This window comes from Orbicella franksi, chromosome 3 (genome assembly GCF_964199315.1).
Source record: "Orbicella franksi chromosome 3, jaOrbFran1.1, whole genome shotgun sequence".
In the NCBI taxonomy this organism is placed as follows: Eukaryota; Metazoa; Cnidaria; class Anthozoa; order Scleractinia; family Merulinidae; genus Orbicella; species Orbicella franksi.
In genome coordinates this window covers 10,715,839-10,817,326 of record NC_138147.1, presented here as the reverse complement: position 1 = coordinate 10,817,326, position 101,488 = coordinate 10,715,839, and the positions used below count along the sequence as shown (strand labels likewise).

General features: G+C 38.9%; 4 protein-coding genes, 1 non-coding gene and 1 pseudogene across 10 annotated transcripts; 3 read left to right on the top strand and 3 right to left on the bottom strand.

Annotated features, from left to right (window-relative positions):
* The first annotated feature begins 6,704 nt into the window (after positions 1-6,704).
* Positions 6,705-31,062, top strand: LOC145481134 (uncharacterized). Of its 3 annotated transcripts, none has more exons than XM_081459528.1 (11): positions 6,705-7,021; positions 17,365-17,696; positions 18,788-19,513; positions 21,749-22,883; positions 23,564-23,731; positions 24,418-24,563; positions 25,575-25,716; positions 26,364-26,737; positions 27,873-28,071; positions 29,159-29,766; positions 30,941-31,062. In XM_081459528.1, exons 1-11 carry the CDS (start codon positions 6,928-6,930, stop codon positions 30,974-30,976), a joined length of 3,960 nt encoding a protein of 1,319 aa, XP_081315654.1. In that variant the 5' UTR covers positions 6,705-6,927; the 3' UTR covers positions 30,977-31,062. The 3 variants fall into 3 exon arrangements, with proteins under 3 accessions (XP_081315654.1, XP_081315656.1, XP_081315655.1); XM_081459529.1 differs by lacking the exon at positions 6,705-7,021 and adding an exon at positions 11,111-11,967; XM_081459530.1 differs by lacking the exon at positions 18,788-19,513.
* Positions 31,063-33,523: 2,461 nt separating this feature from the next.
* On the top strand, positions 33,524-39,806 carry LOC145481132 (manganese-dependent ADP-ribose/CDP-alcohol diphosphatase pseudogene; annotated as a pseudogene).
* Positions 39,807-40,686: 880 nt separating this feature from the next.
* LOC145481131 (manganese-dependent ADP-ribose/CDP-alcohol diphosphatase-like) lies at positions 40,687-45,263 on the top strand. The gene has a single exon (XM_081459525.1). The coding sequence runs from the start codon at positions 42,453-42,455 to the stop codon at positions 43,494-43,496; it is 1,044 nt and encodes a 347-aa protein (XP_081315651.1). The 5' UTR covers positions 40,687-42,452; the 3' UTR covers positions 43,497-45,263.
* An 8,748-nt stretch (positions 45,264-54,011) lies between these two features.
* Positions 54,012-62,134, bottom strand: LOC145481130 (tumor protein p63-regulated gene 1-like protein). Of its 2 annotated transcripts, none has more exons than XM_081459523.1 (4): positions 61,472-61,958; positions 58,992-59,080; positions 57,774-57,950; positions 54,012-55,170 (listed from the first exon to the last, which is right to left on the bottom strand). In XM_081459523.1, exons 1-4 carry the CDS (start codon positions 61,799-61,801, stop codon positions 54,795-54,797), a joined length of 972 nt encoding a protein of 323 aa, XP_081315649.1. In that variant the 5' UTR covers positions 61,802-61,958; the 3' UTR covers positions 54,012-54,794. The 2 variants fall into 2 exon arrangements, with proteins under 2 accessions (XP_081315649.1, XP_081315650.1); XM_081459524.1 differs by having other exon boundaries at positions 55,083-56,898; positions 61,472-62,134.
* Positions 60,698-60,770, bottom strand: Trnai-gau (transfer RNA isoleucine (anticodon GAU)). Its single transcript has one exon. It is a non-coding gene; the product is annotated as a tRNA-Ile (tRNA).
* Positions 62,135-62,757: 623 nt separating the features above from the next.
* Positions 62,758-68,294, bottom strand: LOC145483020 (L-rhamnose-binding lectin CSL3-like). Of its 3 annotated transcripts, XM_081461644.1 has the most exons (5): positions 68,096-68,294; positions 67,322-67,407; positions 65,160-65,419; positions 64,516-64,818; positions 62,758-63,494 (listed from the first exon to the last, which is right to left on the bottom strand). In XM_081461644.1, the coding sequence occupies exons 2-5, from the start codon at positions 67,374-67,376 to the stop codon at positions 63,459-63,461; spliced, it is 654 nt and encodes a 217-aa protein (XP_081317770.1). In that variant the 5' UTR covers positions 67,377-67,407; positions 68,096-68,294; the 3' UTR covers positions 62,758-63,458. The 3 variants fall into 3 exon arrangements, with proteins under 3 accessions (XP_081317770.1, XP_081317769.1, XP_081317771.1); XM_081461643.1 differs by lacking the exon at positions 68,096-68,294 and having other exon boundaries at positions 67,322-67,879; XM_081461645.1 differs by lacking the exons at positions 67,322-67,407; positions 68,096-68,294 and adding an exon at positions 67,449-67,879.
* Between the last annotated feature and the right edge of the window lie 33,194 nt (positions 68,295-101,488).

Below are 101,488 nucleotides of genomic sequence, written 5' to 3'. Positions count from 1 at the left end.
TATAAAGTCTGTCATGTTAGATGTTCAACTTCTGCGGTCAGTGGTCAGAGGACACAACAGTAACATATCTCTTCGGCGTACAAAAATAAATCTAATTAATCCCTTGTTCGGTAACAGAATATGTCCGTTTCCAGCCACTTTCTTAACGATATCAATGATCTTTTCCTGTCGGTGATTCCGCCCGCCCTTAAACCATGAGGTGAGCGGGTCTTTCGTGCTCAATGGGGATCTGCCTTATCTTAACGTAATGAGCTTATCATACACAGGAAAGGAAACTGCCAATTTTTGAGGCTAAAAATATATTGGTTCCTGGAAGAGATTGCTTGGATTCAATAGTGAGAGCTGCGCCGACCGAATTTCATTGCAATGTCTAGACCCGTGTTTTCATAATGTCATTCACCTGACATGATTTGTCCATCGTGGTTTGACCTTAATCGCGGGCCTGCAGGTTGCGTGGATGTGATCCCCTCCATGTCAGTCCAATCCGGAGAGGAAGCCAGTGGAAGTTGTTAATTATATAAACATAGAGAAAAATTGCAGTGAGATTATTAAAATGGACACTCGACAAGCTAGTACGTTTACCAGAGTCGCGTGATTGTCATGTGGACAGCATTTTATCTTCAAAGCGTAAATAAGCTTCATCAGCTGCAAGCTAACAACTGCAGTTTTTTGGAATTATTGTTCCGTCTCTACGTAGCCAGCGCATAACCTTCGAAAAACGTTTTTCCATCGTGATGTTATATTTTTGGAAAGCCAAAAGCTCTCAGATGTACTATTTGACGGACAGTAATTCGATAATCTAACGCTCAAATAGCTAGCAACGATTAGGGAGTAGTGTTTTATTTCATAGAGATCCATAGAGCGTTGAGTAAACTTGTCGGCCAAAAGGGAAACTAGAACAGAGTGCCTTCTGAGTTCCGTGATCAAACACTTGGGGTCATGGCTCACTTCTAACTGAAGTGTATCATCGCTTCCTGCGGATCACCATAAGGTAAGTGGAGGCGGTTACAGCACGAGCCACAAAGAGTAGCGTAGTGGAGGAAACGACACCAAAGCTATAGTAGATGAAGTTTTCACACAGTCACGCGATTCGCGCACGCGAAATCCGCGTTTACAATCCGGCTCGTATTACAGGAACGGATATTTAGGTACGGTAAATCCTCGAAATAGCGCCCCCTCCCCTCCCGCCATTTTGTGGACAAGTAATGAGACAACAAAGGAAGTATAGTTTCGTCGTGTAGTATTAGATTTGTGCATTGTCTCAGTTTGTGAACACGTTAAGTTTGGAAAAAAATTGCAAGTACTAGCGGTGCCGCGATTTAAACTTTAGGATCAGCTTTTTACGTCGATAAACAGCTTATGATGTATTAAAAAAATGATCATCTCAGGCCACAATTTGGGAAAAATTAAATAAGCGCCTCTTCCCGTCGATAAGCGCCTCCCCTCGAATAGGCGCCCCCCCCCCCGTTTTCTCCTAAATTTGAAATAAGCGCCCCGGGCGCTAATTCGAGGATTTACGGTATATCCCGCTCACATGCCACATTTTCGTCTGATATTTGACAGTAAACACTTTGATACTGTATAGATTGTGTGAGATAAGTTAGGTTGTCGTAAACCTATATTGATTACGTTCGATGAGAAAACTACTTCCGATTTCAGTGCAGTGTATAAATCAGAGATTCCAATGATCCGACTGGCCGTCATGATTTCGGATTAATAAAATATTTTTTACAGTCTCACGACAGCTTCATACCTCTGTCATCATCTGCATGAAATTAAACTTGCCGGGTCGCATAATTACCTGTTTTCTTTGTTTTTTTTTTTCTCTTACTAGAAGAAGAGATCACATCTACATCAGACAAGTCATCCGACGAATTAATCAGGCATCTTATTTAGTATGTAATCTATACGCCGCGAAAGATCGGGTAAATGATAAATTCGTATCAAGATTAAGACCGGACGCAAGGGGCGTGGCATCTAGAACGAACATCGTTAGTATCGTTTGTTAGATTGTTAGCTTTCGCGATAGGCTCGGGGGGGGGGGGAATCCCAAGTAAAAAGGACGGGGGTGCTCGTCGTACCTTTTAGGGGTTGAAAAGCGGTTTTGATACTCCTCAGGGTGTTCAGCCTCAAAAGGTCCACAGCTGGAGCTTTTGCTGTACCTTTTAAGGTGTTGAGCAGAAAAAATATGACAGCAGATAATGTGTTGTTTTATGATTGGTACCTCTTAGGGGTGAAAAACATTTCAAGGCACGCCCACAAAACAGGACCTTGGTACCTCTTAGGGGTTCTTTTCAAAATTTCCGATGAGCACCCCTGTCCTTTTGTATGAGAGTCCCCCCTCCCGGGTGTAGGCAAAGGCTTTTGAGATCTGAGTTATTAAGTTGTACCTTAAGCTTTTTGTGTCACAGTTTCAGTTACGGTGGTAAATTTCCAGCGTGGGGACCTCGACGGTGATCTCGTCTTCCTGGGCGGCCAAATCTGCGGACACAAAATCGGCAAACTTTCTTACTAAGACGACTTGTAATCCCTTGTACATGTCCGTGGTTAGTAGATAGTGTTGAGCACTTGCGCCTGGCTAGATCAGACTTGCCACAAGTCGACCTTTGCTCATAAAATTCTTTGCTTGTTTATCTCGCTCGAGCGAAGCGAGAGCACAATCTTTGAGCGACCAAGTCGCGAGCGTGCGTGGCAACAGCCAGGCAGGAATTATTGGAAAGGACTTTTAGAAAGTCCGGCGCCTGGCGGGATGATTCAATTACGGCGAGGAGCGCGTTCAGACAAAGACGAGCAGGCTACGAGGGGTAATCAGTGAAAAATAGTTTATCCTTCCGTTAGTTTAAGCCAGCAATGACTAAACATTTCTTAAGTTCTCATAAATGATGCTTAATCCTGGCTTAGTATTATTACCTTAAAATATTTTTTTTCGTTCCAAACGAAACTACATACAAATTTAGTTATTGAAAGAGCTACAGTACTTCACTTTGTTCTTTGATGTACTGTGTTACGCATTTTGTGGTCCTTCAAGACTCCTCCTGTTTTTTTACCTCCGACTCATCTATAATTTTACCGACCGTATTATGAATTTGCTGCTTGGCTGCAACGTTCCCAATTCACCCTCTTTCCACTTGGTTCACTGTTCCTGCTCTGTCCCAGTTTGTAATTGTACGTCTTGACAAACTTCCCTTGCACCTGTGGACTGAGGTGGACACTGGAGATAAACGGGCAAACGGTTTGGGCATCTCTCCCCCTTGAACCTTTCCATACAGTTGCTAGTTGCGAATTTTATGACCTATTATTTTATTCTCTTATGCTCTTTTGTTTATGGTCAAATTTTCTGCAGACTGACTTTAGAAATCGGAAGTTTTCTTACTAGTCGATTAATATGATGTATTATACCCTGCATGATGTCTTTCACTGTCTCAGTTTGCCTGCTTTTGCAATCAGCATTTCTTATTTCATTGTGCCTGTTATAAATCTATTAGGCAACAAATAACAAATGACATTGTACTAAATTAAAATACCCATCATTCAATCTTTTGAACAATACTGATAAAACTCTATCCCTATTTGATAATGTTGATTCGTTTATTTGTAAGAAACTAGGTTATTTTGCATATGAAGCATTGCATAGAAGAGAAACTTGTAATCCTATTTAATTTGATGTGATTAGTGATATTGTTATCTTTAATTTCTTTCTTTTTATATATTTTATATATTGTTATTTAAGGTAATACCATATATATGGGAATACCAATAAATTGTTGTTGTTGTTGTTGCATTGGTACAAGTTTGCAACATCACGTGTGACCTTCAGTTCAATGCGTCATTCCCTTAAATCTGAATGTGAGTATTGGCAAGGTTTGTGAATTTCTCACGTCTTGGACTTTCTAAGATTTATAAATTTCACGTCCTCCCATATTTATTCCAAATAATTATATGTTCGTTTGTTTTCTGCAACTGACTTCAGTGTAATCACTGCATTCCTCGATCAGAGCCTTTTTGAACTGTTTGCTAGATATTAGCACGAACTGCCGCTGGGGAAACAATTTTTCAGTTTCCTTTGTAGAATGCCGATGATCAATAAATCCAGGGGTAGTGATACCTGGATTCTCAGATATATACCTTGATGCTTGGTGTTCTCTAGTTAAACGTTAACAAAGAACATCACTGCCTCTGGCTCATGTGACTTGAATTCAAAACAAAGACGCACAAGCTTGTAGTGCGGGAAACAAGGAGTTTTTCTCTCTCTGTTGAAGATGGCCAGAAGTAAGCATATAAGCATACACACCTTTCTTTTTATAAGAATATTGTTTTTCCGATCGAGGCTGAAAATTCTTATTTTTCTCAAAGTAGTTTCGACCACTTAGATTTTGATGGGTTAATATAAATTATAATCACTCTTTATCACTTGATGCTAAAATCACGGTATCAGAAAAACAACTAAATCATTGGTGAACACGTTGTTATAATTTTGGTGACACAATAGGTTACCATAGCAACAGTATAATCCGCTAAAAACACCCTTAATTTCAGCTTTAAGGGCTTATAATTCAAAAACGGCACGGTGAATTTATATATTAATAAATTTTGATAAGCATGATCAGGAGCCCATTACCAGGAGCCTCCATACGTACTACAACCGAGGGCCGCCCCTTTCCCGTATCATTCTATTTTTAGAACAGTAATTAGCACAAGGGTCTCTTGGTTTCCGCGAAATATCTTGTTTCTGCAGATAGGTGAAAATGTGCAAAATGACGGCCTAAGGGAATCCCAGTCTTTGTTACAATGGTCTTAGCTGGGGTATCATTGGGTATTGAAAAACAGAAAGAGACGGGAAAGGGTTGACTGTGCAAAGGGTTCAGAGCCACCTTAAATTTTCAAAACTTTAAGGCGGCTCTGACCCCATGCACAGATATTTTAAAACTTTGCCAAAAGTTGCGTCTTATCATCAAAATGTGATAATCAGATATAAAAAAAACCTCCGTGCTGTTTTTGAATTACAAGCCCCTAAGGCTGCAATAAAGGGTTTTTTTAGCTGTTCATACTGTTGCTATAACAACGTGTTCGCCAATGATTGGGTAGGTTTTTGATACCATGATTGTAGCATCAATTGATAAAAGTTGGTTATGGTGACCCATCAAAATCCACGTGCTAGAAACTGTTTTGAGCCACAGCCTGATATGACGCAAATAACTTAATTTAGTGCTGTTTTTGTTGCTTTATGGCTAGTTTTGCCGTTTAGAGAAAGGAAGAATTCTATACGCTTTAGTTACAAACATATGATTGTATTGTCTTTACAAATGTTCAACACACAAAACTATATTCTTATCAAAATCCCAGCCTCTAGTTTATTCCTAAAATCTGTAAAATATTCTTAAAATTTCTCAAATTTCAGCCTCGATATCCTCATAAACTTATATTCTTATAAAAAGGAGTGTAAAGTAAACTTTATTAGGAGCCTCAGGGAGGTCCTCATGGAAAGCTGAAGAAGCTAAAATTACATTTTGAATTTAAGTTGAAGAAGTTTGCAAAGAACGTTAACGACTGTTGATTGGCAATCGCAACAGAAATACGTATACGAAGTCAATAAAACAGTCCGCATGCTCGCCGATCAAACGTTAAATGCAAACATTCTTGTCAGCAGATCTCCAGATTTTGAGCCCTAGATATATAAAAAGTAATCTTATTGATTCAATTAAAAAATGAACCAACTTGCATGGGTTGAACAGTGTTACTCAGTATTCAGATAACTTCGTGTTGGAACCGTTTTAATTGATCAAAACATTTAAAAGGCCCAGGTTCGAGTATTCAGTTATTAGAATCCTCTTTGGAGTAACATGTCAAAGCGTACGAGACAGCAGCTCGGCTTTTACGCATCACCATTTGATGACGCTTATGATCGTCGCCTCAGTTATAAGTACCGACCCAAGCAAAAGCCCGTTGTTATGGGTATTTATGAAGTTGAGCGCATAGTCTCTCGACGAAATCAAGGGGGCATTTCTTGCACAGATGACATGCTGAAAATTCGTTTATTGCAACTCGCGCAAAGCGTTACTTTAAATACGATGGTTAAGTGATACATTTTATCACCTCTCAATTTCAATGCCTTATAGCGTCGGCGTGTGTCCTATTGTTTGTGGAGGCGGAGCTTGGCATATATTAATATTCTGCCGGGAAATTCAAAAGAGTTTCGCTCTATTGTTCTTCTAGTCTCCGAGGCGAACGAAGGCTGAAAGATCGTTACGAGTGTTCGAAAGTTGGCAGAACGACCACTTCGAAACATTATTTTCGGTTAAAACTTGGCATAAAGCTTCCTTTAACAACATACATTCAAAGCCGTATGATAACCTTTAAGAAGGGCACTTTGAAGGAGTAAAATTCTTCCTCCAAATATTTCCTCATATAATATTTTCCCTCAAATGGACCAAATTCAGGAAAAGAAAACGACTAAATCCACTTTTCGTAAGATTTCAAAAAATGTCTCCTTTATTCTATCAATGTCTCATCTACAAAAGCCATATGATAACCACTACGAAACACAAGTATGAAGCACGTAAACTCTAAACAAGTATGCGTAGTCGGCCATTTTCTGGTCATTTTCTTTATTGTTTAACCATCGGCAGCCTAATTAATAATTAAATTTCGCGCGCACTCTACATTTAAGTCCCGGATATGTCGCGGCATTCTGCGCGATGTGTATAAAATATGACGAAGTTGCCTTGGAAATATTGTCAAGCGTTCATATAAATGGAGAGATATAAGCTTAGTCATGAAATAGTAGAAGACTTCTTATATATGAAAGCAAAAAACAAAACAAAACACCATATTTCCCGCCAAACGTCAGCCGCGTCCAGTCGCGCAGATGTCGCGGCAAGTTTCAATCCCATCAGCCTTCGCGCAACTAGATGCAGGTGAAATGGCCTAATGAGCGTCATTCCAGAAAATAAAACAGAACTTCTAGTGGAAAGTTCAAAGAAAAATCCAGTAGGTGGCAGAAAAAGAAGGCAAAAGATAAAAGGTAAGATGAAAACGATTTAGAATTGTGTAAAACGACCGCAATCTTCGTACGGGGTCTCGCTAAACACAAAGAACGTAACTCGCTCCATCGGTTGTTAGCGGAAGGGAAAGCTTGTTTGCTCGCCAAGCTTTGCATTAATCGGAAAAACAAACCAGATCTGTAGCAAACGATGAAAATGTCTTATTTAGTTACCTCAAGAAATAATTGCTTTGATGTGAAGATGCTTTTTCTTCCATTCTGTGTCCGTCAATTAATATCCCGGCTAGTGCTTGTTCCTGTACCATTTACTCCGGCAAATCCCCGAACACTGTCTCCCGATAAAACAGGCTTCAATGATCCGCTGATACGAATTGTTTCCTTATGATCAGTGATCACAACACAGTTTGTCCACGATTAATTTTGATGCCAAATACACAAAGTTTCATTTTCATTCTTTTTCAAGGATCAGCTCGAAGTCAGAACACTTCAGCGGTAAATGCTAACCTTTAAATTTACGTTCTACGCCTCGCCTGGCATTTAAAATTCGTAAAATGTGGCTGAAGGCCATTAGAAGTCCAAAGATTATTTGAGTTGTAAACATCTGCTTGCCTAAGGGAATGGCTCTTTGAGTAATCGCTGACTAAAAATCACCCGTAAAAGGAATACTATTACTGTGTTGGTTAAATAATTGCCACTGGATCTAAGAGTCTTAAAAACAAAGAGAAAAGAAAAAAAATATAACCTTAAAAGGTGCATTTGTGGTCAGCTGAAATGGCTTTCAGATATTTTTTTGATGAACGATTTATTTTCAAGTACGCCTAATGTGTTTTTTGTTTTACATATTGAATGAATATTTACACCACGTATTTACACCACCTTTCGTAGTCCAGAATGTTTATAAATTTTGTGTTAGTGTCTCATTCATGATCCGGACATAAAATTGGCATATAGTCGCATATATTGTGCGGTCGTAATCACCTTCAAAATTCTTTTTTATTCCTCTAATCTGGGCGTTCTTCCATAGAAACTAAAAGTTCAGTTCTAAAATAAAAAAAAAAAAAAATTTCTACACGGGTAAATGGGTCGAATCAGGCCAAAAACTACATTTTCACCGATCATATTTTACTTTTCCCACCCCGCTGGGGCGATTCCCAACCGATTTCAAGTTGTTTTGAAAGAGTAAGAATCTCCGAAAGAACAACATTGTGACAAGGACGACATACACCATAGGGGAGAGGATGAAAAACGAATTTCCGGGTTTCCGTACCAAGTAAAACGGAATTATGCCAAGATTCTGTTTCTGTTTCCAGACCTAATTTTCCCAGTCTCCATCCTGGGAATCTAAAATCCCGGCTTCTCATATTCACTTGATCCAGTCTCCAACTGTCCCTGCTCCGTGTGCAAAACCGTATGGTGAAGTTGGGCAGGCTCCTTTTCAAGAGAAGCCTGAAAAACGTATAAAACTGTATATCCGTCTTAATCTTTCCCAATCTTCAGCTTCCTTGTTCCTTTATCATTATTCTTTACGTACTATTGTGTGATAAATTACCCACTTTGTGGTTTCCTTGAAATAAAGATAATTTTACACGCTGCTGAAAAAGATGACTAATACGTCGTGAAATATTTAGGTCCTTGGTAATGATTCCAAAAAAACCTTTCGACGGCTTATTATTGGACCTGGCTTAGCAGTTTTCTTTTCCGCAATAAAAATTGAATTGTATTGCTATTCCAAGAAAATCTTGTCTTGCATTTTCTTCCTTTTGAGTATTGAAACTTGAATTCAGTTTTCTCGCGCATTTGGGTTACCCAAGTAAAATTATTTTTCGTTAATTCCGTCAATAATTTCTTCAATTCAACTCGAGTAGCTATGGAATCACATGACGCCGACAGCAGTGATATGGGACATATTTGTTTTTATTCAGAGTATGCCTATTTCCGTTGAAGTCAGTGCGCAGTAAAGCCGGTGGTTTCATTCGAGTTCCAAGGCCAAGAGCACACTAATGCGTTTTTTTGAAAACGCGTTCTTTTTGACAAGTTCCACACTAAAACGCCCGTTTGAAAATTGTTTCAAAAGTGGAGTCTCCACAAAATGCATTATTCTGAAAACACTCTGTTTCTTCTGTGGACAGGTGAAAACGGTGACGAACAAAGCGTGAAATACTTTCTTTCCATCAGCGTTTCCAGATGTTTTTTTTAGTGTGGACGATGGGCGAAAACGCATTAAAGACTATTCTTTTCAAATGATAGCGCATTACTCAGGACGGGTATAAACAAAACAAAAGCGCTAACGTGGGCGAAATTATTTTGCTTCGTTTGAGACGGAAACTGATATTTTTATAAATGCGCTAGTCTGGTCTGGGCCTTTAAGCTGTGAAATCTACCACAACCTAAACCGTGGTCGAGACAACCTTCCCAATTATCTAAAACTGCGGTTATTTCAGTGTTAGCACTATAGAAGAAATTATATTTAAAATAGCCGGGTAGCTTTCTCTCTATCTATAAGTTTGTAATTATCTTTATATTAATCGACACATTGGTAGAACAGTTGCATTAAGTCTCAGATTTTTTTGATGAGAGGAATGCAACATGATAAACAGAAACGTGAAAATTCCTGTTTTAGCTGTTCATTTTAGCTTTTGCGGATTCATTGTACAAAGAGCAACATCCTGTAAAATGGCTAAATACGTGACTCATGTTCAGCAATTTTCCGGGAACACAAACGTAAAAAGAGTTAAGCGTTTAATTCCTAAACAACCATAGTGAGTAGTTCTCCAACTAAAGCAATGTAAACATGCCTTTTGTGCAGTTAGTGGAAGACACAAAACAAAATGGTCGTTCTGCTAAATAATAATGACGTCATATTTTTGGTTCTTCCTCGTCATATTTTTGGTTCTTCTTCGCCATATTTAGTTTGGTTCTTCCTTCCTGTCTAAGCGGACCCTCAGCGATATTGGACCATAATATTGGCGACAGATTTCAGTAACAAGTCTTGAACTATTTTCACACTGGCACACTTATATTTTGTAGCCTTGCGTGTTCCGGTAAGGGCATTACGGAAGACAAGAAGTAGACGTTACAAAATCTCAGACAAAAATTAGCCTAAATGGAGGCTGGAAATTTATATTCAACTGCGCGCGATACTATGTCACCTCGAAAGGACGACTGCTTCTTTGGTATTTTTATGCATTTTCCCGTAAGTTACACAAAACAACTGTCCAAATTATGGCAAATATACAGAAATATAAATCATTGTTCTTTCCTCTTGTAATTTGTTTTAATTTGTAGTTTTGATAACTTTGTACACAATAGAGAGGTCAAATAGATAAACTGTGAGGTGCAGTTCCTATTGTGTCAGAACAAGTGTGATAATTGTAAAGCTTTGAATAGAAACTGTTATTATCTGGGAAACTACGTGCTCTGAAATGCAAATCATGTCCGTTTGAGCACAGGCATTTCCAAACTTGTGGCTGGTTGACTTCTTCCGCTCATTTTGCCATTACAAATTGCTAGTTTATACATTTTGTAACAACTGGTATTGAACATCACTGTTCTCTGGTCAGTAGTTATTACGCTGGGGTAACCTTATTTTAACTCGCTAGAATCTTGTGACGTCAAAGGTCAAGCATTTCGTCAAGTATGTTGTACGTAGGTATTATAAACAATAGCTATTAAATTTCATGTTGTTGGCATAGTATCCCAAGTTAAAAATATAACAATTTCCTTTTCCTGTGCTAAACATTCTTGGCGCAATTTACGGGTGGTGAGCTTGATACATATAGTTTTAAATTAAATGCCAAAAATGTTCATGTTGATTGATTGGACTGACAAATATATGGTGGTCCGACGAAAAGGGGTCAAAGCGCTAATGATAGCTAATCGGTGGTTAAATCAACTGCCATGAAATTAATGCAACACAGGTCAACACACACACAAGGCTTACTGACCATGTTGGAGAAGTCCTGCGGCATCTGGCGCTAAGCAATTGTGTGATCAGATAAATAATCCTCATTGCAAACTACTTCAAGCAGAATTGTGCAGATATTAAGTTTCAGAGCAGAAAAAAATCTCTCAACTACTCAAGCGCGTGGTGGCGTGGACGTTGTAATTTACCTTTCAGGAAAATTTTAGTATTAGATCTACCGGCTTGTGCAATGGTTTTAAATAGACCGAGTTCCTCGTTTTTGATTTAAACTGTGATTTGTTCTCTCAAATCTTTTGAATAAAAGGAATGCAATGCGATGATCAAACAAACATTCCGCAAAGAAAGACTCCAGAACGTAATTCCTGTTTTGTTGTTTATCTTTGTACCGATTCACCGCATATAAACAAAACCCTCCCTTATAAGGAGGCCCGAAGTTTACAGGGAAGTCGGCTATTTGAGAAAGTTAGGTTTTCATTTACATAATTGCTACTTATCAAGTTCTCTGAGTAGTTTTTCACACGCGATAATAAAACTTTCTTGTTGGAAATTCACGGAATCGTCTCAGTAATTCAGTGGAAACTGTCACGTTAAGTGACAATGACGTCATGTTTTCAGTGTGGTGTGACAGTTATTTTGTTTTGTGAGATCAGACGTCATTGAAGACCAATCATTTTGGACAAAACACAAAATGTAAGCCCTCAAGAATGTCGCCCACTCTCTTCGGGGTTAATTAATGGAACAGGTAACACCCCTGCTGAAAATCACTCGGGACTCATCTCCAAACGAAGTCAGCTCTGCTCTGTGTAGTTGATCTGTCTGATCGCTTATTAAAGTGTATGAACTGCGCTCGTGAATTAGTTCTCTGGATTAGTGAACAAGGTGAATTTTCGGAGAGATTTCGACTCGGGTGATTACTTCGAAGCGGCTGGCGCGATATTTCAATGTTGGTGTTGTTAAAAATCAGCCAACCCTAAACAGCCGACAGCCGTCGTCGTCGAAAAGACGTTTGCAACCATGGTTGAACTATCTGCGGAGGTACTTGTAGGTAAGTGATCCTAGTTGTAAAAGGGCTGTCGTCTTAATGTGTGAACCATTGGATTTGGCAAGTATTCCACTGTGTGTTGACACGACCTCTAACATTCCCTGTGATCGCGATTTTAGGGTTTTTAATTAGAAGTGTGAAGGAGCATTGAACGCGAGCTCGATTGAGCATTATAAAATTAAATACAGTCATTGGGTTTTAAGTAGGTTTTTCCTTGGCTTGTGCATGGCTCTCGAATATTTGTAGGATTTCCAGCAGGGTTTTCATTCAAGCACCAAACTTTGAAATAGTAGATTAAAGATGCCAAAACTTATTAATATTGTGCTGGACTCACAACGGTTGTTTATATATCATTGAACCGAAGCGAAGGACTTATTCACTTTTACGTACACTTTCAACAGCGTGAACTACGCAATTTGAACAACGAAAGTTTCCCGTGTTTTAAATTATCTTTCAATATTTTGATGTGTGATCTATGCGTCTCAGCTTTCTCGATTTTTTCCACACGTGGAAATTTGAAACTGAATGTTTCACTTTACAGTTGATATTAAACTGACATGATCGAGTTGTCAAAACCAACGAGGAAATTATTTCAGTTTAGTTCTAAAGCAACCATTTATTAACGCGCAGTTGAAGAATAGAGAGGCTTCCCTTTCCGAACTTAACCCACAGTCTGGTCGTTGACACCCGCGTAGATGCACAGAACAACACTGAGTGATTTATTCTACTTCCAATAGCTTAGATGCTGCTGTTTTATGCTCAAAGACATAATAATATTCGTCTCCTTGGCTTGTATTGAATATGGTACCGATTTATTTGCATATCACCGGCTTATAGTAAGTTACTCCCATTATAGCTGTCTTATTCTGAAAACCTGATCCTTATTTCGTCTAAACGACATTTTAATCTGACTGGATCACATCTACGGTGTAGTATTTTTGAAATCTTGTCATGGACGCTGAAAAAACTCTCATTAGAGTCGTTGTCGTAATTTTTCACATCACTTCGCCAGACTAGCGTCTTTCATTTGTTTTTCGCTAAAAACGCCAGCTGAAACAAATGTTAAATTGATTCTGCGAAAAGTTTTGCTTTATTAGTCGACAGACTCCCTAAGGCCTAAAATATTATTTTATGAAGTTACGAAAGAATACGGCAGTACTGTGAATCAATATTTGAAGAAGATATTTTATCAGATTTACTTTTCTTTTGTCTATTTAACATTCAAGGCCGCAATATGAAATGCGTATCTTTGTAGCGTAAAAAAGGATATTATTTGAAGAAGCGTAATTTTCTGTATTGTCAATGTAGTGTCGTCGGATGTGTAGTCATATCGAAATGCAAACTGTAATTATAAGATTTTATTCGTTCAATTCATCCGGTAAATCAATTCAAAGGCCGATGTACGGAAATAGCAAGTGGGACGAGTCGAGACCAAACGAAAACGAAGTGGCACTCAAATTTTTGTATTTGAACTTTTGTAAATAGTTCTTTTTATACTAAAAGTAAAGTTAAAACATAGGGTGGCAATTCTTGACATTTTCTTTTAGGTTTTTACAAACTTAGGGGACATAAACTGGTGAACGCGGAAATTATTTAAATTTGAAATTTAGATCAGTTATCTTCTCGACCAGACTAATGCTTTCAGGCAAATTTATCTTTTTTGAAACCCTTAAATAAACATTGTATATATATTATAAAATACTGCAAAGCTCTGCACAGTGTGTTGAAAAAGAGGCATTTGTTAATGCAGTAAAGAAAAAATATCAACTACCGGTATTTCGAGAAATATTGGTTTTCAAACAGCAAATAGTTGTCAAGCTCATTAGAATATCAATTGTGCAGTATGAGAAATGCGCAGGTGTGAATTTAAAGGTTGTTGTGCTCTGTCTCTTAGCAACCAGTTAAGCAGTAAATAGTAAATGTAATAAGTTTTTTGCTCAAACACATGCACGCCTTGTTCTTTGTTTTATGAGTTCCATTTGTCTTCTGAAAACACAAGTCATTCAAAATATTATTTACTTGTCCAAGTTTTATGGGTCAATTATAATTGAAATTCCCAGATGAAAACTTTGCCTTGTTGCTTACTGAACAATGACGAAAAAATGCAAATTAAATTTTTGTGATTTGAAATGACAAGTTAGGCATCAAGAAAGAATGTTGATCAAACAGCGTCATAAAATATCATTATTGTGGTCACATGCTTGCTCTTACATATTTCAGTTTTGTGGAAATCATATTGAGGTTTGCTTACTATTTTTAGAACATACGTCATTGATGACCAGTTTTTTGGAAATATTTGTGGACCATAATTATAATAATTTCTAACACCTTGCATGAAATCAATGCATTTCAATTGGTTTGGGAACTTGGGATGCATACATGTATTTTATTTGTATTTATTATGTTTTAGGGGATTTAGCTTCTGTTTACAATTAAAATTCACAGGAACCTGTATATTTACTTCTTTATCTTATTATTGACTAGCAGCAGCATTTCTTGTTAAATTATCTGTGAATATTTCTCTTGAAATAATGACCAGAAGATACTGTTCTTTCTTAATATTTATTCAACAAACATGTTTCAGATTCTTTTTCATTTTAATTATTTGAAAACATAACTGTTATTTTGTGAAATTCCCAAGTTAACAATTGATTTCAATCTTAGGGCTCTTTAATCATTCAAAGCTATCAACATTTCAATCACTTTTCTTAAGGTGTAGAAATAGAAATAATAAATAATAAATGTGTTTGCAAGTATGGTTCTTCTCCCGTTTATGTAAGATGCAAGATGGCTACATGGCTACCAGCATTTCTTTTATGAGTAAAAGGTATCGTTTCCTGAGGGACACATGTATAAGTAGATTTCAGGCTTGTAACAAATTTGCTGTATGGTTACAATAAGTGTGTTTATTTGTTTCATGTTAACAACTATATAATATGCCATATTTCTAACTTAAAAGGGAAATTCAGCTGTATGCTAATTCCTTAAAACGTTATTGCCCTGTTAAGGTGTTTCAACACGTGCAGCATGCAGATTTGTCAGTGCATGTATATCTTTTGAATGTGGACTATTAAGAATGTTTGTTAATATCTTAAGCAGTATTGTTTCTATACTTTCTCATGATAAATAAATGAATTTTATGTCTGCTAAAAAGCTAATGGTTTATAGTTTAACCAAAACAAAGTACTATATATTTTTTTCATATATATCAACTTTTGCTAGGTGCAAAATATTAAAAATATATTGGGTGTATTAGCTCTTAGAAAATCACGTAAGACCCATTTTAACATTTATACTAGTTATTGCTAATTGTAATATTCCTTTATTTTTTAAGATTAAGTCTGTTTTAAGGGAGGTTGTAAAAATATGATTCACCTGCACTCGTTCACTATAAAATACCAATAACACAGCAAGTAATCAGCGTTGTATGAAACTGTACATCTGGGATCCGAGTAGTGAATTTTCCATATCCTCACTAGTGGGGGTATTGATGATGTTATTTTACTCACTTGCTGCACCCATTTTTTCCACTGGAAAATATTGTAAATCCCTGAATGAGAGCCCTGCAAGGCGCTTATTTCAAATTTAGGACAAGGCAGAGGACGCTTATTCGAGGGAGGCACTTAGTCTAGGGGGCTGCTTATTTAATTTTTCCAAAATCGTGGTCAGATATGAACAGCTTTTTTTGTAATAATTGTGTGTCAGTTCCTCAGATTAGTCTCAGACGGATCCTGTCTGTCTTGAACAACTATGTAATATATAACCCCTTTAATTAGCTGGTCTAGACCTGCTGTGCCAGGTTGGCAAGGCTTCAGGCAATGAATAGTGGAACTTCTCTACCATCCATTGCGATGGTCAATGTACAGTGCTTGAATGAGTCGATAATCACTTGCTTGTGATTAAGCACGACCAATACTATACATTCTCTGTTGTCTCAGTACTCCTTCCTTATAACAGGAGAGGGGAGGCACTTACTTTAAATTTTGGCTGATAGGAGGGGCACTTTTTGAAGGGGGTGCTTATTACAGGGGAAGCACTGATTCGAAGATTTAAGGTATAACTCAGACCCTCACACTATCGTGTAATATCCTCTGTATCCATTGATGACAGTGGCGAATGCTTGTTTTGATCAAGAATATAATCAGCGTAAGTCAGGTAAAGGAAATACTATTGAAAGTTTCGTGTTTTGTAATGAGAAGTGTGTATTTGATTGACAAACCACTTAATACATAATGTACAGATTGTCCTTTCCACTGTTAGTAATACATGTAGTATAAGGGATATAGGAACAAACAAGGCAGAAATACATGCAAAAGTAGCAAATGGTGTTTAACTTATTGATGTTCTTAGGGAGACTGCAGGTGTAATTGTCAGTATTGAAATTGTATGAGTGGCCGCTTCGGTTTCTAAACAGTGTTGTATAAAAAGATGGACATGCTGAGAATTTCTGAAATTTTGGCCCTGGTTCTAGTTTTAGTGTTAAAGAGAGCCTTATCCAGCCACAATGTTTAGTGTTTGAAATTTCGTTAGAGACGGCTAATTGGTTACAGATGTTGTTTCGCAGTTTTTCTATATTAATTTAATCTAGCAGGCCTCTGTTTATTTGACATGATGTATAAAGACTTGAATGTCTAAAACATGAAACAGAAAATGTCATTTTGAGAAAACACCTTTGAGTGCAAGTGTCAATATAATTATCTCATATCTAAGTAATGATTGACGCAACCAAACAATTTTGTAATCATCCCTGCAGTGAATTTTTTTGGACTCTAATTTGACTAAAGCTCCTCATGTTCACAACAGAACTATGTATTGCAAGAACCTTAAACAAAGAACTTAATGGGCACACAGTGAAATATAATCATTTTGAACTGAAGTCACTTTTGGTGAAAATATATTTCCAGTGCTGTGTTAGACTTGCTTTGTATTGGATTTTTAGAGCCAGGTGCTTATTTGGAGGCGGTGCTTATCAACTTTTTTATCCCAAATGCATTGCTTATTGGAGGGTGGCACTTATTTGAGTAAACATGGTATGTTCGGCAATTTTTCCAGCCAGGATATAGATCTCTGCAACAGGAGGTAATTGACCACAATTTTGCAAAACATTTGTGGAAAAGTTTGCAAAGCAGTTGTGGAAAATTTTGTGTTCATCATTTCCAAAATAGGTGGCTAAATGCTATACAGTAGAACCCCATTAATCTGGTCAACAATGAGCCACAACAACAAGGTGACCACATTAACAGGGCGGCAGTAAGGCAGGGTTCAACAGTATTTGTAAGCACCCTCAATTTCCCACTGATAAGCATGTTACATGTACATACTGTACTATCTACACATAGTTACTCTAGTATGTAAATATGTATTTCACCTGATCCAGTGTTATTGCTTTCTACTTCACAGAATTTGAGACAGGACTTTCTAAATTGAGTATTTTCCTTCAAAACATTTTGCTGAAGGAATCTCTCAGCTGTGAGGCTGACGCTCATAGAAAAGAATGTATCACCCTTGTGGAAGGAATGAATAATTCTTTGAACAACATGAAGAACAATAATCTTAAGGATGGCAGCCTTCTCAATGCTGGATTGTCACTTTCAAGCCAGTCGCTAAATGAAACCAATGAGTTCAATGGTATCAGTGAAGAGGGGATTCCCCGCAGTGAATCTCTTCCAGACATGTCCAGTTGTGGCCAGTCTGAGAATTCAGAAACCTGGCAAGCAAGCAGAACAAAAAAGGTTTGCATTTCTATTTTGTTTTTACTTTGATCTGTTTGAAACATTGTAGGGCCAAATGTTTGTGGAAATATGTTGGTGGTTAAACTAACAAGGTTGTATTGTACATGTTATTATATTGTCATTGAACAGATATAATTATTTCAGTTACTAAAATGGCCATCTTTGACTACTGTACCTTTTAATTTTCAAACAGGTCATTGTCTTTCTTGTTCTTTCGGGATCAATCACAATAAAAACTACTGATTACTGTGCAGTGGTCCATTAGCTTTTGAATATCAATGAAAATTAGATCACAATTTTATGATCTGCCCACGCTTCATAGTTTCTTGATAATAGAATTGCCTAATTATATATAATGTGCTAATGAGGTTTAACCGGTCCATTAAAACACTACTGGAAAACCCCTTGAAATAAGGGGAACAGGAAACTGTTCAAACTGAACTGTTTAACAACAGTTAATGTTAAAGAAGAGTGAAACAAAGGAACTTATTTTATAAACAATTGCCTTAAATTTTTGTTATAATTTGTGATCTAATTATTCTAAAAAAATTATACATAACATAATGATGTTAAATGAAATTGTGTATGTTAGCTAACCTCCAATTTTACAAGACATTAACCTCAGTTCCTTAACTTTTGTTCCTGTGGCTAATAAAATTATTGTTTTGACGACTAATGAAAGTTACCACATTGGAAACCAGTGTATTCATGAATAAATTAAATAATTAAAAATAATAGCCTTTGGCATTGAAGAAAGTTCTGACTTGTACTCCAACCAGCAAAATTCAATGTTAATCAATGGTCAGCAGTACATTTCAAATACATATATACATCTTGTAATATTACATGATGTATATGTCAGTAAATTCTAAAAGTTTTGACTTTCAATGGTTCAGCATTGGTAAGTGTTTTGTTCATATATCTTATTAACTAGTAGCTAAACATTGACACGAAATAAACAAAAACTTAACAAACCAAACTTATGACTGTACTATATGGTCTTATCATGATATTAATTCCTTCCTAAATTTCAAAACTTGACCTTATTAACATGTCTTACTCTTCTTTCTTGTAACTTCTAACATAAACAGGGTTGTTATGTGGATCGCGAGGAAATAAACCTAAACGATTTACGTGAACTTGTTATTTACCATCCAATTGAAGAAGAGGAAGATGAATCAGACAATAACAATGATGACAGTTGCAATAACTTAGGCGTAAATACACCAACTGAACTAAACGCTTCTAATCATTCTCCTGTCAATAAACGAAAGAGTCGCAAGAGAGACAGTGCGGCTTTGTTTGACATTTCCCTTGAGGACTTGACAGAGCCAGATTTTGCAGGACTCCTTAAAGAAAAGCACAGTGAAAAACTCTGGTGGTGTGTTCTTATTGATCAACACCTGTGCATATTTCCTTCACAAGATCCAGATGAAGTGGCATATGATGTTCTCATCATGCCTTGTTGTCAGATCTCACTGGATGACCGACTTTTGCGCACTCCTGTGTTCAGACTCACGCAGTCTGGCATGGCACCCTGGGTTTTTGTGGCTTCTAATAATGATGAACTTAAAGAGTGGATGAAAGTTCTCACAATAGCAGCATCTGCTGGTAAACACTCATCTTCTCAAAGATTGGCTACAAATTCAAGTGAAAAACAATTCTCTGTTGTTCCACAAGCACCTCTTATGCACTCAATTGTGGAGGAAGAAGAAGAGCCTGTTGGTGATGAAGAACAATCCCCCCTATACCCTTTAAAATCAGAAGTTAAACCTGATTCTTCTCAGTTGCACAAGGATTCTTCTGGGTTAAATAAGGTAAAGGGAACTAACTGTATAAATCAAATAAATCTTTGATATAACCAGGATTACTAATGATGATTTAAATTGAATTTAACTCTTCTTTTCTTAACTGTTAAATAATTCTTAAAGGGCAGTGTTTAGCTTCTCTTAAATAAAGCTGTGAGTTATTAAATAAGAGAACTGCAACTCTGGGTTTTGTTTTTTAGACCAAAATGAAGAAAAATATCACGCATGACAAGTAACTTCGAAAGATATTTTAAGAAGGAAGTTTTAAGCTGTTGCCTTTAAGTGATTTCAAACTGAAAGTCATAGCCCTCTTTAAAACTTTAAATTCCTCTTTTTATCATCTCTACTGCATCTATCATACATGCAATGTTAAGCCTGAGGGGAGGGATGTGAGGGATTTGAATTTCAGAAGAATTTTTACTGTATGGCCCCAAAATTGGTAAACGTAGATCAAAATAATATCCCCACCTTAGCGCAATCTCCATAAAGTGAGTTGTTCTGTCAATTTATACTGAAAGTGAATAGTGAGAAGTAGTTGTTTTATTTGTTCAAAACAAGTTCTTACCTCCAAAATTACACCCATGTTCTTCTCCACAAAAACTATCTTAAGAAGGCGGGACAGAGATATACATGTAGTTCCATTCCTCTTCGCAAAAAAAAAATCCAATGTCCTCAATCTAGGGCCCAGACTCTTAGTCAAATTCCCACCGGTGGGGAAGGCAATTAAGTCAAATGCCCTGCATATGCCTTGGGCCCCCCCCCCCCTCCTGCCTCGGGGTTAACATTGATAGCTGATTTGTGATTCCTTGATTTCACCTACATGAAACAATTTATCTACTGTCACTGTTAAACTTTTTTACTGTCGTGAGCAGTTTTGAAGTCACTTACCAGTTTGAACTTGATAGGCCAGTCCATCTGGTTGGACATGTTTCATAATGTAAAGATCATTAATAAGTTAACAGTATGCAATAATATCATCAAAATGACACCTAAGATGAGTGGAGGTGAATGTACAGAAGGAACTGATATTGGTTAAACCTCTCCTTAGTTGTTAAGTGATGGATACTGAGCCAAGAATGCAATATTTAGTACCTCCAGTGCAACATTGTTATACATGTATGTCTTGAATGGTTCAAAACCTTTTGTTGATTTAACCACTGATTTTCATTGTGTGTACAGAACTAACAATAACAAGCATCTATTACATCTGTAGCACAAACCAACAAGATGGTCCTAATATTTTGGGATAAAGGTGTGAAGGTGTGCCCACAAACCAAAAATAACGGAAGCGTATTTAGTTCATAAGATTTACTGATTCCAAGAATCATTGCGTTGCCACAGCGTCCAGCCACATGTCTGGAGAAATGCTATCGTAATTAGAATGATTCCAATATCAAATTTCTGTATTGGGGTAAATTACATGCAAATGTCACACTTTGGAAGGTGAAAAATGTTGATGTCTTAAGGAGGAATTCGTTAGATGATTGTTTGCTTCTTTACATAACATTTGAAAGGTTGAGTGCTGTCTTCAGGAATGGCTGGTCTCACAAAATTTGTTGCCTATTTCCATAGGTTCATTATCAGCCTACGTGTATGTGCATTAATTGAATTTACTCACTCCCAGAGCTTGAAGTGATATTTGGAAATATTTTTGATAGGATATATGAGATATGCTTTGGTGGTGAGACTACTGTCACCAAAATTCAGTATTTTTGTAATATTATTACCATTGTTATAAGTATTTTAGAGAAAAGAAGATGGTGCGTGCATGGTGGAAAGAAGTTTGTTGTTTTGTAAGGAACCAGTTTTTCCTTGTACTGTATCTGCTTTATTGAACTGAAAGAGACAACTTTAAATGCAGATCTTGTGATATCATTAAGATGTAATTCAATTTTCTTAATCTAAGTCTCAAACTGGTTTTATAATGACATCGCAGATTAATCTTGTTGTGTATAAGCTATCAGAAATTGTATCTGTACTTATGTTATGTTTCAAATGTATTTGTTCAGCTACTTCATGTTCCACATTAATTTTAACTCATTTGTCGATGTGTATTATATTTGTGTATTGTCTTGCATTTTAATTCCTACATTCCAGTTTGTTTTGAAATTATTGAACGGCCTGTAGAAATAACTAATAACAAAGCATTTACATTGTAATGGAGATGAATGGTCAAGCAAGTAGCATTTACATTTGTGTTCCCCTAGTTAGATTTATATGAACATACTTTGCTTGTTTTTACAGAGTGAAGACAATCATACGGTAAGTTATGTGAATGCAGAGCCTTTGGAAAATGGACCTGACAAAAAACCGTTTCCTGCACTACCAAGAAGACCAGATGAAGTTGATGGAGGGCAGTTTGGTGATGATGTTTACGAAGCAGTAGCAAACTTAAAGGCTTCAGGCGAAGAATTTCAAGATGATGGCTTCGCTACGGATGAATTTGATTCAGGCTCTTCAGATGAGGGTGGTGTTCCACCAAGCCCTCAGTCACAGCCAGTACAACAGAAAGCTAAAAAGAAGAAACAGTTCTTTCATTGGCTTAAGAAAAAAGCAAAGAAGGACAAGCTCTTCTCCAGTCCCCAGGATGGGGTTGCCTTGGCAGGGTATGCGTACAAGGCAAATGAGACTGCTAAACGGTGGTTCTTGATCAGAGAAAAGAAGCTGCATTGTTATAAAACAATTAAAGATGATGACCCTGATATAACGGTTGACTTGGACGGATGTGAAATTAAAGCTGGAGAAGAAGAAAGAAGCAAGCTTGCCATTCATGTACTTAGAGATGGATTGACACAGTTTACTCTCCTTGCTAAGAGTGCAAAAGACTGGGAACGTTGGAAAAAAGCTTTCCTCAAAGAATCTGGTTTCATTAAACTTGCTGTATCACCAACAGATACAAGTTCAGGAGTTTTCGAGCAAGACGATGAAGATGATTATGTTACTCCTGTAGTTTCTCCAGGTTTAGAGATGACATCCAGTGCAACAGAGAAACCTAGTTTACAAATTCACTCAGGAAGTAACAATCAAAGCATGGATGAAGCAGAAGAGGAAGATTTTTACATGGAGGTTGTACCTTCAACTGCTACTACGGCTGAGAATTTTAAACCAGCATCTCCATCGTCAAGTCAGCTAGATTTGGGGCCTCTTCCCCCGGTTCCACCTGAACTGCCACCTCCAAGAAGCCCAGAAGGAACAAAGGGGGAAGCAGACTGTGAGAACGGTGATAATTTAATGGAGAGTGAAGAGATTTATGAGGAGGTATCCAGCTCAGTGGCACATGCCGACAAAGTAATCAAATGGGACGGGGTTAGTACTACTAGCAAATTGGACAGCACCTCTGCTGGTGTTCAGAACAAGCCCACCGATAAAGCAAGCAAAGGTCAGTTTTCATCTACATGAGGTTAATCAATTTGTACAGTTATATATCTAAAATAATTAAATGACACATTGCATTGGGCCAAGTGGTCCAGACGACCAGAGCTTAGTGCAGTTTGGGAGTCTTTGTACTCCCCCTAGATTAGATGGTAGCATATCAGGGCTGTCGTTAAGGGCCATAACCCGTAACACCTGTTACGGGTGAGTCTCCTTGGTGAGCCCTTGATGTTACGGTTGAACTTGCCTATTTTTGATATAATTCAGCCACAAAGCAACAAGTTTGTTATGGGTGGGAAGACCAAGGCAATGTTTGACTCAAAACTTAATGACTACCCAGCGTATGATAGGGTTACTCAGGCTCCCCAGCATTATATGATATTCACCTGGGTTTAGAGAGGCACTGTGAGAGTAAATTATCTTGTCCAAGAACGTGGCCGGGGCTCAAACCTGGACCATTTGATCTGCAGTCCAGCGTGCTAACTGTTAAACCACCATGCTTCCCGCACTAACATAATTATTAAGCATTTACCTTGATTTGCAGTATATTTTATTTACAAGTGGGAGATAACTTCATTTGTAAACAACGGCACATTGCAAAGTTACATGTATAGTGGTGGCTATAATAATATTATCATGGTACTCAGTAAATCTAAAAAAACCCTGGATGCAATATTCTTTCTGTAGGTCCCATGCCTGCTGGTGTATCAGATGGCACCATAGAGGACAGTGCTATCACAGCATCATCATTTATAGACACTTCCTCAAAATCTTCTGCTGGAAGACTTAATTCATCAGATGGAGCTTGGTGCGCAAAAGTCAATGACAAACACCAGTATCTCCAAATTGACTTAGGTAATAATGTAGTGAACTATATATTATTTTGTTTTGGCCAGCCATCAGTAAAGATCAGAAAGATGTCTTTAATAATGACATCAGTCATGAAAAGTGAGACAGAAAACAATAACATTTCTTAGCAAGAAGGTTTGACTGACTGCTACAAATCAGCAATAATGAGAGCGTTGGAAGGATATTTTACATGTAGCTCTTCTGAACATGCATGTAGAACCACAAGTTGTGATTTTGAGTCTGATTTGCTGTTCTTTGGAATGGGCTAAATAGTATCCCCATTCAGTATCTCTCTCATCTCTGCGTGCCATCCTTACCTGTAACACTGCTCTACATCTACCCTCTTCACGCCTGCATGTTAGCTTTAGGAGGAAGTTATTGTAGACTGTAGCTTTCACCTGAGAATCAACAGAAATATGCATTTACTTTGGTCACAGACTACTGCTCTCAAGTTTAAAAAGTCTCACCTCTTTATCATGCAGTGAGAAGTACGACCAAAATTAGTCGTGACTTGTGTGCAAACATTTTCCCACACTTCAAATGGGCTCTAGATATATTTGCTATGTTCTTTGGCTGGCTCACTGGATTTGCCAGACTGATTACTTTGGTTTTGACGCTCAATTAACAACCATTCTACAGATTTGTTGTGGATGTACAAGTCATGTAATTCCATGTATCTGCTTTGTCTTCAGGTGAGGTAACTAAGGTATGTGGAGTGGCGTCACAAGGAAGACCAGGATTCACAGACCAAGGAGGTTGGTTTGTGAAGACTTACACACTTGCTTACAGCAAGGATGGTGAAAACTGGGCAAATTATAAAGAATTTGGGATAGCCAAGGTAATTTTTTTTTTGTTAACTTAATTGTTTTCATTAACTGGTTTAGCTTTGTGGGGCTCAGTAGTAAACATAGATCTGAAGTGCCAGAAGATAATTCACTGTCTACAGTAGATGCCATGTCAACAGATAACATTGTACTTGTCTTGTAATATTATTGTAAGACTTAGCGTACATTAGTCTTAATGGACATTGTGTACTCTGTACATGAGTTTGGAATCATCTTAGAGTTTATTAGAGGCAACTGGAACCGGTACATAGGTTTACTTTTTCAACCTGTTGAACTTTTGCATGGTTCTTAGAGGATCTTTGTACTGGATGTTATAGTTAGTTTTTTATCTGGGTAAAATTTTCAGTTGCAACTAGTTGATTTTCTCCCAGCTATTTTTTTTAAATGACGTAATTTCTTTTTCAAGTAGTTAATATTTTTAAACTAGTTATTTTTTTAAAGGAAAGTTAAGATATTCTGAAAGTCAATATCTTTACAAAGAGTTCCTGATGATATTGTGTTTGAGGATTAGCTATGATATTTGTTTGACTTGTGTTAAGAGCAAGACTAAGTTTAGTTTTTATTTATTTTCTTACTTTCTCCAAGCCAAAATAACTTATTTAGCTAAGCTATTCCCCTTAAAAGGGTCTGTACAAACTGCAAGCCAGCGAGTCATGGGAGCCAGCATGCAAGCCATTCTGGTTATCTTAACCAACAGTCTAGCTAGCTTAATAGTAACTTGTTAGCCTAAATAGCTGGTCCCCCCCCCCCCTCAAAAAGAGTTTGACTTAGTTAGCTTGAGGTTAGCCTTGGAGCCAGAATGGATTACTGGCTTGCATGGCTTGCTTGCTGGTTAGCTAGTTAGCCTGAATAACAATCCTATTACCGTAACTAGCACTCTGCTTAGTCTAAATAGCACTCTGGTTAACCTAAGTTAGCTTGCAGTTGACATATTAGAAAGAAACTCTCTATGTGCCTTTTCATGGCATTTGTTCATGCTGTACATAAACTGTTTCTGGTTGCAGGTTTTCCAGGGTAATCATGATCCCGACACGGTAGTGACTAACATGCTAAAGATGGCTGTGAATGCTCATTACTTGAGAATTAAGCCGCAGTCATGGCACAACCATATAGCATTACGTGCTGAGGTCTACAAAGGAGAAGCTGGTAAGTAACTGATCTTTATTTTAAAACAGCAAACAATTTCTTTCTCTCTGGATTTCTGCAATTTTTGTATCTTTAGGATGTAGGTAAATCAATTCACTGTATTACTGTAGTCCCAAGCAGGGCTGTCATTAAGGGCTGTAACCCGTAACACCTGTTACGGCCCAGCATGGTTGATTTTCCCTTGATGCTACACCCGTTGCAGGTGAGATTGCCTCAGTGTTGTTGATATAATTTACTAACAAGTTTGCTATGGGTGTGGAGAACTTTAGTTACAGGTGACTCAAAACTTAATGACAGCCCTTCCAAGGTCGAATTATGCCTGTAAATTTCTTTACTTACATGTAATATAGTTGTTGTTCTCTGAGAATGTGGAGGTACATGTATGTCAAGCTCTAAGTTGATAAATCTGTTTAATTTGATGGCCAACAGCTGTCTGTTTGACTTGTATTGCAAAGAAAATCAGTGTTGCTCTCTCTTTAATGTTTCAAATTTGTAGTCTGAATTAATAAATGATATTGTCCTCAGCCCTCTTTAATTTGAAGAAACATTTTTTTCACAGTAATAGCATATCCGTTGCAAGAACGTGTATTGGGAACATATTTGATGTAGGAAACAAGCTCACAACAGTTTGTATTTTTTTTTTGTAGGTTCCAAACTGACTGCTGGAATCCACAAACTTGCTGACACCCTCACCAAAACAGGAAAAAAGAAAACATTTGACAGGCAAAATACTCCAACCTCTCTTACAGAAAACCAGAGTGAAGATGAAGTTGAGCAGGTCAGCTATGTTGACCGACAGTCGTCTGCAGAATATCTGTTGAATGGAGATGATGAAAAGAAAACAAAAGAGCAGGAGGTTGTTGTCCAGAATGGTGGCATAAATGACGAAGAGGAGCCTGAAGAGGAACCTGAGGAGTACCTTCAGCTTGTTAGAGAGCCCAGCAATGAGGAAAAAGAAGTTGAATTGAAAGTTCAACAGAAAATAGACGCACTTCGGAGAGGAGAGGAAGCTTCTCAACCAGTAAGAAAGCATTTATTCATAAACCACAACAGTTATAAGTAACGTGCGAAATTTTGACATGATGAATACACAACAAATGTACATGCACTGATAGCTTTTAAAATTAACAGCTAGACTTGCTTTATTAATAGTAAATACAGAATACTGTTGAAAGAATAGAAATCAAATGTAGTTGTTGTAGTTAATGAAATTATTTGTTTTTGGTTTGAAACATTGCATTTATTAAAATGTTTTATCTTCATGAAGTTGTTTCAGGTAATGATGATAGTGAATATAACTGAACAAAAGAAGATAAAAATCAATTTGGAAATTAAATGTCAATGCAAAATCAAATTTAAATCACTAAGTACATGTAAGGAACTTTTAAAACTGCACACATGTACGGTTATAATCTGTGTGTACGCAATTACTCATTTATGGCGTAAAATGATAAAAGGACGTTTGTATGTGTGATGTGTGGATCAATCTTTAATTAGCCTTACATTTTGTAGCTGTTAATTAGTTAATAGTTTATTTTCCTAATAATTAGAAAGTGAGCTTGGCCTGTATTCATTTACAGCCATTTAATACCAACACACCTGAAAATGATTTCGCGAAACAATTTTTTTAGAGATTAAAATGTTTTACTGGCTAGTAAGTGGAATAGCAAGCTGGGTCACAGGCCACCCCACTGGTAAAACCTAACCTATTTACTCGCTGGACCATTAAGTTTTATAGTCGCCTTGATCCAACAGGCAACTGGAGATTTAGATCATGGAAACTACTCTCTTGGATCAACACGCGCGCCAAATCCATTAACACCTGTGTCACAACTGACAAGATGCTTGTGTTACCTTATTTGAAGTGTCATTTATTTTTAAATATTGAAAACGTGAGATAAGGTTTACCGTTATCCTGTACCTCAACTTGTTCATGTATATTAAGAGCCTCTTTCTAGAAAGCAATCCTAGAAGATACTTTTAGTGAATTATTATAGGAACTTTTTTCAGCGTAACAATACTATGTCTGTGTCTATGAATTATAAGCGCCGTTATTTTATTGTAAGCAATGAAGTGTTTGTTTAGTAAGAATACGTTGTTTTAATGTTTTGTTTTGGAATTTAACGTCATCCATTCTTGTTTTGCTCCGTTTTAAGGTTGGGAGACATGAGGTATCACAAACCATCTTGGTTAAGAAGAATTTATATGAAAACAATCAACAAAGTGAGTCGAAGGCTGAGCAAAAGATAAACAGTGTAACAAAGGTTAAAAAGGAGACTGTGCTGATAACTAAGAAAGAAGTTATCGTGGAGAGAAGGGACATCGATACACGACCACGAAAGGATTCAGGATCAGGTAAGCAATGTGTATTTTTTTTGCCGGGTAATTACAATTACAATAATGTAAAAGTTACATCTAAATTTGATAAACTTCGATAGAAATTAAAGACGAGTAAACAAAAATATCAACTTTATAGAGCCTTCATTGTCTTTGTCATGAGTTCTGTCACAGCAATGTTATTTTATCTTTCGGCTTTTCATTATGCATGTTTGGTATACTTATAAAGTAATACTTCATCGTTTTTGTTGAAGAAATGCTTTTTTGCATTCTCATGTTTCTTCTTATCCTCTGTTATTGCACTTAAAATTTGTTAGTTTTGACTGCACAGTACTTTTTACTTCTTGTTTACCGTTTATGTTAGATGCTAAGGAAAACGTGTTCTGTTTCACACTAGCAGTTAGATAAAGACCTTTTGATGCCTAACAAATCTTAGTTTGTTGGACAAGTTAATTCTTGATTACACAAGTTTCCTTATAAGTTGTTACAAAATTTATTTTGTTGCTCGCATTTTGTTCAAAACAAACAAGTAACAACAACAACACTTTGTTGGGAAACTCCAAAGTTTGCACTGTGCCAGTGAAACACGTATTTTTACATACCTTGCTCAAAACTTGATGAAGTTTCTTTTTTTATTGCGAGGGCTGACGCGCTTGTAAAGACTGATGCTTTTAGTCGTGTTACATTTTGTTTTCTTTAATTCAATTTCAATTTCTTTATTTGCCTTCTATCATACATTACAAGTACGTTTAACTTGGAGTTAAAAGTACTAGATGAAATATGATGGAGAATTTTCAAACTAAGGCCCCATCCACACTGCGTTGGAGAAGTTTGAAAACGACGTTTTCACTCTGAAAACGCATCAAATGTTTTCCGTCTACACTACGGAGAAATATGAAAAAGCAACAATCACCAGTCATTTTGGATTTGTGTTTGAGAAAAACTCGGGCGTTTCCAAATTCCTCCGGTTTGAACAGCGTTTTCGAAAAGCTCCGTTTTTCGTGACGGATTAGTGTGGGCGGAAGGCCTAAACGTAGAAATAAAGCTGCGTTTTCAAATTTCTCTGTGTGGACTGGGCCTAAAGTGAAGTAAATTTCTTCTACAGAGGCTGACAAGGAAAGGGAAATGTTGAACAAGACAGAACAAGCTTTTCAAAGCTATGCCAAACAGCTCAAGAAGGAGGGTGGCCAAAGCGTGAAAGAAAACAGACCTTCTTTAGTCGCTCTAAGCAGACTGAATTTCGAAGACCCTCGTATTACAAAAACTAATGAGTATGTAAGTTATCCCGAGAAAATGGAGGCCTTGCTGAAAGAGAAAGAAGAGCTTTTGAAGAAGATGGAAAACCTGAAAAAGAGGATTACAGTTGCTAAGGACAGAAAAATATTCTTCAATTTGTCCACCACCAGGTCAAAAGCTACGGCAGATGCTGATGCAGAATTCCACGAGTCCCAGTATGAATTGGCAAAAGCCAAGAAAAGACTGTTGGAAATTGAGAATGAAACAAAAAATCTGAAAGTGATGGAGTTAAGGTACCAAAAGACTCCTGAAAAGAGCTCACCTCAAAACCCGAACAAGCCTTTTTTACGAAGAAATAGCAGGGAATGTAAGCTTGGATCGGTCGACATCCCAGCACCTAAGGTTGTTTCCTCAACGGCGTCTTCGGAAACTGAAAAGGAACTTGCACAGAAAGGAAGCGTATTATCGCAGATTAAGGTAGGAAGTGGAATTGTGTAGTTCCCTACAGTACAATGAACGCAGTAATCCCAACACCTTCAGTCTTCCTGACGCATTCTCAGGAACCCTAACGCAATTCTTCTATTTACTCTTGCGACTTATTAAAACCAGTAGGAAAACTGAAAAATGTTTTACGATGTGTAAAATTATCCAGAGACAGATTAGACCCTTGACCAATAAGGAGCAGGTGAGTTTTCTAAACATAACAAATTTCTAATACCTTTAATCAGAAACTCGCAGTTGACACTTTAAAGCGGACCCGACTTAACGGTGCAGTTTGTACTGCACATCATTTGCCCCATTTTTATTATTATATGCAGAAAGGACCTGTCTGAATGTGCTGTTGTTGGAAATGAATTATAATCTACTGGATTAGGCTGTGTTCACACTTGGTGCCAAAGCACTGATGCCTGGGCACCGGCACCAAACAGTGTTGCGCTCAGACACTGGGTACTCTAAGTACCAAGTACTATTAAGTGTCCAAGTACAAGGTCGAGACCTTGTACCCGAGCACGGGCACTGCAGTTGAATTCTGGTGTAAACGCGTGGAAAAAAGGTGTGTTCACATTAGTGTCCAGCGAGAATCGCACTCATGCACCGTGCTTGCGAACCAAGTGTGAACACAACCTAAGTTAAGTTTCAGGGACGAAATCTGATAGTTATTCTTTTGAAAGTTTCACGTGCGTTTTTTGCCACGATGGTGATCAAAACAACAAGAATGCAACTATGCAAGACTCTCACCGGTTGAGCGTGGCGTTTCAAGTCTTTTAAAGCTCTTGTTATTAAGAGCTTCAAACTTAGAAATTACAAACAAAGTTGATATACAGGTCAAAATGTCGCTAAGCGGTCAGGACAAAGAAAAAAAAGTATACCGTATAATAAAATGGACCTAGAGAATAAATGTGATACCGAGTAAATGCATTGTCTCTATATACAGGCAACAAATGCAAGGAATCGTTGATGTACTTGTAATATTTCGATATAATTCTATATCATCTTCAGACTGAGGTGCATTTGTTGCCTGTATTATAGACGCAACACTCGGTATCACATTTATTCTGTATCTCTTAAAATTATCAGCAGGTAATGAAAATGGACCTACTTTGTAAACTAGCCCAATGTAATATGCATAGATGCTTTTTTATTTTTTCAGGCCTTTGAACAGATGAAGAAAACAAGTGAAAAGTAAAACCAAGAACTTCTAAAACACCTGCTTGAGTGGTAGAATATTTCCGTTTCAGAAATAATTTTTAATAAATTGGAAACTTCAATTTTCTCTCTGAAAAATAGCTATAGCCAGGAGTGCTGATGTTTGGATATTCAAAATGGAAGTCCAATCATCTTTCCCGTAGGACAAAATTACTATTTTAGAGGAAAGTTTCCTTCATGTTTGGTTCTCTCATAAGAAATCCTATTACAGTAAACCCATTTGGTGGGAATAGTGCGTGCTGAAGTTTACAATTGGTTTGTACACAATTGTGTTAACGACATTCGTCAGGGTATTGTATTTACACTACATTTTAGCATGCGAAGAATTGTCGTTTGTAATACAGTGTAGAAAGTATATATATATATATATATATATATATATATATGTATTATCTCTTCGTTAGTGTTCAGTTTAAATTGTTGTGTTATGTATATATCTGTTGCTCACAATGGAGAGAGAGAGAGAGATAGCAAGGACCTTTTAAGTGATTGTGAAATTTATCTTGAAATTTCCGTGGTAATATTCGCGTGCTATAAGCTCCCTTCCGGCCTCTAGTTATAGACCCATGTCGGTTAAGTAAAAAATCCGGTTACGAGGCCCCAGAGTATAAGCCAATTTTCTCCACAGAACATTTTGATTCAAATTGAAAAAGCTAATCAATAAGTTTCAATGTAGCCTGCTTATTAGTCCACTTATAAGCCCGCTACCTTCCCCTCGGGCAATTAGTTGCCTCGGTTATAAGCCAACTCAAAAGCCGCGGGGCTGTAACCGGAATTTCCCCGTGTCCAATAGCTGTGTTCGTCAAACAATAGAAAGTATACTTTACAACATTTATTAATATTCCTAAGCAATTATTCAGCAATGCGTGAACGAAAAAGTAAAATGTGTTGAAACCCAAAACGTAGTGCATTCAATTTCTAAGAGATAAAACATTTCCTTTTCTTACTGCAAATCTTTTCCATACGAAGGTATTTGTTTTAAATCCAAAGTGGCGTTTTTGTTGCACGCTAACGTAATATTTAAACCACTTGGTTTGTTTGTTTCTCAGAGAATTCATTTTTCACTTTTCAGTTAACCGGGTTAATATGTAACTGGAAGTTTTATTTCAGTTACTTTTAATAGGGAAAAAACACTTTTAGTTACTGTACAACGGAAAATAGGTAACATATGATGTATATATATAGTATAAGTTAAACCAGAATTCTCTCAGTTCGTTTTTATGTTGTATATTATCATTTCTGTATATTATCGCTCCATGGTGGAATAGCGCGGAGAAAGAATTTTGGTTTCTCATTTCAGCTGTATCATCATCATCAATGGACAATTTACTTTTTTTGCAATTAAGTTTAATTGATAGTTGAAGCTCAGTTTAAGACAAAACTAGTCTTCAATTAGACAAATAACTTAAACATATTTTTTGGGTGTTGTAAAGTTGTGTAGCGTTAATATCGCTACTGAAGAATGTATTTTAATTCTGATACATCTGTGTTATTTTATTTTGTGTTTGGAATTGTTGAGTTACAACAGACTTCATAGAGCAGATAAAGAAGTTTGTTGTAAAGCTACAATAAAGTCATTACAACAAAAGTACTATTTGTTGAATCATTCCTTTTAGAGGTCAGTTGGTCTACAAGTGACATTTTTTTCCTTTTTAAACAAATGTTTATTTTATTGCTGTTTTTTAAGAGATTAGGTTAGTAGTGAAACCCTTTATTGAATAACTGTTATTTTATGCTCGTCTGGTCTCGCCATGGGTATTTTGGCTTGACCAAACTCGGCTGATATGCTTCCGAAGTGTACCAAAAAGGTACGGTTAGGTATAAAAATCGTACTTCTGTCTTTCACAAATTCCTTTTTGTTAAAATCTGAGGTGATGTTGGTGCTGTAATGGAACGGCTTGGTTAGCGATCAATTAGTGGATAGTTTCGGGAAGTAAACGGTCGTTGAATTGGTGAAAATGTTAGTTCAAGAATCTAACCAATCAAATAATGTGTTTCCATGGTCACCTTTCCCTGGGGGAATCCCCCAGCGTCACTGACGGTCTGTTGATGCATGGGCTGCACATTAAGACAGGATAAAGCATGTAAGAACACATGCATTAGCCGCTGAGGCCAAAAAAAAAAAAAAAAAAAAATGGATATTCTTAGCTAACTGCTTGTGAACAAGTCTGAACAATGGAGAACGATAGCCAATCGTATGCTTTGCATTGAAGACAACCAAGTAAACCCTGGCAAGTCGCGAAGCAGTTTCAAGGTGAGGTTTACTGCCGTAACAAAACAAGATCTCTTAAATTGAAGATACTGAAAAATAGTATTTTTAAAATATAGAAAAACCTAAAAGAATAGGCGTTGTCAATAATTTAACTATAAAACATTGCGATGAGACAAAAGTTAAAACCGTTACGGTTAAAAACTCTAAAAACTGTGAAAAGCTCTAAAAAGCGACGACGTTTCGACGTTTACTCAACGTCATTTTCAAGTCAAAATGAGTAAGAAAACGTTATTTGAATATAAATGTACAAAACAAATCCTTAGAGACTTACATAAAACACTATTAAATGCGAGAAATATTTGCACGCAGTGTCACGTAAACAGTTTAGCATGAACGGAGTCCTTCTGGGTATTTAGCCCAGGTTTTAGCTCCTTAATAAACATCTCTAATATTAAGCAGTCAAACTTCGCGTTCTACATTTCCTCAAAATCGAGAATTGTTTGTCCTTCAAATCAGACTTCGATAGGCCGGCCATGGTCTTCCAAGTGTCTTCCAATTGCAGAATGTTTATGCTCGCCAATGCGTTGGTGCAAGTGTCGGGTTGTGTACCCGACATAATCTGTCGCACAGATCACATTGAAATTTGTAGACCACGCACTGATTGTTGACAATCGGCGGCTTCTCTTTCGGGTCGAGGACTTGACTGATCTTTTTTGACTGAAAGACAGGCTTTATTTGTACTCCAATTTTTGCGCTCAGATTTTGCATTTCTCTTTTTACTAAGTTGGCTGATTGTTGATCTTTAAATGGTAGTGGTACCACGATATTAGAGGTGCCATCATTTGCATCATCAAGCGCAGTAATATTGTCGATATTGCGTAGAAATTTACAGGATAATCCAGGTTTAGAAAGGTAGTTCGAAGCTTGTCGCAATCCTCGGAAAACGCGGTAGGAGTCGATGACAGGCGATAAGCGCGATTTATCATTGTGGAAAGTAAACACCCTTTGTAACGTTTGTCCACATGGCTATTCGTCTCTGATTGCGTGCAGACAGCTAGCATGTACAGACTGAGACATACTATATTTACTCACTGAGCGGAAAGAGAAAGTCTTGCAGGGTTGACCGCAGCGGAAAGTTCTTAGGTGAACAGGTGGTGGGAAAAGTTTTCAAGCGGCAAATTCACACCCTAGGCCGGGGTGTGGACAAAACGTGGGGTAGGCCATGACCTACCTTGTGGCCTACCCTATGGCCTAACGGTGGTCAGATTTTTAAAAACATTTACAAAACATCAGTAAGAGTCGAACGAGTTAGCTGGCATAAAATTACATCCCTCTAATAGGGGTATACTAAAAAGTCACTAACACGATTATCAACATCAGAGGGAACAAAACAATGTCAACCTTACAGCACTCAGCCTTGAAACGTCCTATTTCTTGCTCTCTTCGACGTCTATCTTCCCCAGACAAGCAATCAACCATAACGGCAGGTTAAGAGGGCAGGGAAGGGCCCGGGGGAACCCCCATATAAAAAGGACCGGGGTGCCGGTCGGAAATTTTGACAAGAAACCCTAAGAGGTGCCAAGATCCTTGTTTGCGGGCGTGGTTTGAAATTTTCTCCTCCCCTAAGAGGTACCAATTCTCACATAAGACACTATCTCCTGTCATATTTTTGAGCTCAATACCCTAAAAAGTACCGCAAAAGCTCCCGTTGTGGACCTTTTGAGGCTAAACACCCTAAGAGGTAACAAAACTGCGTTTTTAACCCCAAAAGGTATAGAAAGCACCCCCGTCATTTATGGGAGTCCCCTCCCCCGGGGGAACGGCTGATATCACGTGGTCACTGAGAGTATCCAAAATGGCGGCTTCACGATCCATACCGGCTGCCAGTTTGTAGCATAGAGTGGAGTGTAAACATGTAATGAACAGCGTTAGTGACTGTTTGTGTTAGTGTAGTGTTTAATAGTTGGTGACTTTTTAGTATACCCCTGTAAGAGGGATACAAGAAACCACAAGGAATATAATTTTATGCCACCTTACTCATTCGACTTTTTGTTTATTTTTTAAAAAAATCTGACCACCGGTAGGCCATAGGCCCGGGGGGGATACTTTGGGAATTTCTGGATGGGGATGTGCCGCTGTGACCCCGGAGCCCCTAGCCTATACCAGAGCTAGTTCAGCTGAATTTTGCTAACCTTTACTAGAGTGAACTCCCCAAATCTCCCCATCTATTGACACTGTTTAGGCTGATTTGCGTAAATTTAAACTTGCCGATTTCATTTTTTTATATTTTTGAGTGGCAATTTCTGGTTTCCTTAATCTAGATAAAATCTTCAACCAACCAGTCAGTTTTGTGAAAAATGATACCCTATTCTAGACCCAAACGCTCTGATTTATATACCCTATCCTAGAGTAAACTGCTTGAAAACCATACCCTTCACAGCGGCACATACCTACATAGCCCATATATGGGAGTGCCCCCCTCCCGGGGCCATAGGGTAGGCCACAGGGTAGGCCATGGCCTACCCCACGTTTTGTCCACACCCCCCTGGGCCCTCATGGTCATTCTTAAAAACAAACATTTCAGTCTGGATGTCAACTACGGAACCGGCGTCTACTGTCAAAGGGAAAATAAGGTGACGCAAGTAGAGTTCATTTGCCGGTTGCTTCCTTTCGATTGAAAGTTCAAAAGTATTAGGCCACGATGGACCATGGACACAACGGCGAGAAGGATATTTTGTTTTCATTTGGTTTAATCACCGATATTCAATATGCTGACATAAACGATCGGCAAAACTATTCAAAGACAAAATGGCGACGGTACCGAAACGCACTGTTTTGCCTTCAAGAAGCAGTTGCACATTGGAAAGCAGTTGAGAAGTGTTCACCAGCGTTTATTGTTCAGTTGGGAGATATTATTGATGGTTTTAACGCAAGTCTGGTCGATGCGAATAATAACGAAAGAAATTTCTCAAAAGAAGCACTCGACACTGTGATGAAGGAGTTCTCGAAGCTTCCTCATGAAATGCCTGTTTTTCATAACTTGGGAAATCACGAGCTTTATAATTTCTCTCGTAAGGAGCTCGCAAAATCAGTTCTTCATCCCTTCAACAGCTGTGCAAGTGCCTCATACCTTAGCATGCATCAAAGCCATCCAGTAATCAGCAAAGGAGGAACCAAACCATTTTATTTCTCGTTCACACCACATCCCAAATTTTGTTTTGTTTACTTGGATAGCTACGACGTAAGCATACTTGGTGAAGATGAGAGTAGCCCTCGGTACAAACGAGGCATTGAAATGTTACGCAGGCACAACAAGAATGAAGATCTGGAGAGCCTGGATGGCCTTAATGGCCTGGAGAGACGTTTTGTTGAATTTAATGGTGCTATTGGTACAGCACAGCTGGCATGGCTGAAAAATGTCCTTCAACAGGCGCAGAAAAATGGCCAAAAAGTTGTCATATTTTCTCACGTCCCCATCCACCCAGGAAACAGAAAGCCACTTGACCTGCTGTGGAACTATGAGGATGTCCTTGAGGTGCTGTGGCAGTTTCGCTGTGTGGCTGCCTGTCTTCATGGTCACACCCATCAAGCTGATTATTACTTGGATGAAAATGGCATTCATCACTTGGCATTTGAAGCTGTCGTCGAAGCACCACTAGATTCCAATGCATTTGCAACACTTCACATCAAAAGTGATTCCATTGTCACCGAAGGTTTTGGTGTTATAAAAAGTCAAGTGTTAAAATTTTCTCACTGATATGCACATAATTTTTTAACCGTAAAAATATACATTCCTCTCTCACAGGAGGTTTTTTTTTAAGTTTTGAGCCCTCTCCTTACTCCTTTGGAATCAAATCAAGCTTCATGCTTGCCCTTAAGAACTTAAGGTTTTGAAATCCTCTCCTCCCTTGGATTTGCCGATGATGTTTCTTGGGGAGGGTAAGGATGTTTCCTGGGGTCAGGCATTTTGTCATTAGTGTTTCGAGGCCAGCTGGATTACTGTTTGCCATTTAACCTTAGGTAGCACTCGTGCCTTCTACAAGTGAGTAGTGAACTTGATCATAGTGATTCTTGTTTTCTGATGGGACCATTCGGTAGGGAAAAGCCCACTAACTTCTTTGCAAGGTCCTTAAGTCCAACACCTGGTTTCAGACTCCCATTTGAGTTGCCTGCAGTAAAGGCTTATGCAACATACCATTTCTTGGCTTGATATTGAGTGACCCCATGAGGGGCTCCTGACTACATGTGTTTCAGTATAAGTTACGTGCATTTGTTTGCGAGCTGCTCTGGCAAATATGGATGGTACCTCAATGTGCTGCAGTCATCATAGCAAATGTTCATGTGCAAAATTCCATTAACTCTATATCACTACCACAGACAGCTTATAGTGGTGGGCCTCATGATTAATTTGTATATAACTTCTATATTTATGAGGAGGAGGAGGAGGCATGGTGGAGTGGTTATAGACCACCAGACTTGAAATCTGGAGGTTGCAGGTTGAGAATTCTTGTTCTGACCACTAGCTGGTGTTGTTCTTAGAAGTCCCCAGTTCACTCCTTGTTCATGCTTGCAAATAGCCAGCTGGTGTTCTCCCACCCGTTTGAAATTTTAACCGTGTTATGTTCATGTACATTATTTGTTTCATTGTTTGTTTCCTCCGGTCCTGAAAAGCCTCACTGTAGGAGTGGTCAATTAAGGTATTAATATTTTATTTATTATTTACTTATTTACAGAATGTCACAGGCCTTTTTACTAATATCAAGCTGGTCTCTGTAAAGAAATCTTATTTATTCGAACTTGATCATGTTCTAGCATCAAAGAGATGCAACTTGCATAATTTACGACTTACTTCATGTAACAGCTTGTGCTTAAGTTGCATGTGAAATCTCTTTTTTGGCTTTCTTGGCTTTTCTATTTTTTTAAATTTTGAAATCATTGTATTAGGGGTTTATTTCATGCTGATGAGCATGGAACTGTATACAAGGCAATAATAGCTTTTAACATGTCCCTAAGTTATGGATTATTGGTGCTGTAATCTTGTATGCCAGTTTTCCATAATTGTGAATAAGTTTTATATACTGGATTGTTGGATAATGCAATTCAAGAGTTTTCACTGGCTTAGCCATCGTGGTATTTTATCGATTACATCATGGTCTACTAATAACATTATGGCAAGTGTATGTGTAATGTTTTTGGCTGTTTTTATTTTTATTTTTTTTTAGTTTTCTTCATTTTGGGGGTGTTTTTAATGAAACAATATTATTTCACTCACACTTGTTAGATATGAGATGACAATAGCCAACTCAGCACTGCATGCCTCATTGGCTATCTAACATCTCATATCCAACAGTCGTTCATTGTTAAATCTGCATACAAGCCAAGTGGCTCATCAGGCTGGAGCTTATCCCGGTTTCAGTACCACGAAGCGACTAGGAGTATTTCTACTCCCCCCTGGATGGGATGCTAGTCCATTGCAGGGTTACCTCCCGGCATTAAGTTCGCCGGTACCCATTTATACACCTGGATGGAGAGAGGCACTGTGAGAGTAAAGTGTCTTGCCCAAGAATACAACACAAAGTCCCCAGCCAGGGCTTGATCCCGGACTGCTCTCTCCGGAATCGATCACACCGACCATGAGGCCACTGCACCTCCCTGTTAAATATCGTTTTACTTTGCTCACACATTTTAGTGGACAGTCAATTATATAGCTGTCCACTAAAATGTGCGAGCAAGTTAAAACAACCCTCCCAATTCCAACAGCCCAGAAAATGGCTTGAAAAGGCTTCTAAAACAGGATGTCTCTTTATCATAATTTTACATATCTGGGAACTAAAGTTTGTTTATGGAACTAATTCAAAAAGCAAACCCTGCATTTAGCTTTTTTTCAATCTCCCTAAAAGTCTTATTCAATCTCTGCCCCTCCCCCAACCCCCAGAAATAAAAGCCAGAGAATTTTGGGCCCAGACTAAGTCCTTGGATCACACAGGGTTTTGCCAACCTGGGACTATTATGGCTGAATGCTCCCTTGATTCAGGCCCTTATGAGAGCCATGATTGTAATGTCATTTGAGGGAACTGCTTAAAAAATTCTTTCCACTTTTTAAACTTCAAAAACTACAAAATCTTGTTGCGTGAATCTTGACTTCTTCTGTATTTTGATGCCAATTCTGACATTCGCTTTATGTTAGACTTGGCAGGAGAACACTAGATGCTGATCAACTGAAATTGCAAACTGCTGCCATATTTTGCCTGTAAATGACTAAATGATCTTGGACCTGAATATCTGCGATCAAAGTTTACTGACCATAGGGAAGTTTTTACTTGTTCAATAAGGGACTGTGCTTGAGGCAAATTAACTGTTCTGCTTCTCTGCATCAACTTTTTAAACAACAGTTTTCAACTATAGTGGTGCGGTGCAATAGGACAGTTTACCTTTTGAACTATGGCAAACACAAACCCTCACCAGTCTTAAATACAGCAGCAGTGGTTTCTTTTATATTTGTGTACAGGCCATGTTTGTATTCTCGGTATTGGACTGGAGCTAGCTTGCAACTGAAGCTAATGTGGGCAATCTTTTCAAATGTAAATGACTCTAATCGCTTTTTAATGATATTCCCCCGCACAAGCCTCCATTTCAATCTAGTTCCAGTCCAACACCGAGAATACGAATATGGCCTATTGATCTGTGCAATTATAAAGTCAGAAAACACACAACATTTGTGACAAGCAGGCATTTTTCTTTTATTGTTACTGTCATTATTTTGAAACTAAATATAAACATAGTTTGTTAGGTCTGACGTTTTTAATAACCATGTGGAAACAAAGTCACTGCCACGTAGGGATTATATATTTATTATGTAACTAGGCCTACTTGATGAGAGTATACGATTTGATAATTAGTAATGTAAATTTACTGCAAGTCTAGCCTGATCTGTGACACAACATACTTTAATTCTGGCATCAAACCTCTCCTTATGGACACGTCCATACATGGACCACTGAGCTATTAAATTTTATCAACTAAAAGTCGATGAAGGTAAAGTAACGGTAATGGCGAGTTTCTGAAGCTGATTTCTCGAAATTAGCCCTTGAAGTGCCTATGAAATGAAAAAATGATTGCTGCTTATTTAAAAGGCTTTTTAAATTACAGAAGATTGGCATTTTCCTTCTTGGAATATCTTTTTCCGTTTTCGATCGTGTTATTGACATTTTTGTGTTATGCAAATTAGGAAAGATGATAGTGGAAATTTAAAAACACGGGCAGCTGGGATAATAAGTCCCTTCAACAAATCCCCTCTGGCTAGGAAAAATCCCTTTAGGTATTTTTATGTGAGAGGCAAAAAATTCTGTCTGTATCTCTGCTTATGAAAAAAACCAAAACCCGTTGTAAAACATTGATAGTTAGCTAAATAACTAGCTCAGTAAAACCACAAACAGCTCGATTTGGCTGATTCAAAACCTAACAAGAAGATCTGTTAGATCTTATAACCGCGCTTTTAAAATTTAACTGTTTGCTTAGCACTACCGTCGGAACGGAGTGCACATTCCAAAGTAGTCATTGATGATTCTTTTCTTACTGTAGACATCACATCACTTGATCAACACAAACTGTATTATTGCGCCATCAGTGGTAGCCATTGACAAATCTCCGATGACCTAATGGTCTTAATCTTTGTAGAACTTTCTTCGGGATATGTATGGGCATGAACGATATAAATGACACGATAATAACACTATTAACAACAGCTTTCTTTCTTAAAAGTCATGATTAAATTCAATTGGTGTTTTCCACGAGTAAAGGGCTAGTAAAGTAGTCACACAAGTCATATAATTTAATAATAAAACTCTATCCCGACCGATGTATCGATTTTGGTCACTCCAGTGACCACAGATTGAAAACATGACAGAAAATTGGCGTTACTTTCGATTCTCACCAAATTTGGACAGTGGGATGATCTCATCATTAGCCAATTATAGGCCATCTTTCAGCTCTTTTCGTCATATCCCCCCCACGGGAGAATTTTGTCAAGTTAGCTTATTTAGTATGCAAGCCAACGTACTGGCGGTCACTGTCGACGAAATGTTTATTTGCTCAAAAATTGCGGCCAAATCTTTCGGAGATAGAAGTCAAGACATTTGTAAGGATACAGAAAGTAATTTGGGACCAGTTGCTGGCTTCTAAGACTGAATTTATCCAGAAGTAAGCTGTATTTTCGTTTTCGTGCCGAAAGCCACGCGATGAATTAATATTATCGGCTTTTTCTGCTGTCTTGTTCTGTTTTTTCTCTTGGTCTTTTTTGTAGTCCGCCGAGGCCAGTCTTTCGTCTAAATCAGTTGAAAAAAGTTCGAAAAAGATTTTCCCATTCAAGTTTAAGCTCTCAGCCGATAATTCTGGAGTTTTTTGGCCGAAACGTCAGCTTTGTTGTGTTCGTGTTTTTCGGTTGCTATGGGCGACCATGGCTTCCTTTGTTAGGTCAAGTCTAGGGAGTGAGGTCACAAAAAATTCTAATTAATTCTGGTTTTGTTCGATTTCTATGAAATTTTAACACGATAAAGCTGGATTGTTAAGGAATAGATTTACCGCCTGCCAATGTGTGGTAGTTGTTAACGCTTAAGTGATATATCGCTTCGAAATCAGGGTTTCGAAGAGATTTTTTTGCAACGTGTGGGTTCGGCGTGATTTTGTAATCGGAGGTTTTTGTTGACCCCGAAGGAAAAAATATCCGAAAAGGTCATTTCATCGATGATTCAAACGAATATAAATATGTATATGTTCCGAGCGAAATTTCTGCTGAAAAAATATAATTTTTGACGAACGCTGGGTTTTTAATTTTTTTCCCGCGAAAGTCAGTATCGGAGATGAGATTTATTAATGTTTCAACAGCTTTTGGCGAGTAAACATCACAGGTTGCGTGACTCAAAATTTGGCCGAGTGAAAGCTTGGCTCTGGTCGCATACAAGACGGAAAAAAAACCACGGGTAAACCATGAACCGCGCTCGGCCCATGGCCGCGCGGTTAAAAAAACAAAACACGAATATTTAGATGTGAATAGACTTGAAATCTTAGCGGAGGGGGAGTCCCCGAGAGTTGTCCCTTTTGTGATGTCACTGAGGGGGTTTTCCCTTCGTGTATGCGCTGTCATTGGTCCTTTCGTTAGCCATAAATATGGCGGGCAGACGCAGTTGTTATCGGTACTTGTTTGTTTCTTTCATCTTGAAGACTACCGAAACTGAAATAAGACGCCATGATCTGTGAACGTAATAGCGAGAGGGAAGTTTTGTTCTCGTTTGGCTTAATCACCGACATCCAGTATGCTGACATAAACGATCGGCAAAACTATTCAAAGACAAAATGGCGACGATATCGAAACGCTTTGGTTTGCCTCCAAGAAGCAGTCGCACAGTGGAAAGAAGAGAAGTTTCCGCCAGCATTCATAGTGCAGCTGGGAGATGTTATTGATGGCTTTAATTCACATGCGAGTAATAACAAAAGAAATTTTTCAAAAGAAGCTCTCGACACCGTGTTGAACGAATTCTCAAAGCTTCCTCATGGAACACCTGTGTTTCATAACTTAGGAAACCACGAGCTTTACAATTTCTCTCGCGAGGACCTTGCAAGATCAGTTCTTCATCCCTTCAACAGCTGTGCGAGTGCCTCATACCTTAGCATGCATCAAAGCCATCCAGTAATCAGCAAAGGAGGAACCAAACCATTTTATTTCTCGTTCACACCACATCCCAAATTTTGTTTTGTTTACTTGGATAGCTACGACGTAAGCATACTTGGTGAAGATGAGAGTAGCCCTCGGTTCAAGCAAGGCATTGAAATGTTACGCAGGCACAACAAGAACGACGATCTACAGAGCCCTGATGGTCTTTGTGGACTGGAAAGGCGTTTTGTCAGATTCAATGGTGCAATAGGCATGGAACAGCTGCTATGGCTTCAAAGTACTCTGAGGAAGGCAGAGGAACAAGGCCAAAAAGTCGTGATATTCAGTCACGTCCCAATCTACCCAAAAATGGTAGACAGCATGACAACATTATGGAACTATGAGGATGTCCTTGAAGTGTTGTGGCAGTTTCGCTGTGTCGTTGCCTGTTTTCACGGCCACACTCATGAATATGGCTATGGAGTGGATAAAAAAGGCATTCATCACTATGTTTTTGATGCTGTCATTGAAGCGCCACTAGATTCCAATGCTTTTGCCACACTGCACGTCAAAGATGATTCTATTGTCATTGAAGGTTTTGGTATTGTAGAAAATCAAGTGTTGAAATTTGCTCAGTGAGATTGGTACCATCTAACTAACATGCGGTAGCCATTGGTACAGTGTAAGGGATAGCTGAAGGCTTTTGTCTTGCGACCTGTAATTAGTAAGGATAGGCAAGGAAAGGAGTGGGCGAAGGGGGCAGGGTGGTATTCACATATGTTGTCTATATACATGTAGGTGTGTGCTGCAGGATAGGGCATAACTTTTGAGGTTCCCAATCCTTAAATAGGGTATTATTTTTGTCTCTGTTGGCATTGTGGTACCAAAGTTGTATCAGCAAAAATTCCAGGCGTAAATGCCCAGCTAAACAAAAAACAAATTCTCTGCTTGATGCTCAACCTTAAGCTGAACCATTCATGCCAATCTCAGGTCTTGCTTTTCCATTGAACAGGGTGTCACTTTTCAGGTTTGTGCCTTAAATAGCGTATCAATTTGTGTTTGCTTCATCCTTAAATAGGGTCAGGGATTACCAATAAGACCTTGTGCGGGACACACTTATCTGAAATTTATGAGTACCCCCGCCCCCCTCCTGGGTAAAGGAGATTGTTTGTGGAAGGGCTATTAATGGTGCCTAGGACAAAGTTGCCTCACCCGAACTGTTCACCAGTACTTATGTTCCTGGGCAGAGAGAGGCACTGCCAGGGTTTAGTGCTTGACACAACACAGTGACCCTTGCCTTTGTAAGAACCCAGACTGTGGCAGAGCTCCCTGCACTAACCACCTGGGTTTTAAGTAATTACAGATGGTGCCAGAAGCTGAGCCTGGCAGCTACTTTGTCATTGGTAATGACAGAACCATAGATATGCTCATATGCAATGTACGCCAGTGGAAAGAAATTTTGTAGTGCTGATATTTGGCGTGGTAGTTTAGGCAAATTGAGCGTACATGTATGGTTTGTGGTAGACCTTATTATGAAAGAGTCCGATCTGTTTAGCAGTCGTGTATCATGAATGATGTGTATCATGAATGATGTCTGCTGTAAAAGCTGAATAGAAGCTCTCTTCATTTCAGAAAGAAAAGCAAAACTGAATGTTAGGTTAAATTGTCAAAATAATTGTCGAATCAAGATCCGTTGTGTCCCAATCTAAAACCATTGAGTGATGAGTGGTGTGTTAGTTGTAGTGTGCACGAAGTAGTCATTTCGTGGGATGCAGTTGCCTAATGGTTATTGCATTTTATGCTGGCTTGCAACTGGGTCACTGTATAGTGTTGTTCTTGGGCAGGACACTTTACTCTTGGAAGCCTCCCTTCACACAGGATTTAATCAGCAGTTCAGATGATTGTTCAGGTAATCTGCTGAAAATGCTGGGGAGGAACCCATTGAGTGAGTAACATGTTCAACGATATGATACTACTTCTTGGCTTCTTGTTACTTTCGAATTACACTATATATTATATACTGGTATCTACACTTGTAAATTGAACGACGCAATTTGATAGCCAGAATCGTCTTTCTTATTTATTTTGGAAATATTCAGAAATGTTCAATTAATATATGTACCTAACTTAACAAACATGTATTTAGCAGTGTGGTGCTAATTTGGGACATTGTACTGAAAAATATGGAATAGACTTTGAAAATGGAGTTGAACTTTGCGCAACAAAATTTTTGCTGTAAATAGGAAGGCACTAAAGTTACACACCTTTTCAGTGTAAAAGTGTTAATTTGTGCTGTTGCAGTTGTGGCTTATGAAGTCAAATGACAGGTAAAAATATCCTTACTCAAAAATGAACTTCCTGTTGTGATCAACTATAGTGATAGACAGTAGAGGATCCAGACCTTGAGCTAAGGGGGCGGGGGGGGGGGGGGAGGGGGAGGACCGGTATTTTTTTTGCTTGCCCAGCTGGCTTTTCTTCCTTCTGCGATTTTTATTTTTTTGTGTAATTAAATTTATTTTCAGATTTCAGTGACCGGAAGGGGTAAAATGAGAACTTGGATGTGCTGTTTTTTGACTGGGAAAATGGGATCTGGGTCACTGGGAATCACAAATAAAAACATTGAATGGGACTGAGATTTGTGGAAATAATAGGCTGGGCAATAAGATCTGGGCAAAATTTGGAGTCAGAAGTCCTGGACCACCAATTGGTGAAGTTACAACTAGATCCCATTGACTAAATATTTATCATCCGATCTTTAAATTCCATATCAAATCGGACTTTGCACAGTGAAATTTACTCCTCTCTTCACACTTTTACCGTCAACCTTTTAATAAACCAGGGATGCGACGATTTTCTTTCAACGTGATTCTACTTAATGCTGTGCAAACGGTGTGTCAATCAAAAAGAAAATTAACACATTCAGCAAATTTTTGGTGGGTTAAACGCTATTCAGTAGCCTTACCTCTACTATTGAGTCAATAGATATAGAACATGTTGATCTATAGTAACCTGCAATAGTTCTGCGTTTTCGTACAATGGTATTCTTCTTAAGTCTCAGGCCCCATCAACACTCGTTTGAAAATGCATATTTTGTTTTCAGTGAAAACACAAACATTTGAGAACGCTCTCCACAATCGCAGGAGATCTTTGAAAACAGAGTCCTAATGCGTTACTGTGGACAGCAAAACCGCTGACGGTATTTACGTGCATGCACATCCACAACTAACAAATAACACACTTTTTCAAATCAGAGGGGCTGAGTTGTTCGGGTGTACGTTTTTGAGACACGCAGAGTGTTTGAGTTTTTGAAGTGTAAGTTTTAGAGATGCCCAGAGGGTTTAAGTTTTTCAGGTCTCAGTTATTGAGATCACACCCAGAGTGTTGGGTTTTCAGATATGAGTTTTCGAGACACCCAGAGGGTCTGAGTTTTACAGGTCTCAGTTATCAAGATCACACCCAGAGGGTCAGTTTTTCAGGTCTGAGTTTTCAAGACACCCAGAGGGTCTGAGTTTTTCAAGTCTGAGTTTTCAAGACACCCAGAGGGTCTGAGATTTTAGGGTCTGAGGTTTGAGATGGCCAGTCAGGGTCCGAGATTTTAAGTTTGGGTTCTCAAGACACCCAGAGGGTCTGAGTTTTTCAAGTCTGAGTTTTCGACATTAGTCATTACACCCAATGGGTCTGACATTTTCAGGTCTGAGTTTTCAAGACACACCAAGGGTCTAAGTATTGACGGTCTGAGTTTTCGAAACACCCAGAGGATCTGAGTTTTTCAGGTCTGAGTTTTTGAGACACCTAGAGGGTTTGAGTTTTGCAAGTGTCCATTCCTCACAAATAAAGGAGCAGTTCATATGACAATATGTCGATAGAATAGGTTAACTCTGTACAAATATATCTTACCATATTCGCAAAAACATGCCTACAGACAGCTCAAAGTCACAGTCCCAGCGGCTAGAAGTGGTCTGGCTCTCCCCTGGCTAGAATGCACATGGCATGGGCCTTTATGCAAGGGTACCATGGCAACAGCAGGGTGCCATGTCAACAGAGAACCCTCACATAAGGTTCAACAACTGGGCAAAAGGCCCAGTCACACAGTCAATATCAAGGTTATCTGGCACTGAAAACTCAAAGTCTAGCTAAGTGAAGGTGTCAGTAAATGATACCCTCCCCCCTGCTTTTGACAGCTGACCGCCAGCAACCACCAGCAGATAGGCCAGTGCCTGGGCCATCTCCCCAGCCCGCCTACCCTGGGTTTAGAGCCGCTGGCTAGGCCTGGGTTCGCCCGAACCCAGCTGCAGGCAGAAACCTAGCGGGCATGTTTTTACGAAATCGCTCAGATGTGTTTTATGATAATTTAATGAAAGTTAAATTATTCGCTTTGTTTGACGTGAATCCTTTGTCGTTAATTTGTATTTTCACCCAGTACCACGCGATCATACCCCGGTAGAGTGGAGGCGATTGTTTAAGGGACGGTTTCACAGCTCGACGCATGCGCAAGCTTCAACGTTAATCATTCGTAATTAAAATTTAGAAACGTTCTTTGGTTAAAATAGTTTTGAGAAAATTGAGCTTTCGATTGCCAGTCTGCAATCTTTGACAAATAGTGAATAAAAAGCCCGATCGTTGAAATATATACGGTAAAAAGTGTGAAGTAGAAAAAATTACAATAAGAACAAAAAGATGCTTGCGAGGAAATGAAATGCAAATATGGGGTTCATAAAATAATAGAATATTGTCTGGATAATGATTCAAAGTCTTCCTCACGCGAAAATTTCCCTTGTCAATTACATGGACGTTATTTAAGTCAATAGAGTGGGTAAATGACTACCGGTGATATTACAAAATATTTACAGTTGCTTGTTGTGAACAGTTAGAGCTTCATTTCCCCGCACCTCGTAGTCTGAATTTCAGCCTAGGCCTAGCTGGTCCTAGCTACAAAAATCCGGATCCAGATTGTTTGGAGATTTTTAGACGCTGAAAGATTTTTAGAAAGTCTGGAGATTTTTTAGAAGAATTTAGCAAGTTCAAGGAATTTTAGAGTTTTTAGAGCCAAAAAAGTCTGTAAGATGCGTTAAAAATCTTTAGAGATTTTTTATATGCGCATTTAGGAACCCAATTCGTTTGTAAAGCTATATATATAAGAGCGACGAGAGGCTTCAGTTAAGGCTTCGTGCACCACGGTTTCACCATTCACTTAACCTTAAGTTTATTTTAATCATCGATGGGATTTTTTGACGCATTCTCGAGCTAGATTTGCTGGAAAATGTTTTGATATTTCGTTAAAAGTTTTAGATTTTTAGAAAAAGAAATGAGATTTTTAGAACTTTTTTGGAGATTTTTTAGAACTTTTTTGGAGATTATCCGAATAGATTTTAGGCGATTTTCCGGGATTATTGTAGCTAGGCCTATTAATTTCAGCCGTCTCTTCTCCTTGGGGGTCGTGCCTTCAAGGGAGAAGAGACGGCTGAAATTCAGACTACGCACCTCGATGCCGGCGGGAAAATATTTCTATCATAAAGCGGAACACACGGGGGAAGACGAGGGAAAAGCGAGGGAACCCAGAAAGATCTGTATGAGGGAACACAAAGGCAACTCCGTCTGCAAAGAGCTAAAGCAAAGGAGAACCCACAGTAAATGCACGAACGTCTTATTTTGGGACTGACAACTTTCAGGGCCTTTGATCATCCGATATTGACTATTCGTGAAGGACAAAAATCTCACTTTAGAATGCTTGTGGCTTCGTGCCTGCTTAAGAGGTTTACATAACACAAGTTGCCTGCATGTCACAGAGATGCAAAACATTAATTAAAATTCATAGCAACATGATAGAGTCCCTTCTGAAACCTCCCATTTTTGTGCACCGTTATTTGCACACAGTTTCCATGTTGAAAGAGTCCTTCGGCTGATACTGGGTGTACATGTTCTTCGACAACGTACGTGATCCACATCTGAAATAAAACGTGTGTGAAAATTTTCAGATTTCGTTGAATGCAGTCTGAACAAACAGGTAAGCAAATATATGCAAATACTCTCTTGCCGTGCTTGTTCACAACTGTACTTTAAATCAAACAAGGAGAACGTAATTTGAACTTTCAGTCGATGGTGTTTTGATGATTGCAAGGCTGAAACTGGATAGATATCATCGGACTTCAATTCAATCCTAAAATATTACACTTCTTATCTTTGTTCGTGAAAAGAAATGATAACAACAACAATAACAACTCTAGATCAAACTCCCAAATTCACAAGGTTATAATTATTTCTTTTATTAATCGCAAAAGGGGTATGGTATGGTGAAGAAGTTGGTAATCGCAAAAATCAAGGCTAATGAAAGAAGGAAACCCTTTTTAAATTAAGAAGTCCAGTTCCTAAGTGATGAAATTCTTATAGCTTGTATGGATCACGTTTCCTCTTACGTAGCGCCGGATTAGAGTTGTGTTAAATATTCGTCCAGCTCTGGTTCTTAACGAAAGTCAAATTCAATCTTTTTTTGCGATACGCTGCAAGAATACTTTTATTATCCGTTTTTGATTTCTCGGCAACTGAATACTATTTCGTATTTTCAGTTTTTGTACGTAGAAGTTTAATTGTAAGTAGTTTCAGCACTGTTTTGTTGTGTGTTAATAAAAAGAAAAAAGTAGGTCAAGCGATACTAAAAATCAGACAACTGCAAAAAAAAAAAAGAACAAAAAAAAGAAAAAAAAAAAGAAAAAAAAGCTGGGTACTGTACGCTGACTTTAAGGGATGGCAATCCATACCATGGGGAGCCTAGACCTAACGCTATTTCTACCAAGTTCACTGTTATACCGTATTAGAGGAAAGTCACCCAAAGGGCTTACAGTGTTATGAACCAAGTACCAGCCATCGAAAATTAAAGATTAAACAAAGGAGAAGCAATCATTGTGTGCTATTAAACAGTAACTACGCGCTCAAGAAGTCTGAAACGTTTTGCTATCATTTTTTTTTTTGTCACAAGTCTATCTCTTAATTTTCAACTACTGACTCATGCCGTACAGTGCTTCATCGGGTTATGGTGCTCACTGGAGGTTTGAATATCACGAAGGACGTTTAAGAGTTACTAGGGGCGAGGCCGAGGGCGGCTCAAGGATCTTGAGTGAGACATTGGATTATGATACACGCTTACGTAGGCCAAGTGTGATGGCTCTGCTTTGCTAGCTATGTTGCAATTCCATTTCAGTGAAGTGAAATGAACCGATGTCATTCAACCTAGCCCTTGAATGTGATTCAGTGTTTTAAATCGCTTTGCCACAACACTTATGTTTTTATAGAGCGGATCGCGCAACATTTATGTAATCTCCGTTTAATTTCTTAGCTTTGGAAGCAGGACTCATGCCGGTATCCCTGGGGAATCAATAGATTCCGCAACGTTTGATGGAAATGGCAATGTCTTAGCACATGTGTATCTTCCAAGTGATGGACGAATCCATTTCGACGAAGACGAGAAGTGGTCTTTTTCAGGACGCAAGGGTGGGTGGTGGTTGTGGACTTACACGGATTCCCAGTCAGTGGTCTGGGTTGCTACTCATGGGACCGGGCACGCGTTAGGCCTGGGGAACTCTAATGTCGGCGGCATCGTCATGTGGCCCACAGCCAGCCTTGGGAATCCTTCATTGCACTCTGATGACATCGCTGGGATAAGAGCCCTGTACTCGTGTAAGTAATTATGCTCCTAACATGCACGGTGAATGAGTCTCGGTGACTTTATATATCAAACGTCTCTGCAAAATGTGTTCATTTATGAGTATCCGAACACTCTGACGAGCAAACTGATAAGTGTTATCATAATTATTTTAAACCACTTGCGTTAAAAAAAAACAAACAAAACAAAAAACAAAAACAAATTCTCTGAGCATAACCATAATCAATTATTTGTTTGTGAAAATTTTCCTTTCACTTCACGGTAAAGGAAAAGCACTGCTTGGATTATGAAATATGATTTTGGTCGATTTTGGTCTTTGTTTCTGTCACTATACGGTGTACATTTATAAACACTTCGATTGTAATTTTTTTTACGGCTATAACTTTATTATAATAAAAATTTATTTCCTTTGGGAGCCTAAAGCCCCAGCTTAAGGTGGCTCAACACAGTTTCTGATACCTGTGTTTCATTCACCATTTTCTCTGAAATCCTTGATCCTTTGGTCGTCAAAAATAGCGGCAGGCAAGTTAACAACACAAACTTTGGTTTTTTGATAGTTAAGCTGACGTATGCGCCGTTGCCATGGCAGCATGACTACATACAAAAAGGCCTTTAAAATCGGTTTTGTTTATGTGCAGAAAATCTCGTCATTAGATTTTCTTTATAATTTGCGCGCAACAAGTTTGTAACGATACTTCCAAGTTAACACTATTTTAATAATAATTTAACAGAGAGAGCTTTAATTATCCCTTGTTGAAGGTTCACTGGAATATCTAGAATTTGCTTTGTTAAAGTTCAATTTTTTTTCAATACTCCAGTTACTTACTTCGTAAAGTATTTTCGGGCCAAATCTCGTGAAATTCTAATAAGTGGTTCTCGAGAAATAGGCCTATTTCCGAGAGTGCAATTTTTCATTCAATCGCAATTTTTTTATTTACTACGCATGCGCTGCATTTAACTGGGTTCTTTCGATAACAAAGAAAAAGCTGAGAATTGCTCGGTTCTTTGCATCGTTACCTTTTCTAACATACCTTTGTAATAAAAGACTAAAGCCACCAATACACTGCGTTCAATTATAGAGAAAAATAGCACAGATAGTGAGTAAATAAAATGATCGCTCTATTGACGGCATGTTTGTTTTTTGCAACCCTTGTGCGCGCGCTGAGTTGCATCAGTAAAAGCGCGCGAAAACTGTGTTCGGCCACCTTGACGATCCCAACATTTCAACACAGCATATCGCAACATTGTTTGGCACAGAATGTTGCGTGCGTTTAGGCACCCTGTTGGGACGTGTTGCGACATCTTGCGACATGTTGGGTGTTGTTGGCTCAAATTTAAGAAAGGTCAAATTTTTCATGCAACATTTGTGGATGTTGCATGATGTTATAGCCGCGCACGTGCAAAAATGAAATAGAAAAATGGTACATCTCATGTTTATTACTCTCCTACCTTCGTATGTTGCCCCTATGTATTCGTAGTAACCAACGTATTTGATATAACCGGTAGATTACCGTATGTGTCTGTATGTACTCGTATGTTACTCGTATGTACACTTGGAAAAAAGAGTCACACTTGTAGAAACGCGTCACACTTGGAACAATGGGTCAAGCTTGGAAAAAGGAGGGTAAAACTTGGAAAAAGAGTGACACTTCGAAAAATGGGTCACACTTGGAAAAATGGGTCACACTTGAAAAAAAGGTCACACTTGGCAAAAAAAGGGTCAGTCTTGGAAAAATGGGTTACACTTGCAAAAAAGGGTCACGTTTGTAAGAATGCATCACACTTCGAAAAATGGGTCACACTTGAAAAAAAGGTCACACTTGGCAAAAAAGCGTCAGTCTTGGAAAAATGGGTTACACTTGGAAAAAAGGGTCACGTTTGTAATAATGCATCACACTTGGAAAAATGGGTCAAGCTTGGAAAAAAGGGGGTCACACTTGTAAAAATGATTAACACTTATAAAAATGCGTCAGATCACGCTTGAAAAAAAACGAGGGCAAACTTGGAAAAAAGGGCCAAACTTGGAAAAATGGGTCACACTTGGAAAAATAGGTCACATGTTGAAAAATCATGTCACACTTGGAAAAATGGGTCACACTTGAAACAATGGGTAATACTTGGAAAAATAACAATACGAAAAATAAAAAATAACAATACGAAACAGACCAAGTTTGTTTCTCTTTATATATTTTATATATAAACCAAGTTTCTATTAAGAATGGTGATGAGAAAAAATGAGAAAAAAAAAAACCCTCTCCAATTTGGGACTTTTAAAAGTCTGCGAATAATCGGAAGAAGTTATCAGGCCATGGAATCGTATTAAGGGGGCGACTGGAGGGGGTATTTTTGAGTGGGTTTTGCTCCCGGAACTTGGGGCATTTTCAAGGGTTTGGGGCCTTTGGTTATTATTGTTAGATATTTGGGTCGGAGACTGTTTTTCTTTTTTGGGAGGAGGGTGGGGGGGATGGGGGGTGGGGAGTGCGCTAGGAGGGGTGGGGGTGAGGGGGAAAGAGGTAAGTAGTTCCGGAACGGGGAACGTCCGCGAAACAAGGCTAAATATCATCACGCTATAATTATGTCTTTGACAAAAACGTAGGTTGTCTGCTCAGGAAAAAGATACAGAGTTGATGACTATTAGGGGGTGGGGAAGAGGGGAATTGAAGAAACGCTGCCATTCCCTAGGGGATAATGTCTGTATGTATTATTTTCTCACTGGAATAGACTTTGGCTGATAAAATTTTCTAGGGAAATAATTTTTGCGAATAGTGGAAAAATATCGCAAAAATTAGAACCCGAAAAAACTCTTGCCACACGGTAATTTCCCATTATTACCTCATTAGGAAATATTAGTGATACAATTTTATATATTTACTTGCATTTTGAGTATGGATGTGGGAGACCGCTCTCAAAGCGGTAGATGGATCGAATTATACACCCACCTTTGTTGTATACCAAAGAATCTTCAATTTGGGAGCACTTGGTCGACTCAAAACACGAAAGAACAGTTCATCGCTTTAGTAGTCATTTTGTTCACAATGGTCAGACAAATGTCGCCCCTTCCACGAAATAACCTGGTCAGCGGATTTATCACCAAAAAATAGTTTACGACCTATCGACTGACTGACCGAGTGAATTATTTCTTCCCCAACTGACGGCTACTCATTCTAGCCACGCTAACACTCATTTAAAGTAAAAATGTCAAACATGTAGACAATAATGTAACGTGAAGTGCTTGATTCTCAAGTAACTGAGTAAATAGGACCAATATTTGGAAAGCACCCTGTAAGAATGCGCGTTCTAAAAGCAGTTCTTTTCCAAACTCGATAGAAACTCCGAACTACTAGTTAGCTAGCTTCAGTGATGGACCCGCCTGGATAACTAGAATTTTACGCATGTTGCTAGGATTTTTCGCTTCATTGACAGTGCTACAACTTAGACATATTACATGGACACAGAGAACTATTTTCCCTCTAATTTTCTTTATTGTCCTTCTCTGGTACACAGAATGATAAAAATAATAATATTAATAATAATTTAAAAGAAAAAACTGATCTGATAAAATCATCTAAAATCTGCTCTCAATCGAACATGAGCATTCGTCCGTTTTCTTTAATTCAAGAAGTAAAACATATTCACCACTTATACTATATCTAAAATGGAGGACAAAGCCATCTAACTTGAAGAACTGGATTTATCCTTGGGAAACATTATTTTCACAAACTGAGCAATCACTACAAAAAATATACCCTGCTGCAACTCAATAACATTTCTGGCTTGTTTGCACCTTAATGATTTCAGCTGCTACGTTAAATTAACCCACAAGATATAGTTATCGTAAATAAGTGAATAGAATTCAAGACACATCTCGCAACAGTCAGCTCTCGGGTCCTTGTCAATTCCTAATCAATGTTGCCTGTTCATGACAATTGATTTTTTTTTTTCAGCCTTTGCAGAGCATCTTTATTTTCTCGCGCCGATTTTCACACGTTTTCCTTAGCTGTCACAACTTCATCCGGGTTACTTTCTATCGTAAACAGAAATAGTCAAATCACTGCCTTCTCTAGTCATGCAAATCTCACATACAATTGTCAACTATTCCCGATTGATTTTCGCCTAACGGCATATCATTGAGTCAAGCAAACATCAGAACAAAGGAAATAGTCGAGTCATTTTTCAATTTTTAGGTTAATTAGGAATTTCACCCAACTTGAACAAAGAGGGATGTATGGATACCAAAGAGCCGAATTTTTTTTTTTTGCCAGTATCACGGAGAAAAAGCGTTAAAAGAAAATGCTGCCGCGGTCTTTACAAAATCCTAGCCTACTCTGATTATAAATCATAGCGGTTAGCCCCACATACACACGAATCTCCAAGTCTCCCTCTACTACTTCAAAACTGTCTAGTGTTTCCTGGTTTGGATCAGCTTCGCGAGCTTCAGTTATGGCCTGAATAAGAGCTTTGCTGAACAAGCTGTGCTGAGAGTGATCTGGTGGCGAGTCCAAGAACGTGCTTTGCACGTGACTGGTGTATGACAGGTACGGCATGTCAGCTGACCATGGGTTCCACGCCTGAAAGAAGCCGGGTTCTTGATGGGAGAGGAAAAGTCGGATGCCCGGCTGTTTGCTGTGCGGGCTGTTTTCCGCATAACCAGTAATCCTACAAAGGAGAGAAAATTGGCCGTGAATGCTGGAAGGCTTTGCCCTCCACACTAAGCTATCGAATTTTTATAAGCTCGTTGGTCAGTGAACTAGAAGCGAACAAATTTACTACATAAAATTTCTTTCGATTTGAAAACTGGTGAAAAGTGCGCGACAGAGAGCGATGTTACTTACCGCTTCCAGACTGGAACCCATGTCACGTGACCAGAGGAAGTGAAGACTGAGCAGTGCAGTCGATGACAAGAAGTTGACATTTGTGTGGTTTATTTAGTTGATTTAATTACAATAAGGACATCTAAAAGAACTATTAAATTATATGTACATAAACTTAACAACTTCACTCTACTACCACTCTCTTACATTAAATATCTTATAAATATCAAGCGCCTTGAGATACTCCTCTTAATATAAACGTTCTAATTTGCACTCAATGGAAACGAAGTGCACGCGTTTGTAATTTTCTCAGGCTTAAAAGAGTAATCGCAGAAAGCTCGCACATTTTACAACCTCGCGATATTTGAAATTCTTTCAAATCGCACTCGCCTGGAGGCTCGGAGAATTTGGAGAGAACCTTAATACACTGTAGTGTAAGTCCTACGTTGCACTCGCAATCAATCATACGATTATCTATGCATATCTCAATTTAGCACTTTTCAATTAATTTATGCAAATCTAGTGCCAAGCTGTTAAGTTGCCAGGATTATGTAAATTTTACATCCAGTGAACTTCCAGGAAGAACTGAATATTATTAACTTAACTGAGAGCTAGAGACCCTCCTAAAAACGACTCTTTCAAGTAAAAACATCAGCCGATTGTTCATTATTTTATACTCTCAACTGTAATTGATGGCAATGCCAAAGCTGGTTAACATATTTTGCAGATCCAGAGAATCTTCCCCCTGCCCAGAGAAGGGATTGGAATTTCCTGGGGGGGGGGGGGGGAGGGGTGGGAGTTCTGTAAGACCAAAAGATTTTAAGAAAAATGTATGTAGCTTAAATGAAATTTCCAGAGGGGCGGGTCTTAGAAAGATTCCCTACTGTGGGGGAGGTGTAGATATTTTCTGGAACTACACATTCTTTATTTACCACCTGGCAAGGTTCTATATTAATAATCACAGCAGTCATATAAACTTGCTTATGACAACTGACAAATTCTAACTACATGCCTGCTGAAAAATTCAGCCAGCAGAGAATTTGTCTTCTAAATCTAAATCTAAATATTATTTCATCGGCAACATCTACAGGACATTACGCAACTACAAGGGAAATGCAAAATGCGAAATGCAAAAGCAATACAATGTGAAAGCAACTGCCTTTTTGACCTTACGAAAACTAAATAGTCCTTACTGACTTTAGGCAAGAACACACCCTAAAATCCAAACTTTCCTCGGTCGCGATTGAACCCCCAGATGCTATAGTTATGAACTATCGGTGAAATCCCACAATACACTTCGATCATTATGGGCTCATTCTGAACAATCTCCAGGGACTCTTGTGCCACCCCTTCTTGTAGTGCATTATGACAATCAGTGATGGCAGAGATAAGAGATTCCTGGAACGGGTCGAGCTGCATGTGCTCAGGTAGTTCACTCATGACATCGTTGCCTCTGTGCCAACAGAACGTGACAAAGGGGATAGCACGTGACCATGGATTCCAGTTCTGGAGAAATGTGGGTATTGTGTTTTTGCCAAAGTGGAGGCGTAGACCAGTTTGGAAGTGTCGTGGACTGAAAAGACAGGGGGTAACTTCCTTAGCCTTTGCATGGTATTTGGAAACCAGCCCTACCATATTTATGTCCAAGTATAGGCTCGAAAGCATGGGACAAGAAAATTCAGAATGAAAGCAGTCTGGTCCATACGGTCAAAGTTGTCACTTGACCTTTAAGCAAAGTGTAACCAGCTGATAAATGACCCCCTGACATTTCTTCACTTTCACTGGTACCCTCACACCGTACAGGGTGCAAAAAAGTGATGTTCAAGCTTGGTTGCCCTATGATGTACAGTACATGAACTAGCTCCCCTTCCCTCCACCTCAAATGGTCCCCCAAAACAATCCTTATAGGCATTATCTGCTAACAGTACATTGTAATTCAGTCTGCAATTTGAATGCACCTGTTAAGCCTTCATAACTGCTAAATCCACAAGCCCTATGTTATCGCACACCACTGTTTTTTTGCATGCGTCAGTACGCTGCTTATGCATATGCTTGGGTGCTGGTAGCCTGCAATGCAGGCATATTTGGGCAAGCAAGCACATTCATTTTGATAAGATGAGTGCCATCTTGGATTTGCACTCACAACAGATGAAAAGGTGTCCTAGGGAGTTGGGGTGAGGCTAAAAGGGGAAGAGGGAGGGGGAGGGGAAGGAAATATTTTCCCCTCCTTCTGCCTCTACCCCCTCCCCGTCCACTTTTCCTGAGACAAAATAGTGGTGAATCAACTCGATCTTGAGCTAACAATGATAACTTGTGAACTCATGGAAAACGCCTGCAATGCAGGCTAGTGTCCTGGTGAAAACCAACCTCAACACAAACCTGATCATGCCTAAATTGGCATCATAATAAAAGTGTTAAGTAATTTAAATACTTGTATATTGTACTCACATCATCATGGTGTTCTTTGGATACACAAATCTGCCGACCTGAATCTTGTCACATTTTGTTAATGGGATCTTCCTCATCTCATCAACTTTCAAACCAATGAAATTGTACTTGACAAGGCAAAGAGTTTTCTTGGTAATAAGAACAATTCTTTCTTTTTCATGATCCCAGTGATCAATTCTGAGAAAGAAAGAAAAAAAGAAAGTTTGTGCATGTACTGGTCTACAAGTACAGTAATTCTAAACAACATAAATTAATAGTTAATAACAGTAGTTACAACATGTATAAATAGTCATTATTTCCCACACTGTTTCGATACCAGGACTGTAAATTCAGGTTTAAATGCACTTAGAGTTGGTGCCCTCTTGCCAGTTTCAAGGCTTTTGAAGCCTGACTAACTTTTAATCAGAAGCTCCTACTTTAACAAAACTGTATTATTTATATTAATCTACATGTAATAGAGAGCTTTCATTTTATCACAGAGCACAACTGGCATATATGATTGTAACAAATGAAAATATACAATGAGAGATACATTTGTAACGTTCTACATTTATTTAGTTAAAGTGATTAACATGAGAGATGTTAACACCTCAAGAGGGTCGCCAAAAAGTATCCATTGTCCCTAGTAACTGGTGTCCATATTAAGCAGGCTGATGCTAGAGAAACAATTCATGCATTTCTTTGGGACAAACACAACTGTGGGTAACACTTAAACAGGGATCTGTATTAACCTGGTGTCTGCACATGGGTTTGTTTTCCAATCAGAAGTGGACAGCAATCCCTTATATTTCAATTATATTTATATTTGCCATGTTTACTATGATCTAAATACATGTACATGTACAATGTAAGTAAAACTCTACTGCACTTCAATAAACAGGGCTAGCAAAAGACTTTAATTCCAGCTCACCCTTTGGACAGGCAGCTCCCAAATTTTGCTTGCCCTGGTCAAGTCTAAGTTAATTTGTTTTATTTAGTTTGCAGACAATTTGTCTGTGCCCTTGCCCATCAGGAAAGTGAGAATGAAAAGTTACTTGTCTGGCAGGAAAATCTAGTCTTGTTCCAGATGACCAGACTGCATTGTTTTTGAGTCCTATTCATTGAATGTTAATTCTAGGAAAACCTGAAGCTTTCCACTGAATATTGTCAGGGTTTCATTAAGGAAGTGAAATAGAGAGAATGTTGTACATGAAAGGACTGTGAATACTTTAAACTTACTCGCTCAACAGCCACGAGCTCAAGAGTTCTCCATCGCTCTCATCCAAAAGCAATTTGCATTCCTCCACAGCATTGGTAAAAGCTCCTTCCTGAAATATAATAATTAATAAATAAATTATCTTTAAAAACACAACAACGCTTTTCAGTTTTCGGAACACGTTTCGATGTTTCAAACATCATCATCAGCCATTATGAATGTACAGAAAAGATTTACAAAATGATCAGTGTATATACAGTGTATAACTACTGTACTCATATACAATGAACCTTTATGAATTAAAATATTTGTTAACTGTTAAACTTATTTAAACTAACCAATAGAATGAAACACAATCAAGACAAAAGAATCTAAAACTCCCTGTAAACAACAGTAGATAAATTTAGAAATGCAACAACAGATTAACATGCTCAACTTGTTTGTTGAGTTCAGGTTTCAACTGTTTACTATGAAAACTCTCTTTTATTTTAAGTTGAGAGTGCTGGCATGATTGAAAATCTTAAAACAAGAAATATCACACTTATCCCTACAACCTTTAGAAGCACTGAGATGTTTAAAAATGTAGGAATTTTTGTCCCAAAAGAGATGCTCATTAACACGTGTATTAAAATGCCTATTGGTTTCACCAATATAACGAGCTCCACAGCTTACACATGTAAACTGATAAACAACACCTGATTTAAGAGAATCAGGAACAAAATATTTATTACCTTCACTTTGGAAGGTAATAAAAGATCAGATACAGTGAATACCACAAACTACATGTATAAAATAGTCTGTTGTGGTAAAAATTCAGACAGGTTAGTGGCCATCAGTGGGTGATTTTCTGGGGCATGAAACGTTCTCGTGGACAATAGCTTATGCAAGAATTTCTTTTAACATCAAAAATCATGAATTTTCATTGGAAGTTGTCCAACCACCCCTCCCCTCCCCAAAATAATAATGATCCGTCCCTTAAAAAGAGTGAAATAATAGACAATAGTAAGAGCATCTGGAAGTAACAATATGAAGATCGAGTACAGTGAGTGTTAATAAAGTGCAAGAATTCACATGCAAACAGTAACAAATTCCAGCCAGCCAATCATGTTTATCTAACAAAACAAGATCATGTAAAATTTGGAAGAATCTCTTTTAAGGGCCTGTTTACAAGGAGGGAGGGTTTACAAGCAAAATTTTACAGGCAGGGTAACCTTACAACCCGGGACAACTTAATGCGTGGTTACACTCAAAGGGTCTGGAAACAATTAGAAAGTTAACCCGGCTAGGTGGGCTAACCCTACCTGGATTGTTTACAAGGGAAAAAGTTAACGCGCCTGCCAGGAAAACCCTAGCACGCAGATAGGGTAAATCACCTACCCGGATAACCCTAGCTACCTTGTAAACATGATGAAGAAAAAATGAGGAAATGTGTGAGTGCTAGCGTAACCTGCTTGCTAGCGTAACCAGCTTACTAGGGTAACCCTCTCTCCTTGTAAACAGGCCCTAAGAGAACAGAATGCAACCCTTATTTTCCCAGATGCTGTGCATGTACATGTAGGAACAGCCAAACATAAAACAAAGTAAAAAACAATTTCACCACGTTTGAACTATGAAAACTAATTTACAACTGTGCATGAGAAGACAGCTAAATACAATTGTAAGTGAAGAATGATCATCGCAGTAAATTTTCCAATTTAAGCAATTGGAAAGAAGAAGCCTGCAAAAATTAGGGCTTCAATGGGATTCGAACCCATGACCGCCGCGATATCGGTGCGATGCTCTACCAACTGAGCTATGAAGCCACACATTGGGAGCGAGGTCAATTAATTGAGTTCATATCTTCCCGTGAGGAGTGAAATGATGTGAAGTATATATGAAATAATTCATATTTGAACTGCAGTTGTAGATGAAAGTGAAGAATGATCATCGCAGTAAATTTACTACGATGATCATTCTTCACTTTCATCTACAACTGCAGTTCAAATATGAATTATTTCATATATACTTCACATTAAATACAATTGTACTTACAATTACAATGTGAATGAATTCTCAGAATTTCATGGTTGAAAAAAAACAAAACAAAACAGAAAAAACACAAATGTCCACGCACAGACTGCACAGGACACAGTGAGTGGATTAGTATAAAGATATACCGCACAATCCGTGAATAATTTTTATTTCTGATCTCTTCCTACGCAAGGATGACAAGATTGCCGTAAATAAATAATGACCTAGCTGCAAAACCCAATTAAATTTAACAAAAAAATATCTCAGAACTGACGAATAATTTCAGTTTCATAGCTTAAACTGTTACACATCCAAGCTTTAACAATGATACGCTGTAAGCCGTGAATAATTGTGATATCTACCAGACAGAAAGTGGAACAGAAAGTTCTGTGGTATGAAGTATAAACCAGCTGGCTTTCGCAAACAAGTATTAAAGCTTATCTTCCAAGTTGAGCATATTTAGCACGTACAAAAATAAAATTGACTTTCTCACCCTCAATGAAAAATACTTCTTGGCTTGCTCTTTCCTCATTTTTTCACCAAGCTCTTTCACTTGTTCCGCTGTGAGATCGCCTCGAAGGTTAGGCTGCGACTGAAACGGAGCATGTTTCACTTCCACATTCGGAACAGTCACCACTTCGTCGATTGGAATATTCGACATGTCTGACGCAGAACTGCTTCTATTACCACCTTCAGCTCCTTGAGCAGCCATTAACGTCGGAGAAGAAGGTTTATTTTCTTTTGTATTGAGGTCGTTCAACGAGCTCCCATCCGCCATTGCCCAACACAACAATAGCTCGTTCCCAGTCTTCCTCTCTAGCATTACAGATGATTTATTTTTAATCCTTACGTCATCTTTTTTGGGCAACGCGCGCCTTTTCAAAGAACTTTGATGTGCAATACATTAATTACATTTCTGTGCTATATTTTAAAATTCCTTTTCTGTATATTTTTCATTTTGCTTCTACATCATCCTTTTTTATATCTCTTCCTATTAATTTTCAGTGTAAGCCCACTAGCGTTCTATCACGAATGCCGTTCTCTGATTGGCTATGGGTAGCGTAGCATTGAGCGGTTGTTAAGAAACTTGCATCAGCTTCTTTGCGTTTTCGAAGTGTCTGTGAAGAGGACTTAGATAAAACTTTGAACGACTAGTAGATTTATACTAAAACAGGCTAAAACAATTAAATTATTGGCTCTCGATTTCTTTGCGTGATATAAATCTCGATCTCATAATCTAATTGTTTAATTATCATATGTGTTTAGTCCATGTATTCTTTTTATTGTTCTCTTTATTTTACATGCATTTTATTATTTTTTTTAATATTTGCTCGATATTTTTTTCGTTCTGAGTAGGCAACACGAACTAAAACAAACGTTTTTGTCGTATTTCCAGCTAGCTTGGTTTAGTTTCACTTCAATTTACGCCTGTTTTTCTGTAAAATTCCAGTTTTTAAGGGACACTGTCACGTTATGTTTGCTTAAACTGTTACAAATTTAAGAAAAAGGTCCCTAAATTTACATAATAAGAATTTGATTAATTCTAACTAAATGATAAAAACAAAATTTCTTGAAGAAAGTCCACACTGCAGCAACATTTTTGCAAAATTTCAACGATTTTCGAGCCAAACTTGAACCTTTGAAAAACTGAAGTAATGGCGCTTTTTCAAAAGTCCCTCACAGTCCGTTTCCATCCTCGCCATCGTTAGCCATCCTCACTTCCTAATGGGTTTTAATCATTTGTCGAGTACTGCTCTACAAAATAAAACCATTATTGTTCAGCTTCCAATGATCGAGATATGTTTTAATCTGAGATTTCCAAATCATGCTAAAAATGGTGACAGTGTCCCTATAAGCCCTGGGTTCATACAACTTCTTAAGGGGTTTCCGGTGGACCTATAAACAGGGGGTAGTATAAGGGCGGAGGGGGCGGCTTATAAGAGGTTTAAAAACATTTTGAAATAAGCCGGTGAAACCAACATCCAGCAGCATAAAAGGATGATAAACAAGTATGCAAAGCACTTAGGTCCTTATATGAAACTTCCTCGTGATGGCAAATACAGGCCTATAACCGCTGAACGTACTACCGACGTTTTACGGTATACATCTCTAAGTTCAGTAACAAACAAGTCAATTAGGAAATTGAATATTACCATTTAGTAATTCGCGACATGTAATTTCTCTTTCCAACATGGGTACGTTTGTCTAGAGGACAGTAAGGAGAATTTATATGATCATCAACTTGGGGATCATTCCAGTGGTGATGTTTTCCTGAACAAATCCTATGAAGGAACTACTTAAGGACAATAAAAACTTGCACGCACTGAGAACATAGACACATGAAAAAAAAAAAAAAATTCACAGAGACCGCTGAGCGTCAACAGAAAGTTTAATGATCTCATGAGGGAAACTACAAGCTACATTTTTGATCATTTTTTGTTTAAGTTAGTTAACTTTCAGTTCAATCTTCGGGGTCAAACTCAACGGGACCATTCATGAACACACCTGTACCTGACCTGTTGGAAAATGAAACTTGTTTAGTCATACTAAATCTGAGAAAGTTGAGAAAGAGGGTAATGGAAGGACTCTTGTACATAAGGATGCTGTACCGCAAGCTGAGCCCGCGAGGCGTAACAGTGCAACTGAAGTCAGATTCCCTATAATTCTGTTTAATTTTCCTCTGAGTTTTAAATAATTCATTATAAAAATAGCAGATATTTCACTTGTTTGCACTAAAAAGAAAACTATTCAAGTTCATGTACAAACAGCAGACTGCAAGTAAGTAAGTAAGTAAATAAGTAAGTAAGTAAGTAAGTAAGTAAGTAAGTAAGTAAGTAAAAGCTTTATTAATGTGTCAATGTATTTAGTTTTCACAACTAATTGGGGACACAACAAGAACGTTTGATCGAATCTTGTCTCTCGCAGGATTCGTGATGTACAAAATTACTGGGGTCTAATTGACATGATTATACCCAATCTCGGCACAATTCCCTAAGCGCAACAAACAACAAAAGGCTTTAGTTTGGATTTGTGAAGACGAATTTGACTCCCTACAATGGGCCATTTCTTGATACGTGTTAGCAGGAAAGACTGAAGCGACTCCGGCTGTTAGGAGAGCAACATGATCAGTACGTTGGACAAAACTGTTCTGGATCGACGTTTTACAAGAAAATAAACCAAAACAAGCAAAGTAACGCAAATAGTTTTGCGTTAGTTTGTGAACCGCTTTATTAAATTCCACACATGAAAGTTACTTTCATATAGATCAGGCAATGAAGACTTGCGTTTCAGCGTATCCACATTTGCTAACTGAATCACAAGCCCTCCGGCTCCACCGTCCCTGATTTTCTCGCAATTTAATTCTTGCACACCAGCATGAAATAACTTTGTTTGGTTTGCCTTTGAGGGTAGTATTACAACTTCAATCAGTCTTTCCCTATTAAAACCGCTGATGTATCACAGGATTATAATGCTGCTTAGATGAATTATTGCACCGTAAGAATATAAATGTACGTCGTTTCACTGAATGATTCTCACCTCTAGATACTTTCTGGTGCCAACACAAGGATCACCAAACTGGCCGTTTGTTGCCTCCAAAACGCATTCTTGCTTTCCGTCGCAATTATGTGTCACTTTAGCCTGCGATACAGCAGCTCCGCAGTTTGTGGTTTTTACCGGGCCGGGACAGATATGTCCCCCAGTCAAACGACCATAGTTTGCGGACACGATGTGAAGTTTCTGCGGAGCTTTGCAATGAATTGTTTGTTTGGCGCCTTCGCAAACTCTCACCAGCCAGCCACCATCAAAGAGTTCTGTTTTATGAACGCACTCATACTTTACCTGTGGATTGGTAACGCATCTACACTCAGCTTGATCAAGGAAATTTGTTTAAGAGTATAGGCTTTTGTTTTGGGACTCACTCAGGCGCGAGCTCCTCCTTAGATAAGCCTGTTAGTAAGCAAGCAAGTTATGAAAACAAAGTTATGAATGCATATATGAACTTATATCTGCTTTTATATGAACTTATATGAAGTTATATCCGCCTTTAGTTACTAATATTCTTTACAATTGCAATATCCTATATTTCGTAAACAGTTTAGGTAGGAACTTGTCACTAGGAATCAAGATATAAACTATCTTCTCTTTCAGTCCCCTTTGAAGGAATATAATGTTGAGCCCACCTCAAGATATTTAAAGGTCCCAACGCACGGGTCTCCAAAGGCCGAGTTCTTAGCGTGCAGAGTGCAGCGGGGCTGTCCCTGGCACTCAAACCTAGCCACCCTCATTGAGGTCCCAGCATGGCAGTTCGTGTCTTTGTTCAGTATATGACTACACATGTCCTGCTTTGTGCGTCCATACGATGCACTCAGAATATTGATCTCCTCTGTATCACGGCAGGTTATTGTCATCACTTGGTGCTCACAAACCCGACTTTCTTTCTCTAAAAATGAATAAATAATAAATAGCTAAATGAAGCTACTTTATAAGGTAAGGTAAGGTAAGGTAAGTTAAGGTAAGGTAAGGTAAGGTAAGGTAAGGTAAGGTAAGGTAAGGTAAGGTAAGGTAAGGTAAGGTAAGGTAAGGTAAGGTAAGGTAAGGTAAGGTAAGGTAAGGTAAGGTAAGGTAAGGTAAGGTAAGGTATGGTAAGGTAAGGTAAGGTAAGGTAAGGTAAGGTAAGGTAAGGTAAGGTAAGGTAAGGTAAGGTAAGGTAAGGTAAGGCAAGGCAAGGTATGGTAAGGTAAGGTAAGGTAAGGTAAGGTAAGGTAAGGTAACGTAAGTTAAGGTAAGGTAAGGTAAGGTAAGTTAAGGTAAGGTAAGGTAAGGTAAGGTAAGGCAAGGTATGGTAAGGTAAGGTAAGGTAAGGTAAGGTAAGGTAAGGTAAGGTAAGGTAAGGTAAGGTAAGGTAAGGTAAGGCAAGGTATGGTAAGGTAAGTTAAGGTAAGGTAAGGTAAGGTAAGCTAAGGTAAGGTAAGGTAAGGTAAGGTAAGGTAAGGTAAGCTAAGGTAAGCTAAGGTAAGGTAAGGTAAGGTAAGGTAAGGTAAGGTAAGGCAAGGTATGGTAAGGTAAGTTAAGGTAAGGTAAGGTAAGGTAAGCTAAGGTAAGGTAAGGTAAGGTAAGGTAAGGTAAGGTAAGGTAAGGTAAGGTAAGGTAAGGTAAGGTAAGGTAAGGCAAGGTATGGTAAGGTAAGTTAAGGTAAGGTAAGGTAAGGTAAGCTAAGGTAAGTTAAGGTAAGGTAAGCTAAGGTAAGGTAAGGTAAGGTAAGGTAAGGTAAGGTAAGGTAAGGTAAGGTAAGGTAAGGTAAATTTATTTAGAGTCGTAAACGTAGGGAGTGGTTGCCCAATCTCCCGAGCCGAGGGCTCGTGATAAAAACGCATGACTATTTTTCAAAATTGCCTGTAAAGGTAAGGTAAGGTCTGCGAGCCAAGTGGCTCATCAGGCGGGAACGTATCCCGGTTTGAGTAGCATGAAGGGAGTAGTTCTACTTGCCCCTGGATGGCGGATGCTAGTCCATCGCAGGGTTACTCGCCAGCAGAAAAGTTCACCGGTACCTATTTATACACCTGGGTGGATGGAGAGAGGCAATGTGGGAGTAAAGTGTGTAGCTCCAGAACACAACACACTGTCCCCGGCCAGGGCTCGAACCCGGACCGCTCGCTCCAGGGTCGAGCGCGCTAACCATGAGGCCACCGCGCCTCCCACCATTATTGCCCGTGTGTAGACAATTGTCCAACCCGGGAGAGATAGTAGTAACCTGTATGAGCTATATAGGCTTGTGGCGAACTAAAAAGTATGGACTTTGAACTGTTTTGGTCTGAAAATAGCTCGCAAAGTTTGCCATTTTGATATGAAAATGGGAATTGGCTTGCTTTCTGCCCTGAAATTAGGTGTGGTTTTCAACGAAACTGCAAAAGGTTTCTATCTCTTTTTATTGGCTCATTTTGTCCCCAAGCCAGAAAGGGAGAAGACGTTTGAGTAACCTAATCATAATACGTATTGCCTAGGACTGTAATCAATCGGTATACCATTTAACCAGATAATTTTACTTGCTGCTGCTGCTGCTGGGGCATAAGAAAGACAATAGAACGTTTCGCTGGTTGAGCTTCAGTTGTAATAACAGCAGGAAAGCTTGTAGCTCTATTTATATTTTTTTATCACTAGTTTGTATGGGTAAGCAGGCAAGCCGCTGGTGCCCTTTTAATTTGGAATCTAGCCAACTTAACAATGCTGAAAACTGTTTTCCAAGCATTCTGACCTCGGCCCTATATATGAGAGGATAAATCACGGAGCTACTAAATTGAAACCGAGGTGAACAAAGTAAATTGGGTGAGAAAACGGTGTTTACCTGCGCTAACAAATGCCACTGCGAGGAAACAAAAAGCCAATAGATGTAGCATCATCGTTTGTAACTTGAATCTGTAATATCTGTAACTGTAACAGAAATCAGCAGTCGCATAAGGACTTCATCTTACCCCCTCCTTGTTCTCAGAAGAATCCTCATGTTCCCATTTTCTTCAGATACGTATTCCCTGATCACCGCTGATAAAACTGTTTGAAAACTTTTTCCCCTTTTCTCCAAATAGGTCGCTCTGTTTTCCGCTACCCCGAAGAGGACGCCCTTGTCTTTTTGCTTCGTGAAATAGCGTCCTTGCTTACGCTGTTTCTGTAAAATAAAGCCCTTTACTCGAGTGAAAATAAATCAATTCGATTCGACATTCTAAGACAATAAAGATGTGTGCTCTCCCTTACCTGAAAATAGAATGTCGAATTAATACATAAAACGAAGACTCTCCCTGAATAAGTGGAAATGTTGCGTTGTCTCTAAATAAGTTGAAATGTTGTAAGAGGCTTTGGTCTCCTCACGGACTGATACTTACTTTTTGATACTGATTTTTTCTACTTGGGCGGCTTCAACCGATGTGGGTTTTCACCTTTGTCTACGATAGAATTTTAATTTGAGCCTTCAAACTGGCTTACTGCAGCTCTCTCTCCCTGTTTGCAACTAACTTTTTCAATGACCTAGCAACTGGTATCGATTTTCAATATCACAGTATTCTTTCTTGTTCGGCTTATTCTTTCATACAGCGTAAAAGTAGATTATTGTGACAATAATTCTTACCTTTTTCGTGTAACAATGGAACACGCAACCAAATCAGTTGTGATGAGAAGAAACTTATATTCGTCTTTTTTAAGACCTCTTTGGAGAATGTTTGTTGTAAAAATGTGTTCATTATTAATTTGTGCTACCCCACAAATATTTGTCGAATTTATTTTTTCTATAATTAAATTAAATATTTCTCAGAATGATTATCTCAATAACAAAATATGAGTAGCAGGATTTTCCCTCACGCTTTTGTGACTAAATACAGTTATTTAACTAAAACGAAATAAGGAGGTATGAGACACTGATTCAAGCCGTGTTTGGTCTTGTTCGTCGCTGTAGATATGATTAAATTAAACAAATAAGAGCACGGAGAACCCATGTTTTCATTTTATTCTGCATATTGAATACAGTTTGTTTGACAAACACAACGCACCCACATCTCGTTTAGTTATATTATTAAATGATTTGATTAATACAATATAAATAATGGGATTCCTTCAGCGTTTAACTTTGCATATTTTTCTTTTGCTTTTTTATCTTAATTATTTTGGAGCGTATCTGTAAACTAGCTTACAGCCGTTGAATCAAGGCAAAACACTCCCTTGGTTAAAGCTGGGATACAATCTTAATTATTTTGGGGTATATCTGTAATAATGAGTATTTTGCATCCAATACTGAGGTGCAATTGCTACTTTTATTATGTGCTATCAGTAAATGATTTGACAAACCGGCAAAACATAACCAACGAGATCCTCGTTTGGTGTTTTATTTTATTTCTTTTTTCTTTTAATTTTCACCGTTATTATTTCATGGCTTACCTGTAAACGTGTATAAGCTTGTATCTGATACAGCTTAGGGAATCACCCTTACGTTCAATAAAGGATTAATTTAATTAACGGATTGATATTGAATATTATTGAATATCTTTAAGAAAACAATAAAACACTTTTGTTATATGTTTAATTAGCAAAGTGTAAACAACGAGATGCTGGTTTATTACTTTGTTCATTAAAATTTAAACGATAAGTTACTCGGCGTTTTGTAACATACAGTGTAAACACGCGTGTCTCGAAGAAGCCAGCTTTTTCGATGCCCTACACAAGAGTGGCGCGGTTGCTAATGCAACCCGGCCGGGTTACATAAGTGACACGTTTATGGTTTTGTTATGCGTATTAAGGGACAACATGACGGCGATTTTGCTGTATTTACGGTCAAACCAATGCTAACGATTACAACCGAGTACCTTCACACGAATAAGAAACTTCTCCTAAAACAACAAGATAAAGAGAGAATAAATTGCAATTTGCGTTTTAGTGATATTTCCGTGATACTGATGACCAGAGACTGTGAAAAAAATCCACGAGACTCCTTCAATTTCACATCACAACCTTATGAAAATGTCCTTTTCGTAACTTAGAACTCACTTAAATTTAGATTTTAACAAAACTAGATCATTTTTATAAGTTTTCTTTTGATGGAAAAATAGATATTTCACTTTCTGAGTTTTATTTTGGTGGTCATGCTTGCGACAGAGCTCACAATTTAATTGTGATTAGATAGTATGTTGAAATGAACTTATAAACAGCTTCTTGATCTTCGCAAACGATTTCAAATTATTTGTATTTTTCAATTCTAGCTGCAGCGACGTCTCCCTTTAACCTATCCGGTTCTTATTTTTCTAATTGTTATTCCCTCCAGATATTGGAAATCGACTGACAGACAAATCTAGCCCACTTCTTTCGGTGATTGCGTGTTGACGGGACGTACGGGGCTTCTACTGTAAGTACCGCAGAGAAATGGTAGGAAATTTTCCTAGCATTTCTTACATACTCGTCTTGCGGCCAGGGAAGGCGTCATAATCTGTTTCAGTGACAAGCCGATGATATTAAATAAAAAATAAAACAGAAAGGGCCGATGAAATATGAGAGAAGCTTTAAAATGAAGTCACGACATTAACAGTGCTTTAAAAGTAAATATAGTGCGTTCGAGTCATTCCCCACGCTTTCAAATGATAGCGGACTCCACCGACGCCAATAATCTGGAACAAAACAAAGTCATTATATATCGGATCACGTCTAAACACACGCGAAGAAAGACTTGGGCAGGAAAAAAACGTGAGCGGACAAAACCGGGGAATGCCGATAAATCAAGTAATCCCGCAATGATGAACGAATTACACAACATGAACCTTCCTCTGCTTCTCCCCCTGAACCAAGTTGAGATCTACAAACTGAACTTAAAGATACCAAAGTGCCTACGAATGGATGTTGAGCGCGGCGAGCAGACGTAAATGTCTTGTTTACCCAATGAAAGCCATCGCAATAAACTCTGAGCTTGCATCGAGATGCTTGTCCGGGCGTAAAGGAGCGTTTGATTAATCAATCTAAAACAGATCTTAAGGAATAAAACCCAGATGATCTGGAATACTTGTCTGAGTATGTCGTTGGCAGTGGGAGCCACGTGCAGTATTATCATGCTCGGAAATTGAAGTTATTGTGTAGAAAATATCGTACAATTACACAGCCGATGGCAAAAAACAAAAAAAATAAAAATAAAAAGCGCGAGGAGAAACTTAGTACACAGCATACATCTCATTAATCTTCTACATATACCTACACAACAATACATCTCATTAATCCCCCACATATACGTACACAGCCTACATCTCATTAATCCCCCACATATACGTACACAGCCTACATCTCATTTATCCCTCACATATAGCTACGCAGCTTACATCTCATTAATCACCCACATATACCATTTCAGTTTACATCTCATTAATCCCCCACATATACACCGAATGCAAATATGGCGGACCACTCGGTCGGCGCCCGGGACGAGTCGCATGCAAGCGAGGCTAGTCAGGCATTGATGTTTTGCTTCGACAATGCTTCCCCAGAAAAGTCTTGCTTAGTCGTCTATCTAGTCTGTTTTATTTAGCTGTGGCTACGAGCTGCTGCGTTTCTGAACGCCACGAGAAGGGATATATCGTTTGTATCCAGTGAATGCTTTCAGCCAAATGAGAACGACTTGTAGCTAAATGCGGTCACTTACACATTTCCTAAGATCTTCCAGCCTGAACGAACAAACTTTAGCAGTTCCTCCGACGATCGTGAACTTCTTACCTTCGTCTGTTTTCCCTGAGAGGCGACCGCGGAAACGAAAAAACGAAACACTTTCTCTGCTGTGGAAGATTTCAATTCCTTCTGGTGGCATTTAGGAACACAACAACTTATAAGGAGGGCGAAACAAAAACAGACCAGATCGACGACGAAGCAAGACTTTTCTGGGAAGCATTGTCAAAACACAACATCAAAGACTGACTAGCCTCGCTTATATGCGACTCGTCCCGGGCGCCAACCGAGCGGTCCGGCATATTTGCATTCGGTGTATACCAACATAGCCTACAGCTCATTAATCCTTGACATTTACCTACACAGCCTACATCTCATTAATGCCTCACATTCACCTACACAGCATAATCTTTGTTAGGCGCATTTGATCATATTCACATGTTAATTTGCGCCTTAGAAATATTAAATATTATTATTATTATTATTATTATTATTATCTCATTAATCCTTCAAATATACCTACACAGCCTACATCTCATTAATCCCCTACATATACCTACACAGCCTACATTTCAATAATCCCCACATATACCTACACAGCACACATCTTATGTGCCTTTGGAACCCTGTTAGAAAATTAAAGCTTTCACAGTTTATGCGAGTTAATAAAGACGAAGCTTCCTATGCAATTGACAGCTAGACCATCCAAATGAGCAGATGATTCAGCGTTGTTCGTTTACAACTGACAAAAGAACACCAACTTTGAGTACGAGAGAGTAAGTTTTGAATGGACTCAAAGTTAAACTCAATTACAGTCAAGACTGTGATGACTGTGGCGCGGTGGTTTTGCGCTTGTCTCTGAAGATACCCATGGCGAGACCAAACTAGCCTGGTATGCCGTCGAAGTGTACCAAAACGGTACTATTAGATATTTACCGCACTCAAATTCGGCCGAGGGGCATGATATCGTGGCCATATCAGGTCAGTGACTTGATATCGCAGGATATCAGGACAGGGTAAATCTGTAACACCACAAGAGGTCACTAGACAATCGCTGCGAGCCACCAAGGGCGTGGTTACCAAAACAGGAAAGAAAACTGATTTGTATTAGGGGTGGCGAATGGTTTTTGAAAAACCATGGGTCTCGCAAAATTCTCGTCAAATTTCATGGGTCTCGTATGTAGTGCCTTTTTTAAAGCAGTTATGTAGGTCTCGTAGTCCCGCTTTTTCACAAAGCTGCAGCCTCGTAGTCGGTCTCGATTTTTTAGAGGCATAGAACTCGAAGCAGCGATTTGTTTGTTCGGTTTATATTTTACAATAGACATTAAACGACTTACAACCTGAACGTATCGAGCTCGCATTTACAACACTTTTTTTCATTCTTTTTTTAAATAAGTATTAGCGAGCAGCATACAGCAACAGATCTTGTCAACTTGCTTTATTTTCTCTGACCGGTCTCGTCTGATAGTACAGACTTCGCCAGGGAGTTTGAACAAGATGGCTAATCTATACAGTACAAATCACATTCGTACAAAGGTGTGGACAGCAAAAAAATACCTACCTACCTAAAATACCCACAGAACATTTCGTGCAGGATATAAGAAAAGTGCAACATTTAATTTTGGGGCTCACGGATTTAACGTTAACCAGTCGGAGAAAATAAGGCAAGTTGACAAGATCTGTTCCTGATGCTGCTCACAAGTACTTATTAAAAAAAAAGCTGTTTAAAAAAAATTAACAACAAAAAACTCGCTAGTCTCGCCTCCACTCCTTTTATTATTCTTCTTAGTTGGCTTATTGTGATCTTGCTGTACAGCGTATTAGAATAAGAGAGTGTTGTGTCGATGCACATTTTTTGGATAACAATCTTAAAAAAAACTCCTAATACTCTTAAATGATTACAACTCTTTTATTACTCTTTGTGCCAACTGTTCTAACTGCAAGCAATGCAAGAGGTTTTGCGCTGAAGAAAGGTGATCGACGGCAAAGTTGAACTGGAAGACGTTCTTTAGAAGGTGTGGTTAACGGAAGGAGTTCCTTGCCTATCCACGTTCTTTGCTTAGGATTGTTCATCAAAGTACGCGGTATATATATACGCCTAGAGCTACAACCTCAGACTTATTTCGCGCCAGGGTACAAGACAGAAAGAAGTGATTCACAATGCTGATAACAGCTGAGTCCAGTCTTTTGGCTACGTTACACTACTGAACTAGACAAAGCATATCTTGGTGACTAAATTCGCAGCGTGATATAAACTTGTAGTTCAGAAAAACAACTGTTCAACCCTGACTAAAATCACCAAACACCTAAATTAAGAAACGCCACTACATAATAATACTTAAAAACAATATTAGCAGATGTCTACAAAGAAAATTGTCAGGAATCGGCGGCTATGTTGTAATGGTATTTACTTCGAGGGCTGCACTGCGAGACAATTGCCTGAGGTCGTTCTGGAACAGAGAAAACCGAGGGCGATATCTCAAGCTAGTGACATCTGATAAGTTTATTATATTGCCTTTGCTAATATTAGTACCAGCCGCTGCCGGGCATTAACCTCCACCATGGAAATGACGGAAAAATGCAGCCCGGAGTAGTGCATTACAACGGGCGTTAAATCATTGGAAAGTTTAATAATCTCAAGAATGATTGTAACTGACCAAGCATAGACGGCGTATTGACCAAAGTCGTTATTGTTTGTTCTTGTACACCTTGCTAAAGAAAAAAATAACCAACAAGGTCAATATTTCTACTTATTACACGGTCACGAGTAAATTAGTTTACAGGGTCAATAACTAAAATCAAAACCAATCAGATTGCCCTGTTACCGTTGTTAGACTGGTCACTGTCCCGGCTTACATTGTTCTCTTTTACTTCCACCTTTCTGTTTTAAGGAAAGAAGGCTAATGAGGTAATTGTGATAAGTAAAGGTACTGGCTACTTTCGAACCCAGTGGCTCATTTGACTAACGCTTATCTCTGGCTTCCGCAACAAAGAGCGACTAGGAATAGACCTTCTCCTCCCTGCTAATCAATCGGAAGGAGGCCCCCAGCATTACATTCGCTGGAACCCATTTAGACATCAGGGTACGGTAGAGAGAGGCACCGTCAGAGTAAAGAACACAATATAATAATCCTGGTCAGGGCTCGAGCCTGGACCGGTTGATAAGGAGCGCTTTTCATTGAGCCAAAAAATTCTGGAACTTTTGGAACGGGGGAAAGTTTCCGGAAAACCCGAAATTAGTTGAATTTTCGAAATGCTAACTATTAGAACGAAAATTCCGGGTTGAAAAAGTCAAATAGAACGGAAATTCCCAGTATGAAATTGTTTCAAATTTGCGAGGTTGTCCTCTTTGACGGAAATTCCGCAAAATGTTTCGCCCTTGTAGTGCCAATTTTGGGAGATTCAAAGCGGAATGTTTGGTCCACTGGAAAGCGAAATCCGGCGCAGTGACCATTAGGAATTGCGCGCGCTGCAATAGAGAACTCCGAGTTCGTAATATATCTTAACAAAGTACTCGGCTTCCGCGCGCGCACGTGTTTCATCCGGTTATAACGCGCGCCGCTTACGCAGCGAGTTTGAGTGCGGGCATTACACTCGTATTTTATAAAATGAATCGTCAACATCCTCCTCGAGCATTGTTTAAGCACTTAATTTAATTTACTTAATTTACTGTTTATTCACTGTTTAAGCACTACATCTCGTACTTCCCTATGCGCTGTTCTCGTTTTAGAAAGTGAAAATGTTTTTGTGTTTATATATCTGAAAAATGACTTCGGCCTCGTTTACTGTTTCCTTAAGGCCCTGGCCAAACCAGAATCACAGTAGGCGAGAGTTCACTGAGATTGGTCGCTAAAATACTGTTAAGCTCTCATTTTGAAACCAAGTTTCAATGAGAGTTCAAGACACCTTGGGCTCCCTCGATGACTAATTTTTGTCGTCTGTCGTGTATTCTAACCCTCGTTTGGTCGCGTTCTAGTGATAGTCGTTGAAAGTTTAGTTCTCTTTAACGCTCGGGAGCTCTGGTTGACGCACGCTTTGGGAAAGCTAGAACCAACGGAAATGAAAAGCAATAAACTAATTAGCGAACTCTCACCATCACTTAGTCAGTCTCCGTCAAGTTGCTCCAGAGGACGATTCCTTTCCCTCCAGAATCCCTCGCCCATCTCTGATCCTACAAACGGAATCAAGGAAATGAAACGAGGTGAACCACCGTTCATGTGTAGTAACGGTATTAGACAGTGAAGACTAGCTATATTAAATTTGGTCCGTGCCAAGACATACTTTTGTTATTTGTTATACTCGTAACTTTGCCGATACTGGATTTTCCCTATCAACTCTCGTTATTTTTATTTTAATTAATTAACGTGCATGGCACCGACACCTTCAACTTTAGTCGTAAGAACTAACAGATAAATATTTTTTCCAAAACACTTGAATTGTCGCAATACGGTAAAAAAAGAACTTTGCTTGTTACAAGTCTTGCAAGTTTCCTTGTTGTAATAAATGCGCGCGTTTTGGATATTTTTGCAACTTATGCCTCTCTATATATACCCAAAGTCATTCAAATAGCGAAGAAGCACACACGTTTTGATAAGTTAATAAAGATGGTGAATTTTAAGCTCGGTAATGAAATGTGAAGGTGAATTAATCAACATGACACGAGCGTGGGACAAAGAAAAATTCTTTGTCCCACGCTCGTGTCATGTTGATTAATTCACCTTCACATTTCATTACCGAGCTTAAAAATTCACCATCTTTATTAACTTATCACCACTCACGATGAATTCGATAGCGTTGATCCTAGCAGTATGCAGGACACCTATCATATATGAACTCAGTTAAATGACCTTGCTCTCCACGAGTTCTCGTAGCTCAGTGGATAGAGCACCCGCCCGGTGTTCGGGAGGTCATGGGTTCGATTCCTGTCGGGGACTCAGAATTTTTCTTTGTTCCACGCTCGTGTCATGTTGATTAATTCACCTTCACATTTAACACACGTTTTGTACATAAAGCAAAAAGCCAAACTTACATTTTTCTCACCTTACAGCAAACTTTCTTTCTATTGGAAAGTTTTTTTTATAAAAAGGGAATGCTGCAGCCGATGTTTTCGAGTGATCATTAGTTTTTCATCTTCATTATCACTGCTGTGTAAATTTACCACTTTATGTTTGTCATGGGGACTAACTAAGTTGACGGTAATTAGTCCCAGGGAAAATGGGCTTATTGGTGTTTGTATTTTGCGTGAAAACATGCAGCGAACGGCTTTAGAGACGGTCCAAAATGTTTGTTTGTTCATAACAAGATGTGTCGAGTTTGGGAGTTGTAGCACTGTACACCGGCTAACAACTGCAAAACAGGTAAGCTGGATTGAAGTGAAGGACTTAATGCTTTGACAAAAGGCTACGATTTTTCCCACAGGTTGTCAAGGTTGAAGTCACTTTTAACAATAACGCTTGTTATGTTAGACTAGACAGGTGTCTTGATGTTTTCTAACAAATGAAAGTACGTGACAGTTCAAATGAACAGTCTGAAACGCGAATTTTGGACAAAAATTGGTGTATGTGTGTATCTGGTTGTATTTTATTTGTGACTTTCTTGTACACTACGAAAAAATAATATCTTATAACTAAAATAAACAGAATAAAAACCTTATTATCCTATAATCCATTTTAGCCTCTTACGACTGAGTGTCCCGGTGGTTGCTCGTGAAATCCACGCTACACGAGAATGCATGCATTGGCTCAAGACATTCATTCGGAAATTTTGCTTTGTGCACCTAAAACACTGCCCTTTTTCAAAAAGCTACATCTTAACACCTTTGCCAAGTTATAATTACCCCTTGACTCTTGTAAATGTATGGCTTTTGTTTTTCAAGAGGTGTTAATGAAAACCCTCATAACGTGTTAAATCCCCAATCAAAAACCATAATAGCAAGCCATTGTCCTGGGAACTGGTGGGAATATGTTTGTTGACATCTAATTACGGTCACCCTCTCAACGCCATTAAAACAAAAATATGCTACCTGGTCATTTGAATGAAAAGACAAGAGGATTTGGATTAGCAAATAACAAGTAATTAAGGCAAGTAAGAGACAAAGTACGATATTGGACCTAAAATTAATAGTTAAGAAATGCTCCCCGGTATAAAGGCCAAAACAACTACCGAGTAAACGAAATGTGTGACTTGGAGAGCGAGAAAAATACCCAAGAGTCAATACGTTTTGGCTTAATAACCCAGCCAATAGAAGGAAAAAGATCCCATTAAGTCCGGAAGACTAAATAAATCTAGGATTTCACTTTAAATCTATAGCACCAGTTTATATAGCACTCCAATCCACCAATAGCTATTCTTTTTGGAAACAACACCTTTTCTGTCTTGTTTGCATAGATACGTGGAATGCAGCATTACCTATTATTCTAAAACGGATCGGTGAAAGTTCTGTCGTACCTGCTCTCATCTTTAAGGGGTGTTCGTGCTTGCAGGTGCTTGGTGAGACACTTATTTTCGAAAAGACTTGTAAACATTTTTATGTCAATTAAGAAGTTCTCTAAAATCTTAAGCGTTACATCAGGGTCTCAAACACTATGCGATACCTACCGACATATGACTGACTTTTTTACTAATCAAAACAAGTGAACAAGCCAAAGTTTGTTTTCAAGTTTCTGAGAACAGTTTTTTTTTCAAAAATGACCGCAGGATTGTCTTTTTTCAAACACACAGAGTACTTTGAAACCACTTGCGGCAATCGCTCTAAATAATGCCACCGGTTCTCTAAGAAAAATGTCAAACGCAGCAGAGCTTTGATAAAGATGGCCCATTTATTTCTGTGCTAGCTACAGATCCTTTAACGAGTGAAATACATTAGCTGGTAGACACTGAGTAATTACGCTATATATACGAACTTAAAATTGCATGCGGCTGAAACAAAGCTTCTTCCCTGTTTTATTGCTTGTGATTCAAGAGAGCCTGTTATCCATCCCAAACACAAAATGGCGTTTCACATGTTACATAACTGATCTCTTATCCAAACATTCAACTTCTATTCTTCTTTATCGACAGTTGATTTGCTATCAAACGTTGGACATGCCGACCCTTCATGACGAGTTGTAATATTCAAATGTACGAGCTTAATACCCAAGATAAACTGCTCTTAGCTATTGTAGGCTTTCTAATGCAGTCCCACCGTTCCGAGTTCGGATTAAACTCTTGTGGCACCGGCCATTACCAAAGTCATAACTAGAATTTTTCAGAGACATTACAACCCGAGTAGGAATGATAATCATCTGATGACGATTAAGTACTTTGGCGCTTACAATCGCTTAAATTATTGCAATTTTACCCAGTTACAACAAAGGTTAAAATTTAGAGCAAACGTGCTTCAACACTCGCCTCCTGTTTTGGGACGATTGACATATAAACATTTTTCATAGTTATATCTTGAACTTAACATTTGAGCATAGTTAACTAATTACTAACTATGATTTGAGTTACCTAGCTTTCATAGAAACAACAACAACAACAATAACAACAACAACAAACAGAGTGCATGCCGAACACAGTTCCTTGTTCAAACGATCACTTTCTAAACAAATTGTTATAACTTAGAAACGGCTGTCACCACTTCAATAGCACAACTATGGTCGTGTCTTGGGACAATTGTAATATATTCATTTTCTTATGCTAGATCTATGATGGCGATATCCGAGTTACGTATAAGAAGAACATCGTATATGACGAACACATTCAGTTGTGCCTTAATTGACCACTTTCCATACGAAACCTTTACCAGTTATTTACTTAATTGAAGTTGCTCTGATAAACTAACCGCCAGAGCAAATCAAGCGATTTGCCTTTTTTTTGACAGTCCTTCGGAGGGCATTAGTATTTTGACACCGAGTTCTTCAATCGTATTCCACCGCGACTAGAAAAGCTACGAAGAGGTGGAACCGAATGGAAAGTTGTCGCTAATGATGGTGACTAAGTTAAAGTGCCACTGAAACGAAATTTTCGTACTCTCTTTTATTATCCCAATCTATAGTTTCAAACGTGCTTAAAGTAATGGTGAACTTTATTTCTGTCAAATCCTAACGGAAAGTGCTTTTTTTTAGCTGTTGAAATCGACTTTTTGGAGCAAAGCTGTGTCCGGGCTCTGGAACCGAGTTTAAGGACCTTGTGACGTCACTGGTTGTATTCAAGCAAGAAGCGCTATAGATCCTCTCTTGTTTTCACTTGATTTATTCAAGTTTATTCTCCATATTGTCGATACCTACTAGTTTTCTACCTTGTAATTTCTGTCCAGCCTTGACAGGAAATACACATCATAAACGTTGGAGGGCGCCAGAGAGCGTAGATTCACCAAAATAAATGCAACAGATTAGAACAGCTCAGTATACTTTTCGAACAGCTTGAGTACTCGATTGGAGATTTCGAAGACGATTGTGGTAACTTTTATATCACGTCCCGAAGCCTAAACACGATATTTCGTCGTCTGTTTTCAGCCTGGTTCTGAGATTTGGATTCTCACGTTAATCTAAGGTCTATTACAAGGTTCGAATATATCCTCGGCAACTTTACAGCATTAAAAGCCGTAAGCGCATCAGCCATTATTAACGGTCCACAAGCTTTGAGTCGAGTACTTCTTTGCACACAGAGGGCATCGTTTTATGATACTAATAAGTGAAAGTTCTTGTGGTAGACAAAATGAATCTTTGAAAATTGTGATCCGCAGTAGGGTTTGCTTTATCGCCGCACACGTATCAGTGTAAACAAAGCGGGAATTTCGCTTCTCTTTTACACGTATCTCCCAATTGCAATATTTCACGGCCGATGGATTACTTTGAGTTCTTTAGCACATACTTATGTCTATGATCTTCATTTAATAGTATCCAAGTTCAAAACAATTCGTTAAAACGTCGCTAGTTTACACTCCTTTCGAAGATTCATTAAACGGAATTTGAACCAATTTGCATATATGACCTTTCGCCGCCGACATTGTCACGCTTTCTCTCGTTTCCTGAAAACATACCTGTAGGATCATGGCAGCTTAGTTTACCTTTATAGTTTAAATTCGCTCCCTCATATAAAAGAAGAAGGTTTCTTAAATTTTTGCTGTTGTGATAACTTGTAGGATGTCGCAGATACAACTGGACTAAAGGTCACTGTGGCACAATCTTGTCCGCTGTGAAACTCACAAAGCGTCCGGTTTCCTCGAAGCGAAGCGACTCGAAAACTCGAAGCGTTGTTGCTGCGATTCGTGCAGCAGCACTCTGGATAATATTTTCAAAAGCCGCTTTCTCTTGTTTTCATTTCTTTTTTACTTTAAGAGTGTAGATATTGTTTAATTGATTGCTGGCCATTTCACCAAGAGTCCCGATCATTTTGCGATCTAAGAACTCCCACTCGTTTGCTTGCTTACATAAAATATCCTGTAAATATCCAATTAAATAGACTGGAAAGCCCCAGGATCGACTCTGGACCTCTTCATGTCTAAGGCTACTGTTATTACCTGCTTTACAGCTCTGAGATGTCCTTAAGATGTTTTTTTGGGGGCTTCGAACAGTAATCTCTTCTCCCATAATCACTCTAAATTTTCAGCGCGGCACTGAGAGTAATACAACCAGTGACGTCACTAGGCTGTTTTGGCCGCGCCAAAATGGCCGCCAATTTTGGGCTTACCCAGCCAACTTCGAACGGCTGAAAAAGCAGTTTTCGCTTTCCGTTTGCAGTGTTTCCAAGTAAGGTTGAAACTTTATTACTAAGCAAAACTCTCACATACAAAAATTTCGTTTCAGTGGCACTTTAATAGAGACAGTCATGCAATAAAGTGAAGATTAACTTCTGTTCACCCGACAAACGGCTGGAGCAGGTCCCGTTTAAATTTAATGTAACAGCAGTCTTTCTAAAGCAGATAGTGCTTAGCAGTCCATCACACATAAACGGAAGGTATCTTGCACTGAGATTCTCGATCATTTTAACGCACAATTGCACAGAACTAGCATACATGACTTGAGTAAATGTTGTAAAAGTAGTGACATTTTTTCATCTATTTTATCCCGCTCCTTTTAAAATAATAAATGTCCAACCGTATACACGCCTCTGTGGACACAAAGGTGGAGAAAAAAGGAAAATAGCAAATTAAAGTAAAGGTAAAGTTCTCTGTCATTTAATTTTCTGCTTCTTTAGGCAGTTGTTCAAAGCATGAATGAATATTATCTTTTCGTCTCCCATGAATATGAGTAAAATGCACGTTACCGGAAAAAGGACTGTTTCCCATGGTTATTTTTATTCTTCACGGGCAGGGGGAAGGGTGTGTGTGTGTGTGTGTGTGTGGGGGGGGGGGGGGGGGATCCAGTGTATCGCAGCCTGGAGAGGACATAGGCAATTTCCCTCTTGAGGAGGACAGCAACGATTACATTATGCAACACTTGACAAAGTTAGCTCGTAGAAAGTAAAAACTATGAGTAAGAGCACTTTAACTTCAGTTTCCTCTTGTCAAGATGCTTATTTCCTGGCTACATTTATTCATAACACAAATTTAAGCCGCACTTAAATATAACAATATCAGTCCCATAATATGATTAATATCTTCTGTTGGTTACCACCGAGAACCATTATTTATCATCCATATCATCAAAGCAATTCCCATATAATCCACACCAGACATCCCACGTAGTGAATAAATGGATACGTAAATTACTTGCAGGAAGAATAACCGGAAACTTTCTAAGTAAACGAAATGAAATTCGCAGGAAACATTCATAATGTCATCTTATGGTTACGAATTCCGTTCGGGCCTATTAACAAGCTGCTTTGTATAGTACCATTTTAGCTATTCTTAGCTTTCCCCCCAAGTATAATGGTAAAGTTTGCCATGCAAAGGAAATTGATCACAACAGAATAAAAGGCTGTAATTTACATGTTTTTAATCAGCTTTCCATTCTAGTTTCAAAACGGAACTGAAGAGAAAGTCAAAGAGCACCTTTTATTATTTCTCCCTCGAGGCAGCAAAATCAACTTGAGATCTAACAGATCGAGAGGATAGAAAATCTGAGTTATTTATGTTTAAAATATATTTATGTATATTTCCGAGGTCGCTGTTATCGCTTCAAGTCATAAGAAATTAAAAAAAAAAAAGAAAAAAAAAATCACTTGATTTTAAACGAGGAAGAAAAAATCGTTCAATAAAAAGAAAAAACTTTTTAGAGAAAAAGCATCTTATCTACTCAACGAAAAAGGTTGGCGCAGTGACGTTGTTTTAGAGATGCACAATCTAAATATATTTCATGAAATTAAAATCCATGTTTCCAAATTTCCGACTCTTTAAGAACACTAAACAAACATGTTCAATACGGACTTAAAGGTTTCACATTCAGTCAAAAAACACGAAACCAGTCAAATGACTAAATTTTATAAAGCTTGCCTCAAAGAAGATCCCTAGATTCGTCGACAAGACGAGACCAGATGGAAGCCATCCAAAGAAGCCCAGCCAAAGAATTTCCATCCATTGATTTTGGCTCATTAAATCGAAGAAGCTACGCCAGTTAATTCTGGGCGCACTTTCTAATAGAGGTTCCTCAGAGACCCGCTACACGTTCAAGCAAAAAATTAAACATAGCCCAACACAACGCTAGATCCGAGTTCACCTTCGCATCTCTTGTTTTATTGGCAAATAATTCATTGCGTGGATAGTTTATATACGATGGATAGTTTATTATGAAACTAGAAATATTGTATCAATCAATGAACAGTGCTGTTATCGTGCTAACAACTGAGTAAACATAGTTTGGGTAAGAAAAACATCAAAACTTTGCCAACAGAAGGGAAACCGAACACAATAGAAAATAGATAAACACCACTAGAGATCATGTGCTTGTATTTCTGTAATTTTCAAAAGCATGGATGCTAAAATATATTGGCAGAAAAAAATTCTCGCCTGACTTTTCTGTATAATAAAATAACGCCGCTTTTGATTACAATCGAACTAATTCACTTTTGAGATTTTATTTGATCTTCTTAAAACGCGAGGTCGCTAACAACGAATTGCCATTTCGGAACCTATCTGATAAGATGTATTTAGATTATTACAATTGCAGCTGATTACTGCCGTAGCTCTAGGGTAAACGAATTAAGATGTTTCTGTAATAGCATTGACGGACAACGGTACACAATCGAGAAAATGGTTGGCTGTATATAGAATTTTAAAAACATGCAGTGAAGGCTTCATGAGATCTTTCTTCATCCACTTACGATAACATCATTTCCAGCAAAGCTTTTAGCGAATAGGTCTTCAAGTTTAATCAGAATCCATTGAGAGTACAGAAATGGTCGCAGATCCAATCTTGACCGGAAATCTTAATTATACTATGGGAAAAGACGCCGTAAAGAGGTTTAGCGATGGAAGCTTAAGGAAGCAATATTAGTTACTTGTTCTTAACGATAAACGCACTCCAGGCGTTTATTGTAGCCATAACGTGAGAGGCGTACTCACAAATAACAATGGACTACTTGCTTGGCACATTCTGGCACATGTTACTCTTAAAGCTTAGAATTGTAACTGGTACTGATTTCTGACGATGCTTTAAGTGACAAATGGACTTGACAAAGTTAGAAATAAAAAACCTGAATAATTAACAAGAGCCTCGTAGGACGGAATTTTCAGCTTGCTTTCTAAATAGGGAAATTCCGTGTACACTTGAACCTGATTTGTGGCCCCAGGCAGAATTTAAAAGGTTATACCATGGACAGTATTTGCAATTCCTAACAAGGAAATAAAATCCATATTTTGAAATGAAATTTGCGTGAAATGTTCGTGTTTGGCATGAGTAGTAACTCTAATTGGCCAATTGAACAAAGACTAATGTTGTATATAGCTGTGTTGTGGGTGGTTCATTGTTATTTAGTGTTTGGCAAATGCAAAATCAATATCAAAAATCAGCCAGTGACAGAATCAAGTAAAAAAAGGTATTGAACATCTCTTGAGTGCACAAACCGCGAAATGATCGTCATTTCGGGTCCGTTTTTTATAAGCTATTAGCATCAACATTTTCTAAAAGAAACGATAGAATGTATGTAATAAAAAATAAAACTGAAACGAATTGCTGATTATACATTGCCTACGGTAATCTCAGATTGGAGAATTGAATCAGTATCAATCAACAGGGAGAATTTAAGTTTGGATTGAAATCAGTCTCATTATGATCTCAAGTATGATCACTGCACGGTTATTCCGACCATCTTAGACCATGGTAATGCAAAAGACCAGCCTCAGAGAGAATCATCTAAACACTTCCATTTTCTCTACTATGACAAACAATGAAAATGACTCAGTCACATGCAGCAATTGTAATTTGCACATGTGTTAAACCCACTAACAAGGTTTGGCTTTTTCTACTCCACATGTATCTCCCCTAATGAAGCTTTGAGCCAGAGGAAGCTAGTGTCTTCAAAATGCGCATAAAAGGATTCAATATTTTGACTACAATGCAATTTCTTCATGCGTAATCAAAAGCAGCTTTTCCGCGTAATAAAACAATTTACAGGTATCTCGCGCATTTCCAGATCTCAACGATATTAGCTTAACTATAACTAGCATAACCAAAAATGAACAGGTTGGCAATAAGTAACTTGCAAAGAACCGCACTGACACAAAAATGAAGGAAAGAGAGGGACCGGGAGACGGAAAACATCAGTAAGGAAGTAAGGCTACGAAGAATAGCTTAAGATGGAGAGCCGAAGCTGCGAGTACATCACCAATATCAGAATACAGCCGAAGAAATCATCTAAACGTAAAGAAGTCTAAGTATTAAGTCAATCCCATGTATTACACTGAACACAATTTTGTTTTGACGTTGATTCCGTAATTGATCATTCCTACTGGGCATTCGCTCTAGAAAGAAAAGCAAGGTCTGTATAGGCAAACGATCGGCAGAATAGAGTTTTCGTTAATCCACCTACAGCTTGGGTTAGTGGCCAACAGCCGTAAAATACATGTAGCTGCATCTTCGGACATGAAAGTATGGAGTTTAGAAGACTTAGCATTCTACATTACACTCGACATTATAGACGTCTGTTGTTATCAATGCACGGAACAAAATTTCAAGATAACGAGTAGAATGTTCATTTAGTATTTCACCGCTTTGCTTTAAATCGTTCCTGAAATTTGATCATTTTAATGGTTGAAAATAACATGAATAATGTGAAAATGACCCTTAATGAACAAAGGGTAGAGCATAAGAAATATACTCCAGCTCGGTTCCCTAAACGATGGGGCACTATGAAAACAAAAAAAAATTAAAACTTAATAGAATGAAAACATTTATCGTAACGCGTGTAAAATTCAAATAATCTATCTCCTTCAGCTTGTTGTCGAACTTTAGGTAATCAGTCGTGAGTCTCCATAACATTTTATTGCAGTAGTGGACTAATAACATTTAGACGCAAACTAAGCAATACTTTGCTTAATGCATGTATGATGATTTTTTTTTTGTTTTATAACTTAGCAGCAATAATATTTGTTGAACTTGAACAGATCTGCTTTTGCGTTTGGCCCATTTGAATGAAATAAAGAGTGGTTATGTATTTTTCGGAAGGCGGAGTCTGATTTCTGCTTCATTTTTGAACAACACAACCATTGCCGGAGAAATCAAGTGATGGGGAAATGCAGAACTTGGTGTAAATGCCAACTTCATTCGACTTCTTGATGAAAAACAATCAATTTGGCAACATCTCCATTGATTACATACATGAAATGCGCCGAGGATAAACTTGAGGTTCTCTGTGGTTTGGCGCAGATGAACAACAAAAGGAAATTCAATTTACGGCAATGCAACCACAATACTTGCGTTTGACTAGATTTTGTTTTGATTACCACTCTCTTCAAGAAATACTATCATATTTATACTTCGTGCTATATAAGTCCAATATATTTCTCTCGTACTTTATGTCTTTGGTGGGAAACAAGAGCAGTATCGTTGGAATAATCATATAATTATATCCAGATTGTGACTACAGGGATGTTAGCAACGATTATCTCCAAGAGAAGTAAAAGAGCTTGCTAACTCAGTGACGCGTTCAGTATTGGAAAATACATGAACTTATCAAGTTTATAATAAACTGATGCTTCATTTTCCATACTGGAGTCCGAAACGCCCCGTGCAGTATATTAAAAAATACTGAATGGACGACTGTATTAACTTCAAGTGTATCAAATTACTGTTGACTGTCTCATGCCACCTCAGTTTTATACTTCATAAGAGCTTTATTACTTCGGCTAGAATGTTGGTATAAATCAATTCGCGAAAACTGAAAAAAAAACCCACAATCTCCTCTCGTACAAAAGAACAAATTACAAATCATTTACCCGTAGAAGATGTCTCGAATATATCGTGAAAGATCTTGAAACTAAATGCACATCGCAGTAGTAAAATAGCCTATTCATTCATGGACAGGGTAGCATGGGAAAAGACAAATTTTAGCAAACGTCGTGACCAATAAGCGGAACCAGAGACTGACAAGCTGACAAATAGAACAAAAACATTGCGGGAACTAAAACTAAACCACGATAAGAACGAAAAGGGAAATGTAAACAATCTCAAGGTATTATATCTCTTCCTTCGTAAATTTTGCTTTTTCTCAGCGGGAATATCAACAAAAAAAAAATCAATGTTTCTCTAATCTAGACAGCCAGTCAGAATTCCAGCACTGTTCCAAAATGGTAAAAACATAGTCGCTCAGTGACAAAATTGGTCGCCAATTTGGCGAGCACTTTGATCAACAATACAAATTAATGAGCTCCACATGGCAAAACAAACCTTGAAAAATGCGGGTACCCATCTAAGAAGATTTCTTCATACAACTTTATTTACAAAAATGCCCTGGCTGAGTGCAAAGCGATTCCACGTTTACCAAAAAACCTAGAAAATGCACAGTTTCTGCTCAACGAATCGACCAACTCAAGTAATATGCACAGGGGGTACGTAATCAAAGTGTCTCGCAAAATACGACCAATAATCAGAAGAGACCACGCTATCCAGTCCTAAATGGCACGCGGGAAGAGAGACCTTACCTAAATTTTATCCGGGAAAATACGACAAAAAACAACCCAATAATTGATTGCCCTAAAAGGTGTTAGTGAGCTGACAAGAATATTGGTCACTCGCCTGAGAAATTAAGAACCTTCTAGATTTCCCTTTATGCGCGAAGCGAAAAATTCTTATCTGTCGGAAAACGTAGTCGAAATATTTTGAAACTAAACAGTTTCAAATCGCTGTAACAGTTGATGTTAAGATCCTAATCGCGACTAACGCCCAGTGATTTTAAATGAAGAATGCCAAGGCCCTCTGACAGAATAAGGTCTGACCCCACCTACATCTAAAAGCTCATTTTCAGTTCAAACTTGGCTGAGTTAAAAAAGACGCTGTTCCAGTATCAGCAAAACGGACATACCTTTAGCCCACAACAAAGATGTAACCACTTGACGTAAAATATTTGCTAGTTTTCATTTAGTGTTTGGATTAATTTGGGGTTGTCAAATTGAACATCGAGGAACTAAGTAAACATCAATAGCGAGTCTTATTTCAGCTAACAGGATTTCAAAAATTGGAAGTTTGGCAGGCGGTCAATTTTGAAAATGTGCTAAAAGAAAGGTAATTTATGGCAAAAGAACAGAACAAGAACCCAGACCACTGGATAAACCTTGCATATGTTGTGTCTTGAGAAAAGAAATTTATAAAACACAAAAGTGAACACATTCTAAATGTTTGTGTTAAAAAAAGCAATCGGTAGCCAAGATAAGAAACTTGTTTGGATTCGCAGAAATTTGCGATTGCTAAGAGATAAAATTGGCCAATGTTCAGTTCTTTCCTTTTGAGAGCCTAGCCTATTGTTTAAGAGAAGAAGACAATCAACAAAGGCGAAGATTTCTTTGTGAGAAATTGCAAGACGCTAGGGGTAAACATAACAAGCAAAATACGAGGCCGTGGATGAGATTGCCACATAAATTGTTACTGCTCAAGTCAAGGGTTGACAAACTAGAAGTATTGAATTTGGTATGAAAAAGATATTTGGGGTTGTCAAATTGAACATCGAGGAACTAAGTAAACATCAATAGCGTACAATATCAATAGTAACCTTAACTCTGAATTGAGTGGCCCAGGTTTGAGTAGTGGCCTTGCCCCTGCCCTAAGCATTTCCTTAGGAGAAGGTCAGCCATTCATTTGTGCTAAGGAGGGACTTGCTTAATATGTTTTCAGCTGGTCTTAAAACCACATGAACTGAATACTGGAGATAGCATTAAAATATATCATAGCAATCTCACTTGCAGTCTCTAATGATGCAACCCACTCACCCACTTTGGATCTCCGCTTTGCTTTCAAATTTACCATGCAGCAGATACACACTAGCAAGTGAGAGGAGTGGAACAGCAGTCATGTCTTGAAAACGGACATGGTAAAGAGAACCCTGTATCGTCACAGTTGTTTCCGAGATGTCATTTTTGACATCAAAGCAAGCACGCTCCAGCGTCATTTTCAGGTCACTTGAAAAGCTCTCCCATGTGTCATCACCCTGTGCGGCAGATTCCCACAAACAAGGCAGCTCTGTGTGACGGTGGAAGCAGCTGTTACCAAAGTTTCATCTGCCACATAAGTTAAATCCACAAATTACAGTATCCTTGTCAGTGCTATTATTTGCTTGAATGGAAGAAACACCAATAGCATTTGCTGCGTAGACATTAACTGTTCAAGTCTGTCACTATCAGAACTTGTGCTCACATTTCGCTTCCCTTCTCTTGTCTGGAGACGTTCCAGGACTGTAAGTTCACTAATGCCTCCCAAACCATGTTCTTTTAAAATTCTTTCATTTTGTGAATTGGAGAAATCGTGTTCTCTATTACACCTTTCGCCAAATTTACAAGCACCATTAATGAAATGCTCACACACATGCAGGAAGTGGCACTGTTCACCTCTTTCACAAGTTGCTTTGCTGTTGTAACATTTACAGATCTCTGGTGGAGAGTGATTAGAACCTGACCTCTGTATCGATGGTGGTGGCATTGGAAAGTTACCACCAGTATTGCTTACTGGGCTCTGTACCAGATTTCTTCGCAAAGGGGTAGTATCTTCTGCTAATTTTTTTTTTAAAAAAGAGAAAACACAGAGAGAGGTTGTTATGGATAGCAGACGTGAATGTTTAAGTTTCTGGAAGCTTCTAGAATGTCAAGTCACGCAATGTTTGAGCCAGAACCCTCTACTGTCACGCTATGGAACAGTTTAGAGCATTGTACTAGATGATGTAATTATGATGTAATGCTACATAAATAGAAGCTCCAAGAACGTTCTAGAATGTTAATTAAATGTGTATGGAGAATCAGTTAGATAGTAGTAGTTGTAGTAGTTCTCGGCAGAGACCGAGTGGGAAGGCTATAGAGAGCTATTGTTGTTGGAAAAACTATTGAGGAAACTTCTTTCAAGGTCAAGTGGATCGAAAGGAGATTTCTTTGGAGACATCGAGATATATCGTGAGTTCGTGTCAGTGGTAGCTAAAGTTTTAGCATTAGGCTTAACTTAGTTTGACAACAGATTGTATTGTTCAGAAATTGCTCCTTTGTAACGAAGATTATTATTATATTACGTATTGTTAAATAAATAAGTTGGTTCGTTGAAGAGCTTCGTAGTATATCTTTCCGTCGGTCGAGCGATACCGTAACACGGTTAACACAATGCCGAATACATTTTCAATTAATTATGAATTATCAATAAAATGATTTACAAATTAGCAGTCCAAGAGAATATTGAAGGGTGACAAATGGAAAAACCCTGGTGAGAAAAGAGAGAGAGAGAGAGAGAGAGAGAGGGGGGGGGGGGGGGGCTCCCGTGTGAAAAGTTTTGGGGATGCTCACTGAAAAAAATTTGATTAAGCCCTTACACAGACCAATCTGGGTGTGGCTTGAGCTTTAGGGTTAGCCATAGCCAAGCCGTAGTTTTTTGTACACCTTCGATTGCTGTCACATGAAAACCACTCTCGATGCCATCGCTATGACGTCGAGTGTTTTAATGGGAAATACCGGCACCACTCGTGAAATTCATACGAAACTACATCCGGGACACGGGTGCCATATTTTGCATATTTTTTACCAGTGAAGATAACGATGACGTCATTTCCCAGTTTTCACGGTTGTCTGTGCAAACAGTCAGTTTGTCTTGATAATAAGATGAAAATTACGCGATGGCTTAAAGATATGAATTGTATTGCCTCGTGTTAAAAACAATATTTTACTCACTCGCTGCGCTTGTTCGTAAAACATTGATTTTAGCACTCAGAAATAAAACTAATATCTTTGCGCCGGAGCGTAATGTTTTTAATGTTCTACCCCAGCGTAGCAATCACATACAAACAGGTATTCGTAAGATCGCTCAACGTTTTCTGTAGTGATCACAACGATCACTGCAGCCAACTTACCGATCATACAGAAACCAGGCTTAAAGCAGCAAGCAAGTTACCAGGATATCCGAAATTCCTTTAACAGATTGCTTTAACAGTTCTTCGCCACAAATTCATGTTTCACAAATCAGTAAACTATGAGCCTCTTCATATGAGCCCGGTAACCGGGCTGATTCGGTTATCGGGACGAATTTTGTTGTCTGTTCATATGGAAAATTTAAGCCCGGTCTGCCGGGATAAAATCCAAGAAACACAACCAAAATGGTGGAACATAAACTTGTATCGTTCGCGGCCATCGTAGCTTTGTGGACTCTTGCAACTTTACTAATAAAGCTAATTCGCATACTCCTAAAGTGGAAATACATACAAGACAAAAATTATGCCATTTTGGCTGCTATGTAGCACACGCGAGGCACTTAAATTAAACAATTAGAGATCTAAGTGTCTTTCTAAGAGTTCTTAATGTTCTCTTCTCCTGAATTCAGAAAATTGCACAGAAAATAGCTCCAAAGGGAAAGTTCAAGCTTCTATCAGCAAGCAAAGCTTGTCAATTGGCCTCTCCAAAACTACTCCTTTTACTTTCACCCTGCCTCAAATGCAGTGGACGCTAAACTTAACCTCCCACCGACACGTAAGACGCCGTTCACTAAGATTGGATCCAGACTTCGAAGGCTGCTGCTTTTCTTGACTTGGGTACCGTTTTCAGACTTGTTTAACAGCTCAAGCTCATCCGGAAAATTAAACTGCTGGACGTTCCTGAGGATTTCTAGCTCCGCGATTTCCAACTCTGTAACGGTAATTGGTGGTTAAGAGAGGATGGGAGTTGAATGGATCGGCTCTCTCGATTTTCCGCGTTTACTTAACCTTTGCAAGTTTCCACGGTACCGTAAAAACCATGCAACTGACTTCTTCAATCGGTGCCAGGAAGACGCGCGTTGAAAGTACTCAACCAAAGGATGTTCCGACTCGGAAACAGAGGCGGGACAAACCTTATAAACCATCTTCACTTCCGGGTCTCTGTCTTGAAGACATCCAAGCGATGAGGGGTTCCTAGGCCAATCTTCTTCTGACTTCCAGAGAAACTTCGGCCCCAGTAACCATCTTTGGCAGCTCAACAATGCATTGGCAGTCAACACTCTTGAAGCGCAATCTCCAGGATTCGCTACACCTTCCACATAGCGCCACTGATCTGGATTTGAGCCCTCTCGTAGTACGGCAACCCGATTGGCAACAAACGTGTGGAAACGCGTACTTTCGTTCTTCACATAAGGAAGCACTGACATGCTGTCTGACCAAAACACGGATTCGCAATTAGGAGGCATCTCCAGCTCTTCCTTGAGCATCTTGTCTTGTCGCACAGAAACGGTTGCGGCCGAGAGCTCTAAACGAGGAACAGAAATAGCTTTCAAAGGAGCAACGCGTGATTTTCCAAACAGGAAGGAACAATGAACTCGGTCCTCATGGCTGACCAGTCGAAGGTAAGTCACTGAACCATAAGCAGCTTCTGAGGCATCAGAGAAGTGATGCAGCTGACTGGATTTAACGGGACCAAAATCCTCTGGCTTTAAACAGCGACTCACAGCAAACTCCGAGAGCTTTGGAACATCTGCTAGCCAATTTTCCCAACGTGCAGCGTACTCAGTCGGGATCTCGTCATCCCATCCCAGCTTAATGCGACAAAGATCTTGAGGGATTTCTTTCGCGGTCAGAACGAACGGTGCCAGGAATCCCAACGGATCGAAAATAGCACTCGCTAGAGACAAGATACCCCTACGCGTTGGTGGACGGGAGCTAATGTTGACTCTGAGGCGGAACGAGTCGGATTCTACACACCATTGAACTCCTAGGGCTCGCTGAACAGGCAACTCGTCCTTCCTTATGTCCATGTCCTTGATGTCCTTTGCGCGCTCCTTCTCAGGGATGGCTTGCAGAACATCACGGCTATTGCTGACCCATTTGGTTAGCTTGAAACCACCATGTGATAGTAAAGTGCATAAACTGCCAACATGCTCAACGGCTTTCTGCTCGCCAGGGAGGGACTTCAAACAATCCTCAACATAAAAGTTTCTTTTAACTGTGTTGATGACGTCAGGAGGGAAGCTGTGACGATTATCTTCTGCTGTCTTGCGGAGTGCGAGATTTGCGCAAGCCGGTGATGAAATGGCTCCAAACAAGTGAACTACCATCTGATATTCTTGTAATTCGCGCGCCATGTTGCCATCCTCCCACCAAAGAAAACGCAGAAAGGAACTGTCAGGATCGGGAACTCTCACTTGGTGGAACATGGACTCTATGTCCGCCATAACGGCCACTCTCTCTTCACGAAACCTCAACAGGACTCCTACAAGCGAACTGGTTAGGTCCGGGCCCTTGTACAGCATGTCATTGAGAGACTTTCCCATAAATTTGGCCGAACAGTCAAACACGACGCGGATCTTTCCTGGCTTGCGAGGGTGGTAAACACCATGGTGCGGTATGTACCAGGCGGTGCCCTTCGCGGGGCTCTTCTGATCAGGGGACACTTTGCGTGCATATCCTTTGGAGAGAATGTCTTCCATAAAGGCCTTATAGTCTTGGTACAACTTCGGGTCTCTTTCCAGCCTTTTCTTCAACCAAATGGCGCACTGCCAGGCATGAGCCTTGTTGCTGGGTACAGGCGTTTGGCGATCCTTAAACGGTAAAGAGATTTGATAGTGCCCATTTCTCAATTCCACCGCCTGTTCGGCGATTTGCATAACTCTACGTTCGTCTTGAGACATCTCTGTCTTGCTATCAACGGTGGGATCAGTAAAATGGCGATTGTAGAAGTCTTCTATCATCTGTTGGAGCCGGTGATCGACTTTAGCAACAAAGGTGGATGACCGTGAACTATGGTGACGACGGCGTAAGGGACCATTTACCGCCCAGCCGATTCGCGTCCTTGAAGCATAAGGACCACCGTCTTGACTGTGTTTGATATCAAGTGGATCGAGAGCCTTGGGAACGTCACTAGCAATCAAAAGGCCAACCTCAGCGTCGAGACGAGGTAGAAAAACTCCTTGCAAGTGGGGCCACTGATCAACGTCGTCCTGAGTTGGAATGTCACTGCTGGACACAGGAATCTCCGGCCTGGTGTAAAGGGTCGGGAGGCTAATCCACTCGTTCTCATCCAGATCGGATACAAGAAGGTCGCGAACCAGGAAGCTGTTGGTGATGCTATTTTTCTTCTCAAGAGTAGACAGGGATATCTTAACTTGCTGACCATTAATCCCGAGCCGCTTCATGAGCGATTCAGTACAGAAACTGGAGTTGCTACCGTTATCCAAGAAGGCGTAGGTGATGACGCTCTTATCACTATCTTTCGCTCTCACTCTAACTGGTATTACGGCCATGCCTGTCCTACGACCCTCTCCCGAAGTCTCACTGTTAGCACTGGTGCCCGTTTTTACCATGTGACTACAAACTTGAGTGCTGATTACGTCCTCCGTACCCACTCCAACGTCGACAGCTGGTCTCTCACGAGGGCTTGTATGTAAAACAGTAGGATGCCGTCCTTTACAGTTCGAAATCTTGCAATTTTTCCTCTGCGGGCAGAACTTTGCGACATGTTCGGTGGATAAACATCCAAAGCACAGCTTTTTGGACAATAGGAATTGAATTCTCTCTTGGTAGGGTTTCCACCGCAATGACTGACAATCCTCAAGGGCCTGGTTTCTGCTACAATAGAGACACCGATTTTTCCCTTGTGAGGGACCCTGATCAATTCCAGATAGCTGAACCTTGCGAGTCTGAGGTCCCTGCTCTCCATCGGCGCGTTGACTTGGCTCCTTTACACCCTGCGGAACCGTCTCACTGGTAGGACCTTCACTATCGCCTACATGTGCTAAGAGACTGAGGTTCTTGGGATTGGATGTCTTGCCACCAGAGGACCGCTGACCAGGCGCCGATCTTACGGTATCGGATATCTTGCCAAAGACTGGGTTGGTTAGTATTCTTGCTTCGCGATCAACGAAGGCAACGAAGTCACTGAACTGTACTGGCCTTAACTGTCTGTCCATGATGTCATCAGCTAAGCGACGCCATCTTTCTCTCATGCTCTAGGGAATCTTGAGCATCAACTTTTGAATGTTTCCTGGCTGATCAAACTTAGAAATATACTGGCTACCTGCCAATGCGTTCTTGCAACTTGCGAGAAAGACTGAAAAACGATTCAAAGCCACACCATCTTCTGCCTTTATGCTCGGCCAGTCGAGGGCCTTTATCTCGTAAGCGGATGCTATGCAATAATCGTCACCATACTTCCTTCTCAGAAGCCTACGAGCCTCATCGTAACCTTCTTCCGCTGGTAAATGATGACAGGATCTCGCAAGTTCCTTAACGTCCCCTGCGGTGAACTGCTCGAGGTAATAGAGTCTATCAGTACTGCTAAATGTTCTGGATTCAACCAAATTTTCAAAAGCGCGAACGAAGGTGCGGTATTCAGTAGGGTTTCCGTCAAACACAGAAACACGGGGCTGAGGAAGTTTGTTCCTATTCTGATTATGCGCTAGCAATTCCATTATTCTATTCTGCTGAAACTGAAGAGCAGTCTGTTGTCGCTGCAAACCAATCGTTTCCTTTCTCAGATCCTCGCCGACTGTACACGCTTGATAATCAAACTGGCCGTAAGGAATAGAATCCATGGACACGCCCTGGCCTGGGTGGTGCACCTCGCCTGGAAAAGACCTTTTCGCGCGGGGGCTGGTACGAGGGGGATCCTGATCCTGGAGCTCTGTCTCCAATTTTAAAGGCTTCACCTCCGGTAGAGATGGGGAGGTCATTGCTGCGTAGACCCTCTCCTTAGCTGTTGTCTTGACCATTTCGGCTTCGAGGTTAAGGCGTAATTCTTCCTCCTGCAAACGAAACTTTTTCTCTTCGAGTGTTTGGCGCTTTTCGAGCATAGAAATTTCGGCTTTTAACTCGGCAATTCTTGCGGCTTCTTTGGCTCTCGCGGCTGCAACTGATGAAGCACGGCCACCACGTGAACTTGCTCGACTTGAATGTTTTGAAACCTTGGAAGCACCTGAAGGAATTGGTGTGCCAGCACAACTAATTGAATCCTCGGGATTCACCGCCGAATTTACTTGAAGCGATTCAGCTAATAGCTTGTGTTCAATATTAATTATCCCGTCGACGATCTCCTGACGGAACAAACGAACCTTTCTCTCTTTGTCTTCAAGGTAGCGTTGACCCTCAATAATGGCGTTCTCATCCAGAATTTCTCCGACGTAGTCGCGATGGGCCTCTTTGAATCTTTCAAAAGCGTTGTCTAAGTAAGGAAGCTTCTCCTTAACCTCCTGAAGATTATGATCATCAGTAAGCAAGCCAGAAATTTCATTGGAAATGGCTGTTACGGTAGATAGGTGACCAGACCTTGAATTTTTCTTTAAACGAAGTGTTTCCAGGTTAGACGCCTCAAAATCCAGTGAACGGTTTGGTTGTCGCACGCGTGTTCCAACTCGCCTGGCGACGGGATCTGTAAGCTGCTTGCGGCTAAAGCTCATGACGAAACGACATGTCACCAACAATTTTCAACGATGAAACTGCAATAAGCGTAAAAACTCTCTTTGGCCTTTAATAAACAACTCCACAAATCAAAACGGCGTGGTACAAAGAGTGTGCATACGAGCGGCGTAGATGCAAATAGCGTGGATACAAACAGCGTGGGTTGAAACTCAAATAGTAAAAGAGCAAAAGTTACAAGTTGCGACTAAGCTAAATTCGAATAAAGAAATAACAAAACTGCAAAACGAGGACCGTGAATTACACTTACATTGTTTCCGCCAGAGAAAACTGTTGTGAAACGGACTGCGAATAACGCGAAGAGACTAGCACGAAAACTAAATAGAACTGCGCTAAGCGCGGACCAAAATGAACTGCCCCAAAACTGTACTGCAAAGTTATGATATGGAAAATACGCTAGGACATGCGGAAAATAAAACTATAGAAACTTAGAAAGGCGCTAATGAAGATGAAACAGCAAAGAAACGCTAACGAGGGCGCGAAAACTGACAGAAAGGAATAAACACCTAAATTGACGCAAAAAAAAAGACTAAACAAAAGGACGAAAAGAAGTATAAACTAATTTGCGTACGCAAAGGAAAAACAAATTACGCAAGAACGAATAATAGAAAAAATGTTACACTTGGATCTTACAAAGACAACAATGCCATTTTTGCTTGGAGGATGCGAAATGATTACAACCAGCTCAGTGAATGTTTCACAATTAAAATCCTACCAAAACAGTTTCACTGACGGACTCCCAAACAACCACTGTCATTTGATCACATCACATTTGAAACTTGTTAAAAAACACAAACTAATTCATTAAATGACTTATTCGTTATTCTTATGGTTATAATTGAAAGGCGCGTAACCAAATTGGACACTCCCTAACTCATGCCTTGCTTAAGAATGCAATTAAAATGAACCCCTACCAATTCCTTTGAGTCGCCTGTTTTTAAAAACACACTTTGAAAACACGGGCTTTCAGTTTTGAGGATGGGCCTACTTTACTTCTAACTTCTCTATAAAATATCCTATAGGTATAGATAACACTATGGGAGTAGATAACAGCGCTTTAACTCTGTACAACAGGCTGTTAACAAAACCCTTTTCTCTATAAACCCCAATGGAAGAAGGAGTACAAGTAGCCTACAGGTATATTTATTATTCAATCCTTTGTCAATTGTTTTGCTTTAGTATCTGCTGACTAATGACCGTTTTATTATATTTCCTTTTTTCATGAACAATATTATATGTCCAATTCACATGCAAACGTTTCCAATAATTTTTTTTTGGAATAAAAACACCCACAGACTAGCTTTTATAAGCGTACAAACACAAATATAAGTCGAATATACTGATGCGATAGACTTGTTTTAATCGGCGCCCTTTGTTAGGAAATTTCCCAAACAAAAGGTGCGAATTATCAACAGTTTACTCACTGTATACGTTATAATCTTCTCATGGGCCAAAGTTCCTAATTTACAGACAAAATTACCTCGATGATGATTATCGACGAGTTTCGGTGTTCTGCAGTCTACCACCACCATCATCATCGTCATCATCATCATGATCATTGTCATCATCATCATCATCATCATCATCTTTTATTTGCCACATCATCAACACAAGCATATACAATAATAACAAAAAAGAATTGACGGGGCGAGGAGACTTCTATATTGGAAGCCACGTCTGTTGTTAATATAATAGTTTTAAGTTTTGTGTCCACGGCACGACCAATTCAACATTACTTACAGACTGAATTACCTCTACAGGCTGAATCACATCTCCAGGCTGAATTACCTCGTCGTTGATCATCGGCGAACTTTTGGATCCTTCCTTATAGAGAAAGAGTTATCGGGTAGTAGCTTTTTTCTCGACTCGCGATTTAATTTTTTTTTTGCTGCACAGGCAGTCGGTATTACTTCGCCGAAGATCTTCGGCGAGTTTTAATGCTCTTTCTTATTTTGTGCACTCCAGTTTCTTATCGTATTCTTCTGGACACCTCGCTTTAGGGAACATTGCTCGGAAATAAGGAATGATGTTTCATATCTACGCTAATGATTCTCCGATCGATTTTTCAATACGCCTGAGTTGGTTAACTGGATGTCCTCTAACAAATTAAAGTTGAAATCTGATGAAACATCATAATTTCCTCCCAGGCCCTAGTAGTTCGGCCGCTTAATATCTGCGATGACCAGATCAGAGCTTCGATTTCGGCTAGAAATATTAGTGTGAGTTTTGATTCTGATAGGAATTTTGAGTAGCATAAGTGTTGCATCTTTCTTTCACATTCGCAATGTATCTCGTATAAGAAAGTACTTAACCACGAAATGTATCATGTTTTAGTTCATGCTTTCGTCACGTTTAGGTTGGATGGCGGGAACGCGTTATTGCACCGACTTCTAAAATAACTTTTGCAAAACCTTAAGCTGCTATAAACTGTGCTGCTCGTCTAATTTTGGGTAAAAATAAGTATGATGATGTCACTCCAGGGTCGATCGGGCTTCATTAACTCCCATTTTGCAAGTGTGTTGTTTTTAAGAGCCAGTGCCCATAACTATGGACCAAACAACGGCACAAGTCGAAAAATCGATTTTGCTCATTTTTTGCCTATAGATTGGCTCTAGCTAGTAAACAAACGGACCATAGTTAGTTTCTGCTAATGCAGCTTTTTTGGGGAGAAATTTGCGAAAAACTATTTTGCCTCGATTGAGCTCAAAATCTGCTTCCTGTTATGCTAAATTTTCTGAAAATTTGGTTGCTTTGCGCGTCGCACAGCAGCTACTTAAGAATCTTTCAATGGTCTTTAAATTCAGCTCAGGTCTTCATGGTATGACTGAGCGAAAAATAAAATAAATCGAGGTTTTGTTTGAGCCCGAAACGAGATCGAACAGAAACGCAAAATATTACGATGTGTTGCAAACGAATTATAGTACTAAAATATCGCCATATTTTTCTATGGGCTATAACTTTAAATGCCATAAAAACACTTTCTACGGGTTAACTGTACACCCACCTGTTTGAAAATCAAAAAATATCTCTGGGCAAATGGTTTTAAGTCGCCCGCGTTGGCCTGTGCTTCTCACAAATTTTTCCCTGAACCGCCGTGAGAATGTAAACAATTGCGTGACGCGGGCGTCCACCGTGAATACATAATTCGTTTCCAACAAACCGCAGATGGCTATCTTAGAACATTTGGGTGAAAAAAGAAAAACATAATGGACCACTTTTAACTTTAATATTTTGAAAGTCATCGCTTCGGAAATTTCGTTAATTAAAAACGCCAATTAAGAGCAATTTACTTGGAGTTCGGGTGTTACTTCTATGTCGTTTTAAGCTGTCGTTTTTTCTTTGATCAGTTTAATTACAAGAGCGAGTTCTAGAAAGAAAATCGTTCTAAGTTCATTTGTTAAGCGTGATGACAAGTTGATATTGTTGGTTTGTAGCCTTACGTGATCTGAAGGAACGCTACAGTGATTAAATTTGTATTTGTTGATTTCGACGGATCGATTTTCGGTTAAACCTTTTTATTTGTACCAACACATTTAGTGCCTTTTCTCCGGCTAAAAAGTCAGAAAAAGTAAAGTAAACAAATCATAAAAGTTTAAATCATAAATAAGAGGCATCGACAGTGCGAGTGTCTCGGTAAGCTGTTAATTTGAACAATTACTGTGCTGGACGGATTGCTTTCCATGTTACGCACGTACTATACATATAATTCATTGTGCGCGAATGTTTCTGTTTCAAACAACTGAAATGCTCAATGCTTTTTTTCTTTTTTTTCTTCAGTCTTAAAACTTAAGGTTAGAGTTAGGCTAAATCCTAAACTGTTTTGGCGGCCAACCTATTTTTGGCTAATTGCTTAATCAAATTATATATATATTTCATTGAAATTCGCTCTTCCGTGACCGACTTCCGCTAACAAAACAAGATGGATGTTCGCTGTTCATTTAAGACTGCAATCCTGGTCAAAAGTGTTGGGACAGTTACGGCAGATGACTTCACAGACAGCCTCTCTTAAGACCAAAACCGCGCAAGCCCGTCTACCCCTCTCCCCCTGTCAATGTTGATAAAAATCTTGAAGAAAAAAATCCTTGACAATAGCTTCAGAATAGCCACTTTTCAAGAATTGTTCGCCTCCTAGAACAGTATTCTCGAACTAAAGAGACGAGAAGATAGATATTCACGTCTTATTCCAATAATAGCGATTTTTCAGCAATCGCGTTTGGTTCCAACACAACTGTCTAACCACTTTCTATTGTCCCTTTTTCCTTTTTTCCCACATCCGATCTCGTCTTTAGAATAGTTTCGTTTTCATGCAACATTGCTAGGGGGAGGGGGGTCAATTGTACTTGCTTCTATTCATCTTTTGTTCTAAAACGTTAAGGACCTAGTTGAAATCGAGGGTTTTAGCGCGCAAAAGGGGGAGGTGTCCCAACAACTTATGGCCAGGATTGTAGGTTTGCACTAGAGGAAATTGTTCCGGATTCGTGATGAATTCGGAACGTTTTAGTGCCGGATTGATTTTGCCGTTTACACAAAAGTGGACGAATCCGAAATAAAAACTCCCCGGTTTGGTCGTTTCTCCGGAGATTTTGAATCCGGAATTTAAAGTGGGAACTTTGAATCCGAAAACTTTTGAATCTGGAGAGTTTTGTCGTGTAAACGATTTTCTCTCGAATCCGGATATTTTTCCGCCTGTGATGTTTTGAGTTTGCGGTGGAACGAAAATGGCGGATTACATGATCCAGTCGTAGTCGAGTCGTAGGCACATGGATGGCCATTTGATGGCGGTCGCTGGGTGATCACCTCGTGCTGTTTCAGGTGTAGGTAATCACTTTTATAATGGGTAATGCCACACTCCTCAGAAACCCAATTTATACTTCACTGCGCAGATGACGACGATGGCACGATCGAAAACCTCGACGGTTCTAGATATTAAGAAAAGACCAGAATAAATACCTGGAGGGACCTGACATGATGGACAACAGCACCGTGGTCAGCGAGTTGAAAGAAAACTTCAGACTGTCTCAACCTACCCCTAGCCTTATTTTCGGAGACATTTTGTTTCTCGTTGTCGAGGCAACAAACTACTTGTTAACCATTCCATCATGAATGTTCCCGGAGTTATCGTCGTGTGTAAACGGTTAAGAATCCGAATATCCTTTCACTGTAAACCCCTACTAATCCGAATACTCTAAAATTGATGAATCCGGGAACTTTTACGAATCCAAAAAAACTCCTTTAGTGTAAACCTAGTCCTAGATCGACCACTGTAATGTTTATTTGTCTACCAGTGTTATGATCTGCAAATTTCAGTTAATTGATCAAACAACCAAAGTAGAAAAGATGGATTTTTTCCCAG

Bases quoted from the DNA above. Each gene is read 5' to 3' on its own strand.
- LOC145481134 (XM_081459528.1), top strand. From the start codon at position 6,928: ATGAGCGTCATTCCAGAAAATAAAACAGAACTTCTAGTGGAAAGTTCA. The intron at 17,697-18,787 runs GTTTGCATTTCT...TAACATAAACAG, and splicing joins AAGCAAGCAGAACAAAAAAG to GGTTGTTATGTGGATCGCGA. The intron at 28,072-29,158 runs GTAAGCAATGTG...TTTCTTCTACAG, and splicing joins ACGAAAGGATTCAGGATCAG to AGGCTGACAAGGAAAGGGAA.
- LOC145481131 (XM_081459525.1), top strand. From the start codon at position 42,453: ATGATCTGTGAACGTAATAGCGAGAGGGAAGTTTTGTTCTCGTTTGGC.
- LOC145481130 (XM_081459523.1), bottom strand. From the start codon at position 61,801: ATGCTAGAGAGGAAGACTGGGAACGAGCTATTGTTGTGTTGGGCAATG. The intron at 59,081-61,471 runs GTGAGAAAGTCA...ATTATATTTCAG, and splicing joins AGAAGTATTTTTCATTGAGG to GAAGGAGCTTTTACCAATGC. The intron at 55,171-57,773 runs GTGAGTACAATA...TCTCCTTTGTAG, and splicing joins CCAAAGAACACCATGATGAT to GATTACTGGTTATGCGGAAA.
- LOC145483020 (XM_081461644.1), bottom strand. From the start codon at position 67,376: ATGATGCTACATCTATTGGCTTTTTGTTTCCTCGCAGTGGCATTTGTT. The intron at 64,819-65,159 runs GTGGGCTCAACA...ACCAATCCACAG, and splicing joins GGACCTTTAAATATCTTGAG to GTAAAGTATGAGTGCGTTCA. The intron at 63,495-64,515 runs GTGAGAATCATT...ATTTTCCAACAG, and splicing joins GCACCAGAAAGTATCTAGAG to GTCAGGTACAGGTGTGTTCA.